The following is a 121,592-nucleotide window of genomic DNA, read 5'->3' as shown; positions in this document are numbered from 1 at the left end:
TCAAGCTCGAAATATACTATAAACACTATTCTGATTACTTTTCAATGACACCATAAAAATTTCAAATTTTTACCCATTTACCTTTAGCTTTTTTACTTTTGGTGTCCTACAAGGTTCAATTTTAAGTCAAATTTAATTCCTAATATATATTTCTTAAGCTGTTTTTTCTTCAATTTAGATAAAATTAGAGAGATACAAAATAATTTATTAAAAAATCCCCCAAATCAAACTACATAAACTGAAATAGTCAGTGAACGTCCTACCACTGGGCAAAAGCTACTCTACATGGGAAGTATTGAGCTACCCACCACACCTTACCATTACAGGTTGGCGGATATATATAAATACGTATTATAAGAATAGTTAGTAATAGTAAATAAGAAGTATTTTTTACGTTTTAGTAAAAATTATTTTCGGAATGTTACATAAAGGTACTCTGTCTAAATCAACGAGTGTACTTTAATAATTGACTTTTTTATAATTTAAACAAATTATATTACGATGATTTTGTATACCTTTTATATGATTAATGATTTGATGACCATTGACAGTAGCGAGCCAATAAACGAAACTGTGAGCAAGAATAATGAATACACGTTTTTTTAAATCTCTTATTGCCTGGTTTACATTCAGCTGATAATTTTATCTGACATGTGTTTTACTGATAGGATTTATCACAAAGAGTTAAAATAAATAAAAGGTGTCCGTCCTTCAGGTCGGCTTTACCTCAGCTTATTTATCTGTATGACGGCTCCAAAAAAAATTAATGATGCTGTAACTAAAGTAAGAAATAAATATTTAATTTTTATTATTATCTAAGTAAAATTTAAATTACCAAAGACAAAAGTTGGCACATAGTCTAATAGAGGAACAATTCAAAATAAATATATTCTTATATTACAAAAAACTAGCCAGTATTATTGCACTGAAAAAACAATTATACTAAGCCTTTAAAATCATTTTAATAATCAAATCATCACATCAAAGGGTGTGTCGTTTCGTTGTATATACAGCTTTGACCTGTTTTGTTATTGCGTTTACGTTTTCTTAAAGAGATAAAGGTTCAATCATCAAATAAGATAGCTTTAGCACTGGGGGGTGTTGTTTCCCACTTTGAGAACCTATGATCTATAGTAAGAGATGAAATTTTTAACAAACCAATTTTGTCAGAAATCTATAGTAAGTATTGATAGAGTGACTATAAATATATGACGCTAGATAGAACCTGTGCTATGATTGATATAATTTACATTACTTCTACATTAAATCTATAGATAAATTCACAACTTACAACAATATTAATTTTTTAATATTCACAAATGTATGGAAACTCGTATAAGCGTATAAGATTAATATGTTTAGTTTCTTCCTCCACCAATAGATGGCGTTGTGTCGTCTTTTGAATAGCGCTGTCGTGTGTATTACATACACAGATCGAATTAATATACGAGTTAAGTGTACGTGTGTGTGTTGTTGAATAGATTTGAATTTTTTGTATAAGGTATTTAATTATATTATTTTATTTATTACAAATGTCACGTTACAGTTAATTAAATATATTTTCACCCTCATTAAATTTTTTATTTCAAAAATAAATAAATTTGTCCTACATTTTGGATATTTAAACATCGAGTTCGGATCGAGATGTTTTTTCTTTTTTAATTTAAATGTCGTTTTGACCAACAATTTTAATACAAAACAGTTGGAACAAAAGATAGACTTAACTCCTAAGTATATTTTGGTATAAATTCGTTAGTCCAAGATCCAGCATAAGGATAACAAGCGGGACCGACGGCTTAACGTGCTCTCCGAGCCACGGTGGGGAGACCCACAAGCACAGACATCCGAACCGGAAAAAAGTATTTGTACAAACATAAATATCCATGCCGAGCGCGAATCGAACCCGCAAACCGTCGGTGTTTTAGGCGACTACTAGCACCACTACAGAACATGTCGATATATGTATTTTTTTTAACATAAATTTTTTATTTGACCAAATACTGTACAATTTCATAATCTGCCAAACTGCGTGACAGTTTATCGGCGTTTATCTTACATACGTACTGGATCATTTTCATTAAGGAGATGAGGATATATATTTCTTATGCCGGATCTCATACTATGTGTCTAGTACTCATCCGCCATGATGAGGGTTAGTAAAGCGGTCCAGCCGGTGAAGGGCTTGCAGCCACTACCGCGCCCGTCCTCGCCCGAGTACTGCTCCCACAGGTAGCCCGTGCGCTTGTACTCCGACAGGAGGTTACCTTGTACGAGTGAGATTCATAGTTAGTTTCCTTCTATAGTTAGTTCACTCATCACATCTACAGAACACTGCTTTCAAGCGGTGTCGTGTTCCAATAGCGAATAGAGAGCTCATAGGAAGGGCCGGGCACGCGCGTGTAGTGCTGCAGCGCGTGACGCGACCCACACTCACACTCAGACGCACAGGCACACGCACACGCACGCGCACACGCACCCGCACACGCACACGCACGCGCACACGCACACGCACGCGCACACGCACCCGCACACGCACACGCACGCGCACACGCACGCGCACACGCACACGCACGCGCACACGCACACACACACGCACACGCACGCGCACACGCACACGCACACGCACACGCACGCGCACACGCACACGCACACGCACACGCACACGCACGCACACACGCACACGCACACGCACACGCACACGCACGCACACACGCACACGCACACGCACGCACACGCACACGCACACACACTCACACCCATACTCACTGTACGGATGGGACTGAGGAGTGTTAATTTAAAAAGACGTGTTCATAGCAAAACTGCATGTTTATTACTGATATTTAAATATAAGGCAACAACATACCTATACTACATACTTAGAACGTATACAACATACTATACTACATCACACTCAAACTCACACTCACACTCACTCACACTCACACACACACTCACCCTCAAACTCACACACACTCACACTCACCCACACTCACACTACACTCACACTCACACTCACCCTCACTCACACTACACTCACCGACGAGGTTGTCCCGCAGGCGCGCGCGCAGGTCGGCGGCGCGCGCCGCGTGCGGGCCGCGCTCGGCCGCGTAGTGGCGCAGCGCGGACAGCGCGAGGTAGTTCACGTTGACCCACACCTGGCCGCGCCAGTACGGCGGGTCGTGCTCCGTGTTGCGCTTCATGTACAGCGGGGACATCTTCGACAGGGATCTACGATGAAGATAAGCACTTTGTTATTCATTCATTCATTACAGCCCATACGGTCCACTGCTGGACATAGGCCTCCACGAGTTCACGCCAAAAATAACGTGAACTCGTGTGTTTTGCCCGTAGTCACCACGCCATCACTTAGTCGCCTCTTACGACACCCACGGGAAGAGAGGGGGTGGCTATATTCTTTAGTACCGTAGCCACACAGTACGCACTTTGTTAACGGAACTAAAACGTAACAGGGGACTGTCTTGATGTGGAGTGTTCACTCGCTTTCAATAACACACGTAGATCCAAAGTAGTGGGAGTTAGGATTGAGGAAGGGAGAAGAAACCTTTTATGACAATATGTCATGTATGAGTTTATTGTCATACCTTAACCCATACGGCGACCACAATAGATCGGGCTTGTCGAGCATCTCCAATATTTTGCCTAGCTTGTCGCTTTCTGGTTTTAACACCTTTAGCAGCATCGGGAACAGTGATACGTAACCTGGAAACAGGACATACATGTATACCGATTTTACTATTATATTAAATTTACTTAACACACGCGCGCATCCACACGTACGCATAATCGCAAACATTGGAAAATATCATAGAATCCTCTGTCGGAAATCCGAAGAAGTCAACCAATTTGAAAATTCAGAACATGACAAGGTACAACAAGATACATTTATCAAATGCGTTAGTCAGTTGATGTGAAAACTGCGATTACCTGTCATTTTAATTTGAACACTACCTTTACCAAGTATCTCTCTCTCTCTCTCATACTCTCACTCTCTCATACTCTCACTCTCTCATACTCTCACTCTCTCATACTCTCACTCTCTCATACTCTCACTCTCTCATACTCTCACTCTCTCATACTCTCACTCTCTCATACTCTCACTCTCTCATACTCTCACTCTCTCTCAAACCCTTTCTCTCTCATACTCTCTCTCTCTCTCAAACTCTCTCTCTCAAACTCTCCCTCTCTCTCTCAAACTCTCCCTCTCTCTCTCAAACTCTCCCTCTCTCTCTCAAACTCTCCCTCTCTCTCTCAAACTCTCCCTCTCTCTCTCAAACTCTCCCTCTCTCTCTCAAACTCTCCCTCTCTCTCTCAAACTCTCCCTCTCTCTCAGACACTCTCTCTCATTCCCCTTTATCGTCCTATCCCCCTTTCCCCTAAACTTGTCTGAAAAGTTACCAGGAGATCATAACCAGCAAGTACTTACCGAAAGCAGAGGTCACGAGCCTCGGTTGCGGCGCGATGGTCACACTGCGAACAATCTTCGAACCTTCCTGCTGATTCTTCTTGTGCTGTCTGACGAATCGTACCCCATCCGTGTGTAAACCTGGAGAAAAGAAGGAGGAGATGATTTAAGAATTAAAAAGACCTCTGTTAAGAAAAAAATATATTTATCTTAATAAACTTCTGCGTATGGAAGTGTTTGTAAGAAATGGTTATGTACCAACTGAGTGTATTATGGAAATAGTTTTCGCCTCATCGAACCGTTTTCTATATTTATATGGTACCTAATATACTTCTTGACAGTAAAGTATCACTTTCTGATAGAAAAATGATTATCACAATGTGGATCAGTATGGAGAGCTTCAGTGTGTATGCACAAAGCAAGTCTCCTATACTCCTGACTACAATATTTATTTTTGTAAACGTTAGTACTAATAAAACGATCTGCATTTTGTTATTCCATTTAATGAAAATATTCCAGCAAGACCAGAAACTATCTTTCGCTTCAGCCTGTATTATCCCACTGTTGGGCATAGGCCTCTTTCCTCATGTAGGAGAAGGATCAGAGCTTAATCCACCACGCTGCTCCAATGCGGGTTGGCTAATATATTCCCTACTATGAGTAACGATCGCTATCAGGTTTGCATGATAACAACCGGGACCGACGGCTTAACGTGCTCTCCGAGGCACGGCGGGGAGACCCACAAGGACTGCACAAACACCCAGACCACGACAAACACCTGTATGGCCAATACAAATGTATGTCATGTGCGGGGATCGAACCCGCAACCGCCAGCGCAACCGACATAATCCATAGCTGTGACCGCTGCGCCAACGCGGCGTCTAGAAACTATCTGTACAAATTAAAAAAAAAATACTCGATATCGGCTAATCGAAACCCGCAACAGAACTTACCATAATCGGCATACGTCTGCGTGTGGGGAGACCAGTGCAACTCATTCAGCAGATCCTCATCACCGAGCTGGTCACGCATCGCTTCGAACCTGGAAAGTTCCATTAGATCCATCTTTTTATATGTTATAAACTAAAAACGCTTCTATCCTTAACCTAATACACAAACAATAGTAATATTTTTGATTCCTTGTAAACTAAATTTTACAACAATATTACAAAATTCCCCCTTCCCCCTTATCTATAAAGGGCCTTTCACAGATAGGGGGGCCACGTGTATTTCATATGATAATTTAAACTTTATTTCGTTGTTTATTTTGATTCTTTGTAAACTAAATTTCAAGACACACAGTTTGGTGCCGAGGCCCCCAGTAATAGAGGGCCTTCCACAGAGGGCCCCATGTATTTGATACGATAATTAACTCACTTCTCGGTATCCCGATCCAGGGCTTGAGCGATTGTGGCCATAGCATCCGCCGCTGCGTACATCCAGCAACGCAGGTCTACATGGCGCTCTATATCTGATGGGTGTGACGCTCTAAAAGAGTAAAGAAACATCAAATCATATACGAGTATTTTTGTTGTCATTTCCTAGATTTGTTTTTTAATTACAGAGGTAAACAAGCGTACGTCCCGCCTTATAGTAAGCGTTTACCGTTACCTATGGAGGCCTGCAACACCAGAAGCGTTACAAGCGCGTTGCCAACCCTACCCTTGACCCTTCCCAGGAACTCTTTATCACTGGAAGACACCGAAGACCACCTCACTCACCACAGGAACACAATACTGCTTGAGAGCAGCGGTATTCCGCTTTGATCTTCTGTCAGGCTGAGGTACTTCCTCAGCTGACCCGTTACAGATTCAAAGCAAGATATTTCGTTCTGTCCCCTTATGTCCTTCTCTAATCAGACTTTTGTATTTATAATAATTACTAATATTAATTGGGTAAGGTGTAAAAAAAAATCGAATTCCCTTTTCGATCTTACTAAGACCACAGCTAAATAATACTGTTTTCAAGCAGTACTGTGTTCCTGTTGGTGAGTAAGGTGACCAGAGCTCCTGGGGGAGATTGGGGATTGGGTCGGCAACGCGCTTGCGATGCTTCTGGTGTTGCAGGCGTCTATAAGCTACGGTAATCTCTTACCATCAGGTGAGCCGTACACTTGTTTGCCGACCTAGTGATATAAAAAAAAAACCTCGGGTAGTCATCGAGTCCAGACGTAAGGGTTTTAGGATTCAGCTGTAGACCATCGTCTTCTCTGCCGCGCCATCTGTATGACGTGGGTTCTTCACCCTTCTGGGTTGTCTGGAACCACTGGTACCACGCCTGGTAAAGGTGGTAGAAAAACAACCAGATCAATAAAACTAAATCCGAAGAGCTGGATACCAATCTTCGAAAAGTGCTATAATAATTTATACTAATATTATAATGAGGAAATCTTAATATATTTCTTCTGTACGAGTGTTTGTCACAGAACTCCTCCTAAACGGCTGAGCCGATTTGGTTAAGATTTTGTACGTATATTTCTATCGGTTCACGGATGGTTTGAAAACACTATTAAACAGATAGGTGGCACTACTATCGGTATGTCAGAAATCTTTGGTAGCTGTCTTTCGAGCAGGACAACGTCTGCCGGGTCCGCTAATATTATGTATTTTTGACGAATAATATTGACAAAACTTCCTGGACAGATTTTAATAATTCTTACACCAGTAGAACGCTACCTTATCATTAGGTAATGACATAGGCTATGTTTTAACGGGTCAAAATGAAACTATCTACTCGGACGACTCCACGAGCTGTCTACAGGACTATTCTACAATATCAAAATCGTCAAATAATTAAATATATAATTTATATCAAGCTCCTTGTACAATAAAGTATACAGGGCATGCTCTAGAATGAAAATCTATTGAAATTAATACATAAACAAAAATCGAAACATGTACATTTAAAAAAAATTATCAATAAGTCAATGTAGGAAAATCGATTCAAAATCGATACATTATATTTGGCAGCAGTCGTGTAATATATAAGCCAATGAGGTACGAGGTTGTACAAGTCTTGGAAAATGTAATATTGTGTTTCAATTTTAAGAACGATGAGATTTTCAAAGAGTATTTGTCGATTAGCTCGTTGGTGCAGTTTGTAGTGGCCCTGTTTTCTGTTCCGCGGGTTGGGGATTCGATTCCCGCCTGAGTCTGGGTGTAATATTTGTATTTATATATGTAATATTTCTATGTATATTTATAAATAAATAAATAAATTATATATCTAGCTGTACCGGTCAGCTGTTACCTATAACACAAGCATTAAGTTGCTTACTGTAGGAACAGACGACCGTATGTTAAAAGATATTTATTTATTTATTATTTATTTATTTATTTGTAACTTAACGTATTTCTATTGGATTAAATAAATAAATAAATATATAACTAGAGCCGGATTTAGGGGAAGGCAACCGGGGCTACAGCCCCGGGTCCCCCACAATAGACTTCAGAAAATAAATTGGAATCAGACTAGTAAACACTAGTAAACAAATTTCATTCATCATATTTCTTTTTTTTCGCGTTTTACCTTTAAAAAAAATTGTCCTTTTTATTTGGAAAATAATTCGGGGCTAATGGGCCGCCACTCCTTTTTTGCTCCGAGGCCTCCGAAACTCTAAATCCAGCCCTGCTTATAACATTCACACACGGTCGTCTGTTCCTACGGTAAGCAACTTAATGCTTTTATTACAGGTAACAGGCGACTGTTATGGCTATTTTTTTTTTCAAATAAATTTTGACTACCATCAATAAGTAAATGTCAAGTCAGATGTGATATATCTACTTATAAATTAACTTTAAAAACCCACGTATTTCTTTTAACACATGTGCAGTTGAGAATCGACTTTCGTATTTCATCTCTCGACACCGCACATCTAACCTATGTATCTTCACCTGCAACCTGGGGAACATCCGGTCCAGCAGGCTCCTGTATTTGTTCTGCTGGAACAGCTCGGGTCTTCTCTTGACGAGGTTCGCGATCTGCAGCAGCAAAATGGGAGGGTTTGCGGCCGCGTTGCTCTGGACCACGAACTCCTTGGGGACTCTCGCTAATGCCTCCGCTCCTGGTATGTTTGGAGTAATTTTTCGATTGAAATTGATTTAAAGATCAGACTGGTTTTACGTAGCTCTTGTTATTTTTGACCGACTTAAAATAAAGTATATACAGAGTGGGGATGACAATACGACAAAAATTGATAACACAGGTAATACTAGTTTATAGGAGTATTTTAAAACCATCAAAAAAGTTCTAACGTCAAAATCAAAAAAATGATTTTTTCAAACAAACTAAATAAGAAAAATATAATAAAATTATACTACAACATGTGTGACTATAGGTTCACTGACCTGTTATGACGCGCGGTGACACAACGAACTACTACGAACTAGGTACGTTGGTTTGTTTGGTCAGTCATAGTAGGTTACAAAATTTTTAAATTCTTTCTAAAATAATTATCTTCTTATAATTTAATTCATTAATTTTGACATGATGTCGCCATTAGTGGCCATATTTTTTAATTTATTAAAATGTCTAATAATTCTATTTTGTAACTCATCAACTGTATTTACGTCTGTTGAGTACAAGTCGTTTGTTACAAAACTTCACAGAAAATGCGGGATTAAGCATTGATCTTCCCGTATCCTCTGAAAAGCATTTGAAATAGTGCGGCCATCGGTTGGACAAATACGGGTGTTCCCATATCTCTCCCGGTACTTCTGTATTGCTAAATTAGCCTTGCCGTGGCATTCTCCGTAAACAAAAATCATGTACTCCGAAGCTGTGTAATTATAACGTGGCATTGTAAATAAAATAAAAACTATTCTTAGTATTAACACTAGCGCCTAATTCACTTAATAACTATTAAACTAGGCATTTATTCTACGTTAATGTTCTTGTCACTATAAAAATAAAGCGTTAAAATATCGCACAATCACTCCAAATCTTTCGAGATAATCCAATAATTAATTAAAACGAACAAAACTCGTGCGCATATGTAGAAAATTGACAAATCAACGCGTATGACATCAAGAAACATGAGTACCTAAATAAACGGCACAGAGACCACTGGCCGCTTGTCGCGTACGCAGCAACTCAGGGAAAAACCAAAAACAGGTTATAGCATGTTTTGTTTACGCTAGCCTACGCACCAGGGCTGACAGATGTACGATTTATATCGATACGATTTTTTTTTTTTTTTTAATTTTTACTCATGTACGATCGCTAGACTAAAATCATACGCAAAATGTACGATTTTTGTATTCCTAATTACCTGGAAGCATTTCATAATTAAAGAAACATCATTCACCGGCAAGCTTGAATTTCGTTAATTTCCCTTACTTGAATGAACCTACCACTTTTATATGAATGAGGACTCTTTGAAAAATCATATAAAGGCTGTATTTGTTTGCTTTCTAATGAAACTTATAATTTATCTTGTAATAATTGCGACTTGAAAAAAAAAAAAACATTTTGAAATAAAAAACAATTTGAAAATTATAAAACACTGGCTCAATTTGCTTTGAATTTGTTATGTTTTCCCCATTACAATTGCAATCTGTAATGTGAACGAGAATTCAGCGAAGTTAATTTAATCAGAACAAAACTTAGAAACAGTTTATCCAATGATACACTTAAGGGCACATTATTAGCCTAGCAATTAATAAGAAGAAACGAAAATGATACGAATTTTAAGCCAACAAATTCTTTTGTTAAAAAATATGACCACAGAAAATTTTGTATGAGTGTGACAACATTTTCTGGCAGCCCTGGCACAGCCAGTTGTCCGTTACACGTTCTCAGGGTCATTGCAACACACGTGCCACGTTGATTGTTTTTTTCAGCTGTTGCAAGATTTAATATTTTAATGTAATAACGTGGTATTTTATTATTAATAATTGTTGTTATTGTTATTTGTTGTCTTTATCGCATTTGTTGAACTGCTCGAGCAAAAGTTTCGCGAATATTTTGATCTTGAAATTAATATAGTCAATGAAATACTTAAATTTATTAAATATTGTTGATATGCCATGTGTGCTCCCCGTGATATTACCTACTTGAAAAAACTATGTTAGATTCAGAATTTAGATTTTCAGAATTTAAAATTTAAGCATTAAAAGAAATAATAAATTTTTAAAAAACAAAAATTTTAAAAAGAAAATTATTAGAATCATACTGAATATTAAAACTATTTAACAAATGTTTTTAATATGTCTTAACACAACACTGACCTACCAAAATAGTAATTTTGCACGTTTTTAAATTACGCGTACGCGTAATATTATGTTTGTACCGATCGCGCTCAAAGGGTCGTTAACCTGCGGGTGACCGTTTATTAATGTTATACAACACGTTGTAATTTTAATAAATGAAAAATCATATTTTTTGACTAAACTACTGGATGTATTTTATTGATTTTTTGTATGTGGGCTTGGAATATCATTACATATACGATGTCAAAGTTATTGTCGTATTGTCATCCCCACCCTGTATAATAAGCGCGTATATGTGTATGTATGTGTGTGTATATATATATATATATATATATATATATATATATATATATATATATATATATATATATATGATTTAATATTTTCGTTTGTACGTCTACCTACTTTAATTTCTGTCTGTAACCGTTCCTTTTTGGGTGTGCTGGAAGAAATCTCTCACAGGGATAAGCACACCCATTATACGTGAGTCTCCATGACAAAATATTGTGTATAATCCTGTACGTATAAAAATTGTTAAATAAATAAATAAAATAAATAAAGGAGGACAGGTTCTCACTCAGTTCTACCGAATTGTTTTATTTGTCATAATTCTTTACTGGGTCGAACTAATTCGATTCGGTACTTGTAATATGGTCTTATTCAAATTTTATATTGATCTAATAAGTAATTTTTGAGTTAATTCGTATTTAGATGACTATTTTTTCAACTACCCACATTGTATTAAGAATCGTCAATTAAGTACGTGAGGCTTGGAAAAAAGCCGTAATAAGAAAGATGGGATCATAATTGGGGGGCGGGGTTATCACGTGTCCTTATTTTTCATTGAACGCACGATTTCCAAGCCAAACAACCAACAATCACCCTGCAACCTTAAAATCTATCTGGACTTTTTTTATCACGATGCTTCATTTACCAACATTTAATCAGATTTTTTTTTTTTTTTGAATATCATATCAAAAATTGACCGCTCCAGCGGGGTTCGAACCCGCGTCTCCGACGTACCGTGTCGGCGCTCTAGCCAATTAAGCTATGGAAGTTCTTTCCAGAAACCCGTAACTATTCAAAGTTTCATATTACAATGAAAATCTTTGACAGGAGACGACACCATGCTATTTTTAATATGTACGATATTATTTTTATGTTACCCACACATTAGGAATTCTAAACATTTTTGATATGATATTCAAAAAATGTTTAGAATTCCTAATGTGTGGGTAACACAAAAATAAAATCGTACATATTTAAAAAGATTATACCTGGATGTTAAGATGATTTTCTGAAAATTTAAATATGTTAAAAATGCTTAATGTTTAAAATGTAGTTGTGGTGTACAATAAAGTATAAATAAATCTACACAAATAAATAAAATTGAAGTCTGTTTGTAATATTAAAATAACCGCTTTTTACCAAATGCATATGGATGTATACACGGTACACATACCAAAATAACATTTTTTACAATTTTTGTTTGTTTGTATGTCTGTCTGTCTGTTTGTTCCGGCTAATCTCTGACACGCGTGGACCGATTTTGACGGGACTTTCATTGGCAGATAGCTAATGAGTAAATAGTAATAGTAAAGAGTAACTTAGGCTACTTTTATTTAGAAATTTATTTATTTTAGAACTACAAACTGAACAATAATTTTTATTGACGAAATCGCGGGCGTTGCTAGTATATAATAAAAAAGTAAAAAAAAAATTACAGTATACAAATAGTTTGTACCAAAAAAGTACACGTGATTTTTGTTATGGGGAAAACGAGTAGTGAGGTTTTACCTCACAATATATCAACAGAAGGGGGTGTTACCGTCGCAAAAAGTAGTGCAATATAGAGAAAAAAGTAATAATACAGTTATATATAGTTGATATATGTATATGTATATATATATATATATATATATAGGTTTACACATATATCATACATAACATAACAATACACTTTATTGTAAACCAAAATAGAAATAATACATATCAGATGGATTTTAACAGCGTCATAAGATACAAAGGCCAATTGCTGAAAAGCGATCTCTTTCATGCAACCTAGGGGCAGAGGAGATGGTATTGTGACGGTGTAGGTGTAATAATAGTGTTTGCAGGAAAACGAAGAAAAACCGACTTCAATTATATCGACAAGTAATACAACGTAGGTAGACGAAAAAAATAGTCAAGTAAATACGCATTATCAAAGATTACTCCAAAAGTTGTAATCAGATCTCGATGAAATTTAAATGTGACCACATGATAAACATCGGCTTTCGATTAAATTAAAAATCATCAACATCGGTACACCCAGTAAAAAGTTATGCGGATTTTCGAGAGTGTCCTTCGATTTCTCTGGGATCCCATTATCAGATACTGGTTTCCTTATCATGGTACCAAACTAGGGATGTCTCCTTTCCAACAAAAAAAGAATTATCAAAATCGGTTCATAAACGACGGAGTTATCCCCGAACATACATTAAAAAAAAAAAAAACAAAAACATATATACAGTCGAATTGAGTAAACTCCTCCTTTTTTGAAGTCGGTTAAAAAATATATAATTATAGATACATATATTAATTGCACACATATAGATAACAGATATCAGTAAATCAGTAAATAAATAGATAAACAATAGTCACAGTAAATTCTGACCCACTCACCCAAAATCTGTTCCCTTGGTATCCAGCCCTCGACGTTGATGAGGTCCATCCAGTGCGCCGCTATGTCCAGCATGATCTCAGGAGACCAGCGACCAATCAGCAGGCCGTGGAAACCCTCGTCCCAGAGGAAGCCTCGGGGAAAGAATGACCTGGATAAAAGTGAAAATGATGACAGTCATGTTCTGAACAAATAACTTATATCTCTTGACCTAAGCTAATGGTTGAAGATACGAACCTAAGTCGATCTTCAGCTAGCTGATAATAGAATGAAACATACTTCATAATAAGTTTAATATATTATATAATATATTAAAAATGGGTTGCCTAAATAAATCCTGGACTGACTATTTTTAATCCTGGATTGACTCGGGTTCGGATCTTAGACCATAATATGTGTAAAGATCAACAAAAAGTGACTCGGGTTCGGATCTTAGACCATAATATGTGCAAAGATCAACAAAAAGCCCAAAATGAAGGGTATATTCGTATACATTTGCTAACTCTTAGATGTTAGTCGGCCATACTATTTTTGGATTTTAACAATTTCTGTCCTAAACATTTTTGAATATCATATCAAAAATTGACCGCTCCAGCGGGATTCGAGCCCGCGTCTCCGACTGACCGTGTCGGCGCTCTAGCCAATTAAGCTATGGAACGATGTACCCGCTAGAGCGAAATTTTTGATATGATGATTTTTATTTTCGGTTTAAGCGAACCGTGGCGCCGTCTATAGTGAGTTCTTTACAGAGACCCGTAACTATTCAAAGTTTCATATTACAATGAAAATCTTTGACAGGAGACGACACCATGCTATTCTAAATATATTAAGAATCCCTAATGTGTGGGTAACACAAAAATGAAATTGTACAATTTCTGTCCTTTTCGGATTGTATATGAGTGAACAGTTTGAGATTGTCCGCGTAGAGAAGACATTCAGCATACCTAAGAACCGCCAGTAAGTCATTTTCCATAAGCAGGAAAAATAGAGGACTCAATATAGAACCTTGACTTACCCCTTACCATGTTTGGTACGGAGAGGATTCATAAATGCTTAGTCTAACATAACGTTGACTATTGCGTAAAAACAGTCAAAATCTCAATCTCTCAATCTCACAAGGTCAGTTGCAAAAACCATAACATGTTCCGAGATTTCAAGATGGATGCGCCACATCTGAAGCTTTGTTTTTAGATCTCTAGCAGTCATTCGGTGCTGTCCGTGGGTTTTTAGACTTCTTAATAAAGGCATGGGGTACATCTTTATTTTGGCCTTTACAGGCCAACAGACAGTAATACAAGTATCATAATCAACAACAGGAACTCCAAATTTGTAAGATTTATAATTGTCTTTGGGTTTCAGCTCCTCTGCGGTACATGTTCCACTTGGACAAAGTTAGCGTAGACACTACCTAATCTCATCAGTGGCTGACTCAGTGTTCCTAAGGTGAGGATACTTACGAGGCTCCACTGCTCTAAGAGACGTTACAGCGGGTTCAGCAGTACCACAATTAGGGTTGCATGAGAAATGTTTTTTCTTTCACGGAGATTACTTACGGGGCCCCGTGGCGCCCCACTAAGACGACGAGGGCACTGCTGGTTTTTAGTGGGTAGTCCGGCATCGCCCCTACCGCCGGAAGCCCCACACTCCCGCTGCCTAGCTCGGCGGCGGACAGACATTTTCCAGCGTAAAAAAAAATTGCTCTTTTTTGACCTAATTCCACTTCGTACTCTCATACAACGGAGATAGATCAGAAGTTCTTGCCTTTTGATCATCACCAATAACAAACTTTTAGGTTTAGCTATAACGTTAGAGCTAGTTGGGGTTGAGCTAGTTGGATTTACTTTCCGGGGCGAGGTGGCGAATGCTAACGCGACCCCATCTCGCCCCACCCAGGCGGATGACTGCTCACACGTGGTGGTTTTTTAGTCAGTAGGAGTCTGACATAACCCTCTGGCGCCTCCGCGCTGGATGTATTTCCCCCTCCATGATGGATTTTCCCCACGTAAAAAAAAAAATTTGGATTTACATTGGTGGGAATGGGTGTTACAGGCGTTTTTGTAACTTTATGTCTCTTGTTTTCAAAAGTAAGTGCTCTATTTAAAAAGGGGTTGTCTTTGAATGGACAAACAATTCCTGACGTTTTACATGGTCAGTTACAGAACTGAGAACAGAATTTTTCACCTTAGAAATATAGCACTTGAGCCAGTAATCAATGTGTTAGTCACTTGGTATATCAGTTTCCAGTCAAAAGATGCACCTGGCTCAAATATTAAATAATTAATACTATTATATTTTCTTTGTTATTACTAAATACCAACCCGCCTGCCCAGCGTGGTGACTATGGGCAACACAGATGAGTTATTGAGTTACGAGAACTTGTGGAGGCCTAAGTCCAGCAGTGGATTGCGATAGGCTGCAGTGATTACTAACCTGCTAGGCACAGCTGTATACAGCGGCGCCCTCCAGTATGGAACTGGCTCCTTGGTGTATTGTGATTGCACTCGACTCGCCCCGTAGAAGTAACCGATACCGCCGATCATGTTCGACATAGCCGCTTTGGCTATTGACACGTCTTCGTCTGAGTAACTGGAAAAGATTATATCCACATATAATATAGTACGAAATTTACATTGCATTGCATTCAGCCTGTAACATCCCAGTGTTGGGCATAGGCCTCTTTCTCCATGTAGGAGGAGGATGGAGTTTAATCCGCCACGCTACTCCACTGCGGCTTGGTGGATATGTTCCCTACTATGAGTAACGATTGCCATCAGGTATTTATCTCCGACGCACGGTTGGGAGACACACAAGGATAATGTAGTAGTGTAAGTTAAGATGTATGCTATATAATGAATTGTTTGATGCAATAAAAATTAGTCTTGCTCCAACCTTTTAACTGAGGTAGGGCACAGCAGGAATTTCCTGCTCAAAATATGGAGCAGCCCGACTGGGGTAGTACCTCGACCTTACAGAAGATCACAGCTAAATAATACTGTTTTCAAGCAGTATTGTGTTCCTGTTGGTGAGTAAGGTGACCAGAGCTCCTGGGGGATTGGGGATGGGGTCGGCAACATAGCAATGCTTCTGGTGTTGAAGGTGTCTATAAGCTACGGTAATCGCTTACCATCAGGTGAGCCGTACGCTTGTTTGCCGACATAGTGACATAAAAAAAAAAAAGCTTTGTTTAATTCACTAGACCGATAACTCCCACCGTACATGGTGACCCTGCCGAAGGAATTCGCTCGGTAACGCGATGCGCCTCCCCTAAACATCCAAAACCGGAAAGAAATATTTGTACAATTCAAATATCAATACCGAGCGGGAATTTAAGCCGTAAACGGTCAAAGCCGGGTGTTTTAGGCGACTACTTGCACCATTACACCAGAGAGGTTGAGCGTTGAAATCATACATACTGGGCAATTATCCATTTTAATAAAAGTAAAATTACTAAATGAACTAAAACAACCTTTGATTATTGCTTAAGACTTACCCTCTCTCTTTCAACTTGAACTCCTGTTCAAACCTGTCATCGAAGCCCTTCTTGAGACCCTCAAGGGCCTTCGTGTATTCCTCGCCTTTTAGGGGCGGAGTAGGCAGATCTTCTGTCGTGTAAACAACGTCCATGACAAAGGGCGTCTCTAGCAGCATTTGTATAGGGACAAAGTTGATTCCCTTTTCCTGAGGAATTGTATTCTGTTAAAACCTTGAATTTGAATGTTATCCTGTTTGTTACCCTTCAGCCCGTAATATCCCACTGCTGGGCATAGGCCTCTTTCCCCATGTAGGAGAAGCACAAACACCCAGACCACGACAAACACCTGTATGGCCAATACAACTGTTTGTCATGTGTGGGGATCGAACCCGCAACCGCCAGCGCAACAGCCACAACCCAGTGCTGTGACCGTTACCTCGACCTCACAGAAGATCACGGCTAAATAATACTGCTTTCAAGCAGTGTTGTGTTCCTGTTGGTGAGTAAGGTGACCAGAGTTCCTGGGGGGATTGGGGATGGGGTCAGCAATGCGCTTGCGATGCTTCTGGTGTTGCAGGCGTCTACAGATAGGCTACCAAGCTCGTGTTTCGTTTGTGTATTACCGGAACCCTGACACAGATTTTTTCCATTAAGGCCTGTTGATTGTGAGACGTTTATTGTTTATTTATTCACATACAAGCTGAACCCTGCGCGCGTTGCTAAGCTTTTTTTGGTTGTACCAACTCAGAAACCTTAGTAGTTTCATGAAAAACACTTTGCATGATCATGACATGATCAAATGCACAGTTTACGATTCTATAAAGGACACACAGACAAACATTCATTTATATATATATATATATATATATATATATATATTATATACAGAGTGGGGATGACAATACGACAAAAATTGATAACACAGGTAATACTAGTTTATAGGAGTATTTCAAAACCATCAAAAAAGTTCTAACGTCAAAATCAAAAAAAATGATTTTTTCAAACAAACTAAATAAGAAAAATATAATAAAATTATACTACAACATGTGTGACTATAGGTTCACTGACCTGTCATGACGCGCGGTGACACAACGAACTACTACGAACTAGGTACGTTGGTTTGTTTGGTCGGTCATAGTAGGTTACTAAATTTTTAAATTCTATCTAAAATAATTATCTTCTTATAATTTAATTCATTAATTTTGACATGATGTCGCCATTAGTGGCCATATTTTTTAATTTATTAAAAGGTCTAATAATTCTATTTTTTAACTCATCAACTGTATTTACGTCTGTTGAGTACAAGTCGTTTGTTACAAAACTTCACAGAAAATGCGGAATTAAGCATTGATCTTCCCGTATCCTCTGAAAAGCATTTGAAATAGTGCGGCCATCGGTTGGACAAATACGGGTGTTCCCATATCTCTCCCGGTACTTCTGTATTGCTAAATTAGCCTTGCCGTGGCATTCTCCGTAAACAAAAATCATGTACTCCGAAGCTGTGTAATTATAACGTGGCATTGTAAATAAAATAAAAACTATTCTTACTATTAACACTAGCGCCTAATTTCGCACAATTCACCTAATAACTATTAAACTAGGCATTTATTCTACGTTAATGTTCTTGTCACTATAAAAATAAAGCGTTAAAATATCGCACAATCACTCCAAGTCTTTCGAGATAATCCAATAATTAATTAAAACGAACAAAACTCGTGCGCATATGTAGAAAATTGACAAATCAACGCGTATGACATCAAGAAACATGAGTACCTAAATAAACGGCACAGAGACCACTGGCCGCTTGTCGCGTACGCGGCAACTCAGGGAAAAACTAAAAACATGTTATAACATGTTTTGTTTACGCTAGCCTACGCACCAGGGCTGACAGATGTACGATTTTAATCGATACTATTTTTTTTTTAATTTTTACTCATGTACGATCGCTAGACTAAAATCATACGCAAAATGTACGATTTTGAAGCATTTCATAATTAAAGAAACATCATTCACCGGCAAGCTTGAATTTCGTTAATTTCCCTTACTTGAATGAACCTACCATTTTTATATGAATGAGGACTCTTTGAAAAATCATATAAAGGCTGTATTTGTTTGCTTTCTAATGAAACTTATAATTTATCTTGTGGTAATAATTGCGACTTGAAAAAAAATACATTTTGAAATAAAAAACAATTTGAAAATTATAAAACACTGGCTCAATTTGCTTTAAATTTGTTATGTTTTCCCCATTACAGTGCAATCTGTAATGTGAACGAGAATTCAGCGAAGTTAATTTAATCAGAACAAAACTTAGAAACAGTTTATCCAATGATTAAGGGTTTAAGGGCACATTATTAGCCTAGCAATTAATAAGAAGAAACGAAAATGATACGAATTTTAAGCCAACAAATTCTTTTGTTAAAAAATATGACCACAGAAAATTTTGTATGAGTGTGACAAATTTTTCTAGCAGCCCTGGCACAGCCAGTTGTCCTTTACACCGTTAGACGTTCTCAGGGTCATTGCAACACACGTGCCACGTTGATTGTTTTTTTCAGCTGTTGCAAGATTTAATATTTTAATGTAATAACATGGTATTTTATTATTAATAATTGTTGTTATTGTTATTTGTTGTCTTTATCGCATTTGTTGGACTGCTCGAGCAAAAGTTTCGCGAATATTTTGATCTTGAAATAAATATAGTCAATGAAATACTTAAATTTATTAAATATTGTTGATATGCCATGTGTGCTCCCCGTGATATTACCTACTTGCAAAAACTATGTTAGATTCAGAATTTAGATTTTCAGAATTTAAAATTTAAGCATTAAAAGAAACAATAAATTTTTAAAAAACAAAAATTATAAAAAGAAAATTATTAGAATCATACTGAATATTAAAACTATTTAATACATGTTTTTAATATGTCTTAACACAACACTGACCTACCAAAATAGATAACAATTTTGCACGTTTTTAAATTACGCGTACGCGTAATATTATGTTTGTACCGATCGCGCTCAAAGGGTCGTTAACCTGCGGGTGACCGTTTATTAATGTTATACAACACGTAGTAATTGTAAAAAATGAAAAATCATATTTTTTGACTAAACTACTGGATGTATTTTATTGATTTTTTGTGTGTGGGCTTGGAATATCATTACATATACGATGTCAAAGTTATTGTCGTATTGTCATCCCCACCCTGTATATATATATATATATATATATATATATATATATATATATATATATATATATATATATATATATATATATATATATATATATATATATATATATAGATTATTACATAATGAAACTGTAAAAGGTCTCATTAGTACATCTATGCTAATATTATAAAATGGAATTTTTTGATTTCTTTGTTTCTTTGTAATGGATAAATGTATTGGGGCCGATTATGAAAACGCCACTAGTATACTTCGTTCTTACTAAGTGACATAGGTTTATATTTAAACGAGAAAAAAGAAAGAGACACAAAACGTGTAATACACACGAGCGAAGCCTCGACACGAAGCTAGTTGGAAAATGTTTTAAAAAAGTTTGAACTACCTAAATACCAACATTATATCGCTGGCCCCGGGCAATAAAGCGGTATACGCCGGTTACACCCTTTTTAATGTTATTTAATTTTTGGCTTCTCTGAGTATCAATCTATCACTCTTATTTTTTTCAGTTTTTTTTTATTAATATTTCGTTAGAATAAATGACAATAACCGTTTTATTGCATGGATAATTCTCTTACGACTAAGCTATGTATTATTGCATTACTCTAAGAAAAATAACACAAAAAACCGGTGAACATCTTTACAGTAATTGTTAATGATCTTGCAATTAAAATAGTATCATCTATGAATTGTATTATAAATTTTTTTAATTATTTCATTAAAAAATTATACGATTTGTTTTTAAAAAATTATTTTTAAAAGCTTAAATTGGTAAAAAAAATAGCTTTTATTTGACATATTGAACGTCTGTTTTGGATCACTGTACACTGCACTATAAACAAATTAGCTTCTTTTATTTCTCCTGTAAAATTTGATTTTTGATATTACCGCTTTATTGCCCGGGGACAGCGATATATTGAATCGAAATTGTCGGAAAGAGCGAGACAAAAATACAATAGTGAAAGAAATCGCATATACAGCTAATAAGGAGTCTTCCATTAACCGTGTCATGATTTTTAGTAACTACCCTCCCCCCACCCAACTTTCTTAGCAACTTTTGACCCCCTAGCCTCTTCTGGTGGTATGTGGTGAGCTTTTAGACTCCCCCTTCCTCCCTCTTACTCAAAAATCACACGTATTTTATCGAACTAAGTATATAGACCCCTAAATATAATGAAATTGAAATCACCTTATCCTTCAGTTCATCATCAGAACCGAGGACAGTCAGCCTTCCGAAGTGAGGGTTTCTCTCCACCTTCAGTAGAGAGTAGAACTTCTCCTTGAGGAGTTGGAGACCTGGCGAGTGGGCTTCGGAGTATGATGTGTGGATAAGCTTGCCTGGAATATATAAATTAAGCGTCACGTTATTTTTCTGCGACGGAACTAAACTACTTAGCCGATTTTAATCAAATTTGCACACCGTGTGCAGTTTGATCCAACTTGAAAGATAAGCTATATTTTATTTTGATTTATGCAATTATTATATTAAAAAAAAAAATAAAGCGGCACGAAGGTCGCTATGTCAGCTAGTTACTTTTCCTTTTTAACCGACTTCCAAAAAAGGAGGAGGTTCTCAATTCGACTGAATATATTTTTTTTTTTTTATGTATGTTACTTCAGAACTTTTGATTAGGTGGAGCGATTTCGACAAATTTTCTTTTAATCGAAAGGTGGTGTGTGTCAATTGGTCCCATTTAAATTTATTTGAGATCTAACAATTATTTTTTTGAGTTATATCTAATAATGCGTTTTTACTTGACGCTTTTTTCGTCGACCTAGGTTGTATTATACCGCATAACTTTCTACTGGATGTACCGATTTTGATAATTCTTTTTTTGTTGGAAAGGGGATATCCCTAGTTTGGTACCATGATAAGGAAACCAGGATCTGATGATAGGATCCTAGAGAAATCGAGGGAAACTCTCGAAAATCCGTAATAACTTTTTACTGGGTGTACCGATTTTGATAATTCTTTTTTTGTTGAAAAGGGAATATCCCTAGTTTGGTACCATGATAAGGAAACCAGGATCTGATGATGGGATCCTAGAGAAATCGAGGGAAACTCTCGAAAATCCGTAATAACTTTTTACTGGGTGTACCGAATTTGATAATTTTTAATTTAATCGAAAGCTGATGTTTATCATGTGGTCACATATAAATTTTATCGAGATATGAAAACTACTTTTTGAGTAATCTTTGATAACGCGTAGTTACTTGACTATTTTTTCGTCGATCTACGTTGTATTACTCATCGATGTAATTGAAGTCGGTTTTTTTTCGTTTGCGAGCAAACACAATTATGATCGTTTTTATTTTTAACCCGGTGTCGATGTAGCGGCAACAGAACATCGCCGATGTGGTCGGCTATGTTTAACCTATGAACGATATTCAATTTTATATCTATAACTAGCTGACCCTGCAAACGTTTTTTTTTTGCCCCCCCTATAACTTAGGGGTATGAAAAATTGATGTTGACCCTATTCTCAGACCTACCCGATATGCACACAAAATTTCACAAAATCATTCCAGCCTTTTCGGTGTATGGTAATTAATATTGTGACACGAGAAGTTTATATAGACTAGCCCATTGGCGCAGTTTGTAGTGGCCCCGCTGTCTGTTCGGCGTGTTGCGTGTTCGATTAACGCCTGAGTCTGGGTGTAATATAATATTTTTATTTATATATGTATTATTTCTATGTATATTTATCAAAAAATATATATATTTATAACAGTTGGCTGTTACCTGTAACACAAGCATTAAACTACTTACCATAGGAACAGACGACCGTGTGTGTGTATGTTATATGATATTTATTTATTATTTATATATAAGATAGTACTTTATATTAGGGAATCAGGCAATTATAACCATTATAATTTATGCAAAATACTCTGTTTACTATAAAGTTATAATCATTGAAAATTTAATTTGAAACGATCTTATCTGAGTATCACTTCGATGGCTCCTAATTATACTGAGTCAACTGACAACTTTTGACTATTTCATTTTTTTAAGATAATAACATTTAATTCATTTCCTATCTACCTATGTAACAAAAAAATAAAGTTATTAGAAGAAGAGTTGACTCAGTATACTTAGGAGCCATCGACTTGATGTACCAGGGCATCATATTTTTAAGGATATCTAACCCTAAATCACTGTTACTTTGCCTTACAAACTTTCGATACTTTTTTTTATATTTTTTTGCATGTGCCAAAGCAAATTATTGGAAACAACTAATACACTAAAACCTCGATAGTAAAAAACTCCTAGATTTAAAAGTGTAAGTACTGGCCCTTTATTACTTTAATAAATATTTATATTCTACTAAAATTTTTCGGAATTTCACATGCACATGTTCACAATATTAACTGTTACGTAAGCAATCAATCAATATAATAGCATTCCCTTAAAACTGAACTTGCGGCTAATCAGAAACAACTTTATTCAAATACTCTTTGAAAGCATTTACGAATTGGCATTTTACAAATTAAATTTTTAAAGTGATTATTATTATTTTTGTAAAAGTAAAGCCATCACCGATTCGAAATGTAAATTCTACAGAGAAGAATCGGCAAGAAACGTCGCTAATACTAATAATTAAAATTTTAATTTGTAAAATGGCGATTCGAAGATGCTTTTGACGCCTATTTAAATAAAATTATTTTTAGCCGACTTCAAAAAAGGGTGAGGTTACTCAATTCGACAATATATATATATATAATGTATGTTCGGGGATAACAACAACAAATTTTAATAATTCTTTTTTTTTTTTTTTTTTGGAAAGGAGATATTCCAAGGGTGGTACCATGACAAGGAAACCAGGATCTTATGAGGGAATCCCAGATAAACCGAGGGGAACCCTCCGAAAGTCGTAGTGACGACTAGTGTGTTTGTTAATTTTTTTCGTCTACTTACATTGTATTACTTGTCGATGTAATTGCAGTCGGTTTTTTTTTTCGTTTGCGAGCAAACACAATTATTGATTTTGATTTTGAGGACAATAGCTAACGGATCAAAAATATTTAATAACCATCCTTTAAACATGAATATACTTTATAAATTTATGATAGAAGTTTGTTAAATGAATCCTAAAATTCATATTACACATTCCTTCTGGTACATTCGGGAAGAAATAGAAACTATGGACGTATGTCCATAAACCCTATCATAAACCCTTATAATTGCTTGTGCTGTGTGGCAACGGCACTAAAGAATTTAGCCACCCCCTCTCTTCCCGTGGGTGTCGTAAGAGGCGACTAAGGGATAACAAGGTTCCACAACCACCTTGGAACTTAAGAAGCCGACCGATGGCGGGATAACCATCCAACTGCTGGCTTTGAAATACACAGGCCGAAGACGCGCAGCAGCGTCTTCGGTGCGACAAAGCCAGTACTGCGGTCACCAACCCGCCTGCCCAGCGTGGTGACTATGGGCAAAACACATGAGTTCACGTTATTTTTGGCGTAAACTTGTGGAGGCCTATGTTCAGCTGTGGGCTGTATAGGCTGTAATGATGAAACCCTTATAATATATCATCCCTAATATAAGCCCTGAATAACTTAAAATCTCTATTTTCCCTTGGATTTTAACATAACGATGTTCTAACGAACTAAAAAAAAACCGTTCGTAGCTGCACACAAGTTTCGGATACCGATACATAAGTTTCGGATAATTTCAGACAGATGTCGTGTCTAAGAAATATTTTATGACATGTGTTTTTTGTTTTATTCATTGCCATTGTCCATTCAAGCCGTCGTCTTTTGTATTATTATTATTTTCCTTTTAGTGCGTAGTTTTGAAGTATTGTGGTAGCATCTACCTCAGGGTTGTCAAAGATACAGCCCGCGGGATGTTTCTGGGCCCGGGGCGGATCAATACGGCCTGCGATCGCAATGTCTCACAAAAAGAAGAATCATGACTTCACTCGATTCCTCTACGCAAGAATTTAATATGTATAATATATAATTCAGTACATGTTTTTTTAATCTGGCCCGCCTACACATTCTAAATTTAATATATAGCCCTCTGCGAAATTGATTTTGACACCCCTGATCTTCCTGATGGTAAACGGTTACCGTATCCTATAGACACTGCAACACTAGAAGCATCGAAAGCGCGTAGTCATGTACCTATGACAGAATTGTTCCTTTTCCACGCGGACGAAGTCGCGGGCAGGAGCTAGTTACTAATAATTATAATCTCAATTTGAATAATATGCTGTCATAACGCTGTCTTCGACGTTTAATAAAACATATTACAATTAATATTTTCATATTGCAAGCCATTTAAAGAATTACTGTACAAAATAAAGAATAATCCATAATGAACCGTTACCTATAGCCCCACGATGTTGACACGTTATAATCAACCAATCTATCTCTGTCACGCTCGTATGAAACGATGTGTGCGAAAGAGACATAACGATTTCTAAGGACAAGTACGCAGTGACGTCACGTCACGCGCAGACACATTTCGTAGCTGTATTTTAAAAAAAAAAGTCTACCTGTGCCAAAGTCACACGGTACTCTCACACAATTGTGTTTGTTTTCGCAGTAATTTTACTTTCTACTTTACCTTTACCATCTGTTGTAAAAAAAAAATATAATAAAAAAAATAAAAATACTATGGCAGGTAGGCCCAAATAGACATTTGAGTCAATTACAAATTCAAATTTCATTAATTTTCATTAATTAATTATATTTAAAAAGTGAAGTTGGAAAGTGAAGTTAGCATCGAGTCGGAACGTAATTTCGACACCAACAATTTATACTACGCCAACTCGAATTTTCGATAAGTTGGTTTTTTAAATGCAAACTTAATAAAATATGTTTTTATATGTAATAACAAAATTGTGAAATTGCAATGAATAAATTAACTATTAAAGATACCAAATTTCAAATAAGTTTCTTAATTAATATAAAAGGTATCACGTTTTCCCTTTTATAAGCCTCTATTGTAAAGTTCAATTTTATGAGTTAGCTTAGTCGATTTGTGCTAAGAAGAATAGGCGAGGAACTTCGCAACCACTCATAAAAAAAAACCGGCCAACGGCGAGTCGATCTCGCGCACTGAGGGTCCCGTACAAAAATTATTAAAAATATTTGTATAATATGATGTAACTAAAAATTTCTGCTTTTCGCAATTTTTCCTTTATTTGTGCTATAGGACGTTGCTTCATACGAATTCATATATTCATCATAAGATTCTGAGTTCACGGGAAGTTTAACCTTGGTTAACCCTGTAGTTTTTCATTTCCATGCGAGTATCGAAAATTTACAGCATAAGTTTTTTTTTTTTATACCACTAGGTCGACAAACAAGCGTACGGCTCACCTGATGGTAAGAGATTACCGTAGCTTATAGGCGTTGCCGACCCAATCCCTAATCTCCAGGAGCTCTGGTCACCTTACTCACCAACAAGAACACAATACTGCTTGAAAACAGTATTATTTAGCTGTGATCTTCTATAAGGTCGAGGAAATTCCTGCTGTGCCCTACCTCAGTTAAATAAGTGGCTGTATCTTTTGATTGCGTTGGCTTAGAAGTTTGTTTTTTTCACAGCTCTAAGGGACAGTCAACTTGAGTATTCGATATGAATTTCAGCTTGATGCATCTACGCATCCCTGATAAAAAGGGTCTTGACAGACAGACAAACGGATAAAGTGATTCTATAACGGTTCCGTTTTTCCCTTTTGACGTAAGGACCTCTAAAAATTAGTCATTTAAAATTAGTTAAAACAAGATAGCGGCCAAACACGCTTGGGGTTCACATTCAGTTACCACCTAGCGGACAAGATGGACGTCGTGCTGTCTTGCGAACCCGGTCTGAATATCGCGTCGCGAAGCCACGCGAACGTGAAAGTTTAAATGCAAATATAATATACTAACTGACGTGACATGTGTCTTGTCTCGTCGATTAGTTATCGTTAGACAAGGGAAATAATAATCGGTAAGTTTTTTTTAAATATTAACTGCAATTTTCCTAATTTTTCGAAAAAAAAATTTCACCTAATAGGCTATTTGACGATGTGAAAAATAAAGTGTAAATTGGTGTTATCAGTATATATTATAAGTTTAAAAATGATTATTCATTAATATTAGTTGGACAAAATAATCAATTAATTTACAAATCAATAAATACAAATTCATTTTTTAAGCGTATGTCACGTGACACAGAACGTTCCTGATTGGTCGGGTTTATGATGACGCCATTTGCCTGTAACCGCATTTACCTGCTTGTTGTGTTTATATGCTTTCGAATTTGTTTTAAAACAATATCCTATTTTATCCATTGTTTTTGTGTGATTTATTTGCAATATTACACAAATTCTGTCAGCTTTATCATCATTATCATCATTACAGCCTATACAGTCCACTGCTGGACATAGGTCTCCATAAGTTTACGCCAAAAATAACGTGAACTCATGTGTTTTGCCCATAGTCACCACGCTGGGCAGACGGGTACTGTGTGGCTACGGTACTAAAGAACCCCACCCCCTCTCTTCCCGTGGGTGTCGTAAGAGGCGACTAAGGGATAACACAGTTCCACTACCACATTGGAACTTAAAAAGCCGACCGGTGGCGGGATAACCATCCAACTGCTAGCTTTGAAATACACAGGCCGAAGACGGGCAGCAGCGTCTTCGGTGCGACAAAGCCAGCACTGCGGTCAGCTTTATCATGGACAACGATTTTGTAAAAGCAGACAGCAGAAACCTGCCCCAAGTCGACGCAATCATGGTCGGATTCTTTTTCAAAAATAATTCCGATTTCTTTGCTTCGGAACTAAATAATTGTGTTTGCTCGCAAACGAAAAAAAACCGACTCCAATTATATCGATAAGTTGTAGTAGTAGTGTGTCGTACAACGTAAGTAGACAAATAAATTAACAAACGCACTAGTCGTCACTACGATTTTCGAGGGTTTTCCTCGATTTCTCTGGGATTACATCATCAGATTATAGTTTCCTTATCGTGGTACCACACTTGGGATATCTCCTTTCCAACAAAAAAAGAATTATCAAAATCAGTTATCGGTTATCAAAACAGCAAAGTATAATGACAGTTCAGCGGTAATTTAAATTTTATCATAAAAAAGTAAAATAATGATGAACATCACCGCAAGCGATAATTTTTATAGGTTATATTTTAAACGATGATAGAATCTTTTTATAAAATTTTGATTGACTTGGTGTCAGGAATAAAAAATAAAAAAACGTTTTTTTTTTTTTAATTTTTTCACCGAATGGAATAGTTTTATTTAAAACTCCCAAATATAAAATAATTAACACAAACAGTCTAAAATTATCTTTAAGGTCAGAAAAAGTACTATTTAATTTAATTTTTTTTTTCAAGCATATTAATATAATTATGTTCATGTGGTATGTGGGTGTGTTTATGTATTAAATGAACTAAAAAATAGCAGTCAACAGGGATTCCAATATACATCATTGGCTTTTTTATGATTAAGTGCAAAGTATTCTGCATACATTTCATTTTTTAACATCTTCATTTGTCCATGTAATGCTCGTACTGGATTCAGACACCTTTGATGGAGTAGCTGTAAGTCAGGAAGGATCTTGTTGTAAAGGATTTTCTTTACATAAAGATACATCACTCTCTGATTTTTCATCATCCACGAAGTTGATCCTTTTCTTTATATTATTAGCACCAGATGCAGATGGCTTTTTTGGCAAAAGCATAAATTCATTTACAATGGAGAAGTATAACTATACAAAACAGTAGTATTGAGAGGAGAAATAGCTGTATCTTGTTAGGGACTTAGTTTGCACTCTCTTGCTTCTCTTACGCATTTTATTTATAAAATGACACTGGACTGATTTTTCAACTATTACAACAGGTTCTGTTAACATACTTTTCTCACATTTTTGGGATAATTCTGAAATAAAAAAGGATTAATTAATTTATAAATTATTTAGAAATTATATGATATTACTGTCTTAGTTAACTGGAATAAAACTCTGGAAGCGTAGAAATAATTTCAGTATGCTGTAGAGACTAAGTTTGCATACTTTTTGTACAAGCTTCGATTGCAGTAGCAGTAGGCTCATCGTTGTTTATTATAGGTTGTTCAATATCTTCACTTTATTTAACAAGTTCCATTCTTTGCCGTTTGACAAATGCAGATGCGATTCTTTTAATGCGATCTGGTTGGCAATGATATTTAGAAGGCAAAACTTCATCTTTAAAAAATTATTTTCTGGCTGAAACCCATTTTGTACTGGTAGTAATTAGCCATGTCATTTTCCATACAAACAAATAAGTTTGTCAGGACCTTTAAGTGTAATACTTTTTGAAATCGTAAGTCTGTAGTTACAATTTGTAATTAATATTATGGAAAACAGCAATATTGTACCAGTGAAGTGAGTTGCACAAGACATTCTGTTAAAAACATTAGTGGTATTATAACTTCAAATCAATACAAATTATTTACATTCAGAATGTAATAAATTATTAAAAATATATAAATATTACGTTTACTTACATCGAAACGGTCTTCCCAGGCGAAAATATTTGTACTATTCGCTATGTAATGATCCCTCCGAGAAAGTTGCAACCACTTTCGGCACTTTGACATTCTTTGGAACACTTACGAATAGTTTTTTATGGAGTATTTATCGACGTATTCGTACATTTTGGAACTGCACACCATTTGTAACTTATTTTATTACATAAATCACTATTATAATAACACTTTCGATCAAAGAGATCGAGATCAAACTACAGGCAAGTGACGTCACCGACCCCGTTGCAGCGCCATATTGTCAAAATAGCGTATTGGCGAGATATTTAAATGTTGTACTTTTCGTTTGATATTTTTCAGCAAATATGTACAAGAATTAAAAAAAAAGCTATTACTGGGTTTTTTAATATCTACTTAATAAGATAAAATGGATTTTGAAAACCAGTCAAATAGCCTATTGACACACAGTGTATATGATAAATAGAATATTTACGGAGTATTTTTTTTTATATTAAGCTTGTCGGAAACAAGCGTACGGCTCACCTTATGGTAAGCGATAACCGTAGCTCATAGACGCGTGCGACACCAGAAGCATCGCAAGCGCGTTGCCGACCCTCACTCCAATTCCCCCAGGAGCTCTAGTCACCTTACTCACTAACAGGAACACAACACTTGAAAGCAGTATTACTTAGCTGTGTACCTGTAAGGTCAAGGTACTACTACCCCGGTCAGGCAGGTCCATTTTGAGCAGGAAATTTCCTTCTGTGCCCTACCTCGGTTAAAGTATGTTCAAATAAGATGTACCAGGACATCATAAAACAGAAGATCTCAAATGAATAAGGCACCAGATTCACTTTAAAGTTCTCTAGTTCTGGATTGCGGCCCCAAAAATTTTATTCATGCAAGTGTTTTTTAACTTCAGGGTACCAGGGCACCATAGAAAAGAAGATCTCACCTGAATAGGGCACTAGGTGCACCTTAAAGTTGCCCAGAGATGGAGTATGTCCCCGAATGGCCCCATGCTCAGCCCAGAGCAACGAATGCTCATCTGGCCCCATCGACTCGTCCAAGGCTGCGTACCAGATCAACACAATCGGCGTGTTGTCTTTACCCTGGATATAAAAGACATTTAGACATGGTAAGCGATAAGATTAAAATATAAATATTTATATATTATCTACACATTATATAGGCGGTTGCGGGTTCGATCCCCGCACATGACAAAAACATTTGTATTGGCCATACAGGTGTTTGCCGTGATCTGGGTGTTTGTGCAGACCTTGTGGGTCTCCCCACCGTGCCTCGGAGAGCACGTTAAGCCGTCGGTCCCGGTTGTTATCATGTACACCTGATAGCGATCGTTACTCATAGTAGGGAATATAACCCACATTGGAGCAGCGTGGTGGATTAAGCTCTGATCCTTCTCCTTCATGGGGCCTATGCCTATGCCCAGTAGTGGGATATTACAGGCTGAAGCATAAGATAATATTTATATGATACTAGCTGTATTCTATGGTTTCACTTGTTAATTTGAAGTAAAAAATAGCATTTAGCCTTTCTCGGTAAATAGAAATTCGAACCAGACACCTGAATATAACGTCTTCACATAATTAAACAAAATCCAACTTCATAATATTATGTATATGTTGTGGACTATGTCTGTAATAAAATAAATAAATAAAATATTACTATTAATGTTGATTAAAACAATCATTAAGTTTTTATTCTCGTCTTCAATGAAAATAAGAATCCAACAACAAGCGTACAATTCGCCTGGTGGTAAGCGATTACCGTAGCTTATAGGCATCTGCAACACCAGAAGCATCGCATTTTGCCAATCCTAACCGCCAGCGCAAGTCGCAATCTAGCGCCGTTACCGCTATGAAAAATTATAATTGATATTTGTATAACGTGTCGTAAAAAATTATAATTGATATTCGTATTTGTATGAATAATTGTGTCTAATCGGGGTGTCTGTCCTTGTTTGGGTTTCCCTACCAATCCTCAAAGAGATCCACTAACCCTCAGCGGAGCACAGTGGTGGATCTTCATCCTATCCTTCTCCTATACGGAGAAATAGGCACATGCCCAGCAGTGGAATATTAAAGGCCAAATAAGAAAGGCTACGGTGACCGCTTACCATAAAACAGACCGTATACTTGTTTACCAATATATCGATATAAAAAAAAGTTAATCAAAATCTTACCGAAACAGTGATATTAATACGAGCAGTCCAATGTCCACCGTATTCCCCTCCAGGGGTTGTAATAAAGGAGGTGTGGATATCATGAGGTGGGTCGGACACAAGCTGTTCCCCGAAGTTGACACCGTCATGCCTCAGCCATCCGTATGTCGGCAGATCGTCACTCTGTTCGCACCAGTGTCTGGAATATAAAAACATGATATTTATATTAATAGGATATTTTCTATCATCATCATCATCATTCTAGCCTATTGCAGGCCACTGCTGGACATAGGCCTCCGCAAGTTCGCGCCAAAAATTCGTGCACCCATGTGTGTTGCCCATAGTCACCACGCTGGGCAGGCGGGTTGGTGACCGCAGGGCTGGCTTTGTAGCACCTAAGACGCTGCTGCCCGTCTTCGGCCTGTGTGTTTCAAAGCCAGCGGTTAGATAGTTATCCCGCCATCGGTCGGCTTCATAAGTTCCAAGGTGGTAGTGGAACCTTGTTATCCCTTAGTCGCCTCTTACGACACCCACGGGAAGAGAGGGGGTGGCTATATTCTTTGGTGCTGTAGCCACACAGCATATACTTCTATATTATATATATATATATATATATATATATATATATATATATATATATATATATATATATTTTTTTTTTCTATGTAACACAGCAAGTAATATCTTCTTCAATATCTAGAGCAGCTTAACTAGGGAAATTTAGTGCTACCACTAGGGGGCAATTAGTGCTCCCGGTCTACCACAATACAGCTTTTTGCACATATATTTAACCGACAACAAAGGAGAGAGTTCTCAATTCACCTGTATTTTCCTTGTGTTATAATAACTTTTTACTATTCACCGATTTTGATACAATTATCATAATTAAATCATTCTATCACTGACTTATCAACATGACACCATAGCAATAGCGGACTCGTAACACTCTCGTCTCTAGAAGGAACGAAAGTATGTACACATAAATTCGGGGAAATGCAAAATCATTTTATTATTTTATACTTTATTGTACACCACAAATATATTACAAACAAAGCATAAAGATTACAGGCAGTGAAGTACAATGGGCGGACTTATGGCTAATTAGCCATTTCTTCCAGACAAACCATGAAGAAAAATTGTAATTTTTTTAATTCTAGTAGGCTTCAAAAGCACTTGTAATCATCATTAGATTGTAAATTGAAGTCGGGTTATTTTTTTATTTTATTTTTTTGTTTGAGATCAAACATCAATTATCTGTTTAAATTCCTTAATATTATTTTCTTTTATCAATGTCAGGATATAAGTGCATAGGACACAATAGTATTACTTAATGGACTTAACTCAGTATATATTTATGGGTTGTCTGGAAGAAATGGCTACTTAGCCATAAGTCCGCCCATTGTACTTCACTGTCTGTAATCTTTATGCTTTGTTTGTAATATATTTCTGGTGTACAATAAAGTATAAAATAAAAATAAATAAATAATATTTAGTTAGAATCAAAGAGCTTAGACTGAGCCAAGAAGAGGCTTTGCTGGAAATTTTCAGCGATTGATTGGCTCTCGATGATAACAGTAAGAGTATCGGGTAGTTCCAGCCAAACGGGTGGCTTATTGTTTTCGAACAGATTGCCATAATGCAGAAAATACATAAAAAAAAAGAATCAAAGTAACATTCTGCACAAAATCTAGAGAAGTCCGACCAGGGAGCCATAACCTTATAGAAGACAGACAACCAGACACAGTCATATAATAGTACTGCGGTTGTTATCATAAATACCCCATAGCAATCTTTAGTCATAGTGGGGAGCATATCCGACAGACCACAGTGGAGCAGCGTGGTGGAATTATCTCCAATCCTTCTCCTACGTGGAGAAAGAGGCCTATGCCCAACAGTGGGATGTTCAAGTTGTATCATGATCATGATTTGAAAATTCACGAGATAGGACTACATCTGTTGAGTTATCATTACAGCCTATACAGTCCACTGCTGGACATAGGCCTCCACAAGTTCACGCCAAAAATAACGTGAAATCGTGTGTTTTGCCCATAGTCACCACGCTGGGCAGGCGGGTTGGTGACCGCAGTACTAGCTTTGTCGCACCGAAAACGCTGCTGCCCGTCTTCGGCGTGTGCATTTCAAAGCCAGCAGTTGGATGGTTATCCCGCCATCGGTCGGCTTTTAAGTTCCAAGGTGGTAGCGGAACTGTGTTATCCCTTAGTCGCCTCTTACGACACCCACGGGAAGAGAGGGGGTGGCTATATTCTTTAGTACCGTAGCCACACAGTACGATATCTGTTGAGTCAGCTAGTAAATAAATACAAATCCGGCTGATATATAGGCAAGTTTCTTACCTAATCCCCTTATGAGCTGCTGCAGCCAACTCATACCACATAATACCAAACACAGGTGACCGTGGCTCTCGACTCTTGAGACCAAAGTACACTCCGGGACGGTATGTACCCCAGTACCTCTCTGGCACTGCGAGTCCTGACTCTTGTACTACCTGAAAGATACAATTACAAACAGTATTAATTTTACATAGTTATGTAAAATTTATATTTCAAAAAGAATTATCACATCGCTGCAGTACTTGCTTTAGTAATGTAGTTTGAAACAACTTTAATAATACTTCAATATATATTTTTAACCAGCTTCAATAAAAGGAGGAAGTTCTCAATAAAATTGATTTTTTTTTTTTGTGTTACTCGTCATTTTTTACTGAGTGGACCGATTTCGATGATCCTTTTTTAATTGAAAGGTGACGTTTGTCATGTGCTCTCGTTTAATATTAATCGAGATTTCGATAGGTACTTTTTAAGTTATTTATAATAGCGCGTATTTACTTGACTATTTTTCGTCTACTTACATTGTATTACTCGTCGATGTAATTGAAGTCGGTTTTTTTGTTTTCGATCAAACACAATTATTATTTACTAGCTGTGCCACGAGATTTCACATGCGTTCATTTGAAAAAAAAGTCTATATCATTTCTCGATAAATGGGCTATCTAACACTGTAAGAATTTTTCAAATTGGCCCAGTCATTTCTGAGATTAGCGCGTTCAAATAGAACAAATAAACAAACTCTTCAGCTTTATTATATTAGAAGTTTTCACTGATAAATCTATGGGAAATGGTGTTAAGGAAAAAGGAGATAAGTACATATATTTGAACTTTTCACAATGTGCAATAAATAAGAAAGCAACTCATGTGATTTGTTAGAAAATTGTACTATATTTAATGTTCAATATATTAGTTACTTAGCATCTTTTTGCCATGAGACATATTCATATTTTTAATCAATACATGCAAAGATCTCATTTTTCAAAGTTTTATTTATTGACTTAACTATTTATAACCATCATCACAGCAGCCTTGCGCAGTCCACTACTGGAAATAGGCATCCACAAGTTCACGCCAGAATCGGCGTGAACTCATGTGGTTTGCCCATAGTCACCACGCTGGGCAGGCGGGTTGGTGACCGCAGGGCTGGCTTTGTCGCACCGAAGACGCTCGGGTTTATAAGTTTCAAGGTGGTACTGGAACTGTGTTATCCCTTAGTCGCCATATACGACACCCACGGGAAGAGAAGGGGTGGCTATATTCTTTAATGCTGTAACCACACAGCATTAACGATTTATATTTGAATTGAATTATCTCCTTTTCCAGAATCAAAACAATAGTGTAGTTTGCAAAACAATTTGGAGCAAAATAATAAAAATTTGAGGAAAATAAGAAAATATAAAAAATTCAAAACTATTACAACATGATATTAATAATTTGACGACGATACATTTGATGACGCGTTGGCGCAATGGTCACAGGACTGTGGCTGTTGCACTGGCGGTTGCGGGTTCGATCCCTCCATTTGGCAAACATTTCGTCCATGACTATTAAAAACGTCAGATGTGAAAAACAGCAACTTTACAGGAGAGCGGTTCAAAGTGTAAATTGCGTGTATCTTTTTACTTATTTTAACCAGAATCATGAAATTTTAAAGTAATGCTGTACAGCTATTTATGTTTGATATTATTACTAGCCAGTATTTAATGTGTAAATATGAGAAAAGTCACTTGTTACATTTTTAATGGGTTAAGACTAATAGGTACTGATTTGTCAGAAGTACCACAACTAAATAATATAGGCATAAAATAAAAAAATTCTCTTCAGCTGATGATAGACTTGGTTATTTGGGAACGTTTTATGAAATATATAAAAATAATTCCGATTTTCGGCCAATTTCTATTCTTCCATTTCTGTCAAAAGTCTTTGAACGTCTTATTTATCAACAAATGACTCCTTTCCTTTCTAGACACAACCTTCTTAATCCTTTTCAGTCTGGTTTCCGCCGTGGTCATAGTACGGCTACTGCTTTAATTAAAATAACGGACGACATCAGAGCTGGTATGGACAATCAACTTGTCACGGTGCTAACATTACTAGACTTCAGTAATGCTTTTAATACTGTTGATTTTGACATACTACTTGCCGTACTTCGTTCTCTGAACATGTCTGCTGAGGTGACTGACTGGTTCCAATCTTACTTGTGTGGTCGTCAGCAACGCATACATGTTGAGGGATACTCCTCTAATTATTATACAATTAATGCTGGCGTGCCGCAAGGTGGCGTGTTGTCCCCTGTATTATTTTCTCTTTTTATTTCTTCTGTCACTAAGCACATTAACTCTCTCTACCATTTGTATGCGGATGACCTCCAAATCTACTCGCAAACTTCTCTTAGTGATCTGCCTAAATGTATTAATTTACTGAATGAGGATCTTATGAATATACAAAATTGGAGTAAATCATTTGGTTTAAAAATCAATCCTTTAAAGACGCAAGTTATTGTCATTGGTAGCCAGAAATTAATATCACGCATTATCTGGTCACAGGTCCCGTCAGTGATTGTTGACGAAATACGTATACCGATAAGCGATCAAGTGAAAAATCTTGGTATTATTTTTGACAAACACCTATCTTGGATACACCAAATAAACTTTATAAGCAAAAAACTGTTTGCAGCAATTGGGTCTCTGAGAAGGTTAAGCAACTTTCTTCCCATTCCCACTAAGGTTATGCTTGCACAGACTCTCCTTTTACCGATTCTTGACTATGCTGATACTAGTTTTGTTAATTTAAATGAGGAACAATTAAATAAACTGGAGCGCTTACAAAATCTCTGTATTCGGTTCATATTTGGTTTACGTAAATATGACCATGTTTCAGAATTTCGCAAACAGCTCAAGTGGCTACCTATCCGACTTCGCAGGAATACTCACATTCTGTCTCTCCTTTACTCAATTCTATTTAATCCTCTAACACCTTCCTATCTAAAAAATCGCTTCGAATTTCTTAGTGATACTCACGAAAGATCTCTCCGCTCTGATAATAACCTCATCCTAAAGATTCCATATCATTCTTCAACCTTTTACTCTAAATCTTTCACTGTTGAAGCCTGTCGTCTCTGGAATTCGTTGCCGCTAACTATAAGACGAGCTCAAACATTGGAATCATTCAAGAGGCTAACTAAGGCAATGTACTTGTCATCGTAATATTATTTTATTTTTATTTTTTACTTATTTATTCGTTTATCAATTTATTTTTTTCTCTGTGTATGTATTCTTCTTTGTTATCAAAATATTATGTGTTTTTGTAGGTATTTGTGTACGTGTATATGTGTGTATTTGTGTAGGTGTATTTGTAGGTATATGTATGTATATGTGTATGTATGAATATATATAATATATACTTATGTTTACGTGTATATGTGTGTATTTGTGTAGGTGTATTTGTAGGCATATGTATGTATATGTGTATGTATGAATACATATAATATATACTTATGTTTATGACTGATAGCACTTATTTTGCGCCCATATCCCCAATAACAATCAATTCTAGTCCTCTGCCCAAAGGTTGCCTGGAAGAAATCGCTGCTTTAGCGATAAGGCCGCCTGTTGCAACTAATGCAAATTTATTATTTATTTTTTTACCTAATTAAACTTATTTTACTTTTGTGTTGGTGTGCTAAAGTGTATATAAATAAATAAATAAATAAATAATGCGATTTTGCAGTTCCGACGATGTTTATAGTCACTAGCGATTTGTATTGGCCATAGAGATGTTTGCCGTGGTCTGGGCGTTTGTGCTTGTGTATTGTGTGTGTTTCCGGACCCCGACACAGGAGATAATCCTATGGGATATCCGTTGAGTATGAAGCGTTTATTTATTTATAATAATAACTTTGGTTGGCTAATCCAAAATTTATAAAAGGCTAGTATGTAATAAAAAAGACAAAAAAAATCCATCAAGTTCCGCCATACACTCCTCTTGTATACTTATCGAGCAGCTGAAAGGGTCGATGCTTTGATGCTTGTGTTTTAGTATTGATTATAAAAGCTTTAGTGTATAAAGGTACGTTTTTTTGTACTTTTGCTTAACAAGAGGAGTATCAAACAAGTATCTGTGGTGTGAATGTAGCCGTATATAAGTTAGAAAGGCTACATAATCTAACAGTTAAGTAAGCAGTAAAATGTCACATTATTACTAATCTCAGCAGAAAGGTATCAAATCGACACCAACAATTTATACCACACCAAATCGAATTTTTGATATGTTGGTTTTTTTAATGTGAACTTGATAAAATGTGCTTTGAAATTGCAATGAATAAATTAACTATTAAAGATACCAAATTTCAAATAAGTTTCTTAATTAATATAAAAGGTATCACGTTTTCCCTTTTATAAGCCTCTATTGTAAAGTACACTTTTATGAGTTAGCTTAGTATAAATTGTTAGTGACGAAAAAAATATTTTTTTCTTGACTTAATTTGTGAATAGTACTGACATAATACTTAGCAAAAAATAAATATTTAAACAGATGTAAATTTTTTTGTTTAATATTAATAATTTCTTTTTATCAATTTTTAATACAATAAATATGGCAATGTGTGCTAGCACTTATAGTTTGAGCACTTAGCACAAGATAGTTTGTACGGCAACTTTAAAAATATTACTACATTAATTTTTTATTATTACTATTGTCTTGTCAGTCTATCAAGTATAGTCCTATCAAGTATTAACTGAGGTAGGGCACAGCAGGAATTTCCTGCTCAAAATATGGAGCAGCCCGACTGGGGTAGCACCTCGACCTTACAGAAGATCATAGCTAAATAATACTGTTTTCAAGCAGTATTGTGTTCCTGTTGGTGAGTAAGGTGACCAGAGCTACTGGGGGATTGGGGATTGGGTCGGTAACGCGCTTGCGATGCTTCTGGTGTTGCTGGCGTCTATAAGTTACGGTAATCGCTTACCATCAGGTGAGCCGTACGCTTGTTTGCCGACCTAGTGACAAAAAAAATCTTACAATTTGTTTTCTTTCCAGTTATCAGTGGAAAATAGAAGTGGTATTCATTTTTTTTTAAATATCCTATAACATACACTTTTGTGTGTTTCTATCCTAAGCAACTTAATACTTGCATTACAGATAACAGCCGACTGTTATAGCAATTTTTTTGTTTGATAAATATACATGGAAATAATACATATATAAATACATATATTACATCCAGACTCAAGCGGGAATTAAACCTACAACCCGCGGAGTTGAAAGCAAGGCCTCTACAAACTGTGCCAACAGTCTAGTCATATATTTAGTCTACTAGTATGCAATACTAATAATGTACTGTTGTAATAGCCCAATAAAAAGAAAAAAAAAAATAGCAAAACCCTTTCAACAACAGCTATAAATTATTTCGAAACTTATGAATACAGTTAAGGGTGTTACATTCAAACGATATTAGGAATACAGCTTAACTGTTTTATTAAACAATACACATTTAGAATACAATGAATTTCTCATTTATAAAAGACAAAACAAACAGTATACAATGGCTTTTTGCAACTGCTTTTTCATACCTTTTCCTCGTCGAGCGGCGTGTTTACTCTCGTCTCCAGGTAGCCCAAAGTGCCCACGTAAACAGCTATAACAAAGCACATCACTCCAACACCAGTCTTCCATATAGATAACAGGTGAAACGTCCGGCTAGCGATGGAACTCTCGCTCGCACCCGAACTCGAACTAGATTCGTTATTATTTCCATGTCTATACTGAACGGTCGTCTTTCTGTGCTTAACCATTATGCTGAACCATTAAACTAGGAATTTGTATTCAAATTCTGTTGTAAAGTTGTAATGCCGTGTACGCTGTACGGCGTTCGCTATAAGCAAACGTCAATAACTGTTGTTGTTGTTTTAAAATTTATCCCCAATAGGGAAAGGCAAAGGACTATAATCCATACAGCCTAGTCTGAATTTGTAAGTTTCGTTCTGATATATCAAAAGGCCGGAGCCAAGTCTGAAGTAACTTTATTGTTCTTCTGATTCGATGACTGGTAGAGTAAGGCCGAAACCAAGTCTGAAATTTCATATTTTCGTCTACTCTTCTTTGTCTATAAGTGATAGGCGAGGTCGAAACCAAGTCTGTAATAGGCCGAAGCCTGAAATATCAAAATAAAATTTCACATCCGATGAATGAAGGTCCTGATCCTGTTTCAAATATCATTGATAGTATTGCAAATAAATTCAAATATACTAGTATAGTTATCCAAATTAGTCAATAAATCTTGTGTATTGCGCGGGACATTTTTTGGTCCAGAAGTTGATAACAAGTTGGCTATAAATAAGAGGCGTTCCAGATTAAAAGCGGAGCATTCAAAAAATATGTGATCTAAAGACTGTGTAGAGTTGTTGGTGCAATGTGGGCAAACGGGCGATGAGATGATACGCATACGATTCAAATGTGCATTAAATCTGCAATGTCCAAATCTCAAGCGGCATAGTATTGTATAATATTTTCTGCTTCTATGTTGATGCGATTTAGTAAACCAAGGACTTTTTCCAATATCTTGATTTATCTGAGCATACCAAGATCCTTTTCTTAACAAGGTTTGTCGCCAAAGATCACGCCAATCAGATAGGATTTTTGATTTAATAGCAACTAATAGATCAGTGTATGGTACGGCAACATTCTCATCAACAGGGCTGCCGCTGTCACTGTCAACAATTGAACGTGCCAGAAAGTCCACATGTTCATTTCCCCTTACTCCTATATGTGAAGGTGTCCACAATAATTTGATGTTGTAGTTTCTTCTGGATAGTTGATAAAGGAGATGTCTTATTTCTAAAATGATGAAGTTTGTATTAGCACTGAATTGATAATTATCTAAAGCCTTTAGAACGCTCATACTGTCAGTAATGATCAGCCAATATTGATTAGTTTGTTTTTTAATGAATTCTAGGGCAGCAGTAATTGCTAGAGCTTCAGCTGTAAATATTGATATCTCCTTTTTCAATCTGACGCCTTGGCCAAACTTCAGATGAGGTACATAATAGGCCATGGAAACATTTATATCATTTTTTGATCCATCTGTGTAAACTTGTTTGAACTTATCAGAGTATTGTGCTATGAGGTTGTAAACTTCCTGGCGCTCTTTTAGCTTATGGTCAATAATAATATCGATTTGATTAATAAGACGTCAATAACTGTGTTTATACGTCGGAGTGACACATGTATTTCCAAGTGGCTTCGTTCCTAAATATATAAAATAGACATTTTTTTTTAAGTTATGTACTTAATGTAATTGTACAACTTGAATTGTTCATAAATCATAATTATTTGTTGTAAATATTTTGTATTAAAAAATGTAGTATTATTTGCCTTACTATAAATAAGTTGCAATTATTTTCTGTAATCTTAATTTCAAAAACGTGAAACGTATTGATTTATTTGTATAATTATTTCTTTATCAATATAATGATGTTTTAAGAAAATACTGTAAAACAACTGATATCAACAAACATACTTTTCCATTTTATTTAACTACAGTACTAGTAAGCTAGTGGCGAGAATAAATTAAAAAACGTACGTAGCGTACGTTTACGTTGTACATTTATTTTCTTTGCTTTAATAAGTTTCGTACCTATATTATCTTGTAATTCTTATATATCGATTCAAAACAAAACGACTCTAACGTCATCTATATCTGAAAATTTATAAAACTCGCTACTAAAAGATGGCGCCTTTATCGGTATAAAAATAAACTATTAACTTTTCCAAATATATTTGAATTTTCTCTTTCTAATATTTTAGATACTATCTGTTTAATATGACGCAAAATGTAAAGTATTGACGCAAAATGTAAAGTATTTATTAGAGGATTAAAAATCATAAGCAGTAAAAGCGCCAACTTTCATATTGAAAACTGATATAGAAGTGATCGACCGCGCCACCTGTACGTTGCGTCGATAAAGTTGTTTGTATAACGGTGTCGGCAAAACAGACAACCCCCCCGCAGCGTATCGCCCCGCCCGACGGCCGACGCTCAGCCATGATCCAGTACGATCGAGCGGATCGAGTGGGACGTGCCGCGCATATTTGTCGCGACTCGTACAATGTGCGACGCTACGCGACTGTCATGAGACGAACGCTATATTACCCAAAAGTGATCAGTGAAATAATGTAAAACATTCAAATAACAAACCCCCGGACCCGCTACGGCGGCTGCTACCTGTGTCCGCAATTTCTCTTTCTGCCGGCCGGCGACGCGGCACGCGACAACGCTTCCAAAAAAAAAAGACTTAAGTTCTCGATGTCAGTGAGCGTGAGGATTGTCGTGATATAGTGTAGTGTAGTAGTTTCTAGTAGTTAAATGTATAAACGGCGTGCAATGTTCGTATGAGGAAGAAGGGCACCCGGAACATTGTAAGTGCAGAGCGAGCGCTCGGTGTTATTTGTTAGAGCAGATATGCGGGGTGTCCCGCCCTGCCCGGAGGTTTTATACGTGTGGGGCGGCCGCTGATCGAACCACGGAGGTACGGAGGTCTATCCCTCGTATTCTCGATGCTTTTTTTCTATCCGAGCAGGTCTCTAACCCCTTTTTTATGCGTCGCATTTTTTTGGAGGGAATGTTTATGAATCGATCTCCTTGTAGGTTATAGGAGCCTGGTAGCTCGCGCCGTTGGCGCATTGTTTTTGTTTCACAACAAACTTTATATATCGAGTGAATCAAAATGGCAAACTGAGGTGAGCGGACAAAAGCGTATTTTTTATTAATTTAAGTGTCACGACGAGCAATGGTTTCGGATACGGGCAGGTAATATAAAAAAAAGTAAAGTATATATAAGTTTAGCTAACTCGAAACCTGTTTTCGTCCACGGACCGATGAACGAGTGAAATAGTTGTTTGATAGTTATATTTTTTATTCGAGCGTTGTGGAATATAATTTATCGAGTACCGCGTACGTCTGCGTTTCGTTTCGTTTTATTTTATAAAATACAAAATTCGGTATTTGATGTTAGTTCGTATTTTAAGAAAAAAAACTTCTATAACTCTATTCGTATTATTATTCAAAAGTAGAAAGATTTGGTTATTTGTTTGAGACAAACTCGAAACTACTGGACCATATTTCGCCATCAAAATGTTATGTTATCTCTTCCTAGAATAAGCCATTTTTTAACTAGAAAATAAGCGGAAACCTAGTGTATGATATTTTTACACATTGATAAACTATTTTACTTTCAACTTAATATATATATACACGGTACATATGCCAAAGTAACGTTTTTTTACAATTTTTGTCTGTCTGTTCGTTCCGGCTAATCTCTGAAACGGCTGGACTGATTTTGACGGGACTTTTACTGGCTAGCTAATGTAGTAAAGAGTAACTTAGGCAACTCTTATTTTAGTAATTTATTTATTTTATTACTCTGCGAACTAAACGATAACTTTTTTGTTAAATCCCACGCGAACGAAGTCGCGGGAACAGCTAATGATAACTATAGTATAAAATGTTTTGAGTAAATGCGGCGTAAATACGAGTATTTACGAAAATTCCGCTTCTGAGTCGTAACCTTACAGGTATATCATGGCCAGATAAACTGCTTAAAATGTATAACAATTTGTAATCTAAGTACGTTTTAAATTAAATATAATTCATGATCATAGCGATTTTAGATAAAGAAATTATTTTAAGATCACGTTTTGTTTGTTTACTAACATCCGGTATGGTATGTTAAAATCCTTATCTTAATATACGTACTTACTTTTTGCTGTAGTTTCGATAAACAATATTTAAGTACGAGCTGCACCACGCTGTTTTTTCTATGTCACTAGGTCGGCAAACAAGCGTACGGCTCACCTGATGGTAAGCAATTACCGTAGCTTATAGACGCCTGCAACACCAGAAGCATCGCAAGCGCGTTACCGACCCAATCCCCAATCCCCCCAGGAGCTCTGGTCACCTTACTCACCAACAGGAACACAATACTGCTTGAAAACAGTATTATTTAGCTGTGATCTTCTGTAAGGTCGAGGTACCCCAGTCGGGCTGCTCCATATTTTGAGCAGGAAATTCCTGCTGTGCCCTACCTCAGTTTTACCGTCATAAGTTAACTATCCCGTGGCAATGTCGATATAAAAATTAGCCAATACGTTATACTGGATTCCCAGCTATCTACGTACGAAGTTTCATTATAATTAGTACGTTAATTTTTTAAAAAGGGGGGACACCAATTGGGGCTCAGTTGTGTAGTCCATGGGGCTAGTTTAAAAGTCCTTATTTACAATTTTTTTATGATAAGCTTTTATTGTACTACCATACCCGTTCTTAAAGATCTTACTTATTTTTCCTTACACTATATGACATATTTTCGTAAGACATATGTCATGTGGTGTCCCCCGTGGTACAACTGTGATGTCGACTACATGGTGTCCCCATGGTTCAAATAGAAAAACTAAAAAAATCATGCCGGCGTTTAACGTGTTAAAACACCCATCCATGGGTCTGCTAGGAGCTAGGCTGGCACGAATAGTGTCCACAGCCAGTCACGCAAAATAGGCGCATAAAGACGTTGAGTTGCGGAAAACAGCCCGTGTCCAACAACAACACCCATCCTAAAACTCGCATTTATAAAATTTGTAGAATGTATATCTATGAAAGATCAACGATATATAGAACGAGTTGATAACACAGTGGTCGCATTAACTGGTTACTGCGATAACGGTCGCGGTTTCGACCCTGGTCAGGTCAATTTTTTTTGCAATACTGATATTTGTCGCGGTCTAAAAGCTTGTTTTTAGACGGTGTTTCTGGATCCTGATTTGTGGTGTTTATTTACTACTAGCGACCTCTGTCCGACCATATTCTTTTTTGCAAGATAAGTAATCACCAACATATCGTACACTTAAACCTTCTCTGAAACACGTTGCATCTTATTGTATAAGTATTATTCCGACCGGTTCAGTAGTTTTCGCAGTATAATCGAACAAAAAAAAAACCCAGCTAGCTTAACCCACCGCTGCTCCTCTGCGGTTTGTCGGATATGTTCCCTACTATGAGTAACGATCGCTATCAGGTACTTATGATAACTACTGGGACTGACGGCTTGACGTGCTCCGAGGCACGGTGGGCAGAACACAAGGACAGACATCCAAACGAAAAGATATATTTATACAAATACAAATATCCATCCCGAGCGGGAATTGAATCGAGGCTACTCGCACCACTACACCAGAGTGGTTGTTCCTCATATAATCAATACATATAATTGTTGACGCCGCGTTGGCGCAACGGTTACAGCCATGGATTGTACCAGTTGCGTTGGCGGTTGCGGGTTTGATCCCCGCACATGACTAACATTTGTATTGGCCATACAGGTGTTTGCCGTGCCGAGGCCTTGTGGGTCTCCCCACCGTGCCTCGTAGAGCACGTTAAGCCGTCGGTCCCGGTTGTTATCATGTACACCTGATAGCGATCGTTACTCATAGTAGGGAATATATCCGCCAACCCGCATTGGAGCAGCGTGGTGGATTAAGCTCTGATCCTTCTCCTACATGGGGAAAGAGGCCTATGCCCAGTAGTGGGATATTACAGGCTGAAGCGTAATATAATTGTACCTAATGCGTACTTAAAATTCTCGGAACAAAAAGTACGATTAATGCAAACTTCGCACACGGGCTATTCGTAGGCAAGTAATGATCGAGTTTGCTCGCAAAGTAACCGACTCCCGTTGAGATCGACGAGTAAAACAATGTAGGTAGTTGAAAAAAATAATCAATTAACCTTCACCTACCGTCATGCGGTCACACAGACCGCTGCGGTTTCGTACCTGGTAGATTACACTGTTCCCCGGGTCCCCCATCCCGAGCCTCACAGTACCTTCGAGTTCAGTAGCATATTACACATTAATTCTAATAACAAAATAATATAGCGGTCTCTGTGACCGCACGTCGGTAACCACGTTACAAAAAATGTATGATGTGGTTAAAGGTTAAATACAAATGCGGAATTTCTTGCCGATTTTTGTCTGCAGAATCTACATTCCGAATCGATGGTAGCTTAAGTAATACAACGTAGGTAGACGAAAAAATTGTCAAGTAAATACGCATTATCAAAGATTACTCCAAAAGTTGTAATCAGATCTCGATGAAATTTAAATGTGAGCATTTGATAAATATCAGCTTTCGACTAAATTAAAAATCATCGAAATCGGTACACCCAGTAAAAAGTTATGCGAATTTTCGAGAGTTTCCCTCGATTTCTCTAGGATCCCATCATCAGATCCTGGTTTCCTTATCATGGTACCACCAGGGATATCTCCTTTCCAACAAAAAAAGAATTATCAAAATCGGTTCATAAACGACGGAGTTATCCCCGAACATACATGAAAAAACATATATACGGTGGAATTGAGTAACCTCCTCCTTTTTTGAAGTCGGTTAAAAATTATGACAGTAAATTTTTACGATGCGCGCGCACACCGTCACATAAAAAACCGACAGGCTGATGTTAGCTAGTCAACGAAGAAGAAGTTAGCAACGCGAAGACTGAATAGTAATTTATTTTTAAAGTTTTAATTTGTAAAATGACGATTCGAAAGTGCTCATGGGACCAATTTGAATAAAGCTGTTTTTGATTTTATACAAATAATAAATACCTACACACGGTCGTCTGTTCCTAAAGTAAGCAACTTAATGCTTGTGTTTATAGGTAACAGCTACATATTTTTTTTTCAATAAACATACTTATACATAATACATATATAAGTAAATATATAAATAAATATTTATATTACACCCAGACTTGGGGTGGGAATCGAACCCACAACCCTCGGAGCAGAAAGCAGGGTCACTACAAACTGCGGCAACGGGCTAGTCAAAATTTTGATTTTGAATACGCATTTTTAGAGATAGCTCAGTACTCTTCAGATTTCGAACAAGTTTAAATGTGTCACGATAAGCAATACTTTCGATTAAAAATAAGAGTCTTCAAAATCACTACCTCTAGTAATAATAATTGTTTGCTCGCAAACGATAACAAACCGACTTCAAATACATCGACAAGTAAGGTTTTTCGTGTACCTACGTTGTGTAGGTACACGAAAAACCATTGCCGTGTGGTGTCGGCCGAGTGGAATAGCACCAACCCCTTTCTTTTGTGAGGGTCGTAAAAGGCGACCGAGGGATAAACCTGGCTCAAAGTCATCAGGGTCCTGGAGAAAGAAAACTTCATTTGAAACCCGGAACGGGGTATCCGTTAAGCATTCGTGGCATAGCTCTAAAATGCGAAAGACTCCTGCAGCCGAACTGGCTCCACACGTATCGATTCGTCGTTCCTGTGGGCCTAGCCAGGGAGGTCGAGAGGGTGGCGCAGAGCTTAGGCAACTCTGCGTTTACCTGAAGTGTGTCCTAGGCGACACAGTATCTGTCTGACACTGTCTAAATCATCTGCAATAGACGCACTAAAGCCAATGATGAAGATGAAATGACACGAATAATACAAGTAAATGCGCGTTTTTAAAGATTACTCGAAAAGTACTCATCGGATCTCAACCTTACATGGAACCACAAGCCTCAGCTTTCGATTAAAACAAGAATCATCAGAATCGGTATATCCAGTGAATATTTAATAACACAGTTCCACTACCACCTTGGAACTTAAAAAGCCGACTGATGGCGGGATAATCACCCAAGTGTCGATTTTGAAATACGCCGGCCGAAGACGGGCAGCAGCGTCTTCGGTGCGACCAAGCAAGCCCTACGGTTGGTCACTAACCCGCGTGTCCAGCTTGGTGACTATGGGCAACACACATGAGTTCACGCCATTTTTCGCGCGAACTTGTGGAGGCCTATGTCTAGCAATGGATTGCGATTGGCTGAGGCAATTATGATGAGTGAATATTTATGCGGTATATTACAACATAGGTCGACATTATTAGATATAGGTTACCACCACCTTAATTTAAAAATAAGAATCATAAAAATCACTACACCTAGTAAAAAGTTATGAAGTGAAACGTGTACAAAAATTACAGTCGAATTGAGAACTTCCTCCTTTTTAGAGTCGGTTATAATAATAATAATAATCATTTATTTACACTCACATACATCGATATACAGACAACTTAAAGACTAGTCAAAAAATAAAAATCACAACATAATAACACCATTCAAATATAACTATATAGATAGTATGACAAATAATTACATTGGAAACAATGAACATAATATACAACCAAAATAAAACACAATAAATTTAAATAAATTAATAATATGTAACTACCCACATAAAAACAACAATAATAATTTAAAAAAAAATGAAAAGATAAGCAAAATGTATATTTAAAATAAAGAAAGCGGAATAAATATGATTGCGAAATAGAGTATCGAAGTACAGAGGTCAGCAGTCAAAAATTGAATAGCCTACTAAAGACAACTTTGTAAATACGCCACTGCTCGAAACAGAAAGTAAACTATAACTGAGGTAGGGCTCAAGTAGGGCTAGAGCTCCTGAGCGGAATAGGGGATAGGGTCGGCAACGCGCTTGCGATGCTTCTGGTGTTGCAGACGTCTATAAGCTCCGATAATCGCTTACCATCAGGTGAGCCGTACATTTGTTTGCCGACCTAGATACATATATTATATTAAAAAAAAAAAAAAACTGCGCCATCTTGCTAGTCAAAATAGAAACACATATTCTAAAACATAAAAATCTCATGATACCGTTTTTTGTCGAACTCCTCCGAAACGGCTTGACCGATTTGAAAGTGTAGCAATGGTGTGTAGGTGTAGTAGGAATGGTGTCTTTTTCATACAACTAGATCGGTAAACAAGCGTACGGCTCACCTGATGGTAAGCGATTACCGTAGCTTATAGACATTCCAGGAGCATCGCACGAACGTTCCTGACCCTAATCCCCCAGCAGGAGCTCTGGTCAACTTACTCAAACAAGAACACAACACTGAAAGCAGTATTATTTTAGCTGTGATCTTCTGTAAGATCGAGGTACCCCGTAGGATCCCGTCCCTATTCCTATGGCAAAACAACGTTCAGCTAGTATTTATGTAAAAGAGTATTGTTTATAACATAAAACTTCGATTTTGTTCAAGGATTAGAGAAGGATTGAAATGATTTTCCTCCTAAGATAATAACCGACGTGCTCTCAGAACCAGGCTTGTTATAAGGATAATAAGTATATAATTAATATTTCAATGTTTATTACTGTAAAATATATTTGAAATGAGACAAATCCAGCCGTTTCTTATTTAAAGTATATGTATTATTATGTATCTATTATATTATCTTATACTAGCTGACTCTGCAAACGTTGTCTTGCCGCTAAACGCTATTTAAAAATAGGGTTTGCTGGTAGAAGGGTGAAAATTTAGGGTTGTATGTATTTTTCAATGCCAAATCATAATAAAATTAAAAAATAAATAATTTATCTAAAAATTAAAAAAAAAATAGGGGTGGACTACCCTACTCGATATGCACACAAAATTTCATGAGAATCGATCAAGCTGTTTCGGAGGAGTTTAACTACAAACACCGCGACACGAGAATTTTATATATTAGAATTATGCTAATGTATTCTTATCTTCTATCTTCTATATAAATAAAAATCGAGAATGGCTCGACCGATTCGGCAATTTTTTTTTGTATGTCCCTTAAGACCTACGGAAGGTTTTAATATTTAAAAAAGAGCGTGCGTACAAAGTACACAGGTCAGAAGTGAAACTTCTTTGGCAAACTACTTTTAAGTCTCATTTATATTTATACAAATCTAAAGCCGAAGAGAGTGATAGATATAAGATTTCCGTTCCAGCGCCATCGACAAAAACGTTGCCGTTTCATCCCTAAAAAAAATTACTCTCATGCGCCTAAAGATGTTTCACTTCAAAAAAATAAAAACAAAAGAGAAATTAAAAAAAAATTCGCTATTAACTTTTGGCAGAACGAAGTCTGTCCGGGCAGCTAGTATTAAAAATAAATGAACAGCTAAACCCTATTATTCGGTGCAGCATTAAATAAATGATATGTGGACTTAGTGACGCTGTATTTCATACAGAATATTACCAACTTAGTGCTAAAACACAGTTTATTTATAGTTTTTAAAAAAGTATCTGCAAATATTTTTTTGCCGATTCTTCTCTCCAAAATCTACATTCCGAATCGGCGGTAGTTTCACTTTTAACAATAATAGCAACTTTGTTTTCAAGAATGACAATTCGAAGATGCTTTTAAAGCATCTATCTATACTTATAATAAAATGGTAGGAAAGTCAAAACTGTACATTGAATATTTTTTAAAAGAATACTTGGGGTGTGATCTTCAATCGATACCGAAGCCAAAAATATAGTTTTTATAATTTTTGTCTGTTTGTCTGTATGTATGTCCGGGATAAACTCAAAAAGTACTGCATGGATTTACTTCAAATTTGGCACGAATATTATTAAGAAGTCGGATCAACATATAGGCTACATATCGCGCATGTCTTGATCACGAGATTCGAAGTCAATGTCGAAATATCGAGCTCCGCAAAGCGAAATAATGAACATAGTAAATATCCCGTTTCCGAATAATTTTCGTAATAGAAGTAATCATGTTAATCTAAAATCTTAAATAGTTATACAGTCCTCCCGTGGCCATGGTTGCTGTAAAGTATCCGAAACGTCGGGCATCTAAAAATAAATAAACCGCGATAAAATACGAAAAATTTGTTTCATTATAATTATAGTTATTCTGTAAAATTGAGATTTAAAAGTGCTTTTGAAGCCTACTGACTGATGGATTTCCAGACGAAGACTAAAGATCGTTATCAAGTCATTACGATGCTAACAGAGATCGACGACTTTACTTGCTCACCGAAACATAATAAATATTAATAAATAATAATAATATAATTATTGCACACCATTAAAAGATACAAACAAAAGTATTATAATTAGAGGAAGATGTAAAAAGGCGGTCTTATCGCTAAAAGAACGATTTCTTCCAGACAACCTTTGGGTATAAAACAGCGCATAGAAAAACGGTTAGGAAGTGTACAAATAATTTGAAAACACATAATAGGAAACAACTTAAAAAAAAAAAACAATTATCTAAACCTTTCCTCAATTATTCCACGAAATATTTTTCAAGTATATATGCTTGAAGACAAAAGTCTTCGAGCAATGCGTCCTGCCTGTGTTAACATACGGTGTCGAGACGTGGACACTGACGAAGGGACTGATCCACAACTTTAAAGTCGCTCGACGTGCAATGGAACGGGCTGTGCTTGGGGTTTCTCTCAAAGATAGGATTAGAAATGAGACTATCCGCGAGAGAACGAAAGTAACCGACATAGCCCACAGAATTAGCAAGTTGAAGTGACAGTGGGCTGGTCATCTGTGTCGTAGGACCGATGGCCGTTGGGGCAGACGGGCCCTAGAGAGGAGATCCTCCGGCCCGTTGGACCGACGATCTACGTAAGATTGCCGGTGTAGGCTGGATGAGGATTGCGGAAAACCGGGATGTCTGGCGCGAACTCGGGGAGGCCTATGTCCAGCAGTGGACTGTAATAGGCTGAACTAACCGACTGACTGATATATATTGTTGACTAATTATTAACTATACGGGACTTAGATTTTAAACTAATTTTTATGACTGAAACTGCCCTTCAATATTTTTACTTTCAAACTTTTATAGCACAAATTAGAACGAAACCCGTTGGATAAATAAAAAAATTCCCCTCACTGGGATTAACTCCTATGTCGTGGGTCCAAAATTCACAAGCACAAACGCCCAGAATGCGTACAAACGCACAGACGCCCAGAACAACACCTGTATAACCTGTAGGCTGTAGTAAAGTTGCTCGTGATCGATCTCGCAACCGCTAGCGCATCAGTCCAACTACGGTGATCGCGTCGTCAATATATAATTCGATAGTATATCTAACGAGGAACAAAATATAATAATAAGCCCAATTATTCCGAAAAAGAAAAAAGCCAGTATAATTTCGTCTTCTCATCTCAATCCTTTAGTCCAGTTTTCTAATTATTATTTATATATTTATCTCAAACTATAAGTAAATACTTAAATAAATAATCAAAAAGCAATGTAACATGTCACAATCACATCATTATCATTCTCAGCCAAGTAGGTAAAGCTCGTAACGAAATAACAATAGTAAGAAATTTTTTAATTATAACATTCGCTGTCAATCAGAATGTTTGAAAAGAAAAAAGAAGCGGTTTGCGGGTCATTGAACTCGGCGTTAACCGCTTCGATCTCGAGTCGTACAATTTTTTTGTTCGTTATGTAACACCCGTCTTCATTACTCGACCGTGATCGAGGAAGTTGTGTATTTAATGATTTTGTTGCATGTTAAACTTTATTGTTTTATCGTCTTTTTATCCGACTTCAAAAAAGGTGGAAGTTCTCATCTCATAACTTAACTAGGCGTACCGATTTTATGGTGGTGGGAGGCAGGTGAGAAATTTAGTAAGAAAACATCACATGATTATTGAATGATCCCTAGTGTTGTGTTCCTGTGGTAAAGGTCTGGGGATGCGCTGTAAGGGTTCAGATTACAGCGGGGTAGGTTTCTGGTGTTGCAGGCGTCTATAGGCTACGGTTCGTATACTTGTTTGCCACAATGATAAATAAAGTTCCTGGAAACCAAACTCTTGCAAGGCGTGGCATGTCCGTTTACGAACTGTATAAATAAAAAAGGGTGTCTCAGCTCCGAGACGCAACTGGGGTTTCCTCTTAAACGATTACTGTTAAATTTAAAAACTAACTGTGCCCGCGACTAATTTTTTTAAAATAAAAGTAGCCTGAGTTACTTCTTACTGCATCAGCAGCTATCTATCAGTGAAAGTTCCGTCAAAATTGGCCCAGCCGTTTTGGAGATTAGCCGGAACAAACAGACAGACAGACAAAAATTGTAAAATATGCTATTTCGGTATATTTACCGCGTGTAGATATCTATATGCATTTAGTAAAAAGTGGTTATTTTAATATTACATAAAAACACTCCAATCTTATACTATTAAACGAGCAAATCTTGTGTATATATATAATCTGAATCTCGGAAACGGCTCCAACGATTTTCATGAAATTTAGTATGCAGGAGATTTCGGGGGAGATAAATAAATCTAGCTAGGATTCATTTTTAGAAAATGTCGTTTTATCCCTGTTTTTAGGCAATGAAAAAATAGCTACAATATCGTTAGAATAAGAAGGTAAATTTCGCATCTGTCAACAAAGTTCTAATAGCTCAGGGGAAATCGGCCGATCGCGCTCGGCCGAAAAGATCATGGTTCGAATCCTCAAGTTTTCCAGATCGAATATCGTTTTTTTTTTCTTTTTTTTCTAAAAAAAATAAAATCGAAAAATATTATTCAAATTTTATCAATATGTAATTCGTATTTAAAGATTTTCAACAAACACGATTTACTAAAAATACCGAGCTAAGCTCGGTCACCCAGGTCCTTTTATTTATTTGTATAGATTGAAATGTTCTATTAAATTTATCACCATCACGATTCAGTCTGTAACATCCCTCTGCTGGGCATAGGCCTCTTTCCCCATGCAGGAGAAGCATCAGAGATTAATCCACCACGCTGCTTCAATGCGGGTTGGCGGATACATTCCCTACTTTGAGCAACGATCGCTATCAGGTGTACATGATAACAACCGGGCCGACAGCTTAGCGTGCTCTCCGAGACACGATGGGGAGACCCACAAAGACTGCACAAAGACCCAGACCATGGCAAACGTGTATGACCAATACAAATGTTTGTCATATGCGGGGATAGAACCCGCGACCACCAGCGCAACAGCCACAAACCAGAGCTGTCACCGTTGCGCCAACGCGTCGGTACAGTAAACGCTGGTATACTATTTACACCTATATTTTGCTACAGCTAAAACCGCTGTAAAGCGTAAGTCTCAGCTTTACCGCTGTATATTTGTTAACCGATTTCCAAAAAGGAGGAGGCTATCGATTCGACTGTTTTTTATGTGTCACCTCAGTACTTTTTGCTGGCCGATTTAAATGATTCCTTTCTTTCATCTGAAACTCTTGGTTGTCACGTGATATCGTTTAAATTTGATCCGGATCTGATGACTACTTTTTGAGTAATCTTTGATAACTGAGGTAGGGCACATCAGGAATTTCCTGCTCAAATTATGGAGCAGCCCGACTGGGGTAGTACCTTACCCGTACCGGGAAGTTTGTGGATGTAATTGAAGTTGGTTTTTTTCCTTTGCAATTATTTTACGATTTCGTTTCCCATATTTTTTTCATATCACAGGCCTCGAGTAAACTCGAATAATTTCTAAAAACAGTCGTCTGTTTGTAATATCGAGGTGTAACTCAGTACGTGGTACGAAGTCTCAAAATAAACCTAACCCAATTCAGTAGGCAAAGTTCACGGCCCGGCGTCGAACACGCGATCTAGAATGTGCCACAAATACCATATGTTATAAATAATTGTTTTTACTACAGCGATGTTATAGTGCGTTGTTATTTTGTACTGATTTTGTTATTTATTTAGTACCAAATATTGTTTGTTCGGGACAAAAAAAATGTGTGTGTGTACTTATGTACGCACGTAAGAAGTTATACTTCGCTGGCTAGCTAACTTCACGCTGGTAACTTCTTCTTCGTTGACTAGCTAACTTCGGGGTGTCGGTTTTTTTTGTGACGGTGTGCGCGCGTCTTAAAAATTTACGCTCATTATTTTTAACCGACGTCAAAAAAGGAGGAGGTTACTCAATTCGACCGTATATATGTTTTTTTTATGTATGTTCGGGGATAACTCCGTCGTTTATGAACCGATTTTGATAATTTTTTTTTTTTGTTGGAAAGAAGATATCCCTAGTTTAGTACCATGATAAGGAAACCAGTATCTGATGATGGGATCCCAGAGAAATCGAGAGAAACTTTCGAAAATCCGCATAACTTTTTACTGGGTGTACCGATTTTAATGATTTTTAATTGAATCGAAAGCCGATGTTTATCATGTGGTCATATTTAAATTTCATCGAGATCCGATTGCAACTTTTGGAGTAATCTTTGATAATGCGTATTTACTTGACTATTTTTTCGTCTACCTACGTTGTATTACTTGTCGATATAATTGAAGTTGGTTTTTTTTTCGTTTACCTGCAAACACAATTATTCACTAACGCGCCAAGAAAAGTATAGCTTCGAAAAACTGATTCAACTAGGCAATACACGCAACTATCACTTACATACATACAACATATCACTTTGTAAAAAATTTATATCTAAAAATCTCTAAAAAATCTATATATATTTACTTCTGTTAATATCATACTGCTTGTTAACTATATTCCACACGCTGTGTGATGACGGCAGTAAAGAATACAGCCACCCCCTCTCTTCCCGAGGGTTTCGTAAGAGGTGACTAAGTGATGACACAGTTCCACTAACAATTTGGAACTTATAAAGCTGACCGATGGCGGGATAACCATCCAACTGCTGGCTTTGAAATACACAGGCCGAAGACGGGCAGCAGCGTCTTCGGTGCGACAAAGTCAGCCCTGCACACCCACAGGAAGAGAGGGTGTGGCTATATTCTTCACACAGTACAATTAATATTACTTTCCGGTAATATGTCTGTCCTTGTGGGTCTCCCCACCGTGCCTCGGAGAGCACGTTAAGCCCTCGGTCCCGGTTGTTATCATAAATACTTGATAGCGATAGCCGTTACTCATAGTATGGAATATATCCGCCAACCCGCAGTGGAGCAGGTTGGTGGATTAAGCTCTGGCATGTTACAAGCTTAATCGATCTTAAAAGTTTTATTATTTTCTTTAACAAGAAAATACGCTACAGCTAAAGTTTTAATACAAATATTTATATACATCTATACTAGCATCCCGCCCGGCTTCGCAAGGGTATTTAACAAAAAATTCAATATATTTTTTTTCCTAATTTTTTTCGAAAATATAATGTAGCCATGTCACTTGCGGATAATGTAGCTTCCCAAAAGTGAAAGAATTTTTCAAATCAATTCAGTACTTTGGGAGTCTATTCAATGCAAACAAACAAACAATCAAATCTTTCCTCTTTATAATATTAGTATGTCATCATTACAGCCTAAACAGTCCACTGCTGGACATAGACCTCCACAAGTTTACGCCAAAAATAACGTGAACTCATGTGTTTTGCCCATAGTCACCACGCTGGGCAGGCGGGTTGGTGACCGCAGTACTGGCTTTCTCGCACCGAAGATGCTGCTGCCCGTCTTCGGCCTGAGTATTTCAAAGCCAGCAGTTGGATGGTTATCCCGCCATCGGTCGGCTTCTTAAGTTCCAAGGTGGTAGCGGAACTTTGTTATCCCTTAGTCGTCTCTTACGACACCCACGGTAAGAGAGGGGGTGGCTAAATTCTTTAGTGCCGTAGCCACGCAGCACATTATTCACATATTAGTATGTATGTATATTGTACGCATAAAGAAACACATTCTAAACCGTTTAGACGCAAACACATCAAATTATTAACTCGTTTATCTTATTAACCTAATTAAATTATCTCAAAGACTTTACAGACGAAGCGATTCTGCAATAAATAACTGAATACAGTTCTGTTAAACTAACATATTAAGAACACACACAGGCACAGTCATGGGCGTGTAATTGAGGTAGGCCTGCTGGCACAGCTGGGCCTGCTATCACATAAGTTATGGCGCCCGGACTAAAAAGTCAAAAACCTAACATTTGAGTGAAATAAAGAATTTTACCCGAACGCAAGTGATTTTTTTTTTTTATTATTAAAACGTCGTTGTTATCATATAACTTTTATATTTATACAAAACCAATTTATTATCTGTGAGGAGCGATTTGTTTGGCTAGCGGGCAGTCTATTTGTCGCGCTTAATTTTTAAATATCTATATAATCATTCAATTAAACAGATTTCCCTAAACACAAAAAGTGTTTAAGAACCTCCGCCCGGACGTCCTACAAACTAGGACAAATTCGGGGAATCCCGGACGGATGGACTCGGACAGAGCCATAGGCACAGCGGGAAATATCCGGCTCAAAATCTGGAGCATCTCAACAGGGGAAGTCCCTAGACCTTACAGAAGACCACAGCTAAATAATACTGTTTTCAAGCAGTATTGTGTTCCTGTTGGTGAGTAAGGTGACCAGAGCTCCCGGGGGGATTGGGGATTGGGTCGGCAACGCGCTTGCGATGCTTCTGGTGTTACAGACTATACTTAATATTATAAATCTGAAGTGTTGTCGGTCCCGATTGTTATCATGTACACCTGATAGCGCTCGTTACTCATAGTAGGGAATATATCCGCCGACCCGCCTTGGAGCAGCGTGGTGGATTAAGCTCTGGTCCTTCTCCTACATGGGGAAAGAGGCCTATAGTAGTGGGATATTACAGGCTGAGGCGAAGTTTGTTTGTTTGAAAGCGCTAATCTTAGCTCCTACAGGTTCAACTACTGGTTCACATTTAAAAAATCTTTTTTTGTGTGGGAAAGTCCATCTACCGTGGCAGGCTATAAGCTATATTATAGTACGTTTTATCTTCAAATTAACGCGGGCGAAATCGCGGGGCACAGCTAGTTAGCTCATAAAATTGTTATAATAAGCACTCTTAGAAGATGAGATGACCTCGCTACCCTAGTAGAAAATTGTTGCTTGTACGTTTAAGAGATGTAAAACTCTTCAATACACTAATTGATCTCGTAATCTCCCGTATCTCGTATGAGAATGCTACGAGATAGTGTCGAGGTCCCGCGAGACGAGATCGCCTTATCTGGTACACACGTAATGGTCCTGAATAAGTTTCTAGACACATTAAAAAGTTGTGCTTTTGTTAGTTACAGTTTTTAAATATGTCAAACATACACGCAGTCTGTTCTGGGGTTTAAATACAAATAGGTCGGCAAAGAAGTGTACGACTCACCTGATGGTAAGCGATTACCGTAGCCTATAGAAGCCTAAAATACTACAAGGATCGCAAGCGTGTTGCCGACCTTACCCACAATCTCTGGTCACCTTACTCATCACAGAAACATAACACTGCTTGAGAGCAGTATTATTTAGATGTGATCTTCTGTATGATCGAGGTACTTTCCGTCGGGCTGCTTCAGATTTTGAGCAGGATATATCCTGCTATGCCGTACCTCAGGTAGGCAATTTAATGAGACAGTGAGTGTGGTAACAGCCGGCTAATATTAAGGAACTACATATTATGACAGCAAAAAAAAAATCAACCTTTTAAACCTTATATAATTATGTCGTTGGACACAAGTTATAATAATATAACTAATGTTTGAATTTCCTAATGTGTGGGTAACACAAAAATAAAATCGTACAAATTAAAAATAGTATGGTGTCGTCTCCTGTCAAAGATTTTAATTGTAATATGAAACTTTGAATAGTTAGGAGTTTCTGTAAAGAAATCACTAAAGACGACGCCACTGTCGCTTAGACCGAATATAAAATCATCATATTGTCAAAATTTTCGATCTAGCGAGTACATCGTTCCATAGCTTAATTGGCTAGAGCACCGACACTGTCAGTCGGAGATGCAGGTTCGATCCCCGCTGGAACGGTCGATTTTTGATATGATATTAAAAAATGTTGAGAATTTCCTAATGGGTAACACAAAAATAAAATCGTACAAATTATAAAAATATAACCAGTTACTCGAAACTGCCTGCTTGAATAAATATATATTACAATTGAACATAGGGCGAGCATCGAATCTACAATCCCACAGAAAACAGTAAGCGGAGTCACTGCTCCAATGGGCTATAATCTTGTATTTCTCTCACTGTAACATACGACACATGAAATAGAAAAATTAAATTTAAAAAATAATACAAAAATTGGTCTAACAATGAATAAAATGAATCATCACTTCAGCCTATTCCAGTCCACTGCTGAACATTGGCCTTCCCAGTTCGCGCCAAACATCCCGACTTTCTGTAATCCTCATCCAGCCGCCACCTGAATAATATAAATCACTTCAGCCTATCGCAGTCCACTGCTGGACATAGGCCTGCCCAAGTTCGCGCCACAATAAGATAAATAATAATAATATAATTGTTTTGATGAATGATTATATTGTATTCGATTTTAACTTTAGTGTACGTTATGATCACTTCCCTGCGAGTGCCCGAAAATTTATTTATTTGGGTAGCAAAACGTATTTAATACATATAAACATAAGCAATAATAACCAATGTGTTGTTACATTTCATAAATCAGCAAAGTTTCCACCATATATATTGGAAATAAACAAAAATAACTAAGTACCTAAGTAACATTACACAAACACCACTTCTCCTATTCCCATTTTAGTCTTCAAAAAAATTACTTAAATTACCAATGTATTTTTATGATTATAGCTGTTGGTCTTAAAATGGGTCTCACTCAGAGTTTTATTTCAAAATATTACTGTGGCGTTGATTTGAAATTGAATTATGAAATTTAACCTAGTTTTCCCATCAGCAGATGTCGGTGGGCCTTCAACGGCGCGTCCCAGCGCTGGACGAGGCCGGGGGCGGAGTCCCGGCCGCGTGGAAGTCCAGCGAGCCCCCCTTTCCGGCGTTCGCGCCGCCCGCCGGCTCGCCCGCGGGGCCCGCGTTCGCGGCCTCCCCCGCGCCCTCGACCCCCGGCCCGGGCCCCGGGTTCGCGGGCCCGTATGCGGCGGCGGGCCCCTTCGGGAGCCCCTCGGCGCGGCCCGGCTCCGGGGGTGGGTTCCCCCCGGGGCCCCAGCAGGGGCACTTCCCGGGGCCCGGGTTCGCGCCGCCGGGCTCGCCCTTCCATCCGCACCCGCCGCATCCACCGATGCCTCCACATCCTCACATGATAACGCCGCTGCCGCCGCCCGTCGACAGGTTAGTTGATTCTATTCTTGGTAGAAATTTTTACAGTACCGTCAGACACCTGTAGTTCTTTACGGGGCTAAAGGTTTGAGAGGGAAGTCGAAAAGATAATAAGAAAATATCTGTGTTTCTATGTTCTACTGAACATAACTTCTAAAACAAGATTTTTACAATTAGTCTCGATTGAAATATTTACAGTATCTTCACCTTTAGATACCTGTAGATGTTTTACACCTTTAGATACCTGTAGATGTTTTACGGAGCTAAAGGTTTGAGGTGAAACGGAAATAGGTAACAAAATAATACACACCAAGCTAGACTTAGATGTAACACTAGAGCATAACTTATTTTAAAACAATTTAAAAGAATCTTCAATTTCAAAGGTAAAATTGGTAAAGTTAGATCACTGACGTTATAATGGTTATAGCATCTTGTTTAAATCGTCGTACGGTGTAACTCGATCAACCAAAACGTACGCTCTGTACGCTTTAAAAGTACTATTGAATCGTCATTGTATTGATATCTATACTAATATTATATAGCTGAAGAGTTTGTTTGTTTCCTTGAACGCGCTGATCTCAGAAACCACTGGTCCGATTTTAAAAATTCTCTCAGTGTTAGGTACACCATTTATCGAGGTAGATTATATATCATCACGCTAATACCAATAGAAGCGGAGCCCCAATGGAGAATGTTTGAAAATCGTTTTTTTTCCTTTTGATAGCGTCCCCAGCTAGTCCAAAGTTACTATTCGCGCGAAGTCGCGGGCCAAAGCTAGCAGTTAATGTGAATGTAATAGTTTCGGAATGTAGATGCTTCTGAGAAATATGTCATCATTCATCATCATTACAGCCTATACAGTCCACTGCTGGACATAGGCTTCCACAAGTTTATGCCAAAAATAACGTGAACTCGTGTGTTTTGCCCATAGTCACCATGCTGGGCAGGCGAGTTAGTGACCGCAGTACTGAGAAATATGTAATACGCTTTAATTTGTGAACGTTTAGGAGAAGAATTATAAAATTGTATTCACAGTAAAAATAATGTACATGGCTTTTTTTGGGCTTAAATCGCGTAATGTCCTGAGATAAGAATGCTGTACGATATTCGATCTCGTAAAACAGGGACAAGATCTCCCACGATCTAGATTGCGTACCCGACTCATGAGCCAAGCAAGCTCCGTGATCTACTCGTAATACGTAATTACTCTTTCCCTCTCTTTTAAAATAGTCATACCATATAGTTGTTTTCTCATACGACTAGGTCGGCAAACAGACGGCTCACCTGTTGGTGAGCGGTTACCGTAACTTATAGACACCTGCAACACCAGAAGCAGCGTAAGCTCGTTGTCGACCCTACTCCCCGGCCCTCCCCAGGAGCTCTGGTCACCTTACTCACCACAGGCACACAACAATGATTGAAATACTATCTAAAGAGTTTGTTTGCTTGAACGCGCTAATCTCAGAAACTACAGGTCTGATTTGAGAAATTCTTTCAGTTTTAGATATCCCATTTATCGAGGAAACTATATCATCAAACTAAGACCAATAGGACATGAGTCTACGCGGATAAAGTCGCAGGCAGAAGCTAATCTTATATATAAAAATGAATCGCAAAATGTGTTGCTAAGCGCAAAACTCGAGAACGGTTGGACCGATTTCGCTAATTCTTTTTTTAAAATATTCCTTGAAGTACGAGGATGGTTCTTACGGAGAGAAAAATTCTAAAAAAAAAAAAAAAAAATTTAATTTCCTGAAAAAGTCTAAAAACAACACTTTTCTATACTCCCATACAAAAGATTTGTGATAATACTTAAAAGTCAATTTGAACTTTAATACCATACGATAAAGTTTGTGTTAGGCGATACGAAGTTCGCCGGGTCAGCTAGTTTTAGATATTTCGATTCTTAAAGTAAAAACAGTATTAAATCTCCTTAAATATCATGTTCGAAAAAAAAATGTCTTCAATTACATCGACCAGTAATACATTGTATATGAGACCACAAGACGAATATCAGCTTTCGATTAAAATCATCAAAATCCGTTTACCCCTGATGAGTTATGTGGTATAAATACAACGTAGGTCGATGGAATAATCAAGTAAATACGCATTATTAGATACAACTCGAAAAGTACTTGTCAGATCTCAATTAAATTTAAATAAGACATGACACGCACCGTCTTGCGATTAAAAAAAATCGGTCCACCCAGCCAGAAGTTCTGAGGTAACATAGGTACATTAAAAAAATATTATCGAATTGTGAACCTCCTCCTTCTTAGGATGTCGTTTAAAAAATAAACTAAAATATGATTAAAAAAAATAATCGATCGAATTAATCAATGTAGTATTGCTTAGAAATGTCGAACACCTTTTGAGAAATAAAATTTCATAATTACTTGTGGTTTTGGATTTTATCCAGCAAATAAGTTACGATTAAACCTTAACAGCAGGAGGTGTAACAAGCCATTAGGACCTTTTTCGCCTCAATCAACTGAATACAATTTATAGATTCATATTTGCGGATAGAAATATATCATAAACAATTTATTTTTTGGATCCACAACCGTTGAAAAAGTCCTGAGTGAGATAGAAACCATGTTACGTCTAACAGTGATAGTGCAGAATTTTAAATTAATAATTATATATATGAAAGTTTATTCATTATAAAATAATATTTTTATATAAATAATGAATACTAAGAAAAAAAAATGGCGTCGATGGCCGACGCGGTAAAAATCGCAAAATTATCCTCAGCGTCGTCGCTGTGTGAGTGCGAGTGTACGCGAGCTATAAAACCGTGCCTGTGTGAGTGCACAAATAAATGTAGGTGAATGCTTTGTAGGTATATATTTTGTGAAGCGTCGGTACAGTCGCGCCGATGTTGACTAATTAGGAGTTTTTTTTTTTTTTTTGGTAATTGTGTCGCCAGTGTTGTATAGTTGAGTTGAGCTAATATGAGGTGATGTTTTTTTTTTTTTTTTAATTTCCTTTTCTTACATTTGTTCAGTTTTGCATGTAGCCAGTGTGATATTGGGTTGAGTTGTACATAACGACCGCGAATCGCAAAAAAAAATTGCTTCAGAAAATGTTCGTAAAATAAAATTATTAGATATTTTTTATGGTTTCGTTTGTATTAGCAGTTTCGTGTATACTTGATTCTCCTAAAATAGCAGTTAATGAGTTTTAAATGTTATCTATTTAAGGAAAAATGGCGTCACGAGACTACAGTTATTAATGGCAAAAAATACGAAATGAGAATCTTCTTTCTCTTCTTTGTTAATCTGTTAAAAAGGATTTTGTCAATGCGATGCAAAATGAATGTTGATTGTTCTTTTTCGTATATGCGTTACCGATTATGTGAATGGTTAAGTTATGCTAACATGACCTGTGATCTTTGCTGTGACGTTGTTTATTAAAAGAAAAAATAGAGTGTGTGCTTTAGACCGCACTGCAGAAGTGAAAACTTCATTATTCATTATTATATCATATTAGCACGAAAAACCACTACATGCACTAACCTCACAATTTAAACCAAATAATTGTTAAAATAAATATTGTCATGTACCAATAATAACTATTAAATTAATAATGACAATTATTCGTATCAATTGAATACTAGTATACCATGTATACCGTGTGAACAATTCGCACTAAATAAGTATTGTAACTATCAAATAATAAAATTACAAAAAAGTATTTATACAGTATTTGATTTGAAATTGAACAAAAAATTTACTGACCATCAATCATGTTGTCATTGTTTCAAAATTAAAGCCGTTACATATATAATTTTAATAATTAATTAATTTCCAAAATTAAAAGCAATAATATATTTTTTAAGTTGTTGACACCTTATGCTTGATGCCTTTATGTTGTAAAGCAGACAATTATCTATAAAATGATATATAATTTATGTGGAGCAATTGTGAGGTTTTTTCTAAAAAGGGAAGCTATAAACTTAACCTTATCGTATTAATATAAAATATGATACTAAATACAGCGAAGAGCAGCTGTCTGCAGCTTTCTCGCTCGGGTATACACGGCGGTTCCGAGTTCACCCGATCGACCCTTTAACCCCAGAGCGTGACGGATCAGCCTAACTTTCTACCTACGAAAAAATGTGTGCGGTGTGCCAAAAGGTTTCACTTCAAAAAGTCTAGTTTTTGTTCTTATGTTGTTATACTTAATTTATCCTTTAATTATGCTAATATTTTATGGCTTAATTGAATATATATCTTACCTAACGATTATATAAAGATCGAATAATAAATTCCGAAATCAGTAATTTAATTGAACACAGACAAACTTTTGGGCTAAATTAGCAAATTTTTAACTTCACTTGAATTAAAATTACAAATATTAATACAATTGCACCGCAAAATTATACAAGATAATAAAAAGATACATTACAGTAAAGGGTTAGGCATTATTTTTAAAAGTGCCTAAAGTGCACTTATGTTGTATTTAATGATAATGCATTCTTATGGCATGTTACCCGACTATACGATTGTAGGGTAATGTTTTTCTCGACTACGTGTATTTTCGTGTGTATGTATAGGATAAAAAGATCAGATGTGGAAGAATGAGTCTTCATAAACATCTTCTTTCTGTGATTTGCTTGCATCAGTAAAACTCTTAAATTAAAACAAAATTACAGAAGCTATGGGCTATATTGAGAATTAAAAATATTTACTTCTGAAAATCCGTCAAGTTTAATATCAAAATAAAACAAAATGTAACTGTACGGGTTACCGCACATTCAGCAATTTGATTGTCTTTGCAATAACCTTCTTTAATGTAGGCTATTTCTTACGAAATTTTTGTTTGCCTGATGCGGATGACGTCTGTAATTCTGTCTATTTATACTCGAAATAATCTTAATAAACTTAGCGTTGGATCGACCTTCCCTCCTAATATGTCGTCTCACACTCAACTGTAGACTGTACCATACACTAACTTTTTGGTTTGGATGCAGTGGGGTAATTTTTTTTTTTTTTTTTTTGGTAGATTTACCCACTAATTTTCCCACCCCTGCCATATGCCCACATGCTTCTTTTTTCGTATAGATTTTTATTTTTGTTCAAGTAACACTTTTTTTAAGTACACAAACATGAGGGTATTCTTAATTTGTCTTTTCCATTTCGAGAAGATTTACTGTATTTACCATTTAAGTATTCCTGTCATTTCGGTGACGTTGGCGACTCGACGTTTTCCATAATTTGACCGTAGTTTATATGTTACATGATATCTTCGATAATTGTGAATTATAAATGATAATCTTTTAATGATTGCGGTGTAATTGGTGAAGGTGGTGCGCGGGGGCGGAGGTGGTGAGGCGGAAGTGCGCTTGAATTTTGTACATTAGTTTTGGTTTCACTTACGATATCGTAAAGTCGAGTTTAATTGTTATTTTTTTTTGCTCCGTGGCTATTTGTAACATTTTACATCTCATAATCTTCTAAAATATTTAATCAGATATTTTTCACACAAAACACACAAACAAAGACTAATACATAAATAAAATAAGTAAATAAGCAATACATTAATTATTTATTTTTTACATTAATTATTTTTGTCTTGTACCAATTTTTTCTGTTACTACCACATGAAAATCAAGAGAGAAATTGATTTTGTAATACTATAAAGAATTTGTAATACTATGTTGTATTAGTCCGATCTTAAACCCTTCCATAATTGAAAAATATGAATAAACTAGCTGTGCCCGCGACTTCGTCCGCGTGAAATTTAACAAAAAAGTTATTTTTTAGTTGGCAGAATTATACAAAAAATAAAAATAAAATAAATGATAAATTCTAAAATAAAAGTAACTTAAGGTAATATAGGCTTATTACATCAGCTATCTGCCAGCGAAAGTCCCGTGATAATCGGTCCAGTTGTTTCAGAGATTAGCCGGAACAAACTTACAGACACACAAAAATTGTAAAAAATGTTCTTTTGGTATGTCATTGTATACATCTTTATGCATTTAGTAAGACAGACACTTCGATTTTAATTATTTGTATAGATGAATTACTTAAAGTTTTGGACGTCATCGTTGGATGTTTTATAATTATTAGATTAGCGATTAGACTTTAAACAGTTTTCTGTAAAATGGTTTTTAATTGTGCACTTTTCGAGCTACTTTTATCAATAAATAAATTATGTAGTAGTTGTAACTTTGTTTTATTTATTGATTTAAACAAAAATATATATTTTTAATAAATATAACATGTATGGTAGTTATTTTAATTTAATTTACTTTATTTAAGAATACTTTTTATAATATGTAGTTTAAATAATTAATTTTTGTACTTTGTCTATTTTAACAAAATTTTCTCTTTTTTGGAGGTTCTCTGTAAGAGATCACTTAGTGAGTTAGTTAGAAGTTACATTATATTTCCTTATGTTTGTAATAAAGTGTTAAATAATAATAATAATAATACATCGATATTGACATTTTATAGTGGACAAGTTTGTTTTAGGTCTGTGTTTGTTTGTTTGATGTAGTGCTAGTACACTCTTAGGTTCTGTCAACATTTGCAACCTCGCCAAATTATCAGGAGTTACAAACGACAACTGAGGTTGGCCCCGTAAACATAACTATATATTTTAACATTATAATAAATACTTTTCAAAGTAATTGACACCAACTATATAATTTCTAAATTAACAAAAATTTTAAAATTAAAGTTTCAACTTGTGAGAGCGACAGTACGCGCCCACCCCGAGCACCTACCTATCTATCGCTACATACCTTCCAGCGCACTCGACCTCCCCCGCCCCGCCCCCTCCCCCCGCTCGCCTCGCGCGGGCGACGTTACACGGCTCAAGATAAACCGGCCGCCCTGTACATAAGTAAAGACTATAGACGTATAGACTATAGACTCGCTCGAGTGTCGTCTGCCCGCGCTCCGATCAAAATCATTCGGAATACGAAACGGTTTGACTTTGACGTATTCTTCATTTATTTTTTTTATTTTTATGAATTTGGAACAGTATTCGTGTACGAATTATTTTTTTGAATTTGGAAAAAGGCAAAGGGTGGCTTTTTAACGTAAATGTAATATTAGGAACTATTTTTTATTACCTTAACGTATATATTATGTGGTATTTTCGTTTTTTTTTTTTTTATTGAATTGGTTACTACGGACTCGCTCGAGTATCATCTGCCCTCCGATCAAAATCATACGATACCGTTTCATTTTGACGTAATCGTATTTTTTTTTTTTTTTTAATTTTGAATAGACACGTAACACTTGATGAGACTAAACGAAATTGTTATTTTAATACGTGTAATGTAATAAAATTAGGATCTATTTTTGAATTATACTCACTCCGTATATATTACGTCATTTTTCGCTTTTTTTACTTCGAATTAAAATTTTGTAAGCTGCCAGATATATTATCATCAATTCATTCATTCAAGGTCATTGCACACTAAACGTTTTTGGTTAAATTAATTAATGTTATTCTTTAAAGAGGTACAATTTATTTTTAAAACAATCTTAGAATAGATCAGTTTTGTTTTATTTGATATAATATATAAAAAAAGTGTTTAAATTAACATTATTCTTTTTACTACTAGAATTATTTAAAAACGGGATATTTTTTACATTTTTTTTTTTTTTTTCATTTTGCGGAGCTTGATATTTCGACATTATCCACGAATGTCTTGCTCATAAAACGCAGTCTCATGCAAAATGAAAATAAAAATCATGGTAAGTATCCCGTTTTTAAATAATTATAAAAAAAAAAACTTAAATTTCTATTTTCTTAATTTCTATTTTTTTTTTTTTTTTTTGTTTAACGTATAAATATTTAAAGTCATTGAAAAATTGAAAACTAAATCCGTATATCTCTGCAAATTCAAACACAAAGTATAATAGTGATACACACCTTTTAATAATATTGACAATAGCAAGACGTAAGGCCGCTATTGCCGTTGCCTAGTCTCGTAACAAAAAAACAACAGGTAGACGAAGTAAAAAAAAATAATAATACCGCAATATGTTTCCATACTTTCACCTCGCTTTGTGAATCTAAAAAAATGTATCTGTATTAATATTATTAAGATGAAGAGTTCGTTTGTTTGTTTGTTTGTTTGTTTGTTTACTGATCTCAGGGTTTTCCCTTTGTCTTAGATAGTCCATTTGCCGATTAAGGCTATAGACCAGGGGTTCCCAAACTTATTTTGCCTACTGCCCACTAAGAGAATAAATTATTATTTTAAAGTGCCCCCTTTGAGCAATCTTTTAATGAATATTAGTTGATGTTCACAATTTGTAGTCGAGAGTCTTTATAGATTAAATGACAAATCGCCCTCCAAGCCTTTACACAACGGCACCATTTTTTTTTCTAGGTCTCATACCGCTTTAGTACTGCAGGGCCAAGGGGCGTTATCGCCCACTTTGGGAAACACTGCTATAGATTATATAAAGTATTAGTACATTTTTTCCTAAAATTAAGGCGGGTGTAACCGCGGAGTACATAACTAGTACATAATTTAGGTGTTATAGTATTTTCAATATTAAACTGATTGATTCATTTAGCCTGTCTGTATTGTTGTTTCTCAATGGATCTTAATCCATCACGCTGCTCCACTGCGGGTTGTATATGTTCTCTATGAGGACCGGATCGCTATTCGATGTCTATGATAACAACCATCACAGACAGTTTTACGTGCTCTCCAAGGCACGGTGGGTCTATTAGTACCGTTAGACCAGAAAATGAAGTGACCCGACTTTCTCCGAACGGGACTCGAACCAGTGACCGTTGGCATTGGGTAATTTCGCGCACCAGTACACTGGAATGAATATTTACTGTTAATAAATAAGAATACCTTTCACGCACTTCGAAAATAGAGTGGATTCTCAATTCGACTGTATTTTTTTATGTATGTTAGGTACCTCGTAACTTTTTACTAGTTGTACCGATTTTGATAATTCTTATTGTATTCGAATGCTTTTGCTTCTCGTGTGGTCCCATTTTAATATCATCGAGATCTTATAAGTGCTTTCTGAGCTATCTAATAATGCGTATTTACTTGACTATATTTTCGTCGACCTACATTGTATTATGTTTAACTTTTTACTGGCTATACCGATTTTGATGATTCTTGTTTTAATCGATAACTGAGGCTTGTCGTGTAGTCTTATTTTAATTTGATCGAGATCTGATGACTACATTTTGAGTAATCATTGATAACACGCATTTACTTGACTATTTTTTAGTCTACTTGCGTTGTATTACTTGTTGATGTAATTGAAGTCGGTTTATTTTTCTTTTGCGAGCAAACACAATTATACACACTACTCGTTAGAATATCTATCGTAAAACGAATCGTTTTAAAACAGAAACCAACCGTAAGTGTCTTTCAGTAAAACGGATAGTTTCACACCGACCTCAGCCACCTCCTGAGGTCACAGTCGTAAGTCTTACGTCGCGCTAATCAGAGAGTTAAAAATTGTCATGATAATATTGACCTCTCAATGTCAGTGCTTGTATTGTTACTGATAAGTGTTATTTAGTAGCTGAGAATGCGGTTTTACTTGTTTAATTTCTCTTCTTGTTGGAGTATTGGTATGAAAATAGCCTTTTTTATACTATAAAGGTTCACGGTTACCGTAGCCTATGGATGTCTGTAACAACAGAAGCATCGCAAGTGCGTTGCCGACCCTACCCTTGACCCTGTCCGGGACTTCTCTACCTTACTCACAGAGGAACACAAGACTACTTGAGGGGGGTTATTTAGCTGTGCTCGATAAGATCGAGGTACTTCCCCAGTCGGATTAGATTTTGAGCAGGATATTTCCTGTTGTGACCATTTTTAATGGAATGCAATGTACAAAGATTTTTTTTTTATATATATTAAAATATAATTTTAGCTAGATGCGCCAGGTGGTTCTTGCATGATTTTGCTTATTCGTTTCGAATGTTTAAAGTAAAACCAATCGTTATAGAGTACCAGGATAATATAAAATAATGGGAGGTCAATATAAAAACCTGGTTACTCTGTGTGGTTACGACATTAAAGAATATAGCCACCCCCTCTCTTCTCGTCGGTGTCGTAAGAGGCGACTAAAGGATAACACAATTCCACTACCACCTTGGAACTTAAAAGGCCGACCGATGGCCGGATCCAACTGCTGGCTTCAATTACATAGACCGAAGACGGGCAGCAACGTCTTCGCTGCGACAAAACCAGCCCTGCGGTCACCAACCTGCCTGCCCAACGTGGTGACTATGGACAAAACACATGAGCTCACGCCATTTTTGGCGCGAACTTTGAGGCCTATGTCCAGCAGTGGACTGCGATAGGCTGAATTAATGATGATGATGATGATGATGATATAAAAGCTTATATGTTATACAGGATTCCTAGCTATCTATGTACCGAGTATCATCAATACATAGTTAAAAAAAAATCGCTTCCCGCTCTCTGTATGCGGATTTTGATACGGTTTTTTTTTTTAAATATAGTGATTCAACTCAAATGCATGATATGGTAGAAAAACACTGGTAATTTAAAAGGTTTCTAAGGTATCTTTTGTTGTTTATAGATAGTTGATAATGCTGATAGCATTGCACCCGTGCGAAGCCGGGGCGGCTCGCTAGTTAAAATTAATTTAGTTTATATAAGAAAGAGTAACAATTATCAAAACATTTTCACAAATTTCTCATTCATATAATTAATAGGATTGTAAACAAGTCAATTAATTAGTTTAATTAAATCATGCATTAATCATCATAATGAAAAAAAATTATCGTTATTTTCTCAATAGGAAAATTTTGTCTCGCACGTTATTTACTGATAAGCTATCAGAGATATTGTCAACAAGTTGAACTGGCTTTAAGATGGACACTTATTTCACTCAGGCTAGAATTATTCTATATTTTACTGTTATTTTTAACCGACTTCAAAAAAGGAGGAGGTTTTTGGCAAGAAGGCAATTCGATCGTATATATATTTTTAACCGACTTCAAAAAAGGAGGAAGTTACTCAAATCGACCGTATATATATATATTTTTATGTATGTTCGTCGTTTATGAACCGATTTTGATAATTCTTTTTTTGTTGGAAAGGTGATATCCTATGTGTGGTACTATGATAAGGAAACCAGGATCTGATGATGGGATCCCAGAGAAATCGAGGGAAACTCGAAAATCCGCATAACTTTTTACTGGGTGTACCGATTTTGATGATTTTTAATTTAATCGAAAGCCGATGTTTATCATGTGGTCACATTTAAATTTCATCGAGATCTGATTACAACTTTTCGAGTAATCTTTGATAATACGTATTTACTGGACTATTTTTTCGTCTACCTACGTTGTATTACTTGTCGATGTAACTGAAGTCGTTTTTTTATTTTCGTTTGCCAGCAAACAATTTTACCTATATGAAAAAGATATAATAAATGTTAATACTTAGGTTTTGATTTTTATATGATTCATCTGAATGGCTATTCGTCTTAAATAAGAAGAACCGCTGCGAAGTTTAGTGAATCAGATAATGACTAATATTAACTGCATAGAACAGCGTCGCCCAAAGTGTAGACCACCGCCCGCTGTTGGGATAATTATTGAAATCAAATTAAAAGCACTTTTGTATCGTTTTCAAAACGATTTCTAATAATATTGACCTAGGAGACGCTATTTTCAGGAAGGCCCTGATAATTCGGAAAAATTCCGGATCGGCGACCCACCAAAATTTCAAACTAAGCTCAGGCAACAACTAATGAAGGGCCTTTCCACTGGTTGTTCATAATGCTATCTTACGTATAGCTGTATCAAGTGGATAAAGTGTGTTATGTTTTTCTTTTTTTAAATATCAAAGTCCACTTTATTAGTCAGATACTTGTATTCGAAAGCTGAAAACAGGGCCTGCTTCACCGGTTCCTGATAAAATATCTGAAAGGGTAATATGTATTTTTTTATTATTATGACACCTGGTGTATTCAGTCGGATATTTCTAATCACAACCTGATAATAATTAATTTGACGTTTGAACTCGAAGCGGTAACGGAACCCATACCGGAGTGGAAAACAATTTCACTGTCAACTGGGCTAACGGAACAGTCTATTTTGATATTAACAGCGATGAAACCACTTGTGACATAAACCCCTATGTCTTAATCTTTCACTGAAGAGATCTTTTTCCCAGCTGTGGGACACTTAAAGGTCACATTATTTAAACCAAATCAAAATTATTTTTGAAGTAGAACTTCTTTACGCACGCTCGACTTGGGGAGTAACCTGGTGAATGCGTGACGAGAGCGTTACGAAAAGTGTGATCGGGCGAGGCGAACGGAAGTTGAGAGAGATATATTAGTTAGATGAAGCTAAAGAAGTTTTGCTTCAGTCGTGTGGTCTAAAGCACATTCGTTTTTATTTTTACTCTAGTGAGCTTCGAATGCACTGTTGGATCTTCATTTTACAAAGTTCATTAATTATTCGTTTTAAAATCGTCAATACATAACTCAACGCTTCAGCCTGTAATATCCCACTACTGGGCATAGGCCTCTTTCCCCATATAGGAGAAGGATCAGAGCTTAATCCACCACGCTGCTCCAATGCGGGTTGGTGGATACTATACCCTACTATGAGTAACGATCGCCATCAGGTGATGATAACCGGGACCGACGGCTTAACGTGCTCTCCGAGGCACGGTGGGGAGACCCACAAGGACTGCACAAACACCCAGACCACTGCAAACACCTGTATGGCCAATACAAATGTTTGTCATGTGCGGGGATCGAACCCGCAACCGCCAGCGCAACAAGTACAATACATAACTCGATCATTATAAACTTAGTCATATTTTAACTGAGGTGTGGTACAGCAGGATATATCCTGGTCGAAATTTGGAGCAGCCCGCCTGGGGAAGTACTTCGACCTTACAGAGGGGCACAGCTAAATAACACTGCTTTCAAGCAGTGTTGTTCCTTTCCAGAGGTAAGGGATAGAGGATAGGTTTGGCAACGCGCTTGATATGTTTCTATTGCTGTAGGCATCAATAAGCTACGATAATCGCTTACCATCAGGTGGGTCGTACGCTTGTACGTCGATCTAGTTGTATAAAAAAAAATCCTGCGTGGGAGATGTCGTGTTATTTGTATAATACTCGCTAAACCGGTGAATTTCCTAATGTAATATTGTTTTTTATTGAATATATTTTTATAGTGAAAACTTTTTTAGCCGCTTTGGACACACTTTGATAGGGGAAAATCTTATAGATTGTTAGCTGTGCGCGTTAGACGCTTTTTGGGTGGTGACATCTCGTGCGGTCGCGTCACCGACATGCTTATAGATATACAGCTGACATATTGTGCAACATTATACACATAATACAATAGTACTGTGTGGCTACGGTACCAAAGAATATGGCCACCCCCTCTCTTCCCGTGTGTGTCGTAAGAGGCGACTGAGGGATAACACGGTTCCGCTACCACCTTGGAACTTAAAAAGCCGACCGGTGGCGGGATAACCATCCAACTGCTGGCTTTGAAATACACAGGCCGAAGCCAGCCCTGCGGTCACCAACCCGCCTGCCCAGCGTGGTGACTATGGGCAACACACATGAGTTCACGCATTTTTGGCGCGAACTTGTGGAGGCCTATGTCCAGCAGTGGACTGTATAGGCTGTAATGATGATGATGATACACATAATAAATACAAACATTATGAAATTTCAAATTTTAGTACTATAAGTTCTAAGTTTTCACTTCTATCGGCAGTCTCTATAACTGTCAATTTTTTTTTAAATTGTTTTTCATACAAACTTTTTCTGACAAAAACGAACAAAAAAAAACGAAATAAAATAAAAGAAATTATAATATTCGTGATAATTAATTTTGTTTAGCTTTTAAAGTGCTTCCTGACTTTTAAATAAGTTTCCTAAAGTGGACTTTATTTATCAAGTGGTAAACTTTGGTAACCGCTGGAATTTATGTAGTTCTTTGAGAGACGATATGATTGTATAAAATTTTTAAATTTTTTTATTGATTTATTTGTTTTATCAACTTCGATTTAATATGGAATTACAGTGCATATGTTTGCGTGATGGTTTTTATGTAAATACTAATAGCTACTCCGCAAAGGCTGTTTTGTCATATATGTTATTAACCCCCTTAATCCCCCCCCCCCCCCCCGCTTTAAGTTAGGGATATGAAAAATAGATGTTCGTCGGCATCTACCCGATATGCACACAAAATTTCATAAAAATCGGTCCAGCCGTTTCTTAACAGTATTCTAACTAACATTGGGACACGAGAATTTATATATAAGATGAAACTTGTCCAACAATTATTGTAGATTCGAAAGTTAAGATGCTTGTTAGTCTAACGCAAAATCTGTCGGACTTTATTGCGATCAAACTTAGTGTGTAGGGGAGCTGGAGCTATCGGAGTTTACTATTTTCTTTATGAATAAAAATTTATTGCTTTTGTTGCTAAGCTCAAAACTCGGGAACGACTGAAGCAATACTAGCCGATTTTTTTTTTTAAGTTTGAAATCACTTTAGGTTCTCATAGATATCTATTGCAGTGTATATAGGTACACTGTATATATACACTTAAAATAGAATAATAAAATAAATAATTAATAACATAATGATTAATTTATTAATGAATAATAATGAATAAATAAATAAAAAATGTGCAAAACATATCGACATAAAAACCTCGAGGTACCAGGAGAGCAGCGTCGTTTAGGGGGTGGCCGCCCGCCCGCCCCTCGGTTTTAAGTATTCATACCTAAATATAGGTACGAGCTCAACCATTGTACATAATTAACTTTCATATTTATTATATCTTAATATATATAAATCTCGTGTCACAATGTTTGTCCTCAATGGACTCCTAAACCACTTAACCGATTATAATAAAATTCGCACACCATGTGCAGTTCGATCCAACTTAAAAGATAGGCTATATTTTATTTTGATATATTATGTTATTATTATATTTCAGAAAAAAATAAGGTGATACGAAGTTCGCCAGGTCAGCTAGTAAAAACTATATTATTTTGTATACTAGATTATACCCCACATTTCGCTTGTATACAATCTTAATTCAAGTAGGCATCAGTAGCTAAAGCCCCCTCCCCTAAAAAGGTAACCTGTGGCCATTCTCGTAATCTACCATATCCTTATACCAAACTCACTGTCCGTCATACTTTATACAACCTATTTTTTTCTCGAATCTCTTATAATTGAATGTCGTTATATTGATTTCAATTCTTTTTTGTTTTATGTAAACCTTGTCTCAGGACAATAGCGAATATACAAAAAGAGAATTATTCCATTGTAATAGGAGACTTGAACTAGAAACCGTTTCCAAACATCGAAATAAAAAATAACTTCCTTAGAAACTACTTTCTGCTTCAAAACTACCTTCGAATCGTTTAAAAAATTAGAATTTTAAACTACCGCCGATTCCGTATGTAATTAAACTGAGGTAGGGATCAGCAGGAATTATCCTACTTAAAAAAATCTGGAAACGCCCGACTGGGGAAGTACCTCGATCGTGCAGAAGATCACTGCTAAATAATACTGCTTTCCTGCAGTGTTGTGAAGGTATTCTTTTTTTGAGGTGTTATAATTCCTATGGCAGTTGTGGCTTCAACTGTAACCCAGGATGAATAATTTTGTAGAAATATTTTTATTTTTATAGGTATCCCCACCTTGCCTAAGAGAGTATATAAAGTTGTCCATCCTGGATATCATCATTGACACCAATAATGATCATTATATTCGGTAGGACAATATACCTCTAGGGTAGACTGGGTACGGTTGTGCCAGGGTACGGTAGTGACAGTCGTTATAACCGCGAAACTATACGGAATGCGGGGAAGAGTGTAAGAGAAAAAAGAAGCGCGATGCATGTCTATACATGTTGCCTAACTGTAACTAATTAGTAAATTAACAAAATTATTGGCGGTCGAACCTCAATTGTCACAACCGTAGCCAGTCTCCCCTACTCATAGTCCAGCAGCGTGGCAGATTATGCTCCAATTCTTCTCTAACACACAAAATTAGTCTTAAGTCATTGATAATATCAATTCTTGCCGCCTTAAATATGATGTTTTTTTTTCGGTCGTCTGTTCCTAAAGTAAGCAACTTAATGCTTGTGTTATAAGTAACAGCCGACTGGTATAGCTACATTTTTTTTTCGATATACATACATATAAATTCTACATATATAAATAAATATATATTACACCCAGACTCGGGGTGGGAATCGAACCTACAACCACCGGAGCAGAAAGCAGGGTCACTACATTCTGCGCCAATGGGCTAGTCAATGTGATGTGTGTTATTGGGCGGTTTTTTGGCTACATGTCGCGGGTTCAATGCCTGCTATTAAGGTTTTTTAACATAGAATCCTTAATAATCTAGCAGTAGGCTTCAAATTAGATTTTAGATTCGGATGAAGTGAAGAAACTTTATTTTATGACAATTTTTAATATCATATCAAAAATCGACCGTTCCAGCGGGGATCGAACCTGCATCTCCGACTTGCCGTGTCGGTGCTTTAGCCAATTAAGCTATGGATTGATGTAACCAATAGATGGAAATTCGAAAGAATCGATTAAAAATTGTTTAGAATTTCCTCATGTGTGGGTAACACAAAAATAAATCATACGAATCATTTATTTCTATGAGTTACACACACACGCACACACAGTTTCTCGTTTTTTCATAAAACGACGAAAATGAAATAAATTTTTGTTTAAATATGGCCAGTTCCTCTAATAAAACAAATACGATTGTCAATTCCAGATATTAATCATATAAGTAGTACATGTATCCTTATTCTCGATGAAAATTAGGCTATATAACATAAAGCGATAACGCTAATTGAACAATTTGACACTCTACATTCCACTTAATAAGTTGCCTTACCTGATGAAAAAGGTACCATCTCCGTTGTGTACCGAATGCGGGCATCATTGAAGATGCAGTTCACATTATGGTGGAACGTGTCAGAAATGAAGATATTAGAAATGATATGCTGCAAATAACTCAAAATTTTAAAGAGCTCGGAGGTTGTAATTCAATTTTGGCGTATCCTCTCAGAACCGGCAAAACTATTGTACAAGATTGTAAACATTGGTATGCGACGACGACCTCATTAATTTCTTGTATGTAAATGTGTGATGTTCCTATGGAGTGGCGTAGTCCTGAACTAAAACTTCATAAATAAAGAAAAAAAGGACGCCTAATACATATTTAATACATTATCGGGCCTCTTTTTTATATATATAACTAGATCGGGAAACAAGCGTACGGTTCACCTGACGGTAAGCGGTTACCGTAGCTTATAGACGTCTGCAACACCAGAAGCATTCCAAACGTGTTGCCGACCCCATCCCCCAGGAGTTCTAGTCACCATACTCGGCAACAGGAAGACAACACTGCTTGAAAACAGTGTTATTTAGCTGTGATCTTCTGTAAGGTCGAGGTGCTACCCCAGTCGGGCTGCTCCATATTTTGAGCAGGAAATTTCCTGCTGTGCCCTACCTCAGTTACCTCAGTTGCAGTTAAAGTAAAATTCGATGATAACAAGAATAACATATCAAAATTTTTATCTCTTGGATACCGTCATGCGTCAAATAGCGCTACCCACAACCTGTGAGACATGCCCTAATATTCATAATTTGTTAAAGATCGGTCAAATTCGTCATAGTTCGGTTAAACTCGACCTTCATACAACAGTTCTTACAAACTCATTCACGACACGCACCCTTATTTAATAACATTGTCCGTCTCCCTCGCACCCGTTGTAATATCACCACCCATCTCCCTCTGACATGCAAATGAAAAATCAATGGTACACTTGTCTCCGGCGTCGCTTGATTATAATAATAATAATAATTTGTGTTTGTGATTTTATAACGCCTAGGCTTATTTAAGTACGATGCGCTATATAGAACAAAAAAAAAGATGTTAATTCACCCTCAGTTTTGTAAGACATTTGCTACCTTAATTTCGTTATGATTTTATTACAATAGCTATATTCATTAAAATAGAACACCTATATGTTATTCTGGATGTCCAGCTATCTACGTACTAAGTTCTATTTCATTTGGTACAGTTGTTTTAGAGTTAGTGTAATAAATCTCCGTTCATTATAAAAAAAAGGATCAGTAGAAAGTGGGATATGCCTTATATTTGACGAAATCAATTTTACTTCCTTAAAATTATGACTTTTTTGTAACATCTTCAATAGCCTTTATGTATAACCTATTGTATAAATACTGAATAATTATAGCAAGAGAAATCGCGTGTATAAGCTAGTATTATGAGCAAAGCAAGACCAAGGCCAAGACTTGGACAGTTGTGGTCTTGGTCTTACTAGTCTCCGGGGCGAGGTGGCGAATGCTAGCGCGACCCCATCTCGCCCCACCCAGGCGGACGACTGCTCACACGTGGTGGTTTTTTAGTCAGGAGGAGTCTGACATAACCCTCTGGCGCTGGAGGGCATCCATGATGGATTTTCTCCAATAAAAAAAAATTGCCTTACCAGTCTAAGCACAGTATTGCAAGATCAAGACCAATTTTACTCATCACTGTTAGCTAGTCATGTTAATATAAGCAATGTCTCACTGAAAAACAAAAACTTTTCAATTTAATTTTGTAAGGGCCTGTTTTACCGGCTGTGGATAGAGTTTATCCAGCACATAAGTTACGAATAAACTTTAACAGCCGGAGGTATAAGAAGTCATTTTTTATATAACTTAGGTCGGCAAACAAGCGTGGAGGTCACCTGATGGTAAGCGATTACTGTAGCTTATAGACGTCTGCAGAACCAAAAAAATTGCAAGCACTTGCCAACCCTAACCCCGATCGCCTCCCCCCAAGAGTTCTGGTCACCCTACTCACCAACAGGAACACAACACTGCTTGAAAGCAGTATTACTTAGCTGTGTACTTCTGTAAGGTCGAGGTTCTACTCCAGTCGGGCTGCTCCATATTTTAAGCAGGAAATTTCCTGCTGTGCCTCCGCCTAGGACCTGTTTCACCACAATCAACTATAACAGTTAGATTCATAATTGCGAATAGCTATACCTCATGAACATTGTGGTAAGTGGTGGTGGTCGATGAAAAAAAAATATCATATCAAAAACTTTTGTTAGATACCGTTATCCGTTAAATAACTTTTATCCACAATAGGTGAAACAGACCCTAAATAACTATTTTGTATTTGATCATGTCAAGATCTTCAGCAAAGTGTTGTGCATGAGCCCACAAAGGTTCCTGAGTTGGTACGACCAAACAAAGTGTAGCAACGCGCGCAGAGTACAACTAGTAAATAATAATCAAAACCCACAGACCTAAAAAAGCTTATAGGCCATAACATTACACAGCCTTTAAGACCTACATCAATCGTCTGTTACACAAGCATTAAGTTGCCTACCTTAGGAACAGACGACCGTGTCTGTAAAAACTATATTTATTTATTTAAAAGATCGATCTTCTATACTAATTGACCGGGAGCCGGTTTTTTGTTCGGCTATACTGCGAAAACTACTGAACCGATCGGTATAATACTTATAACATACGACGCAGAGTGTTTCGGAGAAGGTTTTAGTATATGATATGTTGGTGATTACTTATCTTGTAAATATATATGGAGGTCGCTAGTAATACAATAATTGTGTTTGCACTTCGCACGCTAGCGAAAATAAAACCGACTTCAACTACATCGAATAACAACGTAGGTAGTGGGCGAGGAAGTAGTTAATTAAATACACATTATTTGAAGTAACTCAAAACTACTTACCAAATCTTGATCAAATTGAAATGAGACCACACGTCAAGTACCAGCTTTCAGCCAGGTTCAGAAATATAACAGATGTTACAACACATAAAAAAAGGTGTTGTGGAATTGAGAACCTCTATTTGTTTGAAGTTGGTTAAAAATAGAAACTGCATCGACCATCATGAAACTCCAGAGCTAAGAATTTAAACTTCAGTCTTCAACTAAGTACGTACGTCTGTTCCCAAGTTGACGACGCGTTAGCGCAGCGGTCACAGCACTGGCTGTTGCGCTAGCGGTCGCGAGCTCGATCCCCGCACACGACAGACATTTGTATTGGCCATATGGATGTTCGTCGTGGTCGTGGTGTGGCGTTTGTGCTTGTGTATTGTGTGTTTCCGGACCCCAGGAGGACCCCGGTTACAGGACAAAATACTTTTGGGGGCCGTTGAGAGTGAAGCGGTTATTTATTTTATTTATAATAATTACATTGCTTGCTTTTTATAGTAAAACTTAAAAAAAAAATACTTTTTAATTTATTTTCTTTGTTCGTAAAATAACAGTCGCGCATTTATTAAAATATTAATGTAGGTAAATAAAATCATCATCATCATCATCATCATCAAATATCGAATTTAGTCAATCATATAAAAAAAGACGCCAACAAAATAAAACTTTATATTTTTTCATTGAAAACAATTTTCCCGCGCTTTTACGTCCGCTAACTTTTTAAACGCTCGTAAAATATAACAAAGGTATTAACGCGTACGTAGGTACAAGTTTTAAGTTTTTGACTAAACATTGAATGTTCTGTAATTTATTTTTTATTAAAAAAAGCAGATAATCGTACGCAAGGTTATTTTTTTAATTTCCAAGTAACTTTGTCGAATTATATTGCCACTTGTTAATTTTATTCATGTTATAATAAATTTCCTGTAATTCCTTTATTTATAAATAAGACATGAAAAAAATTTGTGGTTTTTATAAGTTTCGTACAAAAAGTTTATGTAATATTATCCTTATAAATTATTTCTGTATTTTGTTGTTTTATTTACCAATAAACCTGCCCATTTATATTTCATGTTTCGAATAAAAAAAGTAAGTTTTGATTCGAAATAAACCTGGCCACTAATATTTTCATGTTACGAGAAAGAAAAAAAAGTTTAAATTTTGGAATTCCGTAAGGTCGGGTACATACACGAATAATTGTTTCAATCGCACAGTACTCGTGTAGCGGTGCTTGCGGTTGTGTGTGTTAGATACTGCGACTGGAGTGTCTTGGACTTTTCTAAGAATTATTTTTTTTATTTAAGATAATGAATTTGTTTTGAAATAATGTCGCAACTTTTTTAAGTTTTAGTATATCGATGAATAACAATTTAAATAAAGTCTTATTTAAAAACTTTTTTCGGTTATTTAACCAAAAGATTGTCTAGTTTTAATTTAATTATCTATGATTACTTGTGACATATTTGCCTTTTTTTTGTATCGGTCGTCTCGAGCTTATCATTGTAGGTTTGGTACTGACATTATCGGGTCAAAATATTTTTTTCTTTTTCATATAACTTCTCTTTGGTTTTTTTTTTTTTTTCAATACCAAAAGCAAGTGTGTATATTATATTTATATTATATTATAATATATATATTTATATTATATTTCTCATGATATTATAGTCACGTTTGGTATAGTGACATAATTATGTATTTAGTTTACAGATTGAAGTTTTAATGTTCATACACAATATACGTTAAAAAAATTCTGTAAGACTTTCTACAATGTTATGTGCATACTACGTCCTAAAATATTATTTATGAAATACAGTGGGAATCCTGTAATAGTATTTTTTATTAGGATTAAATACTGTATAATATATATTAACTATCTAACTTCGGTTATAATAATTTACTTATCTATTTAAAGAAAACTGGTAAATTAGTAAGTCTGCTGGCTTAGCACGAATTTTCGACTAATAATGCTTAAAAAAATTTAACCCAAGTATGCTCAGCCTTCTATACCATAAATTGAACCTAACCTCAATATCACACAATTATTGACTGTTATTAGTAAATATATAGGTAGTAGTTATAACAAATTAAAAAAAAAACTCAAAATGTTCTAAATGCATCAATCGCGCTACATCATATCTAGCTTGAACGCACACAGCGAGGGTTTATTGTCTTCACGCACACTAGTCTCGTGTCTGTGTGCGTGAGTTCAACACGCTTGTACAGTAGATACGGAGAAGGTTGTAGCTGAGTTTTATAGATTACATATTATGTGGATTTTTTAAAATCTATTTATTGCCAGTGACTTTGAAATTCGAAATGAATAAATAAGTAAACGAATGAAGTTGTTCTAATTTTGTTTCAAATTTTATAGATTATTTTTTTTTATTATGTCGTCATATAGCAGTAAAAATGTTTGACGCCTTGGAGCATGATTTGTTATATATATAAAACTTCAAGATTTAATCTTAACAAATTATTTTTCAATTATAATTTTTATTAGAATAAATAAAATATTTTTGACATTTGTTGTTTTACCCGACTGCAAAGGAAGGATTATGTCTTTCTGCTAATATTATAAATGCGAAAGTCTATAAAGATGGATGTATGCTTTTTACTCTATCACGTAAAAATTACTGAACTCATTTTCATGAAACTAGGTACGTAAATAGCTGAAGGTCTAAAATAACAAATAAGCTACTTTTTATCGGGATCGGACATAACTGAGTGGAAACCGTGAGTAGCTGTATAAAAAATAACACTAAGAACAGATAATATTTAAACTAATAATTGTGTTTGCTGGCAAATGAAAAAAAAACCGACTTCAATTACATGGAAACGTATTTACAACTTACAACGTAAATAGACTAAAAAATAGTCAAGTTAAATCCGCATTATCAAAGATTACTCTAAAATTTGTAATCAGATCTCGATGAAATTTAATGTAAACACATGATAAACATCGGCTTTCGATTAAATTAAAAATCATCAAAATTGGTACACCCAGTAAAAAGTTATGGGGATTTTCGAGGGTTTTCCTCGATTTCTCTGGGATCCCATCATCAGATCCTGGTTTCCTTATCATGGTACCACTCTTAGTATATTTCTTTTCCAACTAAAACATAATATAGTTTTAAAACATCCATTTCATGGTAATACATTAGCAAAATTTCGTCGAATAAATCAAAGTATCTAATAGATTACTTCTTGCAAAATATATATGAAATTGTTCATTCCAAGAAAAGTGTTTCCTACATGCTTAGTTACTGCTACTAACTACTACAAGTAGCGATTGTAACTTATGTACTTCAATACTTTCTAGATTATTATATTCAGCTAACAAAAATTTCAAAATTTTTGTTTATTAATGGAGATTTTAAATTTAAAAGCACAATCGAATCGTCATAGTATACTAATTAGTCAGGGGTTTTCCATAAAGTAATTCAGGCTAGAAAGGGGAGACATCACGAAATATCACTAAGAGGAATATGGGATTTCTACCCAAAAAAAAAAAACTATCAAAAACATGTTGCAATCTTGATATTTGAAATTTGTATCACGTCGGAAATTTGTATTATGATGCTTAATTTCCCAAAATTTAATTTGACTGATACCTTTATTTAAAGATTATATTTTTAAAAAGTGTGTGGTGTGTGTGTGTGTGTGTGTGTGTGTGTGTGTGTGTGTGTGTGTGTGTGTGTGTGTGTGTGTGTGTGTGTGTGTGTGTGTGTGTGTGTGTGTCTGTGTGTGTGTGTGTGTGTCTGTGTGTCTGTGTGTGTGTGTGTGTGTGTCTGTGTGTGTGTGTGTGTGTGTGTGTGTGTGTGTGTGTGTGTGTGTGTGTGTGTGTACTTATGTACGCACGTAAGAAGTTATACTTCATTTTCTTCTTTTTTCACTAGCTAACTCCAGGGTGTCCGATTTTCTGTGATGTAAAAATGATCGTAATAATTTACTCCCATCATTTTTCCCTAACGCGCCAAAAAAAGTATAACCTTTAAAAGTTCAATACACTTTGTAGGAAAAAAAAAATACACGTAATATTTGGCAATGAGAAAGAGAGTAGTTTAAAACCTAACCATATATCACTGAGGGTGGGTAGGGGGGCTAATAATCTGTTAAAAAAAAAACTTGTTTGGTGGGTGATCTCTTATTTGCTTTAATACTTTCTTTAATATTATATTCACTAATACTTATATCAAAATTTTACTCCATTGATATAGCTTTAAGAAACACATTTATTGCTATTGAATACTAATCAATTATAGTTACAATGAAAACACCACCGATTCGGAATGTAGATTCTGGTGAGATGAATCTTTCTATTTTTCTTTTTGTACAACTAGGTCACCAAACAAGTGTACAGTCCACCTATTTTAAGCGATTATCGTACTTTATAGACGCCTGCGACACCAGAAGCATCGCAAGCGCGTTGCCACCACGACCTCCGACCCTCTCCAGGAGCTCTGGTCACCTTATTTACCACAGAACATAGCACTGCTTGAAAGCATTATTATTTTAATAGGCGATAAACTTCGCGGTTACCTTTTTAAAAAATAAACTTGTCCTAGTCCTTGTTGTAATAAACGATGTCTTACATGAAATACATAGTCGTTATTTAGTAAAAGCAATTACAATATCATTTTTATTAATGATATGGTAACATCTCACTTCTGGGCAAAGGCTTCTCTCCATGTAGGAAAAGGATTAATTAATAGTAAATACAAAACTCGTGAGTCACTCTTGTTGATTCTTAATATGACCCGTGTCGTAATATAGCCTATGTGTATATAATACAGCATAATCTTAATAAACCTGTAAAATTATTTAGTTTTGTGTGATTTAGGCTTCTTAAATCTACCTATAATTATCTTATTTATTACCATTTCTAATTTAATGTTTATTAAACATTAACACTTTATTACACATGTGAAATTACATAAGGAAATACAATATTTTATGTTAATTTATGTATTGAGGTGTTAAATTACTTTCTCTATTTATTAAAAAAAAATATGCTAATAATCCTTAAAATAATTAATAGCTGTAAAATACTATTATATATTTTTGTACAAAAACACGGACTTTATTTCATGTTTGGCAGAATTAACTTACATTTAAAAACTATTTTAAAGAGATAGTACTTAAGGATGTTTGTCATTCAATCATAACAGAAAGTCTGAACGGATTATATTGAAATTTAGAGCTGAATTAGTTTCCAGTCTGTAGTAGCACACAATGATTTAAACAGCTAGTAAAGCTCCTGCTTCGCAGGTTCTGATAAATCTATCTAACTGAAAGCGTGTGACACATATTTCTTTTTCACTATTAATTTTCATTTTATCTGTCGATTATTCAGTAGTACGTTAAGCTGTCGGTCCCGGTTATTATCATAAATACCTGATAGCGATCGTTACTCATAGTATCGTAAATATCCTTCGCGGATCTCTCGCTGTAAAGCAGCGTAGTGGATTAAGCTCCGGCCCTTTTCCCAGCTGTGTGATGTTGCAGGCTGAATCAATCAAAATAGATAACGTTTAAATACTTATTAATCATTTCTGTTCTTCTCATATTCTGGTGTTTAATTATTTCATGATATAGATATTTCATTTCAATTAATAAGCACTAAATATTTTAACGTTTTTTTTATTTGTTTTTTCGTGTTTCTGTAACGAACAAAATTATTTTTTTATACGACTGCAAGATGCGCAAAGTGACCGGCTCTCCGAGCCGAGTGTTCGACATTCGTGCAAGCAAGCGAGTCCAAATTTTTTTTTAAGTAACGGGAGTTTCTTACCTATTCTTCTCAGCGGAATCTGTATTCGAAATCGACGGTAGCTTCATTTTTAACCATAGTTAGTTTATTAAAATTAATATAGTTTAATTTGGAAAATTACGATTCAAGTGTGCTTTTGAAGCCTAGGTACTTGATCAATGTCATTACTGGACACATGATTCTACGGTACTTTGCGATTGTTAATTTAAAACTTCCGAAAAAAAATGTCTAATAAATAAATTGTGTGACCGTGAGAGTATGAGTAATATCAGTAATTTTTAAGTTTGAAAAACTATAATTAAATATTATTATTTTAGAATTCTAAGTAAAATTTCTACTTGTCGCCATATTAGTGTGTCTCGTCCATGTAATAATAAGTTGTGTCTGTGCGCGTGAGACGAAATACGCGCGTGTGCGTGTGAAATGCCGCGCTTATCATCGTCAGGCTGCTTGAATGGTAACTCGCTTGGGTTTTTTTTTCTTACTAAAACTGTTGACAATACTATTCAGCTTGTAACATCACACAGCTAAGCCATATAATATAGCATACATACTTACCCCATGTAGATGAAGAATCCGATCTTAATCCACCTCTCTGTTCAACTTCGGGTTGGCGGACCATACATGTCATTAATTTTTAATTTAATTATTTTTATCAAAACCTATTTATTTGTTACGAAACACGTACTAAGTTAATTTTTAAAGTTGTTATTCAAAGTTTGATGGAAAAAAAATGCTTTATGTGATAACGCCGCCTCAGTTTTGACAGTAAATTTAAAATTTCATCTTGTTTATGATTTAACATAATATACAAAATAACAAAATAAAATTGAAGCATTATATGGTATATAAAATAAGTAAAATTATGGATTATACACATTTTTTTCGTCCAGCTTTTCACATCTACCTGAAACATTGCAATAGCCTTTTGCAAGCTGAATCGATCGATCGATAATACCGTATATGAGAGACTAATACTTTAAGATATTATGTATGTTCACTAACATGAATAGTAACTTTACAAAAAAAAAAAAAACTTGAATAAGTGTTAGCACACACACAAACATACATCTATGCAATTTTATAGCCAAATGCAATTGTTTAACAAATTAAAACGTTTATCAAAAATGGAGAATATAAATATTCTTCATTTTTGATTAGCTTGGATTATTATTAATATATATTTTTTTTTTGTAAAATTAGGTTTGGAACAGCTTTAGTTCAATTCTTATATTTATATGTCTTTTAGTTCTGAGCTTTTAACTGTTAATTTGTAAAGGTGATATTTATTTATCTAAGAAATTGTAGTTTTGAATCTTACTAATCATATAAAGACAAGGTCTATATAGAATAAAATTAAAAAAAAAATCGATGTATAAATATATATAGCTATATAACAATATCGCACAGAAGAAGCCATATAATACGAGCAAGTACTCGACCGAAAGTAAATGCGCATGAAACTGCTGATAGCCCCTTATCTCATCTACTACTACGTCAACAGACTGCGCCCGTCTTACTCTCACACGCTAACACTTGTATATCGCTGTCTCGCTCGAACGCCGGTCGTGCCATCTCTTTCCCGCTAATGAATTAAATCAACAACCTCTCGCTCGCTCCCTCTCGATAAAGAGATGATCAGCGTTCCCTATTTGAATTTATTTCGAATTTGGAATTCGATTTTTTTATACTAGGGATGTGTTATTATGTAATCTTTGTGACAAATTATAGACTCGTTTTCAATTATTATTTTGTAACTTTTTTCTATCGATTTTTAAATGTGCTTGTTTTAATGTTTTTTTGTTATTCTCGGAAAACCTACTGAACCGATTGTAATAATACTTCTTGTAGATAACTAGAGATGCAGTTGTCTCATAGGGCTGCGTTCTAGCCCGACTTTTTAAGAAAGACAATTCATGCGAGTAAAACTACATGACGAGGTTAGTTTCGATGTAAAATTATTGACAGAACCAAAACATAACGTAAATTTTAATAAAACTTTTGTTTTTATCCTTTACGTAATTATAAGAATTTCGTTTAGTACATTTTATTAAAATTGAAATACAGTACATACTTAAACGTACAATCATTTACTTATTTTTAAAATTACCAACAAATATACAAAATTTAAATTATAATCTAAGAATTATTTCGAACTATTTTTAATAAATACTTTTCCAAACTTCCATTCCCATAAAATATCAAATATAACAAAAACTGCACTTAAATCAAACTTTCTATATAATCTCATTATTCTCTTACAGGAAATGTTAATTTTTATTATTTTTTCATTTTCAAATACATTTAGTACATAAGTTTCATACGCTCGACGTCCAGACAACGAACGCTTTCACTAACTTTCTAAAACGGCGGACTTTTTATTTTTAAACGTTACAAAATATAGATGTCTGTTTGTTACGTGTTATCATCAAAACAGACTCCTAGATTTGTAAAGAAAGATATTTGTATATGAAACAGACGAGTGTAGTTTTGTATTGTTTAGTTAGTCTTGAGATATGAATTTCGCTTATGTGGTTTTGATACTTTGATAAAAAAAATTGGATAATATTTTATTTATAAAATAAATAAATAAATAAATAAACTAAGCTTTTAAAAGAATGCTGGGCGCATTGAAATGCAAAGGTCTTTTATCAGTACACGAAACTGAAGTTTACAGCAACGCGAAGATCTTCTTGGTATCCATATAGAAAAATAGCTATTGCTTCATTCACCACCCGGCTTCACAACAGGTTGATGGGTAATGACCCCAAAAAGAGTTACGATCGCTTTCAGTTGTTTATGATAATAACAGAGTTTGACGGATTTACGGATACTTAGGAAACAGATATTTATATAACTAGTTCCGAACGAGGGTCAAATCTGATACCATCGGTATCAATGGCGTTTTTCTTATCACTACAGCGGTTCTTCTCAAATGTTATATACATTAAGATTCATGCCTAGGTATAATCCCACTGTTGGACATAGGTCTCTTTCTCCTTGTCGGACAAGGATTGGAGCTAATTCCATCACGCTGCTGCACTGTGAGTTGGCGGATATGTTCCCTACTATGAGTAACGATCGCTATCTGGTATTTATGATAACAATCGGGACCGACGGCTGAACGTGCTCTCCGCACAGTGGACAGACCCAAAATGACAGACATCCAAACCAGAAGCAAGGGTATGTATATATATAAGGGTATGCAAGGGTAGGTATTTGTACAAATACAAATATCCATTATTTATATTAAACAGATTGGCGGAAATTAAAATAGCAAACCGCCGGTGTTTTAGGCGACTACACGCGCCATTACACCAGATCGGTTTTTCACATAACTATATCAATGTATACATAACTGTTATTCTTCTGTATTACATTCTTGTCCCTGGCTTTTATTTCCAGGGTCTGTCTTCCTACTAATGCCCCTCCACTTTTCGCGATGTTCTGTATCAGTCTGGGTTAGACCATGTTTAATTTTTGAAATAAATTCCGCACAAAATGGATCCCAGTAGGATTCACTCCTGGTCTGATACATACGCAATATATAAGACTACTATTAAACGTCTAAATGGGCTATACAGATATTTACAAAGAACGGGATCGAACCCGCGACCGCCAGCGCTGTGTAACGCGTAGTTACCATATCGTAGATTAGTGTTTCTTAATGAGTGATAAAGAATGAGTTTTCGCACAAGTCGTCACCTGTCCGAACAGGTTTTCTGTGATAAGTTGCGAGTCGAGTGCGAGTGACCGCGGGCCGGTTTCAGATATTAATCAATGTGACATAATCTAATCGCGTTGAAGCCGCGGAGATGGGCGAGCGGAGCCGAGCGGGGGGGGGGGGGGGTTTAGGATCGCGACGCACTTGGCGGTTTTTGTTATTTTTTTATTCAAGTTTACTCCTTAACAAACTGTACGAGAGCCGTGATATTAAGGATATATGGGGAGTTGAATCGTGTAGTAATGCTGAGCTGTAACGCTGAGAGTCGTGTTTTGTGTTTTTCAGTGTTTAAAGGGAACTCCAGTCGCGTATCGTATCATTTTTCATTATCACTTTTATGTCAATAACACTTTAAATATTAATGCAGTAATAAGATTAATTATTATATGCAGACATCATTGGTTCTCTTTTCATTTCTTACAAACAAGCAAATTAAGAATTAACTAACCCGACAAACGTGCTTTCTTGCAATCTGTCAAATACGTCGTTTTTATGAAAGTGTACTTTTTCTGTTAATTCTTTTTTAGGTTTTTGTTTGTAAAATTTACATAATGTTATTTTAATATTAAAATTATAATATACTAGTAACCCGACCCAGCTTCGCACGGGGAGCAAATAATGGACTAGCTATGCGTGGACGTGCGTTCCCGAAACACCACCAAAGTTCCATCATAATCTGATCAATGGTTTCTCGCATAGAGGACAAACATACAAACATCGATTATTTATGTAGATACTAACTATACCCCGCTGTTTCACCTGCGTTAATGGGATTGGAGAAAAAATATATTAAAATATTATACAGTCTTCCTCGGTAAATGGAAACACTAGAAGATTATTTCAACTCGAACCAGTAGTTTCTGAGATTAGCGCGTTAAAACAAACTTTTCAACTTTGTCATATTATTTAAACATAGCTGAAAATCTTTTGTTATTTCCTAGAAGAATCAGTCGTTTTAAAATATAACTACAGACCGTTCAGTCTTCAAGAAAGAAATGTTAGAAATACTTTCTTTTATGTTCATTATAACGGAAAACGCTGAACGGTAAACCGTCATTGCTACTTTAAATCTAACCTATTATGCAGATTTTAAGTTGCAAATACAGTTTTATAAGAAAAACTTCGAAAGTTTGTTAACTTGAAATGTTGTGTCATGTAATGGTGGGTTCTGTATGTGGTTATTATCTCCAAGACAGTCGTTGTCCTGTCTTGCGAGCTGTCAAACGTAAGAAGTTTAAATAATAGTTCTATTCAGTTCTGCTGGGCATAGGCCGCTTTCTCCATGTAGGAGAAGGATCAAAAATCCACCTCGCTGCTCTAATGCGGGTTGGCCGATATATTCTCTGAGAAGAATAGACTATGAGTGACGATCGCTATCAGGTGTACGTGATAACAACCGTGTCCGCTTGAACGTGCTCTCCGAGGCACGGTGGGGAGACCCACAAGGACTTCACAAACACCCAGACCACGGCAAACATCTGTATGATCTATACAAATGTTTATCACGTGCGGGGATCGAACCCGCAACCGCCAGCGCAACAGCTACAAACCAGTGCTGTGACCGTTGCGCATACGTATACGCGGTATAAGGAGTACATTTTCTGAAATTTAGTACTTTCTAAGCAATTTTCTTGTCTTTTCGTTCCTTAAGTACCTATTACAAAGTGTTATGATAACTTTAAACAAAATTAGCCCGACTTCGAATTTAGCGCTTAGCAACACATTAAGGGATTCATTTTTATTTATAAAGATTGCTAGATAATTATTACGATGCGCGCGTGTCATTTCAAAACAGTAAAATGTGAGATGGTTATTAGTCTATATTTTCATTTCATGTACAAATGGTTTTGTTTAAATACTAGTAATATATAGTAAGTATTTGGGTCATCCGTTATTCATTTTAACTTTTCAAATTGGCTTATATTATTCATTCAAAGGTTAAGACGAGATCTTATACCGTATCGATCTATTTGTTTCTAATGACGGAATGTCGGTCACGCACCCACCGAGTGTGACGCGGGACTAACCCGAGCGCGGCCGAAGTCTCCCGAACATTTGACAGTTCGTCACTCGTCACAGCGCGGCACACTTCTATGTACTCGATTACATAGCTGCAGTGTACGTGGCCAGCGCTCCGCACACAAATTTCGGAATCGATAATTTATTAACAGTTAGTCGCGATGCAACTTTTACGATAAATCGATTCCTAGTTACGTTTTTCTACGCATTCGTTGCACTGTTGTCGCGGCCGCGTCGCGCTGCGGACGCGAACGATCTCAAAGCGCGCACTTAAGATTTACTGCAGTTCGTACCCGTTAAGCATAGTTTCAGGTCGCTTTCCGAGTTTTCCCGCACGTGTGCTTCGCTGTTTACGTGTGCTAGAGTCATTGACACCCGGCATGACATACATTTGGAGAGTGACGGCACGTCAGCACGCTCGTTTTTTCGCGATTGCCGCGTCTAACACGTTTCTCGACCTTATCACAAGTATTTTTTCGTTTGTGCCATTGTTTATTATCGGTATCTGCGCGATAAGCTAGTTCCCCGCGGATGTCGCGCCATTAATGGTTTCCGCTTGACGTTAATTAGAGTATTGCAACTTTTTTTGCGACGTGTTAGATTGTGTTGTGACAGTTTATTTTATGTAGTTGTCAGTTTATACTCACGGTGTTTCTGATGAAGGTAGCATAAAAAAAGTTTGCGATTTTTGCATTAGTGATCGGTGATATTGCATAGATGACTTGTTTTTTTTTAATGTTTATAGTTTTTATATTATTGTCAAGATGTGGTTTTTTAGAATAATTGTAGGTTGAAATTTTTCCCGCCCTTCAAAATATCTATTATCGCGATTTAGTGACGACGGTACAGCTTATCGATTTATTTTTTGCGTGTCACGGACGTCACTAATGACGTTAGTCGTAACAAAATTATCTACCCCCCTTTCACTCGTTGCAAGATGTTCGAAAGACTGTCAATCTCGCCATTCCAAAGTTTCAAACATTCTAAACGTACCGTTCAATTGTACCAGGAGGTCATGAGTTTGTCGAAGTTCTGTGGACTTCCGCATCGCGACCGGTGTCTCGTGAACGTTGCGTCCTAAAAAGTATTTGGCAATAAAACCATCCAAACCTGGACGTAATGACGCGTAAACTTTTCACGGACATCTGCCCGTTTATTTATAGACGTAGTGTTTGATTTGTGTACCGCTCCGTAGCTCACCTACATACCTACGGCGTCGTAGCTCGGAATGTACATAATGTACATCTTGCACTATGTCGGCCTGTACGTTGATATAACAATATCGGTGTCGATGTGTGCGTGTCGTAATGAGCGCTCTATGTGAAACAGTAAAAAGTATGGCGCGAGCGCACGGAGCGGCAACGTCGCGCGCTCGAGGCCGCAGCGGTGAAAACAATGCCTTTTATTGCTATATAGTATTTGAATAATAAATCTCTGTGAATATTTTTTTCATTCATAATTTGTTAAATAAGTATTCATCGTATCACACAGCTTTACGGAAGGAAGCGATTTAAATCCATATTTTTACAATCATAAACGACAATATTTTTCGCTGAGAATTTCGAATTTCGAAATACAAATCACTATGTATGTAAATAAGGCGAGTTAGAGCAATGTGGATTATATTAATTGAATTTGAAATAAAAACAAACAAGATAAAACGAAAATAGCCGGTGTAATAAAAAAAATAGTAACCGATGTTGACCTTTCTGAACGCAGCTTACTAGCGCGGCCAGCTGACGCGACGTTGCCGCTCCACGAGTCTATGCGAGTGTCATTTTCTCTTATCGCCTTTAACACAAAGAATTAGAGTTGAGATTCCCATAGCAACTCTAAGTATATAAAGGATATAGGACGTTTCACAGCCCTAGATGACACTTCCCGCGCGAAAAATTCGAAATTCTTTTTATCAGTCGTCCTCGGTTTGTTAGTACGGTCGGGTCGCGTGATTCATCGACTAGCTATTTGTTTCTTTACGTTTCTGATAAGGATTTACGTGAAAAAATAATGTAAAATATGTGCTCACAGCGTGTGTAAAGCGATGCGTTCGAGTTAACAACAGTGCAATACATGTGATACCAAAGTGTCCAAACTCCCAAAGTTATAAATAAAAAAAGTATTTATTTATTTTTAATTAACGAAAAAGTTATAATTAAGAGTTCGTATACGTTTAAAATTATTAATTGAAGTTAAAAAAAGGTTTTGTGTGTAAAATAACAATATAAATCAAGAAAAGAATACGAATACATAAAAAAAATATTTAAAAAAGTACCCGTTTGATAAAAGATCCGCGGAGGTTAATTTAGTTCGCGAAGGTGTCCATTATTGATTGAATAGAAGAAAAAATAGTGTCGAAAAGTACCAGGATAACATAAGATTCGCGGAGGTTAGTGTCTCGGCTAGATGGCGCGGTGACAAGGTGGCCTACATGCCGGTGGCGCTGGGCTCGCTCGGCGAGGGCGAGTACCGCGAGTACCACCACCTCTCGCCTCACCACCACAACCACCACCAGCTCCAGTATGAGTACGCGCCGCCGCCGCTCTACCACCCTATACCGGACCCATATTATAGGTAACGAGTATACTACGACTCAAAACAACAATGTCACTTGTTTTTGTTACCAACATATAATTAATTTTCAAACACATAACCGTATCGTTTTCAAAAGATTAAGGGCCTTTTTTACCAGTTGTGAAAAATGCCATTTGACGGATGACGATAATGAACAGATATAAGTTTTTGATGTATTATTCTTTTTTACGATTGAATTCCGCTGCGTTTAGGCCACTCATTAATTACGTAAGGATGATAATAGTATAATTATGTATATTTGACGGCTAGCTAAACGTTATATCTGTACTACTACCGAGTTATTCAAAAGTTTTGATTTTTAAATATGTAAGTTTGTTTCTTTCGAATTTTTTAATATTATTTTAAACTAGCTTCTGCCCACGACTTCGTCCGCGTGTAACAGTTTCTTTGGGCTAACTGGGGAAGAACTCAAAAGGAAACAAAAAAAAACGATTTTTGAACATTCTTCTTTTGCGCTCCTATTGGTGTTAGCGTGATGATATATAGCCTATAGCCTTCCTCGATAAATGGGCTATCTAGCACTGAAATAATTTTCCAAATCGAACCAGTAGTTCCTGAGATTAGCACGTTAAAACAAACAAACAATATTAGTATAGATAAATGATATTAATGTTACGTATAATTTCATAATATATCTATCTATAGTAAAAAAAAATTGAATAATATATGGTGGCAAGCGTTAAGGCCGCCGGATTAAACTCTGATCCTTCTCCTACATGGGTAAAGAGCCCAGCAGTGGGATATTACATATTTAGCTAACCGTAAGGTCCATCAATCGATCCATCTATCTAATCCAAAGATGGCCATATATAAAAAGAATGCTTAATGTGCGTCAATTAGAATAAATAATAAAATATTTAATTTTTAAATTATATCTTATACAAACGTCATGTAAAAGTGCTTATGGTGGAATTTGAGCAGAGAAAAGAATTAACAAATTATGTGGTGTCATGGGACACCGGGTAGGAACGAAGTTTCTTCGGATAGTATAGAAGCAACACAATTTGAAAAAAAAAAATGTTGAATTTTATATATATTTTCTAGTTCTAGGTTTTTTTTTTTAATTTTGTTGATTGGTTTTTAATTAAGTACATAAAAGTATTTAGGAAACTTAGTATTTTAGAAAATAACAAATACCGTAAAATAAAATAAATCAAACAAAATAATAATTCAAATTATTAAGTGAAATAAAAAACATGTCTTTATTTATTTTTGTCGACAGTATAAAATTACATAAATAATTTTAAAAAAAGTTTACTAGTAATATTTTAGTTTTACAAACGTCATATTATACAGTCGTGTGACTGATATAACGTCACTTCCGTTATATATTTTTCTTACGGTTTTAGTATCACATTTTTTTCAGTTCGGTCGCCCATCAAATGTCAAGCCTGCCGTAAGGAACTTCGTTCCAATACTGCAGGCTTGACAGACACTTATAGGAATTTACCACTAGTAGAAATCCTTGAAAATACGCATAACTTTTTACTGGGTGTACCGATTTTGATGATTTTTAGTTTAATCTAAAGCCGGTGTTTTATCGTGTGGTCACATTTAAATTTCATCGAGATCTGATTACAACTTTTGGAGTAATCTTTGATAATGCGTAGTTACTTGACTATTTTTTCGTCTACCTACGTTGTATTACTTGTTGATGTAATTGGAGTCGGTTTTTTTTTCGTTTGCGAGCAAACACAATTATTCTTCTACCTACGTTGTATTACTTGTCGTTGTAATTGAAGTCGGTTTTTTTTTCGTTTGCAAACAAACACAATTATATTATTTTTTATACAACTAGGTCGGCACACAAGCGCACGGCTCAACTGATGGTAAGCGATTACCGTAGCTTATAGACGCCTGCAACACCAGAAGCATCGAAAGTGCGTTGCCAACGCTACCCCCAGGAGCTCTGGTCACCTATCTCACACAGGAATATAACACTAGTTGAACACAGCAGTATTAAGCTGTGACCTTCTGTAAGATATTTCATGCTGTGCCTTCAATAACAGAACTCATATATACCTATATATATTATATAATGGTTATTTTTTAATTTTTTCAGAAGGCACGCTCCATATTTCGGGCAACCCGACTACAGGGTCTACGAACTCAATAAACGATTACAACAAAGAACCGAGGTAAGAATTAACTTATATATACACATACATACATATCTTTTAATATCTTACAACATGCACACACGATCGTCTGTTCCTAAGGTAGGTAAGCAACTTAATTCTTGTGTTATAAGTAACAGCCGGCCGATACAGAAACATAATAATACATATATAAATAAATATATACCCAGATTCAAGGAATAGAACCCACTGCCTGTGGATCAAACAGCAGGGTCACTACAAACTACACCAAAAGGCTAGTCATAAGTACATCCAATGAGCACGTAAGCACGGCTACAATCACTGCATAGTATAAAACAAAGTCGCTTCCCGCTGTCTGTATGCTTAGATCTTTAAAACTATGCAACGGATTTTGATGCGGGTTTTCTGAGTAAATAGAGTGATTCCGGAGAAAGGTTTATATGTATAATAATATAGTAGATGCATAATGTAGTAGAGAAACACTGATAGTTTTTGCACACGTGCGAAGCCGGGGCGGGTCGTTAGTTAATTATGAAAGGACTGCTTATTTTAAACTACCCCGCCAGTAGCTCTTATATGATGAAGATAAAATTTAAAAATGGCTAGGATATGTTTTTCACGTGGAACGTGACCTATAACGCCCACAGAATATACATAGCTCACCGAAATATTAAATTATCATAATACTAGCTGCTGCCCGCGACGTCGTCTGCGTGAACGCTAAACAGCACCAAAAATACCTACGATTATACCTTTTAAAATACCATTCATTTACCCGTTTCTTCTTTACATTTCATATCTACAGAAAAATCTCATAGATGGCGCTGCTTTAAAATTATCTTGTCTACTTATATTTATTTAATTATGTTTATCTTAGTTACTTATATTGCGTGATTTTTACAGTGTGAAGCTAGCTTATAGCATGGTTATTAACATAATAACAACAACATTCAAATATGCGTCGTTAGATTACACGTTGTTACAGAATGCGTTGAGGAAATAAAGGTTCACTGCTCGTTCCCCGTAGGTGATAGCGTGATAATATGTAGCCTATATGTTGACCCGACTTCTTAATAATATTCGTGCCAAATTTGAAGTAAATCCATGCAGTACTTTTTGAGTTTATCCCGGACATAATACATACAGACAAAAAGACAAACAGACAAAAATTCTAAAAACCATATTTTTGGCTTCGGTATCGATTGTAGATCACACCCCAAGTATTATTTTAAAAAAAATATTCAATGTACAGTTTTGACTTTCCTACCACTTTATTATATGTAATAAGATAGATATATATTAATATGCTAAGGATAAGATGTTTGCCTCCCTTTTTAGAAAAAAAAAAACCACACAATTACTCCACATAAATTATATATCATTTTATAGATAAATTGCTTGCTCTACCGACATCAACAACTAAAGAAATTATTACTGCTTTTCTTTTTGTATATTAATTAATTATTAAACTTATATACATGACGGCTTTAATTTTGAAACAACGTCAACATGATTGAGGGTCAATAATATTTTTACTTATTTAGTGCGAATTATTCGGACGGATATTGTTAGTAAAAATATACAGCTAAGAAATTGCTTCACTGAAATTTAATAGAATTTTGCAACAAGGGGAAATAGCTCTTGAGTTGACGAGTACGTTATCGATGTTCTCGCTTTGACGTCAGAACAGCGATGACGTCACGAAGCATTAGCAATAATTACAGTTATAAATAATTAGATATCGTTTTAACCTACTTAAAAAAAGGAGTAGGTTATCAATTCAACTGTATATTTTTTACAACTAGGTCGGCAAACAAGCGTACGGCTCACCTGATGGTAAGCGATTACCGTAGCCGTAGACGTCTGCAACACCAGAAGCATCGCAAGCGCGTTGCCGTCCCTATCCCCAATTCCCCCCAGAAGCTCTGGTCGCCTTACTCATTATCAGGAACCCAACATTGCTTGAAAACAGTATTATTTAGCTTTCATTTGGTCACTTGGTCGAGGTATTACACCAGTCGCCTGACTGGTGTCATCCTCCTGGCTGGTGGTATCTATGCTACCCTACTTCAGTTTTTGTATGTATGGTTTCTCAGAACTTTGTTTTGGGTAGACCAATTTTAGATGATTCTTTTTTAATTGAAAGGTGGTGCTTATCACATAGGCCCATTTAAATTTTAACGAGATATGACAAATACTTTTGAAGTAAAACTTCTTTACGTAAGCTTGACTTGGGGAGTAAGCTGGTGACTGCGTGGTGAGAGCGTTACGAAAAGTGTGATCATGTGTGATTGAGCGAGGCGAATGCAGTAAGAGAGATAGGCGCGAGCACACATTTTCTTTCCCTCTTTCCCTCATAGTTATGTTTCGTATATTAATAACTCAAAAAGTACTCGTAGAGCTCGATCAAATTTACATAGGACCACATGATAAGCACTAGCTTTTAATTAAAAAAAAAGAATTACCGAAATCGTTTCACCGAGTAAAAACGGTCTGACATCATCATCATCATCATCAAGTCCTGTGTCCCCTGAATGGGGCAGAGGGCGTCCACAGTGCGCTGCCATCTCGCTCGTTTTCGGGCTATCAGCTTAATCTCGGGCCAGGAAAGCCCGACATTCTTCATCTCCGCGGTGACGGAGCGACGCCACGTTTGCTTTGCTTGGGGCGGCCACGTTTCCTTTTCCTTAACACACATTAAAAAATACAGTCAAATAGCGACCCTCCTCCTTTTTTTGAAGTCGTTTAGAAGTAACAAAAAGTTAGGACACAGAAAAAAAAGATAAATTGTAAACTGCCTTAAGAGGCGTGGCTACGGTACTACTGTGTGGCTACGATACTACTGTGTGGCTACGGTACTAAAGAATATAGCCACCCCCTCTCTTCCCGTGGGTGTCGTAAGAGGCGACTAAGGGATAACTCAGTTCCGCTACCACCTTGGAACTTAAAAAGCCGACCGGTGGCGGGATAACCATCCAACTGCTGGCTTTGAAATACACAGGCCGAAGACGGGCAGCAGCGTCTTCGGTGCGACAAAGCCAGTGCTGCGGTCACCAACCCGCTTGCTCAGCGTAGTGACTATGGGCAAAACACATGAGTTCACGTTATTTTTGGCGTAAACTTGTGGAGGCCTATGTCCAGCAGTGAACTGTATAGGCTGTAATGATTTAAGAGGCTAATTAAATTTTTATGGTGTTACAGGATTCGGATAACCTATGGTGGGACGCGTTTGCGACGGAGTTCTTCGAGGACGACGCGACGCTCACACTTACCTTCTGCTTAGAGGATGGACCCAAAAGATACAGTTAGTATTTGGTATTTATTTTTTTTTATGTCACTAGGTCGGCAAACAAGCGTACGGCTCACCTGATGGTAAGCGATTACCGTTGCTTATAGACGCCTGCAACACCAGAAGTATCGCAAGCGCGTTACCGACCCAATCCCCAATCCCCCCAGGAGCTCTGGTTACTCACCAACAGGAACACAATACTGCTTGAAAACAGTATTATTTTGCTGTGATCTTCTGTAAGGTCGAGGTACTACCCCAGTGGGCTGCTCCATATTTTGAGCAGGAAATTCCTGCTGTACCCTACCTCAGTTTAAAAGTTAGTATATTTATATGATAAACAGAACAGGTACCTGATAGCGATCACGGGACTGGGGTACTACCCCGACATCAGAAAATCACAACTACATAATACTGCTCGCAAGCAGTGTTGTATTGCTATGGTAAAATGATCAGAGCTCCTGGAGGGATTGGGGGCAGGGTCGGCAACGCACTTGCGATACCCCTGGTGTTGCATGGGTTTACTGGCTACGGTGACCGCCTACCATCAGATAGGCCGTACGCTTGTTCGTCGACCTAGTTGTATAAAAAAAAAGATAAAACCCGCAGTAGAGCAGCGTTGTGGACTAAGCTTCGACCCTTTTTCTTACATGGAGAAACAGAGAAATGCCCGGCAGTGCGATATTACAGTTCCTTTTATTATGGTTTAACAGAAGTTTTTCTTTATGAGGTTTCTATCAGACGCTAGTATTAGTAAACCTAGTTTGTTTATATGTTATTAATCAATTTTCTCTCACATTCCAGCTATAGGCAGGACATTAATACCGCGGTACTTTCGGAGTATATATGAAGGCGGTGTCTCAGAGCTGTACTACACGATGAGGCAACCGAAGGAGTCCTTCCACAACACGAGCATCACTCTCGACTGCGACCACTGTACTATGGTCACGCATCACGGAAAACCAATGTTCACTAAGGTATGTTCCTCGTGGTGTATGCTCTCCTGATATTTGTAACGAGAAGAATAGGCGCTTATTCCTTTGCAACTTTTTAACCCCCTACCCCATCGGTGATATTTCGTGAAGCATTAGACATTCCCATACCCATAAATCCCATAAGTCAAATATATTTTTTGGGTACAAAGTAAATTGAAATTTTCTGAATATACTTCAGATAATAGGTATCATCCGATTAAGCGTCGTATTAAAAATGTTCACGGACATTAAGGTTGCACGTTTTATTAGTTGTTACTGATAGACATCACGAAACAACGAAAAATAAAAATATACATGATATTTTACAGCCTTATTACCCTTATGTCATGTGAACAATGAACGACCCCCAAGTAAGTAAACTTTGGGTCTCAAAACAGAATGATTTTTTTAACTAATTACTTTTACTAAGTTGATACCCTGGTTGTTTATCATCTCCTTGTATCTGTATCATTTATCATAATAAAGTAAACATGCTCGAGGCGGTGTGACTAAACTTACTTTAACTTCTTGGTGATTTATGTTAGCCTAGTACATGTAAAGTTAAGAGTACAGGAAACACCCTTGAAAGGCTGTGCTCACTAAATTCATTACCTGGTGGGCTATGATATTTATAATATAAACTAGCTTTGCCCCGCGGTCTACCCGCGTTAAATTAAAGAAATAAATAGCCTATTGCTTTCCTCAGTAAATGAGCTATCCAACACAAAATAATTTTCCAATCCAAACCAGTAAGTTCCTGAAATTAGTGCGTTTAACAAACAAATGATACAAACAGAAAAATAAATAAATTCGTTTGTTTGTTTTTTATTATCGTGTACCTAAATAAAACTATATGCATTTGAAAAAAAAAACACTTATTTTGAAATCACAGACAGACACTTCAATTTTATTTATATGTAATAAATTACGTAAACAGTAGGTGTTTTAACTGCTGTGATAAATATAAAGAAGGTTAAGTATTTATAAAGCTAAAGTGATCTCTTGACAGTTTATGATCTCCTGGTACTTGTAGTATTAGTACGTACAGGTATGACCTTTTTTTATAAAAGGCGGCTATGTGGTCACTAAATTTATTTAATAATTTTTTATAGCCTGGTAGTTTATGATCTCCTAATATTTATAATAACCTAAATTACGTATGTAAATAAAAGGTGTCATTTGAGACAGTAATAATAATCAATATCAATATAAATTAATAAATTGGTTTTAATTACAAAGTATTTAAAAACTAAAATGACCACTTCGTCATTTATGATCTCCTGGTGCTTATAGTGTAATAGAGTCAAAAGGACAATAGAAAAATTAACCTAGTTCGGGCATTGTGCCACATTTGTTAAATCAACCTCCTTGTTGTTCATGAGTGCTTGGTATTCGTTATAAAAATTATGCAATGTATATAAGAATAGTATATAAAAGTTATTATATATCATCTTCATTAATTAATTAATACGCTAAGGTTAATAAATGTTTGCCTCCTTTTTTAATAAAAAATTCACAATTACTCCACTTTAATTATATATCATTTTATTGGTAATTATTTGCTCTACCGGCATCCACAACTAAAAGATTTATTATTTATTTTGTTTTTGTAAATTAATTAATTATTACCTTATCACAGTACCATCCTTTGGATATCTTCTTTCCAACAAAAAAAGAATCATCATCATCGGTTCATAAACGACTGTTAAAATATATATATATATATATATTTTAACAGTCGATTTAGTTTATATATATTATGTATTATATATATATACCCCCTAAATAAAAAAATACAATAAATAATAAAAATAAAAAGCCTTTTATTTCTGGTTTTTCTACAAAAATTGATTACGAAAAAATCGATAAGAACAAACAAATTTGCTATTGGTAAAAAAATTATAACAATTACTATTAATAAAAAGTAGTTGTTTGTACACCAGAACCCTGAGGACCACCTATGAGGTGAAGGCCTCTTCCAGAGATTGTCATTTAATTCTATCTTGAGCCTTCCATACCCAGTTAGGCCCTGCTATCTTCACGACGTCATCTCCCCAGCGTGTTAGTGGCCGACCTCTCCTCCTTTTGCCCTCTGGACCTTTTCAATGTGGTTGTTTCACTTGAGATGACCACCTCTCGTCCTGCAGTCTGGCGACGTGGCCAGCCCATTTCCATTTAAGTTTCTGGGCCAGACTGAGTACGTCTATCGTTGCGTGTGCGTTTTGCGTTAACTTGCGTTTTTTTTCCTAATTTGGGAGTGATTTATTTTTTGTATTTTTTTTTTATTTTCATCATACTCCGTTCTATTTTTGCCTTTGTTGAAAACTTCCATGTTTGGCATGCATAGGTCAATGTAGGGAGTATACACATGTCCATCACTTTCTTTTTGAGCTGAATTGGTAGGTCGCTTTTCAGTGTTTCTTTTTGACTCCAGTACTTATTCCAAGTATTTTTTATTCGTCTTTCAATTTCTTTTTCATTACATTTTGGGTCGAAACTTATATGTTTTCCTAAGTATGAGTACTGGTTGACTCTATATGTTCGTCATCTATTGTTATTGGGTTGTCATCTAGTGTTACTGTTTGTCATTACTTTAGTTTTGCTGTAGTTTATTTCCAGTCCTACTTTTTTTGCTTTCTGCATTCAATGTGTTCATCATGTATTCAAGGTTTGAGCTGTTATTAGCAAATAAGGCCAGGTCATCAGCAATCTAAGGTGTGTTAGATATTTCCCACTAATATTAATGCCGTGAGCCTTCCAATCTAGCTTCCTACAAACTGATTCCAGCAATACTATGAAGATCCTCGGGGACAGTGGGTCTCCCTGTCTTACTCCTCTTCTAATTGGAAATGTTGGACCAATGTTATCCAGTCGTATTTTGCTTGTGCTGTTATTGTAGACGTTTTTTATTACTGCCAGGTAGGTATTATGTACTTGTTGGTCTTGTAATGTTTCTCAGATGGCAGAGTGCAGTATTGTGTCGAAGGCTGGTTGATGGTGGTGTGTATGTGGTCTACTGTTGACAATCATTTTCTGTAGCCTACTTGTTCTATCGGTTGGTGTTCGTCTAGTATAATACTCATTCTTTTATCCACAATTGATGAAAAGAGTTCGTATAAGTGTGGCATTAAGCTTATCGGTCTATAATTACTTACGTCTTTTGGATCCCCTTTTTTATATAATAAAATGATGTTGGATTCTAACCATTGTTTTGGTATCTCGGCTGTGTTTAATATTAGGTTAAATAGATATGTTAGGGGAGCGCACAGTAGGAAGTCTGCTGCTTTGATGGCCTCATTAGTTAGGTTGTCTGGACCTGGGCTTTTTTCTAGTTTCAGGTGTTGGATGGCTTTAAATACTTCTTTTTCTGTGATACTTTCTATATCTTCGTGTTGTATGTTGCTGTTTTGTTGGACACTGTTGATTTGTTAAGGTCTTGTGTTTGCGTTCATTTCTTCTTGCGTGCTGTATAGATCTCTTTAGAAAGCTATTGCTTATGTCGAGGACTACTTGTCGGTTGTGGGCGATTTTTCTTTGGTTTTTAAGGCTTTTGATCCAGGATTTGTGTTTTTGTAGTTCTATTGATGCTTTCTTTAAGCTGCCTGTTTTGATGAGATCTTTTTCCCCAGGGTTTTAATTCTGTAGTTTTTGTAGTCATATCTTATGGATTTATTTGCTACTTTGTATAATGCCCTTAGTTCGTTTTTCATAGACCGTGTTTTTGGTTTGGTTTTCTGCAAGTGTTTTCTATGAACCAATAGTTCTTTTGTTCGGTCTGATAAAACTTGGTTTTCGTCTTTCATATTTCTTTACCTTGTAACGTGTTGCAAGCTTGAGTTTATAGCATTTGTCAGACTGTCGTAGTATTGTTGAACTGTATTAGTTTCTTTCCAGTTGAGAAGGTTCGGTAAATAATTTGATAGATTAGATTTGTATTTTTCAATGTTATTAGTATTACATAGTTTTAATTTGATGTTTAATTTATTGTAATGAGATCTGCTTTTTTTGTTTTTTGTACGTTCACTGTTGATCTGACCATTCTATGGTCTGATGGATAGTTTACATTCAGGACTTCTACACTCCGAAATATTTTGGGTTGGTTGGAAAGTACTAAATCTATCTCGTTTTTTATTTTGCCATTCGGTGATCGCCAGGTCCATTTTTGATTTGGTCTTTTTTTATAGTATGTGTTCATGACCGATAGGTTGTTCTCAAAGGCAAATTCTACTAGTTTTTCGCCTCGTTCATTTCTTGTACCATAGCTATGGCTTTTTATTATCCTTGCCTCGTCCGGTGATCCTGTGCCAATCTTGGCATTAAAGTCTCCCATTATTATAATGTTTTTATGGACCATTCTCATTGCTGTGACTAAAGTTTCGTAAAACTGGAAAATTTGTTGTTTTGAATTTTATAGATGTTGTTTTTGCATTGTTTGTCTTCGGGGACTGGTGCGAGCTAGTTGTTATTGGTTGTTGTTGTCAGATTGTGAGTTTGTTCCAGAACGGCTCATGAACTCGAGAGTGTTGGTTTTGTTGATGTTTTTCGGGGCCGGTTGATTATCTCCTGCTTTGTTATGGTATGTATGTTTTGGTGTTTTTGATGGAGAACGTTTTCGCTTTTCGTGGCTTTTCTCTTGGTTGGTTCTTTCTCTTATAATCAGTTTTTCGTATCGAATGATAGCTAGGTCTCCCTTTTTTATTTCTTCTTGTTGTTTTTGTTTAAGTTCGTTCCTAATTTGTAAAATGTTCTTGGGAAATCTTCAGTGGCGTATATGTTCTCTCCGAAGTGTTTATTGTTTTGTAAGATCGCAAGTCTTCTCCATGCTAGAGTTAATTTTATCATTACAGGTCTTCGTTTCTTGCTTTCCCTTCTTCCCAATCTATATACCTCGTTTATTTCCCACTTGTCACAGTCTTCTATATTCGCTTCTTTAGTCATTTTGTTTAGGATTTCCGATACCAATTCCAAGAGATTGTTGGGGAATTTCTTCGCGTTCATCTATACCGTGGACTATGACGTTTCTTTTTCTCGAGTCTCTGTCTAAGTGCTTAATCTTGTTTTTCAATGTTGCTACTTCGTTTTTAAGTTTTTTGTTCTCTTCCATTATTGGGTTCAGTTTGTCTTCAAGTGTTGTTTTCATACATTTAGAGAAATTTTCTGTCAAAGTGTTTGTTTGTTTAGTGAATTCCTCCTTAATTTCGTTTATGTTTATGTTAAATACTTGATTCATTTTTTCAAATAAAGTATCCAATTGTTTCTGTTCCATTTTAACGTTGTTAATATTATTCTTACAACTCTTAAATATTTTTTAATGTAGCTTGTATAACTTATTGGCAATGGCTACACTGTCTTTAGGTTGGCAATACTGTCTTAAAGTAGACAACGCTGACTTTTAGTTGACAACACTTTTTTTTAGCGTGTAATACCCTTTTGTATCAGGTAACACTGAGTTTCATTTGTCAGTTTACATATATATTTATGTGGGTATTTTTAATTGAATCAAGTTATTTTTTTCACTTCTCTTTCACTAATCACTGTTTTTTTTTGTAATGTTATGATTCCAAGGCCTAATCTGTTGATTGAAACTTGACTTTGTTTAAGATTCGCATTAATTAGTTAAGTTATCGGCAAATAAATTCAGAGCTAAACAACAACGTACTTCACTATTCAATTGTCAAATCGGAAGTCCGAAAAAAATACTATACCCCTACATAAAAAAAATATAGAAACCTCGTCCTTTTTGAAGTCGGTTAATGAGAGCGTGCCGCGGTTCCCGCGCAGGTGTGCACCGAGGGCCGTCTGATCCTGGAGTTCACGTTCGACGACCTGATGCGCATCAAGTCGTGGCACCTGGCCGTGCGCGCGCACCGCGAGCTCATCCCGCGCCAGGCCGTGCACCCGCCCGACCACGCGGCGCTGGACCAGCTCGCCAAGAACATCACGCGCCAGGGCATCACCAACTCCACGCTCAACTACCTCCGGGTGCGTACTGGGTGAAGCTAATGTAACGTCTGTCCCCGTGGGTCTCCCCTCCGTGCCTCATAGAGCACGTTCATGTTTTCCCGGTCGTTATCGTCACTCGTAGTAAAAATCTACCCCCAATATAACTCCCAGTGGAGCAGCATGGAGCATTAGTCCTACATTTTTACATACACCTGATGGTAAGCGATTACCGTAACTTATAGATAGCATCCCAAGCGCGTTACCGAACCGATCCTCGATCCTCCCTAGAAATTTCGACCGCCTTACTCACCACAGGAACACAACACTACTTGAAAACATTGATAAACTCTGATCTTCTGTAAGGTGAGGTACTTCCCCAGTCGAGCTGCTCAATATTTTGAGCAGAATATTTCCTACTGTGCCCTAGCCCAGCGGTATATTGCAGGTTGAGTTAATCAATCAATGATGACAATGATGTCCGTCCTTCTTCAGCTATGCGTGATCCTGGAACCAATGCAAGAGCTGATGTCGCGACACAAGGCGTACGCGCTGTCTCCTCGCGACTGCCTCAAGACAACGCTCTTCCAGAAGTGGCAGAGGATGGTCGCACCGCCAGGTAACTACCACATACATACACCACTTACTACCACCACACACCACCGTTACAACTAAATCAAAAATTACCTTATCCTCGAAAACTACTTTTAAATCATCATTTTACAGATTAAAATTTTATTTATTTATAAATTACCTATTGTTAAAATAAATAATTATTAATTCTGTAAAGAGGAATCGACAAAAAAATTCACGGTTTCAATAAAATGTCTTTTACTATAAAGGACAATGGCCACGGAAGTATGAAAATTAAACCCGTATTTACATCATCAGAGATACCACAATTGAAAATATCTTAAAGATAAAAAAATCATCCCTGATGAAATAAAAATAGCAATATCACACATTTAGCCACCGAATTTGATGGTGATGATATCATATATTTTCATCACCCAATATTACCATAATTTTAAGCTACGTCCTGTATCTGTTCAGCCTGGTTTTTTTTGGCCCATTGTCTTTTGCTGATTTTTTTTTTGTATAATTTTACTAATATACGACACATCATAAGAATTCTCCTTTCAATGAAAAGAAAATCACTTAATAAGTTAAATAAACTAGCGACCTCTGTCCGTCCATATTACATGATAAGTAATCACCAACAAATCATATACCAAAAGCTTCTCGGACACACGCTGCATGTTATGTTATAAGTTTTATTCCAATCGGTTTAGTAGTTTTCGCTGTATGACCGAACAAATTTCATGTATTAATTTTGACGTTACATATGTATTAAACATGTAGGGCTATTTATTATGCAGGAACCGAAAATGGCCACCTTCCTAATTTTAGCATATTGGGTTTGGGTTAATAATAGGCGTTTATATTCTAACTTCTCTATACTTTATTCTGTACACGCGGACTTTACAAAAGCAAAATACACAGCAGAGCAATTAATTAACAGACATCTTTAGTCGCCATCGATGACAAGAGAACAGTGAATGATACCATATACAAAAATATAAATTAGAGTGGATGGGCACAGATAAATAAATGTTTTTATTGTACTATATCCAACATAACATGTTCTCGTTTGAGGTTATCTGTAAAAATTCGCTATTTAACGATAAGACCGCCTTTGTACATTTATATTGATCCGGCGTAATTCGTACTGCAGTATTTTATTAAATTTTTTTCTTTATAAAAATCTCATGATAATAACAGACAAAACCAAATATCCAATTGAGAGTAGTCGTTCAGAGGTTATCCGCATACATACATACATACATACACACATTTCGCCGATATATTTTTTTTATTAATAAAACACCGAGACCGATAGCTTTAAATGTTACAGACAAAAAGAAACAAAACAGACAGACGACAGATATTTGTATGGATCATACAAATTGGAAAATGGAACCGAATTTAGAACTGACGCGGAAGGCAGGTACGCCGACCACTGAGTCAGATGGTTACACTGATATTCTAAATTATATTTTAAAAAAAAACAGCGTAGCGGTTCCATCCCTATTACCTTACAGAATATGCCTCTAACAGTACACTTTTTTTTTTAATTTTTGCACTTGATTATAATGGCTGGAAAGGTTCCATTTGAGTAAGTTGCTAGCAGGATAATTTTATACATTAAAAGTTTTTCAAAAAGAGAACAAGAGATAAATTATGTGGTTCAATGCCTTCTGTGACGTTTTGTTAATGTTGCCATTTAAATAGTAAAATTTGATTTTAACTTTTTATAGTAGGTATGATATTGTGTAGAAGCATCAACGTCATCTGTCAATTATAACATGAATGTCAAAAAAAAAACGTTCAAAAACTTAACACGTTATATTTTTTTAATAATAGGAGTTTGCTACTTAGGTTATATCAATTTTGAAAATACAAATCACTCATATAACAAAATGCTTTAAGACATAAAGAAAGAAAACTTACATAAAAGAGCCTTACTATTTATAAAAATGAAGAAATTTAAGATAATAACAGAACGAAAATACATTAATACCATAAAAAATGATAGCAAACACAAAGACAGCAAAAAAAAGGAATATGACGACGCTGCCACATTATACCACACCGACTTCGTCTTAAGCCGAGGTGCGATCTCGCTAGGAGATACCCCTAAGATGATCGAACATCTCAAGACCTAAAGGACTCCCCCTATTTCTTTCACGGCTGGGTCTCATTACCCGGCCACCCGACCCGGTGACGCTAGGGCCAACAGCACCAGACACTCCCGAAAAAAAACCGCTGCCATACTAACCGGCGCCCCCCTCCCCCAGAGTCTCAGCGGCCGGCCAGCAAGCGGCGCAAGCGCAAGGGCAGCGCGGGCGCCAACACGACGCCCCCCGCACCCGCCAAGAAGCGCTCCCCCGGACCCAACTTCAGCCTCGCCTCACAGGTATCGCCACACACCACTCACTGACCCGAACATTACACACAACAATAAATAAACCAAAAAAAACGAGTGTGCTTTAGACCACACGACTGAAGTTAAACTTCGTTAGTTGATCATACAGTAATATACGCAACGTAACTCTCTTTCTATCTTCACTAACTTATATCTCCCTCTCAACTTCCGTTCGCCTCGCCCGATCACACTTTTCAGAACGTTCTCGTTCACGTATCGACCAGCTTATTCCCCAAGTCAAGTGTATGAAAAGAAGTTTTACTACAAAGAGCACTTGTTTTATATATATATAATACTCCGTCAGCAAACAGCGTGCGATTCACGTGATGGTAAGCGGTTACCGTAGCCTATAGACGCCTGTAACTTCAGAAGCATTGCTCGTTGACCCTACCCCTAAACCCCCCTCAGAACCTTCGGTTACTTTACCCACCACAAGAACACAACACCGTTTGAAAGCAGTATTATTTAGCTGTGATCTTCTATAAGATCGAGGTACTACCCCAGTCGGACTGCTCCAGACTTCGAGCGAGATATTTTCTGCTGTACCTCAGTTAATGTATGCGTGTCTATGGTTGTGGCAGGATGTGATGGTGGTCGGCGAACCGTCGCTAATGGGCGGCGAATTTGGGGATGAAGACGAGCGACTCATCACTCGCCTCGAGAATACCCAATATGAAGGCGAGGAGTGGAGCAACCCCCCTCCCGCCTCTCCGGCCAAGACGCCGCCCCACTGACACAAACTCGGACACGACAACTAAATAAATATAGGCTTTACTTCCGTAAACCTGGACTTTTATTTCCGCGGCCCCCGCGCTAGATAATAAATATAAGCCGTACGGTTAATGTATAGAGTGTTTTATTTTGTAGTCTTATAACCCTCTGTTAAACGAATACAGATTGTGTTTGCAAGCTAACGAAAAAAAAACCGACATGAAAATGTGGGTAGTTGAAAAAAAAAATTAGTTAAATACCTATTTTCGTCGGGTCTCGATCAAATTTAAACGGAACGACACGACAGACATCAGCTCTTGATTACAAAAATAATCATCAAAATTGATTCACCGCGTAAAAGCTAAAAAAAGGAGGACGTTATTTTTGTGTTACCTCATATTTTTTTATTAGGTGTGCCGATTTTTATGTTTCTCTTAATCGAAGGCTGGTGCTTGTCGCGTATATCGTTTATTTGAACAAAATCTCACAAGTAGATTTTGAATTTTCTCTAGTAATCTTCGATCCTCGTTATTCTTAGTTATTCATTCGTAGTTAATATCGTTATTTCTACGGTAAAATCTAAATGGTGAATGAAAAGTTTGTATAAACAATCAGGAGGTGAATATCAAATTATTCACTTTCCTATAAGGCTTTTTTCTTAAATACGTACAAAATTTCGACGTCGGTTAATAAGACTTCAAAAAAGGATTCTCTATTCAAATGTATATTTTTTTAAGTGAAACTTCTTAAGGCACATGAGGGTGAAATTTTTACGGATGATACGGCAACGTTTTCGTTACACTTAAAAATTAGTTTGCCAAAGAAGTTTCGCTTCTGGTGTACTTTGTACATACGCACTTTTTTTCTTTAGGATTATACATTATAGACCATCTCTATTTAGAATCATCTGGTAAATGTTTTGGAAAAATTTTACTTCAAAAACCTTATATGTGTGAGTTACAACTAATTGTATATAACAATGTGAATATTGTAACAGCCGTAACTACGCCACTGATACTGCATAATGTGTCTTACTTCTGTACTAATTTTAAACTTTTAAGTGTCCACTGCTGCCTACTGCGTCTCAAAAAAAAAAAAAAAACAATTTACGTCGTGGTAGGTTGTAAAGTCGATTTTTCAGTCCGAGTTAGAGTTTTGTATATCGCGCAACGCCTATTTAGTTTTGAGCCGTTTACTAAATAAGCGATTCTGTTTTGGCACATTTTTTGCTAGGGTCTTATGGCGATATGTTGAAATTTTGGTTATAGCGCAATAACTATTTAGTTTTAGTAGTGTTCTCCATAAATAAAAGACTGCAGTATTCTGAGATTATCGTTATGTTATTTTGAGTGACAAAATATTAAGCATGCAACGTATTAATTTTTTTTTTTAGTTCAAAACTAGTGATATCAAGTTTGAGAACGTGTAAAAAGCTCGCAATTGTTAGTTTTTCAGCATTGTTTTAATATAAAAAAAAAATATTATTAAATAGGTAAACTTTTATTGTTTTGGTGTCAAGGCTCTAAAAAAACACACGCAACACTTTCACATTATTTTAATGTTGCCAAAGAAAAGTGTCGATAATTAATGCAAGTTCGTCTTTTGTATTAAAATATAATTCGCTAGAAGTTACGAAGTATATCTCAATTTACTTTGTAATGCGCGAGCCTTAATCGAAAGGTAAAAAAAATATGTATGTATGAGGTCAGTGAGTCACAGTTATGTAAAATATATTTTTTTAATTTGTCAAAATTTTAAAATGAGGTAATATGTAAAATGTTTTTTTTTAATAGGATTAAATATGCTCTGCAATTAATGACACAAAATGTAAAAAAAGTTAAAGTTACAAATTATTCTTAATTAAGAAGTAGGTATATGTCTTTTATATTTAAATTAATGTCTAATCGTTGTAAATAAACTGTAATTTTTGTATATTTCTTTCTTTACACCTTTTCCCCTTCACCCTTTTCCTTTTAAATGTAATATTAACGTATTTTTCAAATAATAATTATTTTGAATTGTGCATTACTTTGATGTTTCTCTTTTTTTGCTTATGATAAAGTACCAATTTAATATTATACTTATTACCCTCCATGTTGCTCTTTGTTACTACTTTATCAAGTCGTTCAATTTGTATATTTTCTAAAGAAATATTATTTATATAAAAAATGATCAATATCCTTTTTAATAAATGAAACAATGAAAGTACTTTAAGGTATACAATTTTTTTATTATATTATAAATATTCCTTTTTGGGTTTTTTTTAAAATGTACTACTTTATTAACAAAATGTTACTGAACGTATCATGTTATGAAAGAAATTTTATCATTGAATTAGACGTTTTGGCCACACGTCATCGGTGATGTGAAGTGTACATTCGGAAGACTAATTGTGTTTAGAAATTTTTAAATAACAATAAAAGATTTGAATTCTTCTGTTTCTTTGAGGAACCAAATTTAAAAGAATAATATTACATCTATAAAGCATAGAGTTATAAAAGGCATTTTATAGATAGTTTTCGATAGCGATTTACAAAATTTGGAATGTTCTTGAATACTTTCACTACACAATATGTTTCTGAACGAATCCACCACTTTCCTTCTAAATTGCATACGAGACAATACGTGGACGTTCGCTAGCGATATATTTAAAGGAAAACTAATAGTTATTAGTTAAACTTTACCTAAAAGACTGCAAAATGGTCACAAAGTATATTTTAACAGTTCTCGCGCTCGCTATCTGCGGTTCATTGGCCGAAACGTGCAAGAATCCACAAGCAGGAGCCGATTCTTTTACGAGTTTAGATGCCACCATCGTCACACAAATAGCTTATATTACAGAATTTACATTAAAATGTGATAACCCTCTGCCTCAAAATTTCGCGTTGTACGCTGAGGTTGAAGGTAAACCCTTGACAGCAGCGCGAATTGCCGAAAATAGATATCAGGTAAGAATTTTTTAAATCCTACTGGAATTGAATGTTACGTTTAATATTTTTGTTGTTATTGATAAAATTTTAACAGAATATAATCGCAATTAGATTTTGGTAAGAAATTAGCAGAGATAGATTTGCCAATTTGATATCTCACAAAAAAAAATTTGACTAGGCTATTTATTAGTGTCAACTTATTTTTAAATAACTTGTGTTATATATTTAATTTCTTGTGTTATAACGTTTCCTTACGTTAGTATTATATATGTATGGATTTTAATTTGTTTTAATACAATGCAATACAAATATAATTAATTGTACACTTAGAGGGGACATTTTTACATTGAAAGAGAAAAATAAACATGTGCATTAGGCCGAGTCTTGTAGTTAAAAAAACGATCTCTTCCAGACAACCTTAAGCATAAAAAGGACATGACAAAGAATTAGACGACATGGAGCTGTACATAAATATATAGACAATCATACACATAAATATATACCACCTTTGACCTTAAAAAGCTGATTGATGACGGGATAACCATCCAACTGCTGGCTTTGAAATACACAGGCTGAAGACGGGTCGGCATCTTCGCTGCGACAAAGCCAGTCCTGCGGTCACCAACCCGCCTGCCCAGCGTGGTGACTATGGGTGACACACATGAGTTCACGCCATTTTTGGTGCGAACTCGTGGAGGCCTATGCCCAACAGTGAACTGCATAGGCTGTAGAGTGATAAATATATATATCAACAACAATGAAATGTTCATAAACCCAAAATTAATACCTTTTATTAAGTGATTGACTAATCATAACCTACATAATAACTTTTCAGGTGTCCTGGACCGAGGAACCTTCGAAGGCACGTGCTGGTGTTCACGAAGTTAGCATCTTCGATGAAGAAGGGTGGGCGTCCTTACGCAGAGCTCGTAGGAGTGACCCGTCTGTGACTGTTGCTCCACTGCTATCCATACAGTTGCAACACCCAGGAAGTGAGTAGATGCTTAGTAGACTTGATGTATTAGCCGAAAGTCAAAATATGTTATATAAAAGAAAATGTTGTAAATGCTAATAAACATGACTTAAATCTTAGAAAATGACAAATACTGCGATAAAATCCGAAAAAGGTGTTTCATTATAACAAATAATAATTAGTAACCTGGTAATATGATTGTTCAGTGATTTCTAGTTGATATGCTAGTGAATGTGGGCTCTTTTAGGTCATAATATGTATATGTTTTGGCTCCTGACACAGGATTCTGATCTAATGGTGGCCGAAGAGTACGAATCCTTTACTTATTTAATTATATATAACATACAAAAATTTGCATTATACCAAAATTTAACAGAATTAAAATTTAAGTAATTAGAATTTTACTTTAAGTATGAAAATTATTAAATAAATAAACGCTTCACACTCAACGGCCCTCAGTAGGATTATCTCCTGTGTCGGGGGCCGGAAACACACACAATACACAAGCACAAACGCCCAGACCACGACAAATAAATATGGCCAATATAAATGTCTGTCGTGGGCGGGGAGCGACCGCCAGCGTAACAGCGCTGTGACCGCTGCGCTAATGAGTTATTTCATTGACTAAGTTTTAGGTGACTGATATTGGAGTTTCTACTTGTTTTTGTATTTTTTTTTTTTGTATATTTTTAGTATAATCTGTCGCATTATTTAAGATATTCAGCTACGGATGTAGTTAGCTAATTTATGCAATTTTTTTTTGTTTCTCCTTGTAACATCCCACTGCTAAATATAGGCCTAATTCTGCATATAAGAGTGTGTTTTTGTACATGTAAGATTATTTTTAATAAGACATTAATCTACATGTAGAAAAGAGTTTTCATGAATGTGTATTAATTTATCTTTTTTCAGGTTACTCTGGCCCATGGGTAAACTCGGAAATCCTCGCTACAGTCCTCTCCATCATCGTAGCTTACACCGCACTCAGAAACAAAAGCATGATTCTAGCTTAAGATGTTAATTTAGCTGTTTTTAATATATTTATATTAAATATGTGAATTTATAAAGGAATGTTTTATTTTAATTTCTACGAACACATCTGGTGAGAAGTTTAGATAAGATTGTGTAGAGTGATTATTTAGTTAACGATATAATTGTGTTTGCTCGCAAACGAAAAAAAACCGACTTCAATTACATCGACGAGTAATACAACGTAGATCGACGAAATATAGTCAAATAACTACGCGTTATTAAAGATTACTCAAAAAGTAGTTATCAGATCTCAATAAAATTTATATGTGAGCACATGACAAACATCGTCTTTCGATTAAATTAAAAATTATTAAAATCAGTACGCCCAGTAAAAGTTATTGCGGATTTTCAAGTTTCCCTCGATTTCTCTGGGACCCATCATCAGATCCTGGTTTCCTTATCGTGGTACTAAACTAGGGATATCTTCTTTCCAACAAAAAAAGAATTATCAAAATCGGTACATCCAGTAGAAAGTTATGCGGTATAATACAACGTAGGTCGACGAAAAAAGCGTCAAGTAAAAACGCATTATTAGATATAACTCGAAAAGTAGTTATTAGATCTCAAACTAATTTAAATGGGAGCAATTGACACACACCACCTTTCGATTAAAAGAAAATTTGTCGAAATCGGTCCACACGGTCAAAAGTTCTGATGTAACATACATAAAAAAAAAAATTTAAAAAAATACAGTCGAATTGAGAACCTCCTCCTTTTTTGGAAGCCGGTTAAAAAACCGACTTCAATTACATCGACAAGTAATACAACGTAGGGAGACGAAAATATAGTGAAGTACGCGTTATCAAAGATTACTCAAAAAGTTGTAATCAGATCTCGATGAAATTTTAATGTGACCACATGATAAACATCGGCTTTCGATAAAATTAAAAATCAACAAAATCGGTACATCCAGTAAAAAGTTATGCGCTATAATACAACGTAGGTCGACGGAAAAATAGTCAAGTAAAAACGCATTATTAGATATAGCTCGAAAAGTTGTTGTTAGATCTCAAATAAATTTAAATGGGACCAAATGACACACACCACCTTTCGATTCAAAAAAAAAAAATTGTCGAAATCGGACCACCCACTCAAGTTCTGAAGTAAGAGTAACATATATTAAAAAAAATACAGTCGAATTGAGAACCACCTCCTTTTTTTGAAGTCGGTTAAAAACAACCTCGAGTTGCCGCCGTTAACCACCCGATGGCATTGCCATAGCTCAGCCGCGACATCAAGAGGTGTGTTATAACGTCGATGTCATTGAAGTGGAAAAAATAAAGTCCTCGTCTGATCTCGGTCAAATTAAAATGGGACATGACAATACGCCTCTACTTAGGAGTATATAAAAAAAAACATCAAAATCGGTACCTAGTTACCTACATTCAGTAAAACGCTATGAGAAAACACATAAAAAATGTGCGTGTGGTTGCAATTCTCACACGGCAGAAGGGAAATTTCTGAAAAGTAGCCTACTAGAGATTTTTTTCGCCGAAAATATGAAATACTATCTATGTAATGTATGCTATTTCATTCTCTCATATACATTTATTTGTTTTATGATAACGCATTTTTGTTTCATCGTGTTCAAAATTCAAATCAAAACAATTCTAAAGAAGTTTTTAAGCCTTTTTTAAAAGTCGGTTAACCGGTGGATTGATTGATTATTTTGTAAATGATAGTTTATCAAATATCAACTGACAATGACAGAATAATTCAGGGAACTGTAGAGCTTTTGACATTAATTTTAAAGGTTATAATTACGCCTATATTGTTCAGCTGTTTGTAATAAAACTTCATTTTATGTGATTATTGAATAAATATGACGGTAAAACCGAGAGAAAAGGCGGAAGGCGACGATGATCCTGTGGAATCCATGCTGAAGAAGGCTGGCTGCCTCGATCTACATTATAAAGTTCAGGTTTGTTTATGTTCATAATTTGTTTATAGATAATTGTAATTATAAGAATTTAGTACAAAAAATATGTGTGTACGTAAATATGTTTCACATTTTAAATCTGGGTTACACAAAAATAATTTGGTTGAAACAGTTGTTATAATCCTTTTTATAGATATAACAATTATAATTGGAGGATTTGGAAATTGATTAATTCCCCTAATATAAGGAGTTCCAGATATAGCATTCCCCTAAATGAATAATGTAAGATTTTGACTACTCACCCCCTCACTAATATTATTAATTTCTAGAAGAATTGTAGAAAATGGAGCAGGTATAGGATGAACAGTTTACGCCCCACTTTCATCCAGTATCGCTCATAATAAGTTAATCTTCGTTGGAATCATTTTAATATCTGTTTGTTTTGTCATAGAATATTTTTCCTAATCATGTTTGTGTGAAAAAAATATGTAGTTTTAATAACCTCCTACACATTTCTAACAACATTAATTGATTTTTCAATTTTCTGAATGCAATGCTATGCCATATTATATATGTAATGATATAAATCTCATTTTTGAATCCGTCATTTTATTACATGATTATAATTCCTTGTAAATTATAAAAAAATGTCATTTAACTGATAATAATAAAATTAATCTGTAAAATGACGATACAAAAGTGCTTTTAAAACATTTTCAAAGCAAGTTATTTTTAATTTTGTTTTCTTTTGTAAGACCGGTGGTGGTGCCGAGCATCTTTTTATCGAAGTGATCTTTTCACATGCCAAACTACTTCTCGGTGTTTTTTATAGTCCATGTCTCACTGTTGACTATTTTGGTACTTTTGAAACATTACTTCATAATTTTACTTCCTTATATAATCACACGGTTATCATGGGCGATTTTAACACCTGCTTGCTTAAAAACAACCACCGGTCTACCCGTCTTAATACTATTGTTAACGCTGCTAATTTGCATATTTTACCCTTATCTGCTACTCACATTGCTCCTAACTGCTCTCCTTCACTTCTAGATTTAATTATTGTTTCCTCAATTGACCATGTTACTAACCATGGTCAATGTACTGCTAACGCTTTCTCCTATCATGACCTCTTATTTTTATCTTATAAACTTAGGCCTCCTAAAATAAAATCTAGAATTCTTCTGCAGCGAAATTTTGGTGGGATAAATCTGGAACGACTACGGGAGGACGCAACTAAAATTGACTGGTCAGGGGTTTACAATGCGAGTACAGTTGATGAGCAAGCAATATTTTTTAACGCATTATTAACTCAGCTATATGATGTTCATGCGCCTATTCGCCCTGTGAAAATAAAACATCTTCCGGCGCCATGGATTACATCTGAGATAAGAAAATTACAGAACAAAAAGAATCGTGCTAAAGCGAAGTACAGGATGGATCCCAGTGAGGTTAATAGGGAAAAATATGTAAGGGCTCGAAATCGCTGCAATAGACTGTGTAGAGATGAAAAGCGACGCTATATCTATAAATCTGTCTCACTGGAAGATTCCGGTAAAGTCTGGAATTTTCTTAGATCACTTGGAGTTGGTAAATCCCGTCAAATTAGTTCTCAACATTTAGATCTCAATTCTTTGAACCTCCACTTTTCTTCCTCTGTTGTCATAGATAATACAACTATGTTACGTACAAAAAATCAGCTTTCTACGACGATAACTCCTGATGTTCCTACTTTCTTGTTTAGCCAGTTTTCCGAATGTGATGTTAAGAGTAGCATTCTCGCAATTAAATCTAACTCGGTTGGATCGGACAGCATTAGTCGTAACATGATTATCCCTCTAATTGATATTCTATGTCTAGTTATCACATTTATTTTTAATTTCTCCATCTCCACTAACTCTTTTCCGTCAGTGTGGAAAGATGCTGACATTATTCCTCTACCTAAAAAAAGTAATCCGTGTTCTTTATCTGAATATCGTCCCATTTCCATCCTTCCATTTCTTTCCAAAGCTCTTGAGCGTCTTGTACATCAGCAGCTTAGCCGTTTCCTTCTAAATCATAATCTCCTTAATCCCTTCCAATCCGGCTTTCGTCCTGGACATAGCACGACTACTGCGTTAATTAAAATCACCGATGATATCAGGTCGAATATGGACAACCAAAGAGTCACGGTCTTGACGCTGTTAGATTTTACTAATGCATTTAATACCGTGGACTTTGACTTACTGTCCGATACTTTGTATACTCTTAACATATCTCCTGAGGTAACTGAGTGGTTTCAAAATTACTTGCGAGGTCGCCGGCAACGAGTCAGGGTTAACGACTCCTTTTCTAATTGGAGTGCGGTCAGAGCTGGCGTACCGCAAGGTGGCGTGCTTTCCCCTCTCTTATTTTCTATCTTCATCAATTCCATCAGCAAAGTTATATCTTCTCTCTACCATCTTTATGCTGACGATCTCCAAATCTACACACACTGTACTATTGAAGAATTGCCACAAACTGTCTCTATTATCAATGATGATTTATTACGAGTTGCTAATTGGAGTAAATCCTTTGGTTTAACAGTCAATCCAAGGAAAACGCAAGCAATTATAATAGGAAGCTCTAAATTTATTTCTCGTATTAATAGGTCACAACTGCCTCCTATAATTTTTGATGGCGTTGAAATTCCATACAGCGATAAAGTGACTAACTTGGGTATTATATTGGATCAAAATCTCTCTTGGTGTCCACAGATGTGTGAATTAAGTCGAAAAGTTTTTTCAGCTGTAGGATCACTCCGCAGGCTGCAGAATTGTCTTCCCACTTCCACCAAAATTACGTTTGCACATAGCATTCTCTTACCTTTGCTGGATTATGCTGATACTGCTTATCTTGATATTACTGAGGAGCAACTTAATAAGCTTGAGTGCATTCAAAATTTATGTATCCGTTTCATATTCGGCCTACGCAAATATGATCACATCTCTGATTTTCGCAAAAAACTCAAGTGGCTCCCAATTCGCCTTCGCAGGAATACTCACATACTTACTTTGCTATACTGCATACTATTTAATCCTGCTACTCCTTCTTACCTACGTGAACGTTTTAAGTATCTCAGCGAGTCTCATGAGCGAAGCCTTCGCTCCGATGATAGTTTACTTCTTAAAATTCCTCCCCACTCCACTAATTTCTATACTAAATCATTTACTGTCCAAGCTGCTCGGCTTTGGAACTCCCTTCCTTTGCCCATCAGACGCGTTGAATCCCTTCCAATTTTCAAGAAGTCGGTGAAACACTATTTCTCTCAATTTTAATCCTTCTATCTAGTCACATATTATCTCCTGTCCTCACTTTGAATTTTATCATAATAATTCATTAACTTTATATACGTCTATGTATGTCTATTACAACTTTCCATTTATATATGCCATGTACATACGTATACTTTATTTTAATTATTATTATTTTTTTTTTACATTGTTTATTTGTCTAAATATATTGTATATGTTTAGGTAAAACTGTACACCTAAACTGTCTACATATATACCATTTCCTTTACCCAAAGGTTGCCTGGAAGAGATCGCTCATTAGCGATAAGGCCGCCTTTTGTACTTAACTCCTGTTTTTATTTTTGTATTTTTGCTCACTTTTGGTGTACAATAAAGAGTTTTTATTATTATTATTATTCTACGTTGTGATAAGATCCCATTAAAGTGCATTTATTGTTAAGATTCAAATCAATATATTATATATATTAATTAACCGACTTCCAAAAAAGGAGGAGGCTCTCAATTAGACTGTTTTTTTTTTTAATGTAACATCAGAACTTTTGACCGGGTGGACCGATTTTGACAAAAATTTTTTCAATCGAAAGGTGGTGTGTGTCAATTGGTCCCATTTAAATTTATTTGAGATCTAACTACTACTTTTCGAGTTATATCTAATAATGCGTTTTTACTTGATGCTTTTTTTGTCGACCTACGTTGTATTATACCGTATAACTTTTTACTGGGTGTACCGATTTTGATAATTTTTGATTTAATCGAAAGCTGATGTTTATCATGTGGTCACATTTAAATTTTATCGAGATCTGATAACTACTTTTTGAGTAATCTTTGATAACGCGTAGTTACTTGACTATTTTTCGTCGATCTACGTTGTATTACTCGTCGATGTAATGGAAGTCGGTTTTTTTTTCGTTTGCGAGCAAACGCAATTATTAGTTTACTAAAGGTTCTTACTTAAAAAATAAGGTGTTTTACTTACAGTAAATACTGTGTGTGTTTTTCAATAGGTTTTAAATATATAATTGTGTTATTAATAGATTTTTATTTACTTTTGTTACCAGGAGTGCATAAACACGACGAAAGATTGGAGAAAATGTCAAACAGAAGTTAATGATTTTAAAGATTGTATCACAAAACATAAGCAAGAAGAAATGTCTCGGTTAAAGAGTTGAATTGTTTAGTAAAAAATTAGTTTTTTTTTAATATTTCCAAGAATAAATATTACTTAGAGTGTATGAACATTATTTATAGTTAGTTAAGAAATGTACAAATAAATTGTTTGGAAGTTTACTTTTTTTTTATCCGTCAAGAATCATTTTATTGTGGCCTGGGGGTTGATTATATGTATTTTGTTAGTAGTTATAAAAAAGGCCTTTGTATTACTGTTTATACTTAAAAACACGCAAAACGTTATTTAATATAATGAAGCAATGGATATTTTTAATAGGAAAGTAGTTGTTTTGGGACTGAGAACAGTTAACACCCATCCTGCATCCAGAGCAAAGGTCGAAAATCGTCAATCCTAACTCGAGTGCAAATATCTATACAAATAAATAAAATTGGAGTGTTTGTTGGTAATATTAAAATAAGCGCTTTTTACTTAATGCATATGGAGTATACACGGTACATATATCAAAATAACATTTTTTAAAAATTTTTGTCTCTCCCTGTTATTGTTCAGTTGGCTGAGTTATAAAATAAATAGATTCCTGAAATAAAAATAGCCTAAGTTACTCCTTACTACGTACATCAGCTATCTGCCAGTAAAAGTCCCGTCAAAATTGGTCCAGCCGTTTCGGAAATTAACCGAAAC

General features: G+C 36.1%; 4 protein-coding genes and 1 long non-coding RNA gene across 6 annotated transcripts; 4 read left to right on the top strand and 1 right to left on the bottom strand.

Annotated features, from left to right (window-relative positions):
* Positions 1-1,932: 1,932 nt before the first annotated feature.
* Positions 1,933-39,859, bottom strand: LOC123667090 (mannosyl-oligosaccharide glucosidase). The gene is made up of 16 exons (XM_045601079.1): positions 39,544-39,859; positions 33,980-34,131; positions 31,647-31,824; positions 30,396-30,552; positions 21,144-21,292; positions 16,785-16,972; positions 15,725-15,880; positions 13,297-13,445; positions 8,317-8,486; positions 6,570-6,700; positions 5,801-5,911; positions 5,377-5,465; positions 4,445-4,564; positions 3,603-3,720; positions 3,038-3,228; positions 1,933-2,264 (listed from the first exon to the last, which is right to left on the bottom strand). Exons 1-16 carry the CDS (start codon positions 39,763-39,765, stop codon positions 2,128-2,130), a joined length of 2,418 nt encoding a protein of 805 aa, XP_045457035.1. The 5' UTR covers positions 39,766-39,859; the 3' UTR covers positions 1,933-2,127.
* A 19,594-nt stretch (positions 39,860-59,453) lies between these two features.
* On the top strand, positions 59,454-109,769 carry LOC123667213 (LIM domain-binding protein 2). 2 transcript variants are annotated; one of them, XM_045601169.1, is made up of 8 exons: positions 59,454-59,839; positions 95,763-95,838; positions 99,001-99,103; positions 99,890-100,062; positions 105,841-106,041; positions 106,495-106,618; positions 108,858-108,976; positions 109,567-109,769. In XM_045601169.1, the coding sequence occupies exons 1-8, from the start codon at positions 59,454-59,456 to the stop codon at positions 109,717-109,719; spliced, it is 1,335 nt and encodes a 444-aa protein (XP_045457125.1). In that variant the 3' UTR covers positions 109,720-109,769. The 2 variants fall into 2 exon arrangements, with proteins under 2 accessions (XP_045457125.1, XP_045457126.1); XM_045601170.1 differs by lacking the exon at positions 59,454-59,839 and adding an exon at positions 93,522-93,679.
* On the top strand, positions 91,266-93,216 carry LOC123667214. Its single transcript, XR_006745415.1, has 2 exons — positions 91,266-91,420; positions 93,040-93,216. It is a non-coding gene; the product is annotated as an uncharacterized LOC123667214 (long non-coding RNA).
* Positions 109,770-112,267: 2,498 nt separating the features above from the next.
* Positions 112,268-114,666, top strand: LOC123666715 (translocon-associated protein subunit delta). The gene is made up of 3 exons (XM_045600779.1): positions 112,268-112,644; positions 113,462-113,618; positions 114,512-114,666. Exons 1-3 carry the CDS (start codon positions 112,396-112,398, stop codon positions 114,610-114,612), a joined length of 507 nt encoding a protein of 168 aa, XP_045456735.1. The 5' UTR covers positions 112,268-112,395; the 3' UTR covers positions 114,613-114,666.
* Positions 114,667-116,344: 1,678 nt separating this feature from the next.
* Positions 116,345-121,069, top strand: LOC123666843 (cytochrome c oxidase assembly factor 4 homolog, mitochondrial). The gene is made up of 2 exons (XM_045600866.1): positions 116,345-116,552; positions 120,841-121,069. Exons 1-2 carry the CDS (start codon positions 116,454-116,456, stop codon positions 120,949-120,951), a joined length of 210 nt encoding a protein of 69 aa, XP_045456822.1. The 5' UTR covers positions 116,345-116,453; the 3' UTR covers positions 120,952-121,069.
* Positions 121,070-121,592: the final 523 nt, after the last annotated feature.

Source organism: Melitaea cinxia, chromosome 27, assembly GCF_905220565.1.
Source record: "Melitaea cinxia chromosome 27, ilMelCinx1.1, whole genome shotgun sequence".
NCBI classification, from domain to species: Eukaryota; Metazoa; Arthropoda; class Insecta; order Lepidoptera; family Nymphalidae; genus Melitaea; species Melitaea cinxia.
This window is presented reverse-complemented; position numbering and strand designations above follow the sequence as displayed.

What these genes read in the sequence shown, in the direction of transcription:
- LOC123667090 (XM_045601079.1), bottom strand. Translation starts at nt 39,765, where the DNA reads ATGGTTAAGCACAGAAAGACGACCGTTCAGTATAGACATGGAAATAAT. An exon ending in ACCAAGGGAACAGATTTTGG is followed by an intron (nt 8,487 to 13,296) that starts GTGAGTGGGTCA and finishes CAAACATACCAG; the next exon opens with GAGCGGAGGCATTAGCGAGA. An exon ending in CTGGATCGGGATACCGAGAA is followed by an intron (nt 5,466 to 5,800) that starts GTGAGTTAATTA and finishes GGAACTTTCCAG; the next exon opens with GTTCGAAGCGATGCGTGACC.
- LOC123667213 (XM_045601169.1), top strand. Translation starts at nt 59,454, where the DNA reads ATGTCGGTGGGCCTTCAACGGCGCGTCCCAGCGCTGGACGAGGCCGGG. An exon ending in CTGCCGCCGCCCGTCGACAG is followed by an intron (nt 59,840 to 95,762) that starts GTTAGTTGATTC and finishes TAATTTTTTCAG; the next exon opens with AAGGCACGCTCCATATTTCG. An exon ending in GATTACAACAAAGAACCGAG is followed by an intron (nt 95,839 to 99,000) that starts GTAAGAATTAAC and finishes ATGGTGTTACAG; the next exon opens with GATTCGGATAACCTATGGTG.
- LOC123666715 (XM_045600779.1), top strand. Translation starts at nt 112,396, where the DNA reads ATGGTCACAAAGTATATTTTAACAGTTCTCGCGCTCGCTATCTGCGGT. An exon ending in TTGCCGAAAATAGATATCAG is followed by an intron (nt 112,645 to 113,461) that starts GTAAGAATTTTT and finishes ATAACTTTTCAG; the next exon opens with GTGTCCTGGACCGAGGAACC. An exon ending in ACAGTTGCAACACCCAGGAA is followed by an intron (nt 113,619 to 114,511) that starts GTGAGTAGATGC and finishes ATCTTTTTTCAG; the next exon opens with GTTACTCTGGCCCATGGGTA.
- LOC123666843 (XM_045600866.1), top strand. Translation starts at nt 116,454, where the DNA reads ATGACGGTAAAACCGAGAGAAAAGGCGGAAGGCGACGATGATCCTGTG. An exon ending in ATCTACATTATAAAGTTCAG is followed by an intron (nt 116,553 to 120,840) that starts GTTTGTTTATGT and finishes TTTTGTTACCAG; the next exon opens with GAGTGCATAAACACGACGAA.